Source organism: Dama dama, unplaced genomic scaffold (assembly GCF_033118175.1).
Source record: "Dama dama isolate Ldn47 unplaced genomic scaffold, ASM3311817v1 ptg000085l, whole genome shotgun sequence".
NCBI classification, from domain to species: domain Eukaryota; kingdom Metazoa; phylum Chordata; class Mammalia; order Artiodactyla; family Cervidae; genus Dama; species Dama dama.
This window is the reverse complement of record NW_026870902.1, coordinates 2,327,247-2,469,668: the sequence shown is the minus strand read 5'-3', so window position 1 is coordinate 2,469,668 and position 142,422 is coordinate 2,327,247.

Genomic DNA, 142,422 nt, shown 5'->3' with positions numbered 1-142,422 from the left:
ACTGCAGGGATATCCGGCCTTACGTCGAGTCAGAGCATCTCGGTGTCCATTCCACTTGAGGCCACAAACTCAGGGTCCCTCTCACATACCAGTAGCTGAGAGAAGCCTCCTCTTGAGGTGCTTGTGGAAAGTTCCTATTCCTCTTGAGTCGAAGCCAGGGAATAAGCTCTCATCTTGAGTTGATTTGGGGTCCATGGAGCCCTTTCGTGTTGCTCCAGTGACCTCAGGATCCCTCTAGACTTGAGACAGTGATCTTGGGTTTTCTCTGGAGCGCCATCAAGGAAATCAAGGCTCCTTTCAAGTTTGATGTGGAACACGGAATTGCTCTGCACTCAGTGCAGGGGAATCGGGCCTCATCTCGCGGCAAGGGGGATGTCTCATGGTTTTTCTAAGTAGCGGCCGGAACCTGGGGTATATTCTCGAGTTACGACAGGGAGGGCCCTTCCAGACACGTGTTTGTTCAGCTACGTCAGGACTCCTGCCTAGGTACGAGGGACACCTCGGGATTCTCCTCGAGTCTTGGCATGGCAATTGGGACGCGTCTCCACGTGAGGCGGGAGACCCAGGGTCCCTTTCCAGGTGCCACAGGGATCCTGGGACTCCTATCTATTTTCAAGAGGAGTCAGGCATTGTGTCCTTTGGAAGCATTGATCTCCGTGGACCTCTCGAATTTTCAAAAGATGTGAGGCCTCCGGTCGCGTTGAGGCGGAGGACTATGTCTTTCTCTGTGGTCTCCACAGGGGATTCAGACATCCCTTCGTCTTGGGAGATGCAAGACGAGCCTGCATTCAATTCACTGCAGGGATATCTGGCCTGACTTCGAGTCAGAGCATCTCGGTGTCCATTCCACTTGAGGCCACAAACTCAGGGGCCCTCTCACATACCTGTAGCTGAGAGAAGCCTCCTCTTGTGGTGCTAGTGGAAAGTTGGTATTCCTCTTGAGTCGAAGCCAGGGACTAACCTCTCATCTCGAGTTGATTTGGGGTCCACGGAGCCCTTTCGTGTTGCTCCAGTGACCTCAGGATCCCTCTAGACTTGAGACAGTGATCTTGGGTTTTCTCTGGAGGGCCATCAAGGAAATCAAGGCTCCTTTCACGTTTGATGTGGAACACGGAATTGCTCTGCACGCAGTGCAGGGGAATCGGGCCTCATCTCGCGGCGAGGGGGAAGTCTCATTGTTTTTCTCGAGTTGCGGCCGGAACCTGGGGTATATTCTCGAGTAACGACGGGGAGGGCCCTTCCAGACACGTGTTTGTTCAGCGACGTCAGGAATCCTGCCTAGGTGCGATTGACACCTCGGGATTCTCCTCGAGTCTTGGCATGGCATTGGGACGCGTCTCCACGTGAGGCGGGAGACCCAGTGTCCCTTTCAACGTGCCACAGGGATCCAGGGACTACTATCCATTTTTAAGAGGAGTCAGGCATCGTCTCTTTTGGAAGCTTTGATCTGCGTGGACCTCTCGAGTTTTCAAAGGATGTGAGGTCTCCGGTCGCGTTGAGGCGGAGGACTAGGTCTTTCTCTGTGGTCTCCACAGGGGATTCAGACATCCCTTCATCTTGGGAGATTCAAGACGAGGCTGCAATCAATTCACTGCAGGCATATCCGGCCTTACTTCGAGTCAGAGCATCTCGGTGTCCATTCCACTTGAGGCTAAAAACTCAGGGTCCCTCTCACATACCTGTAGCTGTGAGAAGCCTCCGCTTGAGGTGCTTGTGGAAAGTTGGTATTCCTCTTGAGTCGAAGCCAGGGACTAAGCTCTCATCTCGAGTTGATTTGGGGTCCACGGAGCCCTTTCGTGTTGCTCCAGTGACCTCAGGATCCCTCTAGACTTGAGACAGTGATCTTGGGTTTTCTCTGGAGTGCCATCAAGGAAATCAAGGCTCCTTTCACGTTTGATGTGGAACACGGAATTGCTCTGCACGCAGTGCAGGGGAAACGGGCCTCATCTCGCCGCGAGGGGGAAGTCTCATGGTTTTTCTCGAGTTGCGGCCGGAACGTGGGGTATATTCTCGAGTTACGACTGGGAGGGCCCTTCCAGACACGTGTTTGTTCAGCGACGTCAGGACTCCTGCCTAGGTGCGAGGGACACCTCGGGATTCTACTCGAGTCTTGGCCTGGCATTGGACGCGTCTCCACGTGAGGCGGGAGACCCAGGGTTCCTTTCCACGTGCCACAGGGATCCTGGGACTCCTATCCATTTTCAAGAGGAGTCAGGCATCGTCTCCTTTGGAAGCATTGATCTCCGCGGACCTCTCGAGTTTTCAAAGGATGTGAGGTCTCCGGTCGAGATGAGGCGGAGAACTAGGTCTTTCTCTGTGGTCTCCACTGGGGATTCAGACATCCCTTCGTCTTGGGAGATGCAAGACGAGCCTGCATTCAATTCACTGCAGGGATATCCGGCCTTACTTCCAGTCAGAGCATCTCGGTGTCCATTCCACTTGAGGCCACAAACTCAGGGTCCCTCTCACATACCTGTAGCTGAAAGAAGCCTCCTCTTGAGGTGCTTGTGGAAAGTTGGTATTCCTCTTGAGTCGAAGCCAGGGACTAAGCTATCACCTCGAGTTGATTTATGGTCCACGGAGCCCTTTCTTGTTGCTCCAGTGACCTCAGGATCCCTCTAGACTTGAGACAGTGATCTTGGGTTTTCTCTGGAGAGCCATCAAGGAAATCAAGGCTCCTTTCACGTTTGATGTGGAACACGGAATTGCTCTGCACGCATTGCAGGGGAATCGGGCCTCATCTCACGGCGAGGGGGAAGTCTCATGGTTTTTCTAGAGTTGCGGCCGGAACCTGGGGTATATTCTCGAGTTACGACGGGGAGAGCCCTTCCAGACATGTGTTTGTTCAGCGACGTCAGGACTCCTGCCTAGGTGCGAGGGACACCTCGGGATTCTCCTCGAGTCTTGGCACGGCAATTGGGACGCGTCACCACGTGAAGCGGGAGACCAAGGGTCCCCGTCCATGTGGACAGGGATCCTGGGACAGCTAACCATTTTCAAGAGGAGTCAGGCATCGTCTCCTTTGGAAGCATTGATCTCCGTGGACCTCTCGAGTTTTCAAAGGATGTGAGGCCTCCGGTCGCGATGAGGCGGAGAACTAGGTCTTTCTCTGTGGTCTCCACAGGGGATTCAGACATCCCTTCATCTTGGGAGATGCAAGACGAGCTTGCATTCAATTCACGCAGGGATATCCGGCCTTACTTCGAGTCAGAGCATCTCGGTGTCCATTCCACTTGAGGCCACAAACTCAGGGTCCCTCTCACCTACCTGTAGCTGAGAGAAGCCTCCTCTTGAGGTGCTTGTGGAAATTTGGTATTCCTCTTGAGTCGAAGCCAGGGACTAAGCTCTCATCTCGAGTTGCTTTGGGTTCCACGGAGCCCTTTCGTGTTGCTTCAGTGACCTCAGGATCCCTCTAGACTTGAGACAGTGATCTTGGGTTTTCTCTGGAGTGCCATCAAGGAAATCAAGGCTCATTTCACGTTTGATGTGGAACACGGAATTGCTCTGCACGCAGTGCAGGGGAATCGGGCCTCATCTCGCGGCGAGCGGGAAGTCTCATGGTTTTTCTCGAGTTGCCCCCGGAACCTGGGATATATTCTCGAGTTAGGACGAGGAGGGCCCTTCCAGACACGTGTTTGTTCAGCGACGTCAGGACTCCTGCCTAGGTGCGAGGGACACCTCGGGATTCTCCTCGAGTCTTGGCATGGCAATTGGGATGCGTATCCATGTGAGGCGGGAGACCCAGTGTCCCTTTCCACGTGACACAGGGATCCTGGGACTCCTATCCATTTTCAAGAGGAGTCAGGCATCGTCTCCTTCGGAAGTATTGATCTCAGCGGACCTCTCGAATATTCAAAGGATGTGAGGCCTCCGGTCTCGAGGAGGCGGAGGACTAGGTCTTTCTCTGTGGTCTCCACAGGGGATTCAGACAACCCTTCGTCTTGGGAGATGCAAGACGAGCCTGCATTCAATTCACTGCAGGGATATCCGGCCTTACTTCGAGTCAGAGCATCTCGGTGTCCATTCCACTTGAAGCCACAAACTCAGGGTCCCTCTCACATACCTGTAGCTGAGAGAAGCCTCCTCTTGAGGTGCTTGTGGAAAGTTGGTATTCCTCTTGAGTCGAAGCCAGGGACTAAGCTCTTATCTCGAGTTGATTTGGGGTCCACAGAGCCCTTTCGTGTTGCTCCAGTGACCTCAGGATCCCTCTAGACTTGAGACAGTGATCTTGGGTTTTCTCTGGAGTGCCATCAAGGAAATCAAGGCTCCTTTCAAGTTTGATGTTTAACACGGAATTGCTCTGCACGCAGTGCAGGGGAATCGGGCCTCATCTCGTGGCAAGAGGGATGTCTCATGGTTTTTCTCAAGTTGCGGCCGAAACATGGGGTATATTCTGGAGTTACGACGGGGAGGGCCCTTAAAGACACGTGTTTGTTCAGCGACGTCAGGACTCCTGCCTAGGTGCGAGGGACACCTCGGGATTCTCCTCGAGTCTTGGCATGGCAATCGGGACGCGTCTCCACGTGAGGCGGGAGACCCAGTGTCCCTTTCCACGAACCACAGGGATCCTGGGACTCCTATCCATTTTCAAGAAGAGTCAGGCATCTTCTCCTTTGGAAGCATTGATCTCCGCGGACCTCTCGAGTTTTCAAAGGATGTGAGGCCTCCGGACGTGATGAGGCGGAGAACAAGGACTTTCTCTGTGGTCTCCACAGGGGATTCAGACAACCCTTCGTCTTGAGAGTTGCAAGACGAGCCTGCATTCAATTCACTGCAGGGATATCCGGCCTTACTTCGAGTCAGAGCATCTCGGTGTCCATTCCACTTGAGGCCACAAACTCAGGGTCCCTCTCACATACCTGTAGCTGAGAGAAGCCTCCTCTTGAGGTGCTTGTGGAAAGTTGGTATTCCTCTTGAGTAGAAGCCAGGGACTAAGCTCTCATCTCGAGTTTATTTGGTGTCCACGGAGCCCTTTCCTGTTGGTCCAGTGACCTCAGGATCCCTCTAGACTTGAGACAGTGATCTTGGGTTTTCTCTGGAGTGCCATCAAGGAAATCAAGGCTCCTTTCACGTTTGATGTGGTACACGGAATTGCTCTGCATGCAGTGCAGGGGAATCGGGCCTCAACTCGCGGCGAGGGGGAAATCTCATGGTTTTTCTCGAGTTGCAGCCCGAACCTGGGATATATTCTCGAGTTTCGACGGGGAGGGCCCTTCCAGACACGTGTTTGTTCAGCGAAGTCAGAACTCCTGCCTAGGTGCGAGGGACACCTCGGGATTCTCCTCGAGTCTTGGCATGGCAATTTGGACGGGTCTCCACGTGAGGCGGGAGACCCAGGGTCCCTTTCCACGTGCCACAGGGATCCTGGGACTCCTATCCATTTTCAAGAGGAGTCAGGCATCGTCTCCTTTGGAAGCATTGATCTCCGCGGATCTCTCGAGTTTTCAAAGGATGCGAGGCCTCCGGTCGCGATGAGGCGGAGAACTCGGTCTTTCTCTGTGGTCTCCAGAGGGGATTCAGACACCCCTTCGTCTTGGGAAATGCAAGACGAGCCTGCATTCAATTCACTGCAGGGATATCCGGCCTTACGTCGAGTCAGAGCATCTCGGTGTCCATTCCACTTGAGGCCACAAACTCAGGGTCCCTCTCACATACCAGTAGCTGAGAGAAGCCTCCTCTTGAGGTGCTTGTGGAAAGTTCCTATTCCTCTTGAGTCGAAGCCAGGGAATAAGCTCTCATCTTGAGTTGATTTGGGGTCCATGGAGCCCTTTCGTGTTGCTCCAGTGACCTCAGGATCCCTCTAGACTTGAGACAGTGATCTTGGGTTTTCTCTGGAGCGCCATCAAGGAAATCAAGGCTCCTTTCAAGTTTGATGTGGAACACGGAATTGCTCTGCACTCAGTGCAGGGGAATCGGGCCTCATCTCGCGGCAAGGGGGATGTCTCATGGTTTTTCTAAGTAGCGGCCGGAACCTGGGGTATATTCTCGAGTTACGACAGGGAGGGCCCTTCCAGACACGTGTTTGTTCAGCTACGTCAGGACTCCTGCCTAGGTACGAGGGACACCTCGGGATTCTCCTCGAGTCTTGGCATGGCAATTGGGACGCGTCTCCACGTGAGGCGGGAGACCCAGGGTCCCTTTCCACGTGCCACAGGGATCCTGGGACTCCTATCTATTTTCAAGAGGAGTCAGGCATTGTGTCCTTTGGAAGCATTGATCTCCGTGGACCTCTCGAATTTTCAAAAGATGTGAGGCCTCCGGTCGCGTTGAGGCGGAGGACTATGTCTTTCTCTGTGGTCTCCACAGGGGATTCAGACATCCCTTCGTCTTGGGAGATGCAAGACGAGCCTGCATTCAATTCACTGCAGGGATATCTGGCCTGACTTCGAGTCAGAGCATCTCGGTGTCCATTCCACTTGAGGCCACAAACTCAGGGGCCCTCTCACATACCTGTAGCTGAGAGAAGCCTCCTCTTGTGGTGCTAGTGGAAAGTTGGTATTCCTCTTGATTCGAAGCCAGGGACTAACCTCTCATCTCGAGTTGATTTGGGGTCCACGGAGCCCTTTCGTGTTGCTCCAGTGACCTCAGGATCCCTCTAGACTTGAGACAGTGATCTTGGGTTTTCTCTGGAGGGCCATCAAGGAAATCAAGGCTCCTTTCACGTTTGATGTGGAACACGGAATTGCTCTGCACGCAGTGCAGGGGAATCGGGCCTCATCTCGCGGCGAGGGGGAAGTCTCATTGTTTTTCTCGAGTTGCGGCCGGAACCTGGGGTATATTCTCGAGTAACGACGGGGAGGGCCCTTCCAGACACGTGTTTGTTCAGCGACGTCAGGACTCCTGCCTAGGTGCGATTGACACCTCGGGATTCTCCTCGAGTCTTGGCATGGCATTGGGACGCGTCTCCACGTGAGGCGGGAGACCCAGTGTCCCTTTACACGTGCCACAGGGATCCAGGGACTACTATCCATTTTTAAGAGGAGTCAGGCATCGTCTCTTTTGGAAGCTTTGATCTGCGTGGACCTCTCGAGTTTTCAAAGGATGTGAGGTCTCCGGTCGCGTTGAGGCGGAGGACTAGGTCTTTCTCTGTGGTCTCCACAGGGGATTCAGACATCCCTTCATCTTGGGAGATGCAAGACGAGGCTGCAATCAATTCACTGCAGGCATATCCGGCCTTACTTCGAGTCAGAGCATCTCGGTGTTCATTCCACTTGAGGCCACAAACTCAGGGTCCCTCTCACATACCTGTAGCTGTGAGAAGCCTCCGCTTGAGGTGCTTGTGGAAAGTTGGTATTCCTCTTGAGTCGAAGCCAGGGACTAAGCTCTCATCTCGAGTTGATTTGGGGTCCACGGAGCCCTTTCGTGTTGCTCCAGTGACCTCAGGATCCCTCTAGACTTGAGACAGTGATCTTGGGTTTTCTCTGGAGTGCCATCAAGGAAATCAAGGCTCCTTTCACGTTTGATGTGGAACACGGAATTGCTCTGCACGCAGTGCAGGGGAATCGGGCCTCATCTCGCGGCGAGGGGGAAGTCTCTTCGTTTTTCTCGAGTTGCGGCCGGAACCTGGGGTATATTCTCGAGTTTCGACGGGGAGGGCCCTTCCAGACACGTGTTTGTTCAGCGACGTCAGGACTCCTGCCTAGGTGCAAGGGACACCTCGGGATTCTCCTCGAGTCTTGGCATGGCAATTGGGAGTCGTCTCCACGTGAGGCGGGAGACCCAGTGTCCCTTTCCACGTGCCACAGGGATCCTGGCACTCCTATCCATTTTCAAGAGGAGTCAGGCATCATCTCCTTTGGAAACATTGATCTCCTCGGACCTCTAGAGTTTTCAAAGGATGTGAGGCCTCCGGTCGCGATGAGGGGAGAACTAGGTCTTTCTCTGTGGTCTCCACAGGGGATTCAGACATCCCTTCGTTTTGGGAGATGCAACACGAGCCTGCATTCAATTCACTGCAGGGATATCCGGCCTTACTTCGAGTCAGAGCATCTCGGTGTCCATTCCACTGAAGCCACAAACTCAGGGTCCTCTCACATACCTGTAGCTGAGAGAAGCCTCCTCTTGAGGTGTTTGTGGAAAGTTGGTATTCCTCTTGAGTCGAAGCCAGGGACTAAGCTCTCATCTCGAGTTGATTTGGGGTCCATGGAGCGCTTTCGTGTTGCTCCAGTGACCTCAGGATCCCTCTAGACTTGAGACAGTGATCTTGGGTTTTCTCTGGAGTGCCATCAAGGAAATCAAGGCTCCTTTCACGTTTGATGTGGAACACGGAATTGCTCTGCACGCAGTGCAGCGGAATCGGGCCTCATCTCGGGGCGAGGGGGAAGTCTCATGGTTTTTCTCGAGTTGCGGCCGGAACCTGGGGTATATTCTCGAGTTACGACGGGGAGGGCCCTTCCAGACACGTGTTTGTTCAGCGACGTCAGGACACCTGACTAGGTGCGAGGGACACCTCGGGATTCTCCTCGAGTCTTGGCATGGCAATTGGGACGCGTCTCCACGTGAGGCGGGAGACCCAGTGTCCCTTTCGACGTGCCACAGGGATCCTGGGACTCCTATCCATTTTCAACAGGCGTCAGGCATCGTCTCCTTCGGAAGTATTGATCTCCGCGGTCCTCTCGAGTTTTCAAAGGATATGAGGCCTCCGGTTGCGTTGAGGTGGAGGAGTAGGTCTTTCTCTGTGGTCTCCACAGGGGATTCAGACATCCCTTCGTCTTGGGAGATGCAAGACGAGCCTGCATTCAATTCACTTCAGGGACATCCGGTCTTACTTCGAGTCAGAGCATCTCGGTGTCCATTCCACTTGAATCCACAAACTCAGGGGCCCTCTCACATACCTGTAGCTGAGAGAAGCCTCCTCTTGAGGTGCTTGTGGAAAGTTGGTATTCCTCTTGAGGCGAAGCCAGGGACTAAGCTCTCATCTCGAGTTGATTTGGGGTCCACGGAGCCCTTTCGTGTTGCTCCAGTGACCTCAGGATCCCTCTAGAGTTGAGACAGTGATCTTGGGTTTTCTCTGGAGTGCCATCAAGGAAATCAAGGCTCCTTTCACGTTTGATGTGGAACACGGAATTGCTCTGCACGCAGTGCAGGGGAATCGGGCCTCATCTCGCGGCGAGGGGATAGTCTCATGGTTTTTCTCGAGTTGCGGCCGGAACCTGGGGTATATTCTCGAGTTACGACGGGGAGGGCCCTTCCAGACTTGTGTTTGTTCAGCGACGTCAGGATTCCTGCCTAGGTGCGAGGGACAGCTCGGGATTCCCTTCGATTCTTGGCGTGGTAATTGGGACGCGCCTCTATGTGAGGCGGGAGACCCAGGGTCCCTTTCCACGTGCCACAGGGATCCTGGGACTCCTATCCATTTTCAAGTCATCGTCTCCTTTGGAAGCATTGATCTCCGCGGACCTCTCGAATTTTCAAAGGACGTGAGGCCTCCGTTCGCGGTGAGGCGGAGGACTAGGTCTTTCTCTGTGGACTCCAAAGGGGATTCAGACAACCCTTCGTCTTGGGAGATGCAAGACGAGCCTGCATTCAATTCACTGCAGGGATATCCGACCTTACTTCGAGTCAGAGCATCTCGGTGTCCATTCCACTTGAGGCCACAAACTCAGGGTCCCTCTCACATACCTGTAGCTGAGAGAAGCCTCCTCTTGAGGTGCTTGTGGAAAGGTGGTGTTCCTCTTGAGTAGAAGCCAAGGACTAAGCTCTCATCTCGAGTTGACTTGGGGTCCACGGAGCCCTTTCGTGTTGCTCCAGTGACCTCAGCATCCCACTAGACTTGAGACAGTGATCTTGGGTTTTCTCTGGAGTGCCATCAAGGAAATCAAGGCTCCTTTCACGTTTGATGTGGAACACGGAATTGCTCTGCACGCAGTGCAGGGGAATCGGGCCTCATCTCGCGGCGAGGGGGAAGTCTCATGGTTTTTCTCGAGTTGCGGGCGGAACCTGGGGTATATTCCCGAGTTACGACGGGGAGGGCCCTTCCAGACACGTGTTTGTTCAGTGACGTCAGGACTCCTGCCTAGGTGCGAGGGACACCTCGGGATTCTCCTCGAGTCTTGGCATGGCAATTGGGACGCGTCTCCACCTGAGGCGGGAGACCCAGGGTCCCTTTCCACGTGCCACAGGGATCCTGGGACTCCTATCCATTTTGAAGAGGATTCAGGCATTGTCTCCTTTGGAAGCATTGATCTCCGTGGACCTCTCGAGTTTTCAAAGGATGTGAGTCCTCCGGTCGCGATGAGGCGGAGAACTAAGTCTTTGTCTATGGTCTCCACAGGGGATTCAGACATCCCTTCGTCTTGGGAGATGCAAGACGAGCCTGCATTCAATTCTCTGCATGGATATCTGCCCTTACTTCGAGTCAGAGCATCTCGGTGTCCATTCCACTTGAGGCCACAAACTCAAGGTCCCTCTCACATACCTGTAACTGAGAGAGGCCTCCTCTTGAGGTGCTTGTGGAAAGTTGGTATTCCTCTTGAGTCGAAGCCAGGGACGAAGCTCTCCTCTCGAGTTGATTTGTGGTCCACGGAGCTCTTTCTTGTTGCTACAGTGACCTCAGGATCCCTCTAGACTTGAGACAGTGATCTTGGCTTTTCTTTGGAGTGCCATCAAGGAAATCAAGAATCTTTTCACGTTTGATGTGGAACACGGAATTGGTCTGCACGCAGTGCAGGGGAATCGGGCCTCATCTCAAGGCGAGGGGGAAGTCTCATGATGTTTCTCGAGTTGAGGCCGGAACCTGGGGTATATTCTCGAGTTACGACGGGGAGGGCCTTTCCAGACACGTGTTTGTTCTGCGACGTCAGGATTCCTGCCTAGGTGCGAGGGACACCTCGTCATTCTCCTCAAGTCTTGGCATGGCAATTAGGACAAGTCTCCACGTGAGGCGGGAGACCCAGGTTCCCGTTCCACGTGCCACAGGGTTTCTTGGACTCCTATCCATTTTCAAGAGGAGTCAGGCATCGTCTCCTTAGGAAGCATTGATCTCCGCGGACCTCTCGAGTTTTCAAAGATGTGATGCCTCCGGTCGCCATGAGAGGGAGAACTAGGTCTTTCTCTGTGGTATCCACAGGGTATTCAGACATCCCTTCGTCTTGGGAGATGCAAGATGAGCCTGCATTCAATTCACTGCAGGGATATCCAGCCTTACTTCGAGTCAGAGCTTCTCGGTGTCCATTCCACTTGAATCCCCAACTCAGGGCCCTCTCACATAACTTTATCTGAGAGAAGCCTCCTCTTGAGGTGCTTGTGGAAAGTTGCTATTCCTCTAGAGTCGAAGCCAGTGAATAAGCTCTCATCACGAGTTGATTTGGGGTCCATGGATCCATTTCGTGTTGCTACAGTGACCTCAGGATCCCTCTAGACTTGAGACAGTGATCTCGGGTTTTCTCTGGAGTGCCATCAAGGAAATCAAGGCTCCTTTCACGTTTGATGTGGAACACGGAATTGCTCTGCATGCAGTGCAGGGGAATCGGGCCTCATCTCGCGGCGAGGGGGAAGTCTCATGGTTTTTCTCGAGTTGCGGCCGGAACCTGGGGTATATTCTCGAGTTACGACGGGGAGGTCCGTTCCAGACACGTGTTTGTTCAGCGACGTCAGGACTCCTGCGTCGGTGCGAGGGACACCTCGGGATTCTCCTCGAGTCTTGTCATGGCAATTGGGACGCGTCTCCACGTGAGGCGGGAGATCCAGGGTCCCTTTCCATGTGCCACAGGGATCCTGGGACTCCTATCCATTTTCAAGAGGAGTCAGGCATCGTCTCCTTTGGAAGCATTGATCTCCGCGGACCTCTCGAGTTCTCAAAGGATGTGAGGACTCACGTCGCGATGAGGCGGAGAACAATGTCTTTCTCTATGGTCTCCACAGGGGATTCATACATTCCTTCTTCTTAGGAGATGCAAGACGAGCCTGCATTCATTTCACTTTTGGGATATCCAGCCTTACTTCGAGTCAGAGCATCTCGGTGTCCATACTACTTGAGGCCACAAATTCAGGGTCCCTCTTACATACCTGTAGCTGAGAGAAGCCTCCTCTTGAGGTGCTTGTGGAAAGTTGATATTCCTCTTGAGTCAAAGCGAGGGACTAAGCTCTCATCTCGAGTTGATTTTGGGTCCACGGATCCCTTTCGTTTTGCTCCAGTGACCTCAGGATCCCTCTAGACTTGAGACAGTGATCTTGGGTTTTCCCTGGAGTGCCATCACGGAAATCCAGTCTCCTTTCACGTTTGATGTGGAACACGGAATTGCTCTGCACGCAGTGCAGGGGAATCGGGCCTCCTCTCGCGGCGAGGGGGAAGTCTCATGGTTTTTCTCGAGTTGTGGCCAGAACCTGGGGGTATATTCTCGAGTTTCGACGGGGAGGGCCCTTCCAGACACGTGTTTGTTCAGCGACGTCAGGACTCCTGCCTAGGTGCGAGGGACACTTCTGGATTCTCCTCGAGTCTTGACATGGCAATTGGGACGTGTCTCCACGTGAGGCGGGAGACCCAGGGTCCCTTTCCACGTGCCTAGGGATGCTGGGACTCCTATCCATTTTCAAGAGGAGTCAGACATCGTCTCCTTTGGAAGCATTGATCTCCACGGACTTCTCAAGTTTTCAAAGGATGTGAGGCCTCAGGTCGCGATGAGGCAGAGAACTAGGTCTTTCTCTGTGGTCTCCACAGGGATTCAGACATCCCTTCGTCTTGGTAGATTCAAGACGAGCCGGCATTCAATTCACTGAAGGGATATCCGGCCTTACTTCGAGTCAGAGCATCTCGGTGTCCATTCCACTTGAGGCCACACATTCAGGGTCCCTCTCACATACATGTAGCTGAGAGAAGCCTCCTTTTGAGGTGCTTGTGGAAACTTGGTATTCCTCTTGAGTCGAAGCCAGGGACTAAGCTCTCATCTCGAGTAGATTTGGGGTCCACGGAGCCCTTTCGTGTTGCTACAGTGACCTCATGATCCCTCTAGACTTGAGACAGTGATCTTGGGTTTTCTCTGGAGTGCCATCAAGGATATCAAGCCTCCTTTCACGTTTGATGTGGAACACGGAGTTGCTCTGCACGCAGTGCAGGGGAATCGGGCCTCATCTCGCGGCGAGGGGGAAGTCTCATGGTTTTTCTCCAGTTGCGGCCGGAACCTGGGGTATATTCTCGAGTTATGATGGGGAGGGCCATTCCAAACACCTGTTTGTTCATCGACGTCAGGACTCCTGCCGATGTGCGAGGGACACCTCGGGATTCTCCTCGAGTCTTGGCATGGTAATCGGGACGCGTCTCCACGTGAGGCGGGAGACCCAGGGTCCCTTTCCACGTGCCACAGGGATCCTGGGACTCCTATGCATTTTCAAGAGGAGTCAGGCTTCATCTCCTTTGGAAGCATTGATCTCCGCGGACCTCTCGAGTTTTCAAAGGATGTGAGGCCTCCGGTCGCGATGAGGCGGAGGACGAGGTCTTTCTCTGTGGTCTCCACAGGGGATTCAGACATCCCTTCGTCTTGGGAGATGCAAGACGAGCCTGCATTCAATTCACTGCAGGGATATCCGGCCTTACTTCGAGTCACAGCATCTCGGTGTCCATTCCACTTGAGGCCACACATTCAGGGTCCCTCTCACATACATGTAGCTGAGAGAAGCCTCCTCTTGAGGTGCTTGTGGAAACTTGGTATTCCTCTTGAGTCGAAGCCAGGGACTAAGCTCTCATCTCGAGTTGATTTGGGGTCCACGGAGCCCTTTCGTGTTGCTACAGTGACCTCATGATCCCTCTAGACTTGAGACAGTGATCTTGGGTTTTCTCTGGAGTGCCATCAAGGATATCAAGCCTCCTTTCACGTTTGATGTGGAACACGGAGTTGCTCTGCACGCAGTGCAGGGGACTCGGGCCTCATCTCGCGGCGAGGGGGAAGTCTCATGGTTTTTCTCCAGTTGCGGCCGGAACCTGGGGTATATTCTCGAGTTATGATGGGGAGGGCCATTCCAAACACCTGTTTGTTCATCGACGTCAGGACTCCTGCCGATGTGCGAGGGACACCTCGGGATTCTCCTCGAGTCTTGGCATGGTAATCGGGACGCGTCTCCACGTGAGGCGGGAGACCCAGGGTCCCTTTCCACGTGCCACAGGGATCCTGGGACTCCTATCCATTTTCAAGAGGAGTCAGGCTTCATCTCCTTTGGAAGCATTGATCTCCGCGGACCTCTCGAGTTTTCAAAGGATGTGAGGCCTCCGGTCGCGATGAGGCGGAGGACTAGGTCTTTCGCTGTGGTCTCCACAGGGGATTCAGACATCCCTTCGTCTTGGGAGATGCAAGACGAGCCTGCATTCAATTCACTGCAGGGATATCCGGCCTTACTTCGAGTCACAGCATCTCGGTGTCCATTTCACTTGAGGCCACAAACTCAGGGTCCCTCTCACATACATGTAGCTGAGAGAAGCCTCCTCTTGAGGTGCTTGTGGAAACTTGGTATTCCTCTTGAGTCGAAGCCAGGGACTAAGCTCTCATCTCGAGTTGATTTGGGGTCCACGGAGCCCTTTCGTGTTGCTCCAGTGACCTCAGGATCCCTCTAGAATTGAGACAGTGTTCTTGGGTTTTCTCTGGAGTGGCATCAAGGAAATCAAGGCTCCTTTCACGTTTGATGTGGAACACGGAATTGCTCTGCACGCAGTGCAGGGGAATCGGGCCTCATCTCGTGGCGAGGGGGAAGTCTCATGGTTTTTCTCGAGTTGCGGCCGGAACCTGTGGTATATTCTCGAGTTACGACGGGGAGGGCCCTTCCAGACACGTGTTTGTTCAACGATGTCATTACTCCTGCCTAGGTGCGAGGGACACCTCGGGATTCTCCTCGAGTCTTGGCATGGCAATTGGGACGCGTCTCCACGTGAGGCGGGAGACCCAGGGTCCCTTTCCACGTGCCCCAGGGATCCTGGGACTCCTATCCATTTGCAAGAGGAGTCAGGCATCGTTGCCTTTGGAAGCATTGATCTCCGCGGACCTCTCGAGTTTTCAAAGGATGTGAGGCCTCCGGTCGCGATGAGGCAGAGGACTAGGTCTTTCTCTGTGGTCTCCACAGGGGATTCAGACATCCCTTCATCTTGGGAGATGCAAGACGAGCCTGCATTCAATTCACTGCAGGGATATCCGGCCGTACTTCGAGTCAGAGCATCTCGGTGTCCATTTCACTTGAGGCCACAAACTCAGGGTCCCTCTCACATACCTGTAGCTGAGAGAAGCCTCCTCTTGAGGTGGTTGTGGAAAGTTGGTATTCCTCTTGAGTCGAAGCCAGGGACTAAGCTCTCATCTCGAGTTGATTTGGGGTCCACGGAGCCCTTTCGTGTTGCTCCAGTGACCTCAGGATCCCTCTAGAATTGAGACAGTGATCTTGGGTTTTCTCTGGAGTGCCATCAAGGAAATCAAGGCTCCTTTCACGTTTGATGTGGATCACGGAATTGCTCTGCACGCAGTGCAGGGGCATCGGGCCTCATCTCGCGGCGAGGGGGAAGTCTCATGGTTTTTCTTGAGTTGCGGACCGAACCTGGGGTATATTCTCGAGTTACGACGGGGAGGGCCCTTCCAGACACGTGTTTGTTCAGCGACATGAGGACTCCTGCCTAGGTGCTAGGGACAACTCAGGATTCTCGTCCAGTCTTGGCATGGCAATTGGGACGCGTCTCCACGTGAGGCGGGAGACCCAGGGTTGCTTTCCACGTGCCACAGGGATCCTGGGACTCCTATCCATTTTCAAGAGGAGTCAGGCGTCGTCTCCTTTGGAAGCATTGATCTCTGGGGAACTCTCGAGTTTTCAAAGGATGTGAGGCCTCCGGTCGCGATGATGCAGAGAACTGGGTCTTCTCTGTTGTCTCCACAGGGGATTCAGACATCCCTTCGTCTTGGGAGATGCAAGACGAGCCTGCATTCATTTCACTTTTGGGATATCCAGCCTTACTTCGAGTCAGAGCATCTCGGTGTCCATACCACTTGAGGCCACAAATTCAGGGTCCCTCTTACATACCTGTAGCTGAGAGAAGCCTCCTCTTGAGGTGCTTGTGGAAAGTTGATATTCCTCTTGAGTCAAAGCGAGGGACTAAGCTCTCATCTCGAGTTGATTTTGGGTCCACGGATCCCTTTCGTTTTGCTCCAGTGACCTCAGGATCCCTCTAGACTTGAGACAGTGATCTTGGGTTTTCCCTGGAGTGCCATCACGGAAATCCAGTCTCCTTTCACGTTTGATGTGGAACACGGAATTGCTCTGCACGCAGTGCAGGGGAATCGGGCCTCCTCTCGCGGCGAGGGGGAAGTCTCATGGTTTTTCTCGAGTTGCGGCCAGAACCTGGGGTATATTCTCGAGTTTCGACGGGGAGGGCCCTTCCAGACACGTATTTGTTCAGCGAAGTCAGGACTCCTGCCTAGGTGCAAGGGACAACTCGGGATTCTCCTCGTGTCTTGGCATGGCAATTGGGACGCGTCTCCACGTGAGGCGGGAGACCCAGTGTCCCTTTCCCCGTGCCACAGGGATCCTGGGACTCCTATCCATTTTCAAGAGGAGTCAGGCATCGTCTCCTTTGGAAGCATTGATCTCCGCGGACCTCCAAAGTTTTCAAATGATATGAGGCCTCCGGTCGCGATGAGGCGGAGAACTAGGTCTTTCTCTGTGGTCTCCACAGGGGATTCAGACATCCTTTCGTCTTGGGAGAGGCAAGACGAGCCTGCATTCAATTCACTGTTCGGATATCCGGCCTTACTTCGAGTCAGAGCATCTCGGTGTCCTTTCCACTTGAGGCCACAAATTCAGGGTCCCACTCACATACCTGTAGCTGAGAAAAGCCTCCTCTTGAGGTGCTTGTGGAAAGTTGGTATTCCTCTTGAGCCGATGCCAGGGGCTAAGCTCTCATCTCGAGGTGATTTGGAGTCCACGGAGCCCTTTTGTGATGCTACAGTGACCTCAGGATCCCTCGAGACTTGTGACAGTGATCTTGGGTTTTCTCTGGAGTGCCATCAAGGAAATCAAGGCTCCTTTCACGTTTGATGTGGAACACAGAATTGCTCTGCACGCAGTGCAGTGGAATCGGGCCTCATCTCGCGGCGATGGGGAAGTCTCATGGTTTTTCTCGAGTTTTGGCCGGAACCTGGTGTGTATTCTCGACTTACGACGGGGAGGGCCCTTCCAGACTAGTGTTTCTTCAGCGACGTCAGGACTCCTGCCTAGGTGCGAGGGACACTTCTGGATTCTCCTCGAGTCTTGACATGGCAATTGGGACGTGTCTCCACGTGAGGCGGGAGACCCAGGGTCCCTTTCCACGTGCCACAGGGATGCTGGGACTCCTATCCATTTTCAAGAGGAGTCAGGCATCGTCTCCTTTGGAAGCATTGATCTCCGCGGACCTCTCGAATTTTCAAAGGACGTGAGGCCTCCGTTCGCGGTGAGGCGGAGGACTAGGTCTTTCTCTGTGGACTCCAAAGGAGATTCAGACAACCCTTCGTCTTGGGAGATGCAAGACGAGCCTGCATTCAATTCACTGCAGGGATATCCGACCTTACTTCGAGTCAGAGCATCTCGGTGTCCATTCCACTTGAGGCCACAAACTCAGGGTCCCTCTCACATACCTGTAGCTGAGAGAAGCCTCCTCTTGAGGTGCTTGTGGAAAGGTGGTGTTCCTCTTGAGTAGAAGCCAAGGACTAAGCTCTCATCTCGAGTTGACTTGGGGTCCACGGAGCCCTTTCGTGTTGCTCCAGTGACCTCAGGATCCCTCTAGACTTGAGACAGTGATCTTGGGTTTTCTCTGGAGTGCCATCAAGGAAATCAAGGCTCCTTTCACGTTTGATGTGGAACACGGAATTGCTCTGCACGCAGTGCAGGGGAATCGGGCCTCATCTCGCGGCGAGGGGGAAGTCTCATGGTTTTTCTCGAGTTGCAGGCGGAACCTGGGGTATATTCCCGAATTACGACGGGGAGGGCCCTTCCAGACACGTGTTTGTTCAGTGACGTCAGGACTCCTGCCTAGGTGCGAGGGACACCTCGGGATTCTCCTCGAGTCTTGGCATGGCAATTGGGACGCGTCTCCACCTGAGGCGGGAGACCCAGGGTCCCTTTCCACGTGCCACAGGGATCCTGGGACTCCTATCCATTTTGAAGAGGATTCAGGCATTGTCTCCTTTGGAAGCATTGATCTCCGTGGACCTCTCGAGTTTTCAAAGGATGTGAGTCCTCCGGTCGCGATGAGGCGGAGAACTAAGTCTTTGTCTATGGTCTCCACAGGGGATTCAGACATCCCTTCGTCTTGGGAGATGCAAGACGAGCCTGCATTCAATTCTCTGCATGGATATCTGCCCTTACTTCGAGTCAGAGCATCTCGGTGTCCATTCCACTTGAGGCCACAAACTCAAGGTCCCTCTCACATACCTGTAACTGAGAGAGGCCTCCTCTTGAGGTGCTTGTGGAAAGTTGGTATTCCTCTTGAGTCGAAGCCAGGGACGAAGCTCTCCTCTCGAGTTGATTTGTGGTCCACGGAGCTCTTTCTTGTTCCTACAGTGACCTCAGGATCCCTCTAGACTTGAGACAGTGATCTTGGCTTTTCTTTGGAGTGCCATCAAGGAAATCAAGAATCTTTTCACGTTTGCTGTGGAACACGGAATTGGTCTGCACGCAGTGCAGGGGAATCGGGCCTCATCTCAAGGCGAGGGGGAAGTCTCATGATGTTTCTCGAGTTGAGGCCGGAACCTGGGGTATATTCTCGAGTTACGACGGGGAGGGCCTTTCCAGACACGTGTTTGTTCTGCGACGTCAGGATTCCTGCCTAGGTGCGAGGGACACCTCGTCATTCTCCTCAAGTCTTGGCATGGCAATTAGGACAAGTCTCCACGTGAGGCGGGAGACCCAGGTTCCCGTTCCACGTGCCACAGGGTTTCTTGGACTCCTATCCATTTTCAAGAGGAGTCAGGCATCGTCTCCTTAGGAAGCATTGATCTCCGCGGACCTCTCGAGTTTTCAAAGATGTGATGCCTCCGGTCGCCATGAGAGGGAGAACTAGGTCTTTCTCTGTGGTATCCACAGGGTATTCAGACATCCCTTCGTCTTGGGAGATGCAAGATGAGCCTGCATTCAATTCACTGCAGGGATATCCAGCCTTACTTCGAGTCAGAGCTTCTCGGTGTCCATTCCACTTGAATCCCCAACTCAGGGCCCTCTCACATAACTTTATCTGAGAGAAGCCTCCTCTTGAGGTGCTTGTGGAAAGTTGCTATTCCTCTAGAGTCGAAGCCAGTGAATAAGCTCTCATCACGAGTTGATTTGGGGTCCATGGACCCATTTCGTGTTGCTACAGTGACCTCAGGATCCCTCTAGACTTGAGACAGTGATCTCGGGTTTTCTCTGGAGTGCCATCAAGGAAATCAAGGCTCCTTTCACGTTTGATGTGGAACACGGAATTGCTCTGCATGCAGTGCAGGGGAATCGGGCCTCATCTCGCGGCGAGGGGGAAGTCTCATGGTTTTTCTCGAGTTGCGGCCGGAACCTGGGGTATATTCTCGAGTTACGACGGGGAGGTCCGTTCCAGACACGTGTTTGTTCAGCGACGTCAGGACTCCTGCGTCGGTGCGAGGGACACCTCGGGATTCTCCTCGAGTCTTGTCATGGCAATTGGGACGCGTCTCCACGTGAGGCGGGAGATCCAGGGTCCCTTTCCATGTGCCACAGGGATCCTGGGACTCCTATCCATTTTCAAGAGGAGTCAGGCATCGTCTCCTTTGGAAGCATTGATCTCCGCGGACCTCTCGAGTTCTCAAAGGATGTGAGGACTCACGTCGCGATGAGGCGGAGAACAATGTCTTTCTCTATGGTCTCCACAGGGGATTCATACATCCCTTCTTCTTAGGAGATGCAAGACGAGCCTGCATTCATTTCACTTTTGGGATATCCAGCCTTACTTCGAGTCAGAGCATCTCGGTGTCCATACCACTTGAGGCCACAAATTCAGGGTCCCTCTTACATACCTGTAGCTGAGAGAAGCCTCCTCTTGAGGTGCTTGTGGAAAGTTGATATTCCTCTTGAGTCAAAGCGAGGGACTAAGCTCTCATCTCGAGTTGATTTTGGGTCCACGGATCCCTTTCGTTTTGCTCCAGTGACCTCAGGATCCCTCTAGACTTGAGACAGTGATCTTGGGTTTTCCCTGGAGTGCCATCACGGAAATCCAGTCTCCTTTCACGTTTGATGTGGAACACGGAATTGCTCTGCACGCAGTGCAGGGGAATCAGGCCTCCTCTCGCGGCGAGGGGGAAGTCTCATGGTTTTTCTCGAGTTGTGGCCAGAACCTGGGGGTATATTCTCGAGTTTCGACGGGGAGGGCCCTTCCAGACACGTGTTTGTTCAGCGACGTCAGGACTCCTGCCTAGGTGCGAGGGACACTTCTGGATTCTCCTCGAGTCTTGACATGGCAATTGGGACGTGTCTCCACGTGAGGCGGGAGACCCAGGGTCCCTTTCCACGTGCCACAGGGATGCTGGGACTCCTATCCATTTTCAAGAGGAGTCAGACATCGTCTCCTTTGGAAGCATTGATCTCCACGGACTTCTCGAGTTTTCAAAGGATGTGAGGCCTCAGGTCGCGATGAGGCAGAGAACTAGGTCTTTCTCTGTGGTCTCCACAGGGATTCAGACATCCCTTCGTCTTGGTAGATTCAAGACGAGCCGGCATTCAATTCACTGAAGGGATATCCGGCCTTACTTCGAGTCAGAGCATCTCGGTGTCCATTCCACTTGAGGCCACACATTCAGGGTCCCTCTCACATACATGTAGCTGAGAGAAGCCTCCTCTTGAGGTGCTTGTGGAAACTTGGTATTCCTCTTGAGTCGAAGCCAGGGACTAAGCTCTCATCTCGAGTTGATTTGGGGTCCACGGAGCCCTTTCGTGTTGCTACAGTGACCTCATGATCCCTCTAGACTTGAGACAGTGATCTTGGGTTTTCTCTGGAGTGCCATCAAGGATATCAAGCCTCCTTTCACGTTTGATGTGGAACACGGAGTTGCTCTGCACGCAGTGCAGGGGAATCGGGCCTCATCTCGCGGCGAGGGGGAAGTCTCATGGTTTTTCTCCAGTTGCGGCCGGAACCTGGGGTATATTCTCGAGTTATGATGGGGAGGGCCATTCCAAACACCTGTTTGTTCATCGACGTCAGGACTCCTGCCGATGTGCGAGGGACACCTCGGGATTCTCCTCGAGTCTTGGCATGGTAATCGGGACGCGTCTCCACGTGAGGCGGGAGACCCAGGGTCCCTTTCCACGTGCCACAGGGATCCTGGGACTCCTATCCATTTTCAAGAGGAGTCAGGCTTCATCTCCTTTGGAAGCATTGATCTCCGCGGACCTCTCGAGTTTTCAAAGGATGTGAGGCCTCCGGTCGCGATGAGGCGGAGGACTAGGTCTTTCTCTGTGGTCTCCACAGGGGATTCAGACATCCCTTCGTCTTGGGAGATGCAAGACGAGCCTGCATTCAATTCACTGCAGGGATATCCGGCCTTACTTCGAGTCACAGCATCTCGGTGTCCATTTCACTTGAGGCCACAAACTCAGGGTCCCTCTCACATACATGTAGCTGAGAGAAGCCTCCTCTTGAGGTGCTTGTGGAAACTTGGTATTCCCCTTGAGTCGAAGCCAGGGACTAAGCTCTCATCTCGAGTTGATTTGGGGTCCACGGAGCCCTTTCGTGTTGCTCCAGTGACCTCAGGATCCCTCTAGAGTTGAGACAGTGATCTTGGGTTTTCTCTGGAGTGGCATCAAGGAAATCAAGGCTCCTTTCACGTTTGATGTGGAACACGGAATTGCTCTGCACGCAGTGCAGGGGAATCGGGCCTCATCTCGTGGCGAGGGGGAAGTCTCATGGTTTTTCTCGAGTTGCGGCCGGAACCTGTGGTATATTCTCGAGTTACGACGGGGAGGGCCCTTCCAGACACGTGTTTGTTCAACGATGTCATTACTCCTGCCTAGGTGCGAGGGACACCTCGGGATTCTCCTCGAGTCTTGGCATGGCAATTGGGACGCGTCTCCACGTGAGGCGGGAGACCCAGGGTCCCTTTCCACGTGCCCCAGGGATCCTGGGACTCCTATCCATTTGCAAGAGGAGTCAGGCATCGTTGCCTTTGGAAGCATTGATCTCCGCGGACCTCTCGAGTTTTCAAAGGATGTGAGGCCTCCGGTCGCGATGAGGCAGAGGACTAGGTCTTTCTCTGTGGTCTCCACAGGGGATTCAGACATCCCTTCATCTTGGGAGATGCAAGACGAGCCTGCATTCAATTCACTGCAGGGATATCCGGCCGTACTTCGAGTCAGAGCATCTCGGTGTCCATTTCACTTGAGGCCACAAACTCAGGGTCCCTCTCACATACCTGTAGCTGAGAGAAGCCTCCTCTTGAGGTGGTTGTGGAAAGTTGGTATTCCTCTTGAGTCGAAGCCAGGGACTAAGCTCTCATCTCGAGTTGATTTGGGGTCCACGGAGCCCTTTCGTGTTGCTCCAGTGACCTCAGGATCCCTCTAGAATTGAGACAGTGATCTTGGGTTTTCTCTGGAGTGCCATCAAGGAAATCAAGGCTCCTTTCACGTTTGATGTGGATCACGGAATTGCTCTGCACGCAGTGCAGGGGAATCGGGCCTCATCTCGCGGCGAGGGGGAAGTCTCATGGTTTTTCTTGAGTTGCGGACCGAACCTGGGGTATATTCTCGAGTTACGACGGGGAGGGCCCTTCCAGACACGTGTTTGTTCAGCGACATGAGGACTCCTGCCTAGGTGCTAGGGACAACTCAGGATTCTCGTCCAGTCTTGGCATGGCAATTGGGACGCGTCTCCACGTGAGGCGGGAGACCCAGGGTTGCTTTCCACGTGCCACAGGGATCCTGGGACTCCTATCCATTTTCAAGAGGAGTCAGGCGTCGTCTCCTTTGGAAGCATTGATCTCTGGGGAACTCTCGAGTTTTCAAAGGATGTGAGGCCTCCGGTCGCGATGATGCAGAGAACTGGGTCTTCTCTGTTGTCTCCACAGGGGATTCAGACATCCCTTCGTCTTGGGAGATGCAAGACGAGCCTGCATTCATTTCACTTTTGGGATATCCAGCCTTACTTCGAGTCAGAGCATCTCGGTGTCCATACCACTTGAGGCCACAAATTCAGGGTCCCTCTTACATACCTGTAGCTGAGAGAAGCCTCCTCTTGAGGTGCTTGTGGAAAGTTGATATTCCTCTTGAGTCAAAGCGAGGGACTAAGCTCTCATCTCGAGTTGATTTTGGGTCCACGGATCCCTTTCGTTTTGCTCCAGTGACCTCAGGATCCCTCTAGACTTGAGACAGTGATCTTGGGTTTTCCCTGGAGTGCCATCACGGAAATCCAGTCTCCTTTCACGTTTGATGTGGAACACGGAATTGCTCTGCACGCAGTGCAGGGGAATCGGGCCTCCTCTCGCGGCGAGGGGGAAGTCTCATGGTTTTTCTCGAGTTGCGGCCAGAACCTGGGGTATATTCTCGAGTTTCGACGGGGAAGGCCCTTCCAGACACGTATTTGTTCAGCGAAGTCAGGACTCCTGCCTAGGTGCAAGGGACAACTCGGGATTCTCCTCGTGTCTTGGCATGGCAATTGGGACGCGTCTCCACGTGAGGCGGGAGACCCAGTGTCCCTTTCCCCGTGCCACAGGGATCCTGGGACTCCTATCCATTTTCAAGAGGAGTCAGGCATCGTCTCCTTTGGAAGCATTGATCTCCGCGGACCTCCCCAGTTTTCAAATGATATGAGGCCTCCGGTCGCGATGAGGCGGAGAACTAGGTCTTTCTCTGTGGTCTCCACAGGGGATTCAGACATCCTTTCGTCTTGGGAGAGGCAAGACGAGCCTGCATTCAATTCACTGTTCGGATATCCGGCCTTACTTCGAGTCAGAGCATCTCGGTGTTCATTCCACTTGAGGCCACAAATTCAGGGTCCCACTCACATACCTGTAGCTGAGAAAAGCCTCCTCTTGAGGTGCTTGTGGAAAGTTGGTATTCCTCTTGAGCCGATGCCAGGGGCTAAGCTCTCATCTCGAGGTGATTTGGAGTCCACGGAGCCCTTTTGTGATGCTACAGTGACCTCAGGATCCCTCGAGACTTGTGACAGTGATCTTGGGTTTTGTCTGGAGTGCCATCAAGGAAATCAAGGCTCCTTTCACGTTTGATGTGGAACACAGAATTGCTCTGCACGCAGTGCAGTGGAATCGGGCCTCATCTCGCGGCGAGGGGGAAGTCTCATGGTTTTTCTCGAGTTTTGGCCGGAACCTGGTGTGTATTCTCGACTTACGACGGGGAGGGCCCTTCCAGACTAGTGTTTCTTCAGCGACGTCAGGACTCCTGCCTAGGTGCGAGGGACACTTCTGGATTCTCCTCGAGTCTTGACATGGCAATTGGGACGTGTCTCCACGTGAGGCGGGAGACCCAGGGTCCCTTTCCACGTGCCACAGGGATGCTGGGACTCCTATCCATTTTCAAGAGGAGTCAGGCATCGTCTCCTTTGGAAGCATTGATCTCCGCGGACCTCTCGAATTTTCAAAGGACGTGAGGCCTCCGTTCGCGGTGAGGCGGAGGACTAGGTCTTTCTCTGTGGACTCCAAAGGGGATTCAGACATCCCTTCGTCTTGGTAGATTCAAGACGAGCCGGCATTCAATTCACTGAAGGGATATCCGGCCTTATTTCGAGTCAGAGCATCTCGGTGTCCATTCCACTTGAGGCCACACATTCAGGGTCCCTCTCACATACATGTAGCTGAGAGAAGCCTCCTCTTGAGGTGCTTGTGGAAACTTGGTATTCCTCTTGAGTCGAAGCCAGGACTAAGCTCTCATCTCGAGTTGATTTGGGGTCCACGGAGACCTTTCGTGTTGCTCCAGTGACCTCATGATCCCTCTAGACTTGAGACAGTGATCTTGGGTTTTCTCTGCAGTGCCATCAAGGAAATCAAGGCTCCTTTCACGTTTGATGTGGAACACGGAGTTGCTCTGCATGCAGTGCAGGGGAATCGGGCCTCATCTCGCGGCGAGGGGGAAGTCTCATGGTTTTTCTCGAGTTGCGGCCGGAACCTGGGGTGTATTCTCGAGTTATGATGGGGAGGGCCATTCCAAACACCTGTTTGTTCATCGACGTCAGGACTCGTGCCTAGCTGTGAGGGACAACTCTGGATTCTCCTCGAGTCTTGACATGGCAATTGGGACGCGTCTCCACGTGAGGCGGGAGACCCAGGGTCCCTTTCCACGTGCCACAGGGATCCTGGGACTCCTATCCATTTTCAAGAGGAGTCAGGCATCGTCTCCTTTGGAAGCATTGATCTCCGCGGCCTCTCGAGTTTTCAAAGGATGTGAGGCTTCCGGTCGCGATGAGGCGGAAAACTAGGTCTTTCTCTGTGGTCTGCACAGGGGATTCAGACATCCCTTCGTCTTGGGAGATGCAAGACGAGCCTGCATTCAATTCAATGCAGGGATATCCGGCCTAACTTCGAGTCAGTGCTTCTCGGTGTCCATTCCACTTGAGGCCACAAACTCAGGGTCCCTCTCACATACCTGTAGCTGAGAGAAGCCTCCTCTTGAGGTGCTTGTGGAAAGTTGGTATTCCTCTTGAGTCGAAGCCAGGGACTAAGCTCTCATCTCGAGTTGATTTGGGGTACACGGAGCCCTTTCGTGTTGCTCCAGTGACCTCAGGATCCCTCTAGACTTGAGACTGTGATCTTGGCTTTTCTCGCAAGTGCCATCAAGGAAATCAAGGATTTTTTCTCGTTTGATGTGGAACACGGAATTGCTCTGCACGCAGTGCAGGGGAATCGGGCCTCATCTCGCGGCGAGGGGGAAGTCTCATGGTTTTTCTCGAGTTGCGGCCAGAACCTGAGGTATATTCTCGAGTTACGAAGGGGAGGGACTTCCAGACACGTGTTTGTTCAGCGACGTCAGGACTTCTTCCTAGGTGCGAGGGACACTTCGGGATTCTCCTCGAGTCTTGACATGGCAATTGGGACGCGTCTCCACGTGAGGAGGGAGACCCAGGGTCCCTTTCCACGTGCCACAGTTATCCTGGGACTCCTATCCATTTTCAAGAGGAGTCAGGCATCGTCTCCTTTGGAAGCATTGATCTCTGCGGACCTCTCGACTTTTCAAAGGATGTGAGGCTTCCGGTCGCAATGAGGCGGAGAATTCGGTCTTTGTCTGTGGTCTCCACAGGGGATTCAGACATCCCTTCGTCTTGGGAGATGCAAGACGAGCCTACATTCAATTCACTGCAGGGATATCCGGCCTAACTTCGAGTCAGAGCTTCTCGGTGTCCATTCCACTTGAGGCCACAAACTCAGGGTCCCTCTCACATACCTGTAGCTGAGAGAAGCCTCCTCTTGAGGTGCTTGTGGAAAGTTGCTATTCCTCTTGAATCGAAGCCAGGGCCTAAGCTCTCATCTCCAGTTGATTTGGGGTCCACGGAGCCCTTTCGTGTTGCTCCAGTGACCTCAGGATCCCTCTAGACTTGAGACAGTGATCTTGGGTTTTCTCTGGAGTGCCATCAAGGAAATCAAGGCTCCTTTCACGTTTGATGTTGAACACGGAATTGCTCTGCACGCAGTGCAGGGGAATCGCGACTCTTCTCTCGGCGAGTGGGAAGTGTTACGGTTTTTCTCGAGTTGCGGCCGGAACCTGGGGTATATTCTCGAGTTACGACGGGGAGTCCCCTTCCAGACTCGTGTTTGTTCAGCGACGTCAGGACTCCTGCCTAGGTGCGAGAGACACCTCGGGATTCTCCTCGAGTCTTGGCATGGCAATTGGGACGCGTCTCCACGTGAGGCGGGAGACCCAGGTTCCCTTGCCACGTGCCACAGGGATCCTGGGACTCCTATCCATTTTCAAGAGTAGTCAGGCATCGTCTCCTTTGGAAGCATTGATCTCCGCGGACCTCTCGAGTTTTCACAGGATGTGAGGCTTCCGGGCCCGATGAGTCGGAGAACTAGGTCTTTCTCTGTGGTCTCCACAGGGGATTCAGACAACGCTTCGTCTTGGGAGATGCAAGACGAGCCTGCATTCATTTCACTGTTGGGATATCCGGCCTTACTTCGAGTCAGAGCATCTCGGTGTCCATTCCACTTGAGGGCACAAACTAAGGGTCCCTCTCACATACCTGTAGCTGAGAGAAGCCTCCTCTTGAGGTGCTTGTGGAAAGTTGGTATTCCTCTTGAGTCGATGCCAGGGACTATGCTCTCATCTCGAGTTGATTTGGGGTCCACGGAGCCCTTTCGTGTTGCTCCAGTGACCTCAGGATCCCTCTAGACTTGAGACAGTGATCTTGGGTTTTCTCTAGAGTGCCATCAAGGAAATCAAGGATCCTTTCACGTTTGATGTGGAACACGGAATGGCTCTGCACGCAGTGCAGGGGAATCGGGCCTCATCTCGCGGCGAAGGGGAAGTCTCATGGTTTTTCTCGAGTTGAGGCCGGAACCTGGGGTATATTCTGGAGTTAAGACGGGGAGGGCCCTTCCAGACACGTGTTTGTTCAGCGACGTCAGGACTCCTGCCTAGGTGCGAGGGACACCTAGGGATTCTCCTCGAGTCTTGGCATGGCAATTGGGACGCGTCTCCACGTGAGGCGGGAGACCCAGGGTCCCTTTCCACGTTCCACAGGCCTACTGGGACTCCTATCCATTTTCAAGAGAAGTCAGGCATCGTCTTCTTTGGAAGCATTGATATCTGCGGACCTCTCGAGTTTTCAAAGGATGTGAGGCCTCCGGTCGCGATGAGGCGGAGAACTAGGTCTTTCTCTGTGGTCTCCACAGGGGATTCAGACATCCCTTCGTCTTGGGAGATGCAGAACGAGCCTGCATTCAATTCACTGCAGGGATATCCGGCCTTACTTCGAGTCAGAGCATCTCGGTGTCCATTCCACTTGAGGCCACAAACTCAGGGTCCCTCTCACATAACTGTAGCTGAGAGAAGCCTCCTTTTGTGGTGCTTGTGGAAAGTTGGTATTCTTCCTTGGTTGAAGCCAGGGACTAAGCTCTCATCTCGAGTTGATTTAGGGTCCACGGAGCATTTTCGTACTGCTCCAGTTACCTCAGGATCGCTCTAGACTTGAGACAGTGATCTTGGGTTTTCTCTGGAGTGCCATCAAGGAAATCAAGGCTCCGTTCACATTTGATGTGGAACATGGTATTGCTCTGCACCCAGTGCTAGGGAATCGGGCCTCATCTCGGGGCGAATGGGAAGTCTCATGGTTTTTCTTGAGTTGCGGACGGACCCTGGGGTATATACTCGAGTTAGAAGGGAAGGGCCCTTCCAGACACGTGTTTGTTCAGCGACGCCAGGACTCCTGCCTAGGTGCTAGGGGCACATCGGTATTCTCTTCGAGGCTTGGCATGGCAATTGGGACGCGTCTCCACGTGAGGCGGGAGACCAAGGGTCCCTTTCCAAGTTCCACAGGAGTCCTGGAACTCCTATCCATTTTCAAGAGGAGTCAGGCATCGTCTCCTTTGGAAGCATTGATCTCCGCGGACCTCTAGAGTTTTCAAAGGATGTGAGGCCTCCGGCCGCGATGAGTCAGAGAACTAGGTCTTTCTCTGTAGTATCCACAGGGGATTCAGACATCCCTTCGTCTTGGGAGATGCAAGACGAGCCTGCATTCAATTCACTGCAGGGATATCCGGCCGTACTTCGAGTCAGAGTATCTCGGTGTCCATTCCACTTGAGGCCACAAACTCAGGGTTCCTCTCCCATACCTGTAGCTGAGATAAGCCTCGTCTTGAGGTGCTTGTGGAAAGTTGGTATTCCTCTTGAGTCGATGCCAGGGACTAAGCTCTCATCTCGAGTTGATTTGGGGTCCACTGAGCCCATTCGTGTTGCTCCAGTGACCTCAGGATCCCTCTAGACTTGAGACAGTGATCTTGGGTTTTCTCTGGAGTGCCATCAAGGAAATCAAGTCTCCTTTCACGTTTGATGTGGAACACGGAATTGCTCTGCACGCAGTGCAGGGGAATCAGGCCTCATATCGCGGCGAGGGGGAAGTCTCATTGTTTTTCTCGAGGTGCGGCCGGAACCTGGGGTATATTCTGGAGTTACGACGGGGAGGGCCCTTTCAGACACGTGTTTGTTCAGCGACGTCAGGACTCCTGCTTAGGTGCGAGGGACACCTCGGGATTCTGCTCGAGTCTTGGCATGGCAATTGGGACGCGTCTCCACATGAGGCGGGAGACCCAGGGTCCCTTCCCACGTGCCACAGGGATCCTGGGACTCCTATCCATGTTCAAGAGGAGTCAGGCATCGTCTCCTTTGGAAGCATTGATCTCCGCGGACCTCTCGAGTTTTCAAAGGATGTGAGGACTCCGGTCGCGATGAGGCGGAGAACTAGGTCTTTCTCTGTGGTCTCCAAAGGGGATTCAGACACCCTTCGTCTTGGGAGATGCAAGACGAGCCTGCATTCAATTCACTGTTGGGATATCCGGCCTTACTTCGAGTCAGAGCATCTCAGTGTCCATTCCACTTGAGGCCACAAATTCAGGGTCCCTCTCAGATACCTGTAGCTGAGAGAAGCCTCCTATTGAGGTGCTGGTGGAAAGTTGGTATTCCTCTTTAGTTGAATCCAGGGACTAAGCTCTCATCTCGAGTTGATTTGGGGTCCACGGAGCCTTTTCGTATTTCTACAGTGACTTCAGGATCCCTCTAGACTTGAGACAGTGATCTTGGGTTTTCTCTGGAGTGCCATCAAGGAAATCAAGGCTCCGTTCACATTTGATGTGGAACACGGAATTCCTCTGCACGCAGTGTAGGGGAATCGGGCCTCGTCTCGCAGCGAGGGGTCAGTCTCATGGTTTTTCTCGAGTTGTGTCCGGAACCTGGGGTATATTCTCGAGTTACGACGGGGAGGGCCCTTCCAGACACGTGTTTGTTCAGCGACGTCAGGACTCCTGCCTAGGTGCGAGGGACACCTCGGGATTCTCCTCGAGTCTTGGCATGGCAATTGGGACGCGTCTCCACATGAGGCGGGAGACCCAGGGTCCCTTCCCACGTGCCACAGGGATCCTGGGACTCCTATCCATTTTCAAGAGGAGTCAGGCATCGTCTCCTTTGGAAGCATTGATCTCCGTGGATCTCTCGAGTTTTCAAAGGATGTGAGGACTCCGGTCGGGATGAGGCGGAGAACTAGGTCTTTCTCTGTGGTCTCCACAGGGATTCAGACATCCCTTCGTCTTGGGAGATGCAAGACGAGCCTGCATTCAATTCACTGTTGGGATATCCGGCCTTACTTCGAGTCAGAGCATCTCAGTGTCCATTCCACTTGAGGCCACAAATTCAGGGTCCCTCTCAGATACCTGTAGCTGAGAGAAGCCTCCTCTTGAGGTGCTGGTGGAAAGTTGGTATTCCTCTTTAGTTGAAGCCAGGGACTAAGCAAGCTCTCAGCTCGAGTTGATTTGGGGTCCACGGAGCCCTTTCGTATTTCTACAGTGACTTCAGGATCCCTCTAGACTTGAGACAGTGATCTTGGGTTTTCTCTGGAGTGCCATCAAGGAAATCAAGGCTCCGTTCACATTTGATGTGGAACACGGAATTCCTCTGCACGCAGTGTAGGGGAATCGGGCCTCATCTCGCAGCGAGGGGGCAGTCTCATGGTTTTTGTCGAGTTGCGGCCGGAACCTGGGGTATATTCTGGAGTTAAGACGGGGAGGGCCCTTCCAGACACGTGTTTGTTCAGCGACGTCAGGACTCCTGCCTAGGTGCGAGGGACACCTCGGGATTCTCTTCGAGTTTGGCCTGGCAATTAGGACGCGTCTCCACGTGAGGCGGGAGACCCAGGGTAACTTTCCAAGTTCCACAGGGATCCTGGAACTCCTATCCATTTTCAAGAGGAGTCAGGCATCGTCTCCTTTGGAAGCATTGATCTCCGCAGACCTTTCGAATTTTCAAAGGATGTGAGGTCTCCGGCCGCGATGAGGCGGAGAACTAGGTCTTTCTCTGTGGTCTCCACAGGGGATTCAGACATCCCTTCGTCTTGGGAGATGCAAGACGAGCCTGCATTCAATTCACTGCAGGGATATCCGGCCTTACTTCAAGTCAGATCATCTCGGGGTCCATTCCACTTGAGGCCACAAACTCAGGGTCCCTCTCACATACCTGTAGCTGAGAGAAGCCTCCTCTTGAGGTGCTTGTGAAAAGTTGGTATTCCTCTTGAGTCGAAGCCAGGGACTAAGCTCTCATCTCGAGTTGATTTGGGGTCCATGGAGCCCTTTCGTGTTGCTCCAGTGACCTCAGGATCCCTCTAGACTTGAGACAGTGATCTTGGGTTTTCTCTGGAGTGCCATCAAGGAAATCAAAGCTCCGTTCACATTTGATGTGGAACACGGAATTGCTCTGCACGCAGTGCACGGAATCGGGCCTCATCTCGGGGCGAGGAGGAAGTCTCATGGTTTTTCTCGAGTTGCGGTCGGACCCTGGGGTATATTCTCGAGTTACGACGGGGAGGGCCCTTCCAGACACGTGTTTGTTCAGCGACGCCAGGACTGGGGCCTAGGTGCGAGGAACACCTCGGCATTCTCCTCGAGTCTTGGCATGGCAATTTGGACGCGTCTCCATTTGAGGCGGGAGACCCAGTGTCCCTTTCCACGTGCCACAGGGAACCTGGGACTCCTATCCATTTTCAAGAGGAGTCAGGCATCGTCTCCTTTGGAAGCATTGATCTCCGCGGACCTCTCGAGTTTTCAAAGGATGTGAGTACTCCGGTCGCAATGTGGCGAGAACTAGGTCTTTCTCTGTGGTCTCCACAGGGGATTCAGACATCCCTTCGTCTTGGGAGATGGAAGACGAGCCTGCATCCAATTCACTGCAGGGATATCTGTCCTTACTTCGAGTCAGAGCATCTCGGTGTCCATTCCACTTGAGGCCAGAAACTCATGGTCCCTCTCACATACCTGTAGCTGAGAGAAGCCTCCTCTTGACGTGCTTGTTGAAAGTTGGTATTCCCCTTGAGTTGAAGCCAGGGACTAAGCTCTCATCTCGAGTTGATTTGGGGTCCACGGAGCCCTTTCGTGTTGCTCCAGTGACCTCAGGATCCCTCTAGACTTGAGACAGTGATCTTGGGTTTTCTCTGGAGTGCCATCAAGGAAATCAAGGCTCCTTTCACGTTTGATGTGGAACACGGAATTGCTCTGCACGCAGTGCAGGGCAATCGGTCCTCATCTCACGGCGAGGGGGGAGTCTTATATTTTTTCTCGAGTTGCGTCCGGAACCTGGGGTATATTCTCGAGTTACGACGGGGCGTGCCCTTCCAGACACGTGTTTGTTCAGCGACGTCAGAACCAATGCCTACGTTCGATGGACACCTCGGTATCTCCCGAGGCTTGACATGGCATTGGGACGCGTCTCCACGTGAGGCGGGAGACCCAGTGTCCCTTTCCACGTGCCACACGGATCCTGGGACTCCTATCCATTTTCAAGAGGAGTCAGGCATCGTCTCCTTTGGAAGCATTGATCTCCGCGAACCTCTCGAGTTTTCAAAGGATGTGAGGCCTCCGGTCGCGATGAGGCAGAGAACTAGGTCTCTCTCTGTGGTCTCCAAAGGGGATTCAGACATCCCTTCGTCTTGGGAGATGCAAGACGAGCCTGCATTCAATTCACTGTTGGGATATCCGGCCTTACTTCGAGTCAGAGCATCTCAGTGTCCATTCCACTTGAGGCCACAAATTCAGGGTCCCTCTCAGATACCTGTAGCTGAGAGAAGCCTCCTCTTGAGGTGCTGGTGGAAAGTTGGTATTCCTCTTTAGTTGAAGCCAGGGACTAAGCAAGCTCTCATCTCGAGTTGATTTGGGGTCCACGGAGCCCTTTCGTATTTCGACAGTGACTTCAGGATCCCTCTAGACTTGAGACAGTGATCTTGGGTTTTCTCTGGAATGCCATCAAGGAAATCAAGGCTCCGTTCACATTTGATGTGGAACACGGAATTCCTCTGCACGCAGTGTAGGGGAATCGGGCCTCATCTCGCGGCGAGGGGGCAGTCTCATGGTTTTTCTCGAGTTGCGGCCGGAACCTGGGGTATATTCTCGAGTTACGACGGGGAGGGCCCTTCCAGACACGTGTTTGTTCAGCGACGTCAGCACTCCTGCCTAGGTGCGAGGGACACCTCGGGATTCTCTTCGAGTTTGGCCTGGCAATTAGGACGCGTCTCCACGTGAGGCGGGAGACCCAGGGTACCTTTCCAAGTTCCACAGGGATCCTGGAACTCCTATCCATTTTCAAGAGGAGTCAGGCATCGTCTCCTTTGGAAGCATTGATCTCCGCGGACCTTTCGAATTTTCAAATGATGTGAGGTCTCCGGCCGCGATGAGGCGGAGAACTAGGTCTTTCTCTGTGGTCTCCACAGGGGATTCAGACATCCCTTCGTCTTGGGAGATGCAAGACGAGCCTGCATTCAATTCACTGCAGGGATATCCGGCCTTACTTCGAGTCAGAGCATCTCGGTGTCCATTCCACTTGAGGCCACAAACTCAGGGTCCCTCTCACATAACTGTAGCTGAGAGAAGCCTCCTCTTGAGGTGCTTGTGGAAAGTTGGTATTCCTCTTGAGTCGAAGCCAGGGACTAAGCTCTCATCTCGAGTTGATTTGGGGTCCACGGAGCATTTTGGTGTTGCTCCAGTGACCTCTGGATCCCTCTAGACTTGAGACAGTGATCTTGGGTTTTCTCTGGAGTGCCATTAAGGAAATCAAGGCTCTTTTCACGTTTGATGTGGAACACGGAATTGCTCTGCACGCAGTGCAGGGGAATCGGGCATCATCTCGCGGCGAGGGGGAAGTCTCATGGTTTTTCTCGAGTTGTGGCCGGAACTTCGGGTATATTCTCGAGTTACGACGGGGAGGGCCTTTCCAGACATGTGTTTGTTCAGCGACTTCAGGACTCCTGCCTAGGTGCGAGGGACAACTCGGGATTCTCCTCGAGTCTTGGCATGGCAATTGGGATGCGTCTAAACGTGAGGCGGGAGACCCAGTTTCCCTTTCCACGTGCCACAGGGATCCTGAGACTCCTATCCATTTTCAAGAGGAGTCAGTCATCGTCTCCTTTGCAAGCATTGATCCCCGTGGACCTCTCGAGTTTTCAAAGGATGTGAGGCCTCCGGTCGCGATGAGGCGGAGAACTAGGTTTATCTCTGTGGTCTCCACAGGGGATTCAGACATCCCTTCGTCTTGGGAGATGCAAGACGATCCTGCATTCAATTCACTGCAGGGATATCCAGCCTTACTTCGAGTCAGAGCATCTCGGTGTCCTTTCCACTTCAGGCCACAAACTCAAGGTCCCTCTCACATACCTGCTGCTGAGAGAAGCCTCCTCTTGAGGTGCTTGTGGAAACTTGGTATCCCTCTTGAGTCGAAGCCAGGGACTAAGCTCTCATCTCGAGTAGATTTGGGGTCCACGGAGCCCTTTGGTGTTGCTCCAGTGACCTCTGGATCCCTCTAGACTTGAGACAGTGATCTTGGGTTTTCTCTGGAGTGCCATTAAGGAAATCAAGGCTCCTTTCACGTTTGATGTGGAACACGGAATTGCTCTGCACGCAGTGCAGGGGAATCGGGCATCATCTCGCGGCGAGGGGGAAGTCTCATGGTTTTTCTCGAGTTGTGGCCGGAACTTGGGGTATATTCTCGAGTTACGACGGGGAGGGCCTTTCCAGACATGTGTTTGTTCAGCGACTTCAGGACTCCTCCCTAGGTGCGAGGGACAACTCGGGATTCTCCTCGAGTCTTGGCATGGCAGTTGGGATGCGTCTAAACGTGAGGCGGGAGACCCAGTATCCCTTTCCACGTGCCACAGGGATCCTGAGAGTCCTATCCATTTTCAAGAGGAGTCAGGCATCGTCTCCTTTGGAAGCATTGATCCCCGTGGACCTCTCGAGTTTTCTAAGGATGTGAGGCCTCCGGTCGCGATGAGGCAGAGAACTAGGTCTATCTCTGTGGTCTCCACAGGGGATTCAGACATCCCTTAGTCTTGGGAGATGCAAGACGAGCCTGCATTAAATTCACTGCAGGGATATCCGGCCTTACTTCGAGTCAGAGCATCTCAGTGTCCATTCCACTTGAGGCCACAAACTCAGGGTCCCTCTCACATACCTGTAGCTGAGAGAAGCCTCCTCTTGAGGTGCTTGTGGAAAGTTGGTATTCCTCTTGAGTCGAAGCCAGGGACTAAGCTCTCATCTCGAGTTGATTTGGGGTCCACGGAGCCCTTTCGTGTTGGTAAAGTGACCTCAGGATCCCTCTAGACTTGAGACAGTGATCTTTGGTTTTCTCTAGAGTGCCATCAAGGAAATCAAGGCTCCTTTCACGTTTGATGTGGAACACGTAATTGCTCTGCACGCAGTGCAGGGGAATCGGGCCTCATCTTGCAGCGAGGGGGAAGTCTCATGGTTTTTCTCGAGTTGCGGCCGGAACCTGGGGTATATTCTCGAGTTACGACGGTGAGGGCCCTTCCAGACACGTGTTTGTTCAGCGACGTCAGGACTCCTGCCTAGGTGCCAGGGACACCTCTGGATTCTCCTCGTGTCTTGACATGGCAATTGGGACGCGTCTCCACGTGAGGCGGGAGACCCAGGGTCCCTTTCCACGTGCCACAGGGATCCTGGGACTCCTATCCATTTTCAAGAGGAGTCAGGCATCGTCTCCTTTGGAAGCATTGATCTCCGCGGACCTCTCGAGTTTTCAAAGGATGTGAGGCTTCTGCTCGCGATGAGGCGGAGAACTAGGTCTTTCTCTATGGTCTCCACAGGGGATTCAGACATCCCTTCGTCTTGGGAGATGCAAGACGAGCCTGCATTCAATTCACTGCAGGGATATCCGGCCTTATTTCGAGTCAGAGCTTCTCAGTGTCCATTCCACTTGAGGTCACAAACTCAGGGTCCCTCTCACATACCTGTAGCTGAGAGAAGCCTCCTCTTGAGGTGCTTGTGGAAAGTTGGTATTCCTCTTGAGTCGAAGCCAGGGACTAAGCTCTCATCTCGAGTTGATTTTGAGTCCACGGAGCCCTTTCGTGTTGCTCCAGTGACCTCAGGATCCCTCTAGTCTAGAGACAGTGACTTTGGGTTTTCTCTGGAGTGCCATCAAGGAAATCAAGGCTCCTTTCACCTTTGATGTGGAACACGGAATTGCTCTGCACGCAGTGCAGGGGAATCGGGCCTCTTCTCGCGGCGAGGGGGAAGTCTCATGGTTTTTCTCGAGTTGTGGCCGGAACCTGGGGTATATTCTCGAGTTACGACGGGGAGGGCCCTTCCAGACGCGTGTTTTTTCAGCAACTTCAGGACTCCTGCCTAGGTGCGAGGGACACCTCGGGATTCTCCTCGAGTCTTGGCATGGCAATTGGGACGCGTCTCCACGAGAGGCGGGAGACCCAGTGTCCCTTTCCACGTGCCACAGGGATCCTGGGACTCCTATCCATTTTCAAGAGGAGTCAGGCATCGTCACCTTTGGAAGCATTGATCTCCGCGGACCTCTCGAGTTTTCAAAGGATGTGAGGCCTCCGGTCGCGTTGAGGCGACGGACTAGGTCTCTCTGTGGCCTCCACAGGGGATTCAGACATCCCTTCTTCTTGGGAGATGCAAGACGAGCCTGCATTCAATTCACTGCAGGGATATCCAGCCTTACTTCGAGTCAGAGCATCTCGGTGTCCTTTCCACTTCAGGCCACAAACTCAGGGTCCCTCTCACATACCTGCTGCCGAGAGAAGCCTCCTCTTGAGGTGCTTGTGGAAACTTGGTATCCCTCTTGAGTCGAAGCCAGGGACTAAGCTCTCATCTCGAGTAGATTGGGGGTCCACGGAGCCCTTTGGTGTTGCTCCAGTGACCTCTGGATCCCTCTAGACTTGAGACAGTGATCTTGGGTTTTCTCTGGAGTGCCATTAAGGAAATCAAGGCTCCTTTCACGTTTGATGTGGAACACGGAATTGCTCTGCACGCAGTGCAGGGGAATCGGGCATCATCTCGCGGCGAGGGGGAAGTCTCATGGTTTTTCTCGAGTTGTGGCCGGAACCTGGGGTATATTCTCGAGTTACGACGGGGAGGGCCTTTCCAGACATGTGTTTGTTCAGCGACTTCAGGACTCCTGCCTAGGTGCGAGGGACAACTCGGGATTCTCCTCGAGTCTTGGCATGGCAATTGGGATGCGTCTAAACGTGAGGCGGGAGACCCAGTGTCCCTTTCCACGTGCCACAGGGATCCTGAGACTCCTATCCATTTTCAAGAGGAGTCAGTCATCATCTCCTTTGGAAGCATTGATCCCCGTGGACCTCTCGAGTTTTCTAAGGATGTGAGGCCTCCGGTCGCGATGAGGCGGAGAACTAGGTCTATATCTGTGGTCTCCACAGGGGATTCAGACATCCCTTCGTCTTGGGAGATGCAAGACGAGCCTGCATTAAATTCACTGCAGGGATATCCGGCCTTACTTCGAGTCAGAGCATCTCAGTGTCCATTCCACTTGAGGCCACAAACTCAGGGTCCCTCTCACATACCTGTAGCTGAGAGAAGCCTCCTCTTGAGGTGCTTGTGGAAAGTTGGTATTCCTCTTGAGTCGAAGCCAGGGACTAAGCTCTCATCTCGAGTTGATTTGGGGTCCACGGAGCCCTTTCGTGTTGCTAAAGTGACCTCAGGATCCCTCTAGACTTGAGACAGTGATCTTTGGTTTTCTCTAGAGTGCCATCAAGGAAATCAAGGCTCCTTTCACGTTTGATGTGGAACACGTAATTGCTCTGCACGCAGTGCAGGGGAATCGGGCCTCATCTTGCAGCGAGGGGGAAGTCTCATGGTTTTTCTCGAGTTGCGGCCGGAACCTGGGGTATATTCTCGAGTTACGACGGCGAGGGCCCTTCCAGACACGTGTTTGTTCAGCGACGTCAGGACTCCTGCCTAGGTGCCAGGGACACCTCTGGATTCTCCTCGAGTCTTGACATGGCAATTGGGACGTGTCTCCACGTGAGGCGGGAGACCCAGGGTCCCTTTCCACGTGCCACAGGGATCCTGGGACTCCTATCCATTTTCAAGAGGAGTCAGGCATCGTCTCCTTTGGAAGCATTGATCTCCGCGGACCTCTCGAGTTTTCAAAGGATGTGAGGCTTCCAGTCGCGATGAGGCGGAGAACTAGGTCTTTCTCTATGGTCTCCACAGGGGATTCAGACATCCCTTCGTCTTTGGAGATGCAAGACGAGCCTGCATTCAATTCACTGCAGGGATATCCGGCCTTATTTCGAGTCAGAGCTTCTCAGTGTCCATTCCACTTGAGGTCACAAACTCAGGGTCCCTCTCACATACCTGTAGCTGAGAGAAGCCTCCTCTTGAGGTGCTTGTGGAAAGTTGGTATTCCTCTTGAGTCGAAGCCAGGGACTAAGCTCTCATCTCGAGTTGATTTTGAGTCCACGGAGCCCTTTCCTGTTGCTCCAGTGACCTCAGGATCCCTCTAGTCTAGAGACAGTGACTTTGGGTTTTCTCTGGAGTGCCATCAAGGAAATCAAGGCTCCTTTCACCTTTGATGTGGAACACGGAATTGCTCTGCACGCATTGCAGGGGAATCGGGCCTCTTCTCGCGGCGAGGGGGAAGTCTCATGGTTTTTCTCGAGTTGTGGCCGGAACCTGGGGTATATTCTCGAGTTACGACGGGGAGGGCCCTTCCAGACGCGTGTTTTTTCAGCAACTTCAGGACTCCTGCCTAGGTGCGAGGGACACCTCGGGATTCTCCTCGAGTCTTGGCATGGCAATTGGGACGCGTCTCCACGTGAGGCGGGAGACCCAGTGTCCCTTTCCACGTGCCACAGGGATCCTGGGACTCCTATCCATTTTCAAGAGGAGTCAGGCATCGTCTCCTTTGGAAGCATTGATATCCGCGGACCTCTCGAGTTTTCAAAGGATGTGAGGCCTCCGGTCGCGTTGAGGCGACGGACTAGGTCTCTCTGTGGTCTCCACAGGGGATTCAGACATCCCTTCGTCTTGGGAGATGCAAGACGAGCCTGCATTCAATTCACTGCAGGGATATCCAGCCTTACTTCGAGTCAGAGCATCTCGGTGTCCTTTCCACTTCAGGCCACAAACTCAGGGTCCCTCTCACACACCTGTAGCTGAGAGAAGCCTCCTCTTGAGGTGCTTGTGGAAAGTTGGTATTCCTCTTGAGTCGAAGCCAGGGACTAAGCTCTAATCTCGAGTTGATTTGGGGTCCACGGAGCCCTTTCGTGTTGCTACAGTGACCTCAGGATCCCTCTAGACTTGAGACAGTGATCTTGGGTTTTCTCTGGAGTGTCATTAAGGAAATCGAGGCTCCTGTCAAGTTTGATGTGGAACACGGAATTGCTCTGCACCAAGTGCAGGGGAATCGGGCCTCATCTCGCAGCGAGGGGGAAGTCTCATGGTTTTTCTCGAGTTGTCGCCAGAACCTGGGGTATATTCTCGAGTTATGACGGGGAGGGCCCTTCCAGACACGTGTTTGTTCAGCGACGTCAGGACTCCTGCCTAGGTGCGAGGGACACCTCGGGATTCTCCTCGAGTCTTGGCATGGCAATTGGGACGCGTCTCCAAGTGAGGCGGGAGACCCAGGGTCCCTTTACACGTGCCACAGGGATCCTGGGACTCCTATCCATTTTCAAGAGGTGTCAGGCATCGTCTCCTTTGGAAGCATTGATCTCCGCGGACCTCTCGAGTTTTCAAAGGATGTGAGGTCTCCGTTCGCTTTGAGGCGGAGTACTAGGTCTTTCTCTGTGGTCTATACATGGGATTCAGGCATCCCTTCATCTTGGGAGATGCAAGACGAGCCTGCATTCAATTCACTTATGGGATATCCGGCCTTACTTCGAGTCAGAGCATCTCGGTGTCCATTCCACTTGAGGCCACAAACTCAGGGTCCCTCTCACATACCTGTAGCTGAGAGAAGCCTCCTCTTGAGGTGCTTGTGGAAAGTTGGTATTCCTCTTGAGTCGAAGCCAGGGACTAAGCTCTCATCTCGAGTTGATTTGGGGTCCACGGAGCCCTTTCGTGTTGCTCCAGTGACCTCAGGATCCCTCTAGGCTTGAGACAGTGATCTTGGGTTTTCTCTGGAGTGCCATCAAGGAAATCAAGGCTCCTTTCACGTTTGATGTGGAACACGGAATTGCTCTGCACGCAGTGCAGGGGAATCGGGGCTCATCTCGTGGTGAAGGGGAAATCTCATGGTTTTTCTCGAGTTGTGGCCAGAACCTGGGGTATATTCTCGAGTTACGACGGGGAGGGCCCTTCCAGACACGTGTTTTTTCAGCGACTTCAGGACTCCTGCCTAGGTGCGTGGGACACCTCGGGATTCTCCTCGAGTCTTGGCATGGCAATTGGGACGCGTCTCCACGTGAGGCGGGAGACCCAGGGTCCCTTTGACGTGCCACAGGGATCCTGGGACTCCTATCCATTTTCAAGAGGAGTCAGGCCTCGTCTCCTTTGGAAGCATTGATCTCCGCAGACCTCTCAAGTTCTCAAAGGATGTGAGGCCTCCGGTCGCGATGAGGCGGAGAACTAGGTCTTTCTCTGTGGTCTCCACAGGGGATTCAGACATCCCTTCGTCTTGGGAGATGCAAGACGAGCCTGCATTCAATTCACTGCAGGATATCCAGCCTTACTTCGAGTCAGAGCATCTCAGTGTCCATTCCACTTGAGGTCACAAACTCAGGGTCCCTCTCACACACCTGTAGCTGAGAGAATCCTCCTCTTGAGGTTGTTTGTGGAAAGTTGGTATTCCTCTTGAGTCGAAGCCAGGGACTAAGCTCTCATCTCGAGTTGATTTGGGGTGCACGGAGCCCTTTCGTGTTGCTAAAGTGACCTCAGGATCCCTCTAGACTTGAGACAGTGATCTTGGGTTTTCTCTAGAGTGCCATTAAGGAAATCAAGGCTCCTTTCACGTTTGATGTGGAACACGGAACTGCTCTGCACGCAGTCCAGGGGAATCGGGCCTCATCTTGCAGCGAGGGGGAAATCTCATGGTTTTTCTCGAGTTGCGGCCGGAACCTGGGGTATATGCTCGAGTTATGACGGGGAGGGCCCTTCGAGACACGTGTTTGTTCAGCAACGTCAGGACTCCTGAATAGGTGCGAGGGACACCTCGGGATTTTCCTCGACTCTTGGCATGGCAATTGGGACGCGGCTCCACCTGAGGCGGGACCCAGGGTCCCTTCCCACGTGCCACAGGGATCCTGGGACTCCTATCCATTTTCAATAGGAGTCAGGCATCGTCTCCTTTGGAAGCATTGATCTCCGCGGACCTCTCGAGTTTTCAAAGGATGTGAGGCCTCCGGTCGCGATGAGGCAGAGAATTAGGTCTTTCTCTGTCGTCTCCACAGGGGATTCAAACATCCCTTCGTCTTGGGAGATGCAAGACGAGCCTGCATTCAATTCACTGCAGGGATATCCGGCCTTACTTCGAGTCAGAGCATCTCAGTTTCCGTTCCACTTGAGGCCACAAACTCAGGGGCCCTCTCACATACCTGTAGATGAGAGAAGCCTCCTCTTGAGGTGCTTGTGGAAACTTGGTATTCCTCTTGAGTCGAAGCCCGGGACTAAGCTCTCATCAGAAGTTGATTTGGGGTCCACGGAGCCCTTTGGTGTTGCTCCAGTGACCTCAGGATCCCTCTAGACTTGAGACAGTGATCTTGGGTTTCCTCTGGAGTGCCATCAAAGAAATCAAGGCTCCTTTCAGGTTTAATGTGGAACACGGAATTGCTCTGCACGCAGTGCAGGGGAATCGGGCCTCATCTCGCGGCGAGGTGTAAGTCTCATGATGTTTCTCGAGTTGTGGCCGGAACCTGGGGTATATTCTCGAGTTACGACGGGGAGGGCCCTTCCAGACACGTGTTTGTTCAGCGACGTCAGGACTCCTGCCTAGGTGCGAGGGACACCTCGGGATACTCCTCGAGTCTTGGCATGGCAATTGGGACGCGTCTCCACGAGAGGCGGGAGACCCAGTGTCCCTTTCCACGTGCCACAGGGATCCTGGGACTCCTATCCATTTTCAAGAGGAGTCAGGCATCGTCTCCTTTGGAAGCATTGATCTCCGCGGACCTCTCGAGTTTTCAAAGGATGTGAGGCCTCCGGTCGCGTTGAGGCGACGGACTAGGTCTCTCTGTGGCCTCCACAGGGGATTCAGACATCCCTTCTTCTTGGGAGATGCAAGACGAGCCTGCATTCAATTCACTGCAGGGATATCCAGCCTTACTTCGAGTCAGAGCATCTCGGTGTCCTTTCCACTTCAGGCCACAAACTCAGGGTCCCTCTCACATACCTGCTGCCGAGAGAAGCCTCCTCTTGAGGTGCTTGTGGAAACTTGGTATCCCTCTTGAGTCGAAGCCAGGGACTAAGCTCTCATCTCGAGTAGATTTGGGGTCCACGGAGCCCTTTGGTGTTGCTCCAGTGACCTCTGGATCCCTCTAGACTTGAGACAGTGATCTTGGGTTTTCTCTGGAGTGCCATTAAGGAAATCAAGGCTCCTTTCACGTTTGATGTGGAACACGGAATTGCTCTGCACGCAGTGCAGGGGAATCGGGCATCATCTCGCGGCGAGGGGGAAGTCTCATGGTTTTTCTCGAGTTGTGGCCGGAACTTGGGGTATATTCTCGAGTTACGACGGGGAGGGCCTTTCCAGACATGTGTTTGTTCAGCGACTTCAGGACTCCTGCCTAGGTGCGAGGGACAACTCGGGATTCTCCTCGAGTCTTGGCATGGCAATTGGGATGCGTCTAAACGTGAGGCGGGAGACCCAGTGTCCCTTTCCACGTGCCACAGGGATCCTGAGACTCCTATCCATTTTCAAGAGGAGTCAGTCATCATCTCCTTTGGAAGCATTGATCCCCGTGGACCTCTCGAGTTTTCTAAGGATGTGAGGCCTCCGGTCGCGATGAGGCGGAGAACTAGGTCTATATCTGTGGTCTCCACAGGGGATTCAGACATCCCTTCGTCTTGGGAGATGCAAGACGAGCCTGCATTAAATTCACTGCAGGGATATCCGGCCTTACTTCGAGTCAGAGCATCTCAGTGTCCATTCCACTTGAGGCCACAAACTCAGGGTCCCTCTCACATACCTGTAGCTGAGAGAAGCCTCCTCTTGAGGTGCTTGTGGAAAGTTGGTATTCCTCTTGAGTCGAAGCCAGGGACTAAGCTCTCATCTCGAGTTGATTTGGGGTCCACGGAGCCCTTTCGTGTTGCTAAAGTGACCTCAGGATCCCTCTAGACTTGAGACAGTGATCTTTGGTTTTCTCTAGAGTGCCATCAAGGAAATCAAGGCTCCTTTCACGTTTGATGTGGAACACGGAATTGCTCTGCACGCAGTGCAGGGGAATCGGGCATCATCTCGCGGCGAGGGGGAAGTCTCATGGTTTTTCTCGAGTTGTGGCCGGAACTTGGGGTATATTCTCGAGTTACGACGGGGAGGGCCTTTCCAGACATGTGTTTGTTCAGCGACTTCAGGACTCCTCCCTAGGTGCGAGGGACAACTCGGGATTCTCCTCGAGTCTTGGCATGGCAGTTGGGATGCGTCTAAACGTGAGGCGGGAGACCCAGTATCCCTTTCCACGTGCCACAGGGATCCTGAGACTCCTATCCATTTTCAAGAGGAGTCAGGCATCGTCTCCTTTGGAAGCATTGATCCCCGTGGACCTCTCGAGTTTTCTAAGGATGTGAGGCCTCCGGTCGCGATGAGGCAGAGAACTAGGTCTATCTCTGTGGTCTCCACAGGGGATTCAGACATCCCTTAGTCTTGGGAGATGCAAGACGAGCCTGCATTAAATTCACTGCAGGGATATCCGGCCTTACTTCGAGTCAGAGCATCTCAGTGTCCATTCCACTTGAGGCCACAAACTCAGGGTCCCTCTCACATACCTGTAGCTGAGAGAAGCCTCCTCTTGAGGTGCTTGTGGAAAGTTGGTATTCCTCTTGAGTCGAAGCCAGGGACTAAGCTCTCATCTCGAGTTGATTTGGGGTCCACGGAGCCCTTTCGTGTTGGTAAAGTGACCTCAGGATCCCTCTAGACTTGAGACAGTGATCTTTGGTTTTCTCTAGAGTGCCATCAAGGAAATCAAGGCTCCTTTCACGTTTGATGTGGAACACGTAATTGCTCTGCACGCAGTGCAGGGGAATCGGGCCTCATCTTGCAGCGAGGGGGAAGTCTCATGGTTTTTCTCGAGTTGCGGCCGGAACCTGGGGTATATTCTCGAGTTACGACGGCGAGGGCCCTTCCAGACACGTGTTTGTTCAGCGACGTCAGGACTCCTGCCTAGGTGCCAGGGACACCTCTGGATTCTCCTCGTGTCTTGACATGGCAATTGGGACGCGTCTCCACGTGAGGCGGGAGACCCAGGGTCCCTTTCCACGTGCCACAGGGATCCTGGGACTCCTATCCATTTTCAAGAGGAGTCAGGCATCGTCTCCTTTGGAAGCATTGATCTCCGCGGACCTCTCGAGTTTTCAAAGGATGTGAGGCTTCTGGTCGCGATGAGGCGGAGAACTAGGTCTTTCTCTATGGTCTCCACAGGGGATTCAGACATCCCTTCGTCTTGGGAGATGCAAGACGAGCCTGCATTCAATTCACTGCAGGGATATCCGACCTTATTTCGAGTCAGAGCTTCTCAGTGTCCATTCCACTTGAGGTCACAAACTCAGGGTCCCTCTCACATACCTGTAGCTGAGAGAAGCCTCCTCTTGAGGTGCTTGTGGAAAGTTGGTATTCCTCTTGAGTCGAAGCCAGGGACTAAGCTCTCATCTCGAGTTGATTTTGAGTCCACGGAGCCCTTTCGTGTTGCTCCAGTGACCTCAGGATCCCTCTAGTCTAGAGACAGTGACTTTGGGTTTTCTCTGGAGTGCCATCAAGGAAATCAAGGCTCCTTTCACCTTTGATGTGGAACACGGAATTGCTCTGCACGCATTGCAGGGGAATCGGGCCTCTTCTCGCGGCGAGGGGGAAGTCTCATGGTTTTTCTCGAGTTGTGGCCGGAACCTGGGGTATATTCTCGAGTTACGACGGGGAGGGCCCTTCCAGACGCGTGTTTTTTCAGCAACTTCAGGACACCTGCCTAAGTGCGAGGGACACCTCGGGATTCTCCTCGAGTCTTGGCATGGCAATTGGGACGCGTCTCCACGAGAGGCGGGAGACCCAGTGTCCCTTTCCACGTGCCACAGGGATCCTGGGACTCCTATCCATTTTCAAGAGGAGTCAGGCATCGTCACCTTTGGAAGCATTGATCTCCGCGGACCTCTCGAGTTTTCAAAGGATGTGAGGCCTCCGGTCGCGTTGAGGCGACGGACTAGGTCTCTCTGTGGCCTCCACAGGGGATTCAGACATCCCTTCATCTTGGGAGATGCAAGACGAGCCTGCATTCAATTCACTGCAGGGATATCCAGCCTTACTTCGAGTCAGAGCATCTCGGTGTCCTTTCCACTTCAGGCCACAAACTCAGGGTCCCTCTCACATACCTGCTGCCGAGAGAAGCCTCCTCTTGAGGTGCTTGTGGAAACTTGGTATCCCTCTTGAGTCGAAGCCAGGGACTAAGCTCTCATCTCGAGTAGATTTGGGGTCCACGGAGCCCTTTGGTGTTGCTCCAGTGACCTCTGGATCCCTCTAGACTTGAGACAGTGATCTTGGGTTTTCTCTGGAGTGCCATTAAGGAAATCAAGGCTCCTTTCACGTTTGATGTGGAACACGGAATTGCTCTGCACGCAGTGCAGGGGAATCGGGCATCATCTCGCGGCGAGGGGGAAGTCTCATGGTTTTTCTCGAGTTGTGGCCGGAACCTGGGGTATATTCTCGAGTTACGACGGGGAGGGCCCTTCCAGACACGTGTTTGTTCAGCGACGTCAGGACTCCTGCCTAGGTGCGAGGGACAACTCGGGATTCTCCTCGAGTCTTGGCATGGCAATTGGGATGCGTCTAAACGTGAGGCGGGAGACCCAGTGTCCCTTTCCACGTGCCACAGGGATCCTGAGACTCCTATCCATTTTCAAGAGGAGTCAGTCATCATCTCCTTTGGAAGCATTGATCCCCGTGGACCTCTCGAGTTTTCTAAGGATGTGAGGCCTCCGGTCGCGATGAGGCGGAGAACTAGGTCTATATCTGTGGTCTCCACAGGGGATTCAGACATCCCTTCGTCTTGGGAGATGCAAGACGAGCCTGCATTCAATTCACTGCAGGGATATCCAGCCTTACTTCGAGTCAGAGCATCTCGGTGTCCTTTCCACTTCAGGCCACAAACTCAGGGTCCCTCTCACATACCTGCTGCCGAGAGAAGCCTCCTCTTGAGGTGCTTGTGGAAACTTGGTATCCCTCTTGAGTCGAAGCCAGGGACTAAGCTCTCATCTCGAGTAGATTTGGGGTCCACGGAGCCCTTTGGTGTTGCTCCAGTGACCTCTGGATCCCTCTAGACTTGAGACAGTGATCTTGGGTTTTCTCTGGAGTGCCATTAAGGAAATCAAGGCTCCTTTCACGTTTGATGTGGAACACGGAATTGCTCTGCACGCAGTGCAGGGGAATCGGGCATCATCTCGCGGCGAGGGGGAAGTCTCATGGTTTTTCTCGAGTTGTGGCCGGAACCTGGGGTATATTCTCGAGTTACGACGGGGAGGGCCTTTCCAGACATGTGTTTGTTCAGCGACTTCAGGACTCCTGCCTAGGTGAGAGGGACAACTCGGGATTCTCCTCGAGTCTTGGCATGGCAATTGGGATGCGTCTAAACGTGAGGCGGGAGACCCAGTGTCCCTTTCCACGTGCCACAGGGATCCTGAGACTCCTATCCATTTTCAAGAGGAGTCAGTCATCATCTCCTTTGGAAGCATTGATCCCCGTGGACCTCTCGAGTTTTCTAAGGATGTGAGGCCTCCGGTCGCGATGAGGCGGAGAACTAGGTCTATATCTGTGGTCTCCACAGGGGATTCAGACATCCCTTCGTCTTGGGAGATGCAAGACGAGCCTGCATTAAATTCACTGCAGGGATATCCGACCTTACTTCGAGTCAGAGCATCTCAGTGTTCATTCCACTTGAGGCCACAAACTCAGGGTCCCTCTCACATACCTGTAGCTGAGAGAAGCCTCCTCTTGAGGTGCTTGTGGAAAGTTGGTATTCCTCTTGAGTCGAAGCCAGGGACTAAGCTCTCATCTCGAGTTGATTTGGGGTCCACGGAGCCCTTTCGTGTTGGTAAAGTGACCTCAGGATCCCTCTAGACTTGAGACAGTGATCTTTGGTTTTCTCTAGAGTGCCATCAAGGAAATCAAGGCTCCTTTCACGTTTGATGTGGAACACGTAATTGCTCTGCACGCAGTGCAGGGGAATCGGGCCTCATCTTGCAGCGAGGGGGAAGTCTCATGGTTTTTCTCGAGTTGCGGCCGGAACCTGGGGTATATTCTCGAGTTACGACGGCGAGGGCCCTTCCAGACACGTGTTTGTTCAGCGACGTCAGGACTCCTGCCTAGGTGCCAGGGACACCTCTGGATTCTCCTCGAGTCTTGACATGGCAATTGGGACGTGTCTCCACGTGAGGCGGGAGACCCAGGGTCCCTTTCCACGTGCCACAGGGATCCTGGGACTCCTATCCATTTTCAAGAGGAGTCAGGCATCGTCTCCTTTGGAAGCATTGATCTCCGCGGACCTCTCGAGTTTTCAAAGGATGTGAGGCTTCCAGTCGCGATGAGGCGGAGAACTAGGTCTTTCTCTATGGTCTCCACAGGGGATTCAGACATCCCTTCGTCTTGGGAGATGCAAGACGAGCCTGCATTCAATTCACTGCAGGGATATCCGGCCTTATTTCGAGTCAGAGCTTCTCAGTGTCCATTCCACTTGAGGTCACAAACTCAGGGTCCCTCTCACATACCTGTAGCTGAGAGAAGCCTCCTCTTGAGGTGCTTGTGGAAAGTTGGTATTCCTCTTGAGTCGAAGCCAGGGACTAAGCTCTCATCTCGAGTTGATTTTGAGTCCACGGAGCCCTTTCCTGTTGCTCCAGTGACCTCAGGATCCCTCTAGTCTAGAGACAGTGACTTTGGGTTTTCTCTGGAGTGCCATCAAGGAAATCAAGGCTCCTTTCACCTTTGATGTGGAACACGGAATTGCTCTGCACGCATTGCAGGGGAATCGGGCCTCTTCTCGCGGCGAGGGGGAAGTCTCATGGTTTTTCTCGAGTTGTGGCCGGAACCTGGGGTATATTCTCGAGTTACGACGGGGAGGGCCCTTCCAGACGCGTGTTTTTTCAGCAACTTCAGGACTCCTGCCTAGGTGCGAGGGACACCTCGGGATTCTCCTCGAGTCTTGGCATGGCAATTGGGACGCGTCTCCACGTGAGGCGGGAGACCCAGTGTCCCTTTCCACGTGCCACAGGGATCCTGGGACTCCTATCCATTTTCAAGAGGAGTCAGGCATCGTCTCCTTTGGAAGCATTGATATCCGCGGACCTCTGAAGTTTTCAAAGGATGTGAGGCCTCCGGTCGCGTTGAGGCGACGGACTAGGTCTCTCTGTGGTCTCCACAGGGGATTCAGACATCCCTTCGTCTTGGGAGATGCAAGACGAGCCTGCATTCAATTCACTGCAGGGATATCCAGCCTTACTTCGAGTCAGAGCATCTCGGTGTCCTTTCCACTTCAGGCCACAAACTCAGGGTCCCTCTCACACACCTGTAGCTGAGAGAAGCCTCCTCTTGAGGTGCTTGTGGAAAGTTGGTATTCCTCTTGAGTCGAAGCCAGGGACTAAGCTCTAATCTCGAGTTGATTTGGGGTCCACGGAGCCCTTTCGTGTTGCTACAGTGACCTCAGGATCCCTCTAGACTTGAGACAGTGATCTTGGGTTTTCTCTGGAGTGTCATTAAGGAAATCGAGGCTCCTGTCAAGTTTGATGTGGAACACGGAATTGCTCTGCACGCAGTGCAGGGGAATCGGGCCTCATCTCGCAGCGAGGGGGAAGTCTCATGGTTTTTCTCGAGTTGTCGCCAGAACCTGGGGTATATTCTCGAGTTATGACGGGGAGGGCCCTTCCAGACACGTGTTTGTTCAGCGACGTCAGGACTCCTGCCTAGGTGCGAGGGACACCTCGGGATTCTCCTCGAGTCTTGGCATGGCAATTGGGACGCGTCTCCAAGTGAGGCGGGAGACCCAGGGTCCCTTTACACGTGCCACAGGGATCCTGGGACTCCTATCCATTTTCAAGAGGTGTCAGGCATCGTCTCCTTTGGAAGCATTGATCTCCGCGGACCTCTCGAGTTTTCAAAGGATGTGAGGTCTCCGTTCGCTTTGAGGCGGAGTACTAGGTCTTTCTCTGTGGTCTATACATGGGATTCAGGCATCCCTTCATCTTGGGAGATGCAAGACGAGCCTGCATTCAATTCACTTATGGGATATCCGGCCTTACTTCGAGTCAGAGCATCTCGGTGTCCATTCCACTTGAGGCCACAAACTCAGGGTCCCTCTCACATACCTGTAGCTGAGAGAAGCCTCCTCTTGAGGTGCTTGTGGAAAGTTGGTATTCCTCTTGAGTCGAAGCCAGGGACTAAGCTCTCATCTCGAGTTGATTTGGGGTCCACGGAGCCCTTTCGTGTTGCTCCAGTGACCTCAGGGTCCCTCTAGGCTTGAGACAGTGATCTTGGGTTTTCTCTGGAGTGCCATCAAGGAAATCAAGGCTCCTTTCACGTTTGATGTGGAACACGGAATTGCTCTGCACGCAGTGCAGGGGAATCGGGGCTCATCTCGTGGTGAAGGGGAAATCTCATGGTTTTTCTCGAGTTGCGGCCAGAACCTGGGGTATATTCTCGAGTTACGACGGGGAGGGCCCTTCCAGACACGTGTTTTTTCAGCGACTTCAGGACTCCTGCCTAGGTGCGTGGGACACCTCGGGATTCTCCTCGAGTCTTGGCATGGCAATTGGGACGCGTCTCCATGTGAGGCGGGAGACCCAGGGTCCCTTTGACGTGCCACAGGGATCCTGGGACTCCTATCCATTTTCAAGAGGAGTCAGGCCTCGTCTCCTTTGGAAGCATTGATCTCCGCAGACCTCTCAAGTTCTCAAAGGATGTGAGGCCTCCGGTCGCGATGAGGCGGAGAACTAGGTCTTTCTCTGTGGTCTCCACAGGGGATTCAGACATCCCTTCGTCTTGGGAGATGCAAGACGAGCCTGCATTCAATTCACTGCAGGGATATCCAGCCTTACTTCGAGTCAGAGCATCTCAGTGTCCATTCCACTTGAGGTCACAAACTCAGGGTCCCTCTCACACACCTGTAGCTGAGAGAATCCTCCTCTTGAGGTTGTTTGTGGAAAGTTGGTATTCCTCTTGAGTCGAAGCCAGGGACTAAGATATCATCTCGAGTTGATTTGGGGTACACGGAGCCTTTTCGTGTTGCTCCAGTGACCTCAGGATCCCTCTAGACTTGAGACAGTGATCTTGGGTTTTCTCTGGAGTGCCATTAAGGAAATCAAGGCCTCTTTCACGTTTGATGTGGAACACGGAATTGCTCTGCACGCAGTGCAGGGGAATCGGGGCTCATCTCGTGGTGAAGGGGAAATCTCATGGTTTTTCTCGAGTTGCGGCCGGAACCTGGGGTATATTCTCGAGTTACGACGGGGAGGGCCCTTCCAGACACGTGTTTGTTCAGCGACGTCAGGACTCCTGCCTAGGTGCGAGGGACAACTCGGGATTCTCCTCGAGTCTTGGCATGGCAATTGGGACGCGTCTCCACGTGAGGCGGGAGACCCAGGGTCCCTTTCCACGTGCCACAGGGATCCTGGGACTCCTATCCATTTTCAAGAGGAGTCAGGCATCGTCTCCTTTGGAAGCATTGATCTCCGAAGACCTCTCAAGTTCTCATAGGATGTGAGGCCTCCGGTCGCGATGAGACGGAGGACTAGGTCTTTCTCTGTCGTCTCCACAGGGGATTCAGACATCCCTTCGTCTTGGGAGATGCAAGACAAGCCTGCATTCAATTCACTGCAGGGATATCCAGGCTTACATCGAGTCAGAGCATCTCGGTGTCCATTCCACTTGAGGCCACAAACACAGGGTCCCTCTTACATACCTGTAGCTGAGAGAAGCCTCCTCTTGAGGTGCTTGTGGAAAGTTGGTATTCCTCTTGAGTCGAAGCCAGGGACTAAGCTCTCATCTCGAGTTGATTTGGGGTGCACGGAGCCCTTTCGTGTTGCTAAAGTGACCTCAGGATCCCTCTAGACTTGAGACAGTGATCTTGGGTTTTCTCTAGAGTGCCATTAAGGAAATCAAGGCTCCTTTCACGTTTGATGTGGAACACGGAACTGCTCTGCACGCAGTCCAGGGGAATCGGGCCTCATCTTGCAGCGAGGGGGAAATCTCATGGTTTTTCTCGAGTTGCGGCCGGAACCTGGGGTATATGCTCGAGTTATGACGGGGAGAGCCCTTCGAGACACGTGTTTGTTCAGCAACGTCAGGACTCCTGAATAGGTGCGAGGGACACCTCGGGATTTTCCTCGACTCTTGGCATGGCAATTGGGACGCGGCTCCACCTGAGGCGGGACCCAGGGTCCCTTCCCACGTGCCACAGGGATCCTGGGACTCCTATCCATTTTCAATAGGAGTCAGGCATCGTCTCCTTTGGAAGCATTGATCTCCGCGGACCTCTCGAGTTTTCAAAGGATGTGAGGCCTCCGGTCGCGATGAGGCAGAGAATTAGGTCTTTCTCTGTCGTCTCCACAGGGGATTCAAACATCCCTTCGTCTTGGGAGATGCAAGACGAGCCTGCATTCAATTCACTGCAGGGATATCCGGCCTTACTTCGAGTCAGAGCATCTCAGTTTCCGTTCCACTTGAGGCCACAAACTCAGGGGCCCTCTCACATACCTGTAGATGAGAGAAGCCTCCTCTTGAGGTGCTTGTGGAAACTTGGTATTCCTCTTGAGTCGAAGCCCGGGACTAAGCTCTCATCAGAAGTTGATTTGGGGTCCACGGAGCCCTTTGGTGTTGCTCCAGTGACCTCAGGATCCCTCTAGACTTGAGACAGTGATCTTGGGTTTCCTCTGGAGTGCCATCAAAGAAATCAAGGCTCCTTTCAGGTTTAATGTGGAACACGGAATTGCTCTGCACGCAGTGCAGGGGAATCGGGCCTCATCTCGCGGCGAGGTGTAAGTCTCATGATGTTTCTCGAGTTGTGGCCGGAACCTGGGGTATATTCTCGAGTTACGACGGGGAGGGCCCTTCCAGACACGTGTTTGTTCAGCGACGTCAGGACTCCTGCCTAGGTGCGAGGGACACCTCGGGATACTCCTCGAGTCTTGGCATGGCAATTGGGACGCGTCTCCACGTGAGGCGGGAGACCCAGGGTCCCTTTCCACGTGCCACAGGGATGCTGGGTCTCCTATCCATTTTCAAGAGCAGTCAGGCATCGTCTCCTTTGGAAGCATTGATCTCCGCAGACATCTCGAGTTTTCAAAGGATGTGAGGCCTGCGGTCGCGTTGAGGCGGAGGACTAGACTTTCTCTGTGGTCTCCACAGGGGATTCAGACATCCCTTCGTCTTGGGAGATGCAAGACGAGCCTTCATTCAATTAACTGCAGGGATATCCGGCCTTACTTCGAGTCAGAGCATCTCAGTGTCCACTCCACTTGAGGCCACAAACTCAGGGTCCCTCTCACATACCTGTAGCTGAGAGAAGCCTCCTCTTGAGGTGCTTGTGGAAACTTGGTATTATTCTTGAGTCGAAGCCAGGGACTAAGCGCTCATCTCGAGTTGATTTGGGGTCCTCGGAGCCCTTTCGTGTTGCTCCAGTGACATCAGGATCCCTCTAGACGTGAGACAGTGATCTTGGGTTTTCTCTGGAGTGCCATCAAGGAAATCAAGGGTCCTATCATGTTTGACGTGGAACACGGAATTGCTCTGCACGCAGTGCAGTGGAATCGGGCCTCATCTCGCGGCGAGGGGGAAGTCTCATGGTTTTTCTCGAGTTGCGGCCGGAACCTGGGGTATATTCTCGAGTTACGACGGCGAGGGCCCTTCCAGACACGTGTTTTTTCAGCAACTTCAGGATTCCTGCCTAGGTGCGAGGGACACCTCGGGATTCTCCTCGAGTCTTGGCATGGCAATTGGGACGCGTCTCCACGTGAGGCGGGAGACCAGGGTCCCTTTCCACGTGCCACAGGGTTCCTGGGACTCCTATCCATTTTCAAGAGGAGTCAGGCATCGTCTCCTTTGGAAGCATTGATCTCCGCCCACGTCTCGAGTTTTCAAAGGATGTGAGGCCTCCGGTCGCGATGAGGCGGAGAACTAGGACTTTCTCGGTGTTCTCCACAGGGGATTCAGACATCCCTTCGTCTTGGGAGATGCAAGACGAGCCTGCATTCAATTCACTGCAGGCATATCAGGCCTTACTTTGAGTCAGAGCATCTCGGTGTCCTTTCCACTTCAGGCCACAAACTCATGGTCCCTCTCACATACTTGTAGCTGAGAGAAGCCTCCTCTTGAGGTGCTTGTGGAAAGTTGGTATTCCTCTTGAGTCGAAGCCAGGGACTAAGCTCTCATCTGGAGTTGATTTGGGGTCCACGGAGCCCATTTGTGTTGCTCCAGTGACCTCAGGATCCCTCTAGTCTAGAGACAGTGACTTTGGGTTTTCTCTGGAGTGCCATCAAGGAAATCAAGGCTCCTTTCAACTTTGATGTGGAACACGGAATTGCTCTGCACGCATTGCAGGGGAATCGGGCCTCATCTCGCGGCGAGGGGGAAGTCTCATGGTTTTTCTCGAGTTGTGGCCGGAACCTGGGGTATATTCTCGAGTTACGACGGGGAGGGCCCTTCCAGACGCGTTTTTTTTCAGCAACTTCAGGACTCCTGCCTAGGTGCGAGGGACACCTCGGGATTCTCCTCGAGTCTTGGCATGGCAATTGGGACGCGTCTCCACGTGAGGCGGGAGACCCAGTGTCCCTTTCCACGTGCCACAGGGATCCTGGGACTCCTATCCATTTTCAAGAGGAGTCAGGCATCGTCTCCTTTGGAAGCATTGATCTCTGCGGACCTCTCGAGTTTTCAAAGGATGTGAGGCCTCCGGTCGCGTTGAGGCGACGGCCTAGGTCTCTCTGTGGTCTCCACAGGGGATTCAGACATCCCTTCGTCTTGGGAGATGCAAGACGAGCCTGCATTCAATTCACTGCAGGGATATCCAGCCTTACTTCGAGTCAGAGCATCTCGGTGTCCTTTCCACTTCAGGCCACAAACTCAGGGTCCCTCTCACATACCTGTAGCTGAGAGAAGCCTCCTCTTGAGGTGCTTGTGGAAACTTGGTATTCCTCTTGAGTCGAAGCCCGGGACTAAGCTCTCATCAGAAGTTGATTTGGGGTCCACGAATCCCTTTGGTGTTGCTCCAGTGACCTCAGGATCCCTCTAGACTTGAGACAGTGATCTTGGGTTTCCTCTGGAGTGCCATCAAAGAAATCAAGGCTCCTTTCAGGTTTAATGTGGAACACGGAATTGCTCTGCACGCAGTGCAGGGGAATCGGGCCTCATCTCGCGGCGAGGTGGAAGTTTCATGATGTTTCTCGAGTTGTGGCCGGAACCTGGGGTATATTCTCGAGTTACGACGGGGAGGGCCCTTCCAGACACGTGTTTGTTCAGCGACGTCAGGACTCCTGCCTAGGTGCGAGGGACACCTCGGGATACTCGTCGAGTCTTGGCATGGCAATTGGGACGCGTCTCCACGTGAGGCGGGAGACCCAGGGTCCCTTTCCACGTGCCACAGGGATCCTGAGACTCCTATCCATTTTCAAGAGCAGTCAGGCATAGTCTCCTTTGGAAGCATTGATCTCCGCAGACATCTCGAGTTTTCAAAGGATGTGAGGCCTCCGGTCGCGTTGAGGCGGAGGACTAGACTTTCTCTGTGGTCTCCACAGGGGATTCAGACATCCCTTCGTCTTGGGAGATGCAAGACGAGCCTGCATTCAATTCACTGCAGGGATATCCGGCCTTACTTCGAGTCAGAGCATCTCAGTGTCCATTCCACTTGAGGCCACAAACTCAGGGTCCCTCTTACATACCTGTAGCTGAGAGAAGCCTCCTCTTGAGGTGCTTGTGGAAACTTGGTACTATTCTTGAGTCGAAGCCAGGGACTAAGCGCTCATCTCGAGTTGATTTGGGGTCCTCGGAGCCCTTTCGTGTTGCTCCAGTGACATCAGGATCCCTCTAGACTTGAGACAGTGATCTTGGGTTTTCTCTGGAGTGCCATCAAGGAAATCAAGGGTCCTATCATGTTTGATGTGGAACACGGAATTGCTCTGCACGCATTGCAGGGGTATCGGGCCTCTTCTCGCGGCGAGGGGGAAGTCTCATGGTTTTTCTCGAGTTGTGGCCGGAACCTGGGGTATATTCTCGAGTTACGACGGGGAGGGCCCTTCCAGACGCGTGTTTTTTCAGCAACTTCAGGACTCCTGCCTAGGTGCGAGGGACACCTCGGGATTCTCCTCGAGTCTTGGCATGGCAATTGGGACGCGTCTCCACGTGAGGCGGGAGACCCAGTGTCCCTTTCCACGTGCCACAGGGTTCCTGGGACTCCTATCCATTTTCAAGAGGAGTCAGGCATCGTCTCCTTTGGAAGCATTGATCTCCGCGGACCTCTCGAGTTTTCAAAGGATGTGAGGCCTCCGGTCGCGTTGAGGCGACGGACTAGGTCTCTCTGTGGTCTCCACAGGGGATTCAGACATCCCTTCGTCTTGGGAGATGCAAGACGAGCCTGCATTCAATTCACTGCAGGGATATCCAGCCTTACTTCGAGTCAGAGCATCTCGGTGTCCTTTCCACTTCAGGCCACAAACTCAGGGTCCCTCTCACATACCTGCTGCCGAGAGAAGCCTCCTCTTGAGGTGCTTGTGGAAACTTGGTATCCCTCTTGAGTCGAAGCCAGGGACTAAGCTCTCATCTCGAGTAGATTTGGGGTCCACGGAGCCTTTTGGTGTTGCTCCAGTGACCTCTGGATCCCTCTAGACTTGAGACAGTGATCTTGGGTTTTCTCTGGAGTGCCATTAAGGAAATCAAGGCTCCTTTCACGTTTGATGTGGAACACGGAATTGCTCTGCACGCAGTGCAGGGGAATCGGGCATCATCTCGCGGCGAGGGGGAAGTCTCATGGTTTTTCTCGAGTTGCGGCCGGAACCTGGGGTATATTCTCGAGTTACGACGGGGAGGGCCCTTCCAGGTACGTGTTTGTTCAGCGACGTCAGGACTCCTGCCTAGGTGCGAGGGACACCTCGAGATTCTCCTTGAATCTTGGCATGGCAATTGGGACGCGTCTCCACTTGAGGCGGGAGAGCTAGTGTCCCTTTACACGTGCCACAGGGATCCTGGGACTCCTATCCATTTTCAAGAGGAGTCAGGAATCGTCTCCTTTGGAAGCATTGATCTCCGCGGACCTCTCGAGTTTTCAAAGGATGTGAGGCCTCCGGTCGCGATGACGGAGAACTATTTCTTTCTCTGTGGTCTCCACAGGGGATTCAGACATCCCTTCGTCTTGGGAGATGCAAGACGAGCCTGCTTTCAATTCACTGCAGGGATATCCGGCCTTACTTCGAGTCAGAGCATCAAGGTGTCCATTCCACTTGAGGCCACAAACTCAGGGTCCCTCTCACATACCTGTAGCTGAGAGAAGCCTCCTCTTGAGGTGCTTGTGGAAAGTTGGTATTCCTCTTGAGTCGAAGCCAGGGACTAAGCTCTCATCTCGAGTTGATTTGGGGTCCACGGAGCCCTTTCGTGTTGCTAAAGTGACCTCAGGATCCCTCTAGACTTGAGACAGTGATCTTTGGTTTTCTCTAGAGTGCCATCAAGGAAATCAAGGCTCCTTTCACGTTTGATGTGGAACACGTAATTGCTCTGCACGCAGTGCAGGGGAATCGGGCCTCATCTTGCAGCGAGGGGGAAGTCTCATGGTTTTTCTCGAGTTGCGGCCGGAACCTGGGGTATATTCTCGAGTTACGACGGCGAGGGCCCTTCCAGACACGTGTTTGTTCAGCGACGTCAGGACTCCTGCCTAGGTGCCAGGGACACCTCTGGATTCTCCTCGAGTCTTGACATGGCAATTGGGACGTGTCTCCACGTGAGGCGGTAGACCCAGGGTCCCTTTCCACGTGCCACAGGGATCCTGGGACTCCTATCCATTTTCAAGAGGAGTCAGGCATTGTCTCCTTTGGAAGCATTGATCTCCGCGGACCTCTCGAGTTTTCAAAGGATGTGAGGCTTCCGGTCGCGATGAGGCGGAGAACTAGGTCTTTCTCTATGGTCTCCACAGGGGATTCAGACATCCCTTCGTCTTGGTAGATGCAAGACGAGCCTGCATTCAATTCACTGCAGGGATATCCGGCTTAACTTCGAGTCAGAGGTTCTCGGTGTCCATTCCACTTGAAGCCACAAACTCAGGGTCCCTCTCTCATACCTGTAGCTGAGAGAAGCCTCCTCTTGAGGTGCTTGTGGAAAGTTGGTATTCCTCTTGAGTCGAAGCCAGGGACTAAGCTCTCATCTCGAGTTGATTTGGGGTCCACGGAGCCCTTTCGTGTTGCTACAGTGACCTCAGGATCCCTCTAGACTTGAGACAGTGATCTTGGGTTTTCTCTGGAGTGTCATTAAGGAAATCGAGGCTCCTTTCAAGTTTGATGTGGAACACGGAATTGCTCTGCACCAAGTGCATGGGAATCGGGCCTCATCTCGCAGCGAGGGGGAAGTCTCATGGTTTTTCTCGAGTTGCCGCCAGAACCTGGGGTATATTCTCGAGTTATGACGGGGAGGGCCCTTCCAGACATGTGTTTGTTCAGCGACGTCAGGACTCCTGCCTAGGTGCGAGGGACACCTCGGGATTCTCCTCGAGTCTTGGCATGGCAATTGGGACGCGTCTCCAAGTGAGGCGGGAGACCCAGGGTCCCTTTACACGTGCCACAGGGATCCTGGCATTCCTATCCATTTTCAAGAGGTGTCAGGCATCGTCTCCTTTGGAAGCATTGATCTCCGCGGACCTCTCGAGTTTTCAAAGGATGTGAGGTCTTCGTTCGCTTTGAGGCGGAGTACTAGGTCTTTCTCTGTGGTCTATACATGGGATTCAGGCATCCCTTCATCTTGGGAGATGCAAGACGAGCCTGCATTCAATTCACTTATGGGATATCCGGCCTTACTTCGAGTCAGAGCATCTCGGTGTCCATTCCACTTGAGGCCACAAACTCAGGGTCCCTCTCACATACCTGTAGCTGAGAGAAGCCTCCTCCTGAGGTGCTTGTGGAAAGTTGGTATTCCTCTTGAGTCGAAGCCAGGGACTAAGCTCTCATCTCGAGTTGATTTGGGGTCCACGGAGCCCTTTCGTGTTGCTCCAGTGATCTCAGGATCCCTCTAGGCTTGAGACAGTGATCTTGGGTTTTCTCTGGAGTGCCATCAAGGAAATCAAGGCTCCTTTCACGTTTGATGTGGAACACGGAATTGCTCTGCACGCAGTGCAGGGGAATCGGGGCTCATCTCGTGGTGAAGGGGAAATCTCATGGTTTTTCTCGAGTTGCGGCCGGAACCTGGGGTATATTCTCGAGTTACGACGGGGAGGGCCCTTCCAGACACGTGTTTTTTCAGCGACTTCAGGACTCCTGCCTAGGTGCGAGGGACACCTCGGGATTCTCCTCGAGTCTTGGCATGGCAATTGGGACGCGTCTCCATGTGAGGCGGGAGACCCAGGGTCCCTTTGACGTGCCACAGGGATCCTGGGACTCCTATCCATTTTCAAGAGGAGTCAGGCCTCGTCTCCTTTGGAAGCATTGATCTCCGCAGACCTCTCAAGTTCTCAAAGGATGTGAGGCCTCCGGTCGCGATGAGGCGGAGAACTAGGTCTTTCTCTGTGGTCTCCACAGGGGATTCAGACATCCCTTCGTCTTGGGAGATGCAAGACGAGCCTGCTTTCAATTCACTGCAGGGATATCCGGCCTTACTTCGAGTCAGAGCATCAAGGTGTCCATTCCACTTGAGGCCACAAACTCAGGGTCCCTCTCACATACCTGTAGCTGAGAGAAGCCTCCTCTTGAGGTGCTTGTGGAAAGTTGGTATTCCTCTTGAGTCGAAGCCAGGGACTAAGCTCTCATCTCGAGTTGATTTGGGGTCCACGGAGCCCTTTCGTGTTGCTAAAGTGACCTCAGGATCCCTCTAGACTTGAGACAGTGATCTTTGGTTTTCTCTAGAGTGCCATCAAGGAAATCAAGGCTCCTTTCACGTTTGATGTGGAACACGTAATTGCTCTGCACGCAGTGCAGGGGAATCGGGCCTCATCTTGCAGCGAGGGGGAAGTCTCATGGTTTTTCTCGAGTTGCGGCCGGAACCTGGGGTATATTCTCGAGTTACGACGGCGAGGGCCCTTCCAGACACGTGTTTGTTCAGCGACGTCAGGACTCCTGCCTAGGTGCCAGGGACACCTCTGGATTCTCCTCGAGTCTTGACATGGCAATTGGGACGTGTCTCCACGTGAGGCGGTAGACCCAGGGTCCCTTTCCACGTGCCACAGGGATCCTGGGACTCCTATCCATTTTCAAGAGGAGTCAGGCATTGTCTCCTTTGGAAGCATTGATCTCCGCGGACCTCTCGAGTTTTCAAAGGATGTGAGGCTTCCGGTCGCGATGAGGCGGAGAACTAGGTCTTTCTCTATGGTCTCCACAGGGGATTCAGACATCCCTTCGTCTTGGTAGATGCAAGACGAGCCTGCATTCAATTCACTGCAGGGATATCCGGCTTAACTTCGAGTCAGAGGTTCTCGGTGTCCATTCCACTTGAAGCCACAAACTCAGGGTCCCTCTCTCATACCTGTAGCTGAGAGAAGCCTCCTCTTGAGGTGCTTGTGGAAAGTTGGTATTCCTCTTGAGTCGAAGCCAGGGACTAAGCTCTCATCTCGAGTTGATTTGGGGTCCACGGAGCCCTTTCGTGTTGCTACAGTGACCTCAGGATCCCTCTAGACTTGAGACAGTGATCTTGGGTTTTCTCTGGAGTGTCATTAAGGAAATCGAGGCTCCTTTCAAGTTTGATGTGGAACACGGAATTGCTCTGCACCAAGTGCAGGGGAATCGGGCCTCATCTCGCAGCGAGGGGGAAGTCTCATGGTTTTTCTCGAGTTGCCGCCAGAACCTGGGGTATATTCTCGAGTTATGACGGGGAGGGCCCTTCCAGACATGTGTTTGTTCAGCGACGTCAGGACTCCTGCCTAGGTGCGAGGGACACCTCGGGATTCTCCTCGAGTCTTGGCATGGCAATTGGGACGCGTCTCCAAGTGAGGCGGGAGACCCAGTGTTCCTTTACACGTGCCACAGGGATCCTGGCATTCCTATCCATTTTCAAGAGGTGTCAGGCATCGTCTCCTTTGGAAGCATTGATCTCCGCGGACCTCTCGAGTTTTCAAAGGATGTGAGGTCTTCGTTCGCTTTGAGGCGGAGTACTAGGTCTTTCTCTGTGGTCTATACATGGGATTCAGGCATCCCTTCATCTTGGGAGATGCAAGACGAGCCTGCATTCAATTCACTTATGGGATATCCGGCCTTACTTCGAGTCAGAGCATCTCGGTGTCCATTCCACTTGAGGCCACAAACTCAGGGTCCCTCTCACATACCTGTAGCTGAGAGAAGCCTCCTCCTGAGGTGCTTGTGGAAAGTTGGTATTCCTCTTGAGTCGAAGCCAGGGACTAAGCTCTCATCTCGAGTTGATTTGGGGTCCACGGAGCCCTTTCATGTTGCTCCAGTGACCTCAGGATCCCTCTAGGCTTGAGACAGTGATCTTGGGTTTTCTCTGGAGTGCCATCAAGGAAATCAAGGCTCCTTTCACGTTTGATGTGGAACACGGAATTGCTCTGCACGCAGTGCAGGGGAATCGGGGCTCATCTCGTGGTGAAGGGGAAATCTCATGGTTTTTCTCGAGTTGCGGCCGGAACCTGGGGTATATTCTCGAGTTACGACGGGGAGGGCCCTTCCAGACACGTGTTTTTTCAGCGACTTCAGGACTCCTGCCTAGGTGCGAGGGACACCTCGGGATTCTCCTCGAGTCTTGGCATGGCAATTGGGACGCGTCTCCATGTGAGGCGGGAGACCCAGGGTCCCTTTGACGTGCCACAGGGATCCTGGGACTCCTATCCATTTTCAAGAGGAGTCAGGCCTCGTCTCCTTTGGAAGCATTGATCTCCGCAGACCTCTCAAGTTCTCAAAATATGTGAGGCCTCCGGTCGCGATGAGGTGGAGAACTAGGTCTTTCTCTGTGGTCTCCACAGGGGATTCAGACATCCCTTCGTCTTGGGAGATGCAAGACGAGCCTGCATTCAATTCACTGCAGGGATATCCAGCCTGACTTCGAGTCAGAGCATCTCAGTGTCCATTCCACTTGAGGCCACAAACTCAGGGTCCCTCTCACACACCTGTAGCTGAGAGAAGCCTCCTCTTGAGGTGCTTGTGGAAAGTTGGTATTCCTCTTGAGTCGAAGCCAGGGACTAAGATATCATCTCGAGTTGATTTGGGGTACACGGAGCCTTTTCGTGTTGCTCCAGTGACCTCTGGATCCCTCTAGACTTGAGACAGTGATCTTGGGTTTTCTCTGGAGTGCCATCAAGGAAATCAAGGCTCCTTTCACGTTTGATGTGGAACACGGAATTGCTCTGCACGCAGTGCAGGGGAATCGGGCCTCATCTTGCAGCGAGGGGGAAGTCTCATGGTTTTTCTCGAGTTGCGGCCAGAACCTGGGGTATATTCTCGAGTTACGACGGCGAGGGCCCTTCCAGACACGTGTTTGTTCAGCGACGTCAGGACTCCTGCCTAGGTGCGAGGGACAACTCGGGATTCTCCTCGAGTCTTGGCATGGCAATTGGGACGCGTCTCCACGTGAGGCCGGAGACCCAGGGTCCCTTTCCACGTGCCACAGGGATCCTGGGACTCCTATCCATTTTCAAGAGGAGTCAGGCATCGTCTCCTTTGGAAGCATTGATCTCCGAAGACCTCTCAAGTTCTCATAGGATGTGAGGCCTCCGGTCGCGATGAGACGGAGGACTAGGTCTTTCTCTGTCGTCTCCACAGGGGATTCAGACATCCCTTCGTCTTGGGAGATGCAAGACAAGCCTGCATTCAATTCACTGCAGGGATATCCAGGCTTACATCGAGTCAGAGCATCTCGGTGTCCATTCCACTTGAGGCCACAAACACAGGGTCCCTCTTACATACCTGTAGCTGAGAGAAGCCTCCTCTTGAGGTGCATGTGGAAAGTTGGTATTCCTCTTGAGTCGAAGCCAGGGACTAAGCTCTCATCTCGAGTTGATTTGGGGTGCACGGAGCCCTTTCGTGTTGCTAAAGTGACCTCAGGATCCCTCTAGACTTGAGACAGTGATCTTGGGTTTTCTCTAGAGTGCCATTAAGGAAATCAAGGCTCCTTTCACGTTTGATGTGGAACACGGAACTGCTCTGCACGCAGTCCAGGGGAATCGGGCCTCATCTTGCAGCGAGGGGGAAGTCTCATGGTTTTTCTCGAGTTGCGGCCGGAACCTGGGGTATATGCTCGAGTTATGACAGAGAGGGCCCTTCGAGACACGTGTTTGTTCAGCAACGTCAGGACTCCTGAATAGGTGCGAGGGACACCTCGGGATTTTCCTCGACTCTTGGCATGGCAATTGGGACGCGGCTCCACGTGAGGCGGGACCCAGGGTCCCTTCCCACGTGCCACAGGGATCCTGGGACTCCTATCCATTTTCAAATGGAGTCAGGCATCGTCTCCGTTGGAAGCATTGATCTCCGCGGACCTCTCGAGTTTTCAAAGGATGTGAGGCCTCCGTTCGCGATGAGGCAGAGAATAAGGTCTTTCTCTGTCGTCTCCACAGGGGATTCAGACATCCCTTCGTCTTGGGAGATGCAAGACGAGCCTGCATTCAATTCACTGCAGGGATATCCGGCCTTACTTCGAGTCAGAGCATCTCGGTGTCCGTTCCACTTGAGGTCACAAACTCAGGGGCCCTCTCACATACCTGTAGCTGAGAGAAGCCTCCTCTTGAGGTGCTTTTGGAAACTTGGTATTCCTCTTGAGTCGAAGCCCGGGACTAAGCTCTCATCAGAAGTTGATTTGGGGTCCACGGAGCCCTTTGGTGTTGCTCCAGTGACCTCAGGATCCCTCTAGACTTGAGACAGTGATCTTGGGTTTCCTCTGGAGTGCCATCAAAGAAATCAAGGCTCCTTTCAGGTTTAATGTGGAACACGGAATTGCTCTGCACGCAGTGCAGGGGAATCGGGCCTCATCTCGCGGCGAGGTGGAAGTCTCATGATGTTTCTCGAGTTGTGGCCGGAACCAGGGGTATATTCTCGAGTTACGATGGCGAGGGCCCTTCCAGACACGTGTGTGTTCAGCGACGTCAGGACTCCTGCCTAGGTGCGAGGGACACCTCGGGATACTCCTCGAGTCTTGGCATGGCAATTGGGACGCGTCTCCACGTGAGGCGGGAGACCCAGGGTCCCTTTCCACGTGCCACAAGGATGCTGGGACTCCTATCCATTTTCAAGAGCAGTCAGGCATCGTCTCCTTTGGAAACATTGATCTCCGCAGACATCTCGAGTTTTCAAAGGATGTGAGGCCTCCGGTCGCGTTGAGGCGGAGGACTAGACTTTCTCTGTGGTCTCCACAGGGGATTCAGACATCCCTTCGTCTTGGGAGATGCAAGACGAGCCTGCATTCAATTCACTGCAGGGATATCCGGCCTTACTTCGAGTCAGAGCATCTCAGTGTCCACTCCACTTGAGGCCACAAACTCAGGGTCCCTCTCACATACCTGTAGCTGAGAGAAGCCTCCTCTTGAGGTGCTTGTGGAAACTTGGTATTATTCTTGAGTCGAAGCCAGGGACTAAGCGCTCATCTCGAGTTGATTTGGGGTCCTCGGAGACCTTTCGTGTTGCTCCAGTGACATCAGGATCCCTCTAGACGTGAGACAGTGATCTTGGGTTTTCTCTGAAGTGCCATCAAGGAAATCAAGTGTCCTATCATGTTTGATGTGGAACACGGAATTGCTCTGCACGCACTGCAGTGGAATCGGGCCTCATCTCGCGGCGAGGGGGAAGTCTCATCGTTTTTCTCGAGTTGCGGCCGGAACCTGGGGTATATTCTCGAGTTACGACGGGGAGGGCCCTTCCAGACACGTGTTTGTTCAGCGACATCAGGACTCCTGCCTAGGTGCGAGGGACACCTCGGGATTCTCCTCGAGTCTTGGCATGGCAATTGGGACGCGTCTCCACGTGAGGCGGGAGACCCAGGGTCCCTTTCCACGTGCCACAGGGTTCCTGGGACTCCTATCCATTTTCAAGAGGAGTCAGGCATCGTCTCCTTTGGAAGCATTGATCTCCGCCCACCTCTCGAGTTTTCAAAGGATGTGAGGCCTCCGGTCGCGATGAGGCGGAGAACTAGGACTTTCTCGGTGTTCTCCACAGGGGATTCAGACATCCCTTCGTCTTGGGAGATGCAAGACGAGCCTGCATTCAATTCACTGCAGGCATATCCGGCTTACTTCTAGTCAGAGCATCTCGGTGTTCATTCCACTTGAGGCCACAAACTCAGGGTCCCTCTCACATACTTGTAGCTGAGAGAAGCCTCCTCTTGAGGTGCTTGTGGAAAGTTGGTATTCCTCTTGAGTCGAAGCCAGGGACTAAGCTCTCATCTCGAGTTGATTTGGGGTCCACGGAGCCCATTTGTGTTGCTCCAGTGACCTCAGGATCCCTCTAGTCTAGAGACAGTGACTTTGGGTTTTCGCTGGAGTGCCATCAAGGAAATCAAGGCTCCTTTCAACTTTGATGTGGAACACGGAATTGCTCTGCACGCATTGCAGGGGAATCGGGCCTCATCTCGCGGCGAGGGGGAAGTCTCATGGTTTTTCTCGAGTTGTGTCCGGAACCTGTGGTATATTCTCGAGTTACGACGGGGAGGGCCCTTCCAGACGCGTGTTTTTTCAGCAACTTCAGGACTCCTGCCTAGGTCCGAGGGACACCTCGGGATTCTCCTCGAGTCTTGGCATGGCAATTGGGACGCGTCTCCACGTGAGGCGGGAGACCCAGTGTCCCTTTCCACGTGCCACAGGGATCCTGGGACTCCTATCCATTTTCAAGAGGAGTCAGGCATCGTCTCCTTTGGAAGCATTGATCTCTGCCGACCTCTCGAGTTTTCAAAGGATGTGAGGCCTCCGGTCGCGTTGAGGCGACGGACTAGGTCTCTCTGTGGTCTCCAAAGGGGATTCAGACATCCCTTCGTCTTGGGAGATGCAAGACGAGCCTGCATTCAATTCACTGCAGGGATATCCAGCCTTACTTCGAGTCAGAGCATCTCGGTGTCCTTTCCACTTGAGGCCACAAACTCAGGGTCCCTCTCACATACCTGTAGCTGAGAGAAGCCTCCTCTTGAGGTGCTTGTGGAAACTTGGTATCCCTCTTGAGTCGAACCAGGGACTAAGCTCTCATCTCGAGTAGATTTGGGGTCCACGGAGCCCTTTGGTGTTGCTCCAGTGACCTCTGGATCCCTCTAGACTTGAGACAGTGATCTTGGGTTTTCTCTGTAGTGCCATTAAGGAAATCAAGGCTCCTTTCACGTTTGATGTGGAACACGGAATTGCTCTGCACGCAGTGCAGGGGAATCGGGCATCATCTCGCGGCGAGGGGGAAGTCTCATGGTTTTTCTCGAGTTGCGGCCGGAACTTGGGGTATATTCTCGAGTTACGACGGGGAGGGCCTTTCCAGACATGTGTTTGTTCAGCGACTTCAGGACTCCTGCCTAGGTGCGAGGGACACCTCGGGATTCTCCTCGAGTCTTGGCATGGCAATTGGGACGCGTCTCCACGTGAGGCGGGAGACCCAGGGTCCCTTTGACGTGCCACAGGGATCCTGGGACTCCTATCCATTTTCAAGAGGAGTCAGGCCTCGTCTCCTTTGGAAGCATTGATCTCCGCAGACCTCTCAAGTTCTCAAAGGATGTGAGGCCTCCGGTCGCGATGAGGCGGAGAACTAGGTCTTTCTCTGTGGTCTCCACAGGGGATTCAGACATCCCTTCGTCTTGGGAGATGCAAGACGAGCCTGCATTCAATTCACTGCAGGGATATCCAGCCTTACTTCGAGTCAGAGCATCTCAGTGTCCATTCCACTTGAGGCCACAAACTCAGGGTCCCTCTCACACACCTGTAGCTGAGAGAAGCCTCCTCTTGAGGTGCTTGTGGAAAGTTGGTATTCCTCTTGAGTCGAAGCCAGGGACTAAGATATCATCTCGAGTTGATTTGGGGTACACGGAGCCTTTTCGTGTTGCTCCAGTGACCTCTGGATCCCTCTAGACTTGAGACAGTGATCTTGGGTTTTCTCTAGAGTGCCAACAAGGAAATCAAGGCTCCTTTCACGTTTGATGTGGAACACGGAATTGCTCTGCACGCAGTGCAGGGGAATCGGGCCTCATCTTGCAGCGAGGGGGAAGTCTCATGGTTTTTCTCGAGTTGGGGCCGGAACCTGGGGTATATTCTCGAGTTACGACGGGGAGGGCCCTTCCAGACACGTGTTTGTTCAGCGACGTCAGGACTCCTACCTAGGTGCGAGGGACACCTCGGGATTCTCCTCGAGTCTTTTCATGGCAATTGGGACGCGTCTCCAAGTGAGGCGGGAGACCCAGGGTCCCTTTCCACGTGCCACAGGGATCCTGGGACTCCTATCCATTTTCAAGAAGAGTCAGGCATCATCTCCTTTGGAAGCATTGATCTCCGCGGACCTCTCGAGTTTTCAAAGGATGTAAGGGCTCCGGTCTCGATGAGGTGGAGGACTAGGTCTCTCTGTGGTCTCCACAGGGGATTCAGACATCCCTTCGTCTTGGGAGATGCAAGACGAGCCTGCATTCAATTCACTGCCGGGATATCCAGCCTTACTTCGAGTCAGAGCATCTCGGTGTCCATTCCACTTGAGGCCACATACTCAGGGTCCCTCTCACATACCTGTAGATGAGAGAAGCCTCCCCTTGAGGTGCTTGTGGAAAGTTGGTATTCCTCTTGAGTCGAAGCCAGGGACTAAGATATCATCTCGAGTTGATTTGGGGTACACGGAGCCTTTTCGTGTTGCTCCAGTGACCTCAGGATCCCTCTAGACTTGAGACAGTGATCTTGGGTTTTCTCTGGAGTGCCATCAAGGAAATCAAGGCTCCTTTCACGTTTGATGTGGAACACGGAATTGCTCTGCACGCAGTGCAGGGGAATCGGGGCTCATCTCGTGGTGAAGGGGAAATCTCATGGTTTTTCTCGAGTTGCGGCCGGAACCTGGGGTATATTCTCGAGTTACGATGGGGAGGGCCCTTCCAGACACGTGTTTGTTCAGCGAAGTCAGGACTCCAGCCTAGGTGCGAGGGACACCTCGGGATTCTCCTCGAGTCTTGGCATGGCAATTGGAACGCGTCTCCACGTGAGGCGGGAGACCCAGGGTCCCTTTCCACGTGCCACAGGGATCCTGGGACTCCTATCCATTTTCAAGAGGAGTCAGGCATCGTCTCCTTTGGAAGCATTGATCTCCGAAGACCTCTCAAGTTCTCATAGGATGTGAGGCCTCCGGTCGCGATGAGACGGAGGACTAGGTCTTTCTCTGTCGTCTCCACAGGGGATTCAGACATCCCTTCGTCTTGGGAGATGCAAGACAAGCCTGCATTCAATTCACTGCAGGGATATCCAGTCTTACATCGAGTCAGAGCATCTCGGTGTCCATTCCACTTGAGGCCACAAACACAGGGTCCCTCTTACATACCTGTAGCTGAGAGAAGCCTCCTCTTGAGGTACTTGTGGAAAGTTGGTATTCCTCTTGAGTCGAAGCCAGGGACTAAGCTCTCATCTCGAGTTGATTTGGGGTGCACGGAGCCCTTTCGTGTTGCTAAAGTGACCTCAGGATCCCTCTAGACTTGAGACAGTGATCTTGGGTTTCCTCTGGAGTGCCATCAAAGAAATAAAGGCTCCTTTCAGGTTTAATGTGGAACACGGAATTGCTCTGCACGCAGTGCAGGGGAATCGGGCCTCATCTCGCGGCGAGGAGGAAGTCTCATGATGTTTCTCGAGTTGTGGCCGGAACCTGGGGTATATTCTCGAGTTACGACGGGGAGGGCCCTTCCAGACACGTGTTTGTTCAGCGACGTCAGGACTCCTGCCTAGGTGCGAGGGACACCTCGGGATACTCCTCGAGTCTTGGCATGGCAATTGGGACGCGTCTCCACGTGAGTCGGGAGACCCAGGGTCCCTTTCCACGTGCCACAGGGATGCTGGGACTCCTATCCATTTTCAAGAGCAGTCAGGCATCGTCTCCTTTGGAAGCATTGATCTCCGCAGACATCTCGAGTTTTCAAAGGATGTGAGGCTTCCGGTCGCGTTGAGGCGGAGGACTAGACTTTCTCTGTGGTCTCCACAGGGGATTCAGACATCCCTTCGTCTTGGGAGATGCAAGACGAGCCTGCATTCAATTCACTGCAGGGATATCCGGCCTTACTTCGAGTCAGAGCATCAGCATCTCAGTGTCCACTCCACTTGAGGCCACAAACTCAGGGTCCCTCTCACATACCTGTAGCTGAGAGAAGCCTCCTCTTGAGGTGCTTGTGGAAACTTGGTATTATTCTTGAGTCGAAGCCAGGGACTAAGCGCTCATCTCGAGTTGATTTGGGGTCCTCGGAGCCCTTTCGTGTTGCTCCAGTGACATCAGGATCCCTCTAGACGTGAGACAGTGATCTTGGGTTTTCTCTGGAGTGCCATCAAGGAAATCAAGGGTCCTATCATGTTTGATGTGGAACACGGAATTGCTCTGCACGCAGTGCAGTGGAATCGGGCCTCATCTCGCGGCGAAGGGGAAGTCTCATGGTTTTTCTCGAGTTGCGGCCGGAACCTGGGGTATATTCTCGAGTTACGACGGGGAGGGCCCTTCCAGACACGTGTTTGTTCAGCGACATCAGGACTCCTGCCTAGGTGCGAGGGACACCTCGGGATTCTCCTCGAGTCTTGGCATGGCAATTGGGACGCGTCTCCACGTGAGGCGGGAGACCCAGGGTCCCTTTCCACGTGCCACAGGGTTCCTGGGACTCCTATCCATTTTCAAGAGGAGTCAGGCATCGTCTCCTTTGGAAGCATTGATCTCCGCCCACCTCTCGAGTTTTCAAAGGATGTGAGGCCTCCGGTCGCGTTGAGGCGGAGATCTAGGTCTTTCTCTGTGGTCTCCACAGGGTATTCAGACATCCCTTCGTCTTGGGAGATGCAAGACGAGCCTGCATTCAATTCACTGCAGGGATATACGGCCTTATTTCGAGTCAGAGCTTCTCAGTGTCCATTCCACTTGAGGTCACAAACTCAGGGTCCCTCTCACATACCTGTAGCTGAGAGAAGCCTCCTCTTGAGGTGCTTGTGGAAAGTTGGTATTCCTCTTGAGTCGAAGCCAGGGACTAAGCTCTCATCTCGAGTTGATTTTGAGTCCTCGGAGCCCTTTCGTGTTTCTCCAGTGACCTCAGGATCCCTCTAGTCTAGAGACAGTGACTTTGTGTTTTCTCTGGAGTGCCATCAAGGAAATCAAGGCTCCTTTCACCTTTGATGTGGAACACGGAATGGCTCTGCACGCATTGCAGGGGAATCGGGCCTCTTCTCGCGGCGAGGGGGAAGTCTCATGGTTTTTCTCGAGTTGTGGCCTGAACCTGGGGTATATTCTCGAGTTACGACGGGGAGGGCCCTTCCAGACGCGTGTTTTTTCAGCAACTTCAGGACTCCTGCCTAGGTGCGAGGGACACCTCGGGATTCTCCTCGAGTCTTGGCATGGCAATTGGGACGCGTCTCCACGTGAGGCGGGAGACCCAGTGTCCCTTTCCACGTGCCACAGGGATCCTGGGACTCCTATCCATTTTCAAGAGGAGTCAGGCATCGTCTCCTTTGGAAGCATTGATCTCCGCGGACCTCTCGAGTTTTCAAAGGATGTGAGGCCTCCGGTCGCGTTGAGGCGACGGACTAGGTCTCTCTGTGGTCTCCACAGGGGATTCAGACATCCCTTCGTCTTGGGAGATGCAAGACGAGCCTGCATTCAATTCACTGCAGGGATATCCAGCCTTACTTCGAGTCAGAGCATCTCGGTGTCCTTTCCACTTCACCCACAAACTCAGGGTCCCTCTCACATACCTGCTGCCGAGAGAAGCCTCCTCTTGAGGTGCTTGTGGAAACTTGGTATCCCTCTTGAGTCGAAGCCAGGGACTAAGCTCTCATCTCGAGTAGATTTGGGGTCCACGGAGCCCTTTGGTGTTGCTCCAGTGACCTCTGGATCCCTCTAGACTTGAGACAGTGATCTTGGGTTTTCTCTGGAGTGCCATTAAGGAAATCAAGGCTCCTTTCACGTTTGATGTGGAACACGGAATTGCTCTGCACGGAGTGCAGGGGAATCGGGCATCATCTCGCGGTGAGGGGGAAGTCTCATGGTTTTTCTCGAGTTGTGGCCGGAACTTGGGGTATATTCTCGAGTTACGACGGGGAGGGCCTTTCCAGACATGTGTTTGTTCAGCGACTTCAGGACTCCTGCCTAGGTGCGAGGGACAACTCGGGATTCTCCTCGAGTCTTGGCATGGCAATTGGTATGCGTCTAAACGTGAGGCGGGAGACCCAGTTTCCCTTTCCACGTGCCACAGGGATCCTGAGACTCCTATCCATTTTCAAGAGGAGTCAGGCATCGTCTCCTTTGGAAGCATTGATCCCCGTGGACCTCTCGAGTTTTCTAAGGATGTGAGGCCTCCGGTCGCGATGAGGCGGAGAACTAGGTCAATCTCTGTGGTCTCCACAGGGGATTCAGACATCCCTTCGTCTTGGGAGATGCAAGACGAGCCTGCATTAAATTCACTGCAGGGATATCCGGCCTTACTTCGAGTCAGAGCATCTCAGTGTCCATTCCACTTGAGGCCACAAACTCAGGGTCCCTCTCACATACCTGTAGCTGAGAGAAGCCTCCTCTTGAGGTGCTTGTGGAAAGTTGGTATTCCTCTTGAGTCGAAGCCAGGGACTAAGCTCTCATCTCGAGTTGATTTGGGGTCCACGGAGCCCTTTCGTGTTGCTAAAGTGACCTCAGGATCCCTCTAGACTTGAGACAGTGATCTTTGGTTTTCTCTAGAGTGCCATCAAGGAAATCAAGGCTCCTTTCACGTTTGATGTGGAACACGTAATTGCTCTGCACGCAGTGCAGGGGAATCGGGCCTCATCTTGCAGCGAGGGGGAAGTCTCATGGTTTTTCTCGAGTTGCGGCCGGAACCTGGGGTATATTCTCGAGTTACGACGGCGAGGGCCCTTCCAGACACGTGTTTGTTCAGCGACGTCAGGACTCCTGCCTAGGTGCCAGGGACACCTCTGGATTCTCCTCGAGTCTTGACATGGCAATTGGGACGTGTCTCCACGTGAGGCGGGAGACCCAGGGTCCCTTTCCACGTGCCACAGGGATCCTGGGACTCCTATCCATTTTCAAGAGGAGTCAGGCATTGTCTCCTTTGGAAGCATTGATCTCCGCGGACCTCTCGAGTTTTCAAAGGATGTGAGGCTTCCGGTCGCGATGAGGCTGAGAACTACGTCTTTCTCTATGGTCTCCACAGGGGATTCAGACATCCCTTCGTCTTGGGAGATGCAAGACGAGCCTGCATTCAATTCACTGCAGGGATATCCGGCCTTATTTCGAGTCAGAGCTTCTCAGTGTCCATTCCACTTGAGGTCACAAACTCAGGGTCCCTCTCACATACCTGTAGCTGAGAGAAGCCTCCTCTTGAGGTGCTTGTGGAAAGTTGGTATTCCTCTTGAGTCGAAGCCAGGGACTAAGCTCTCATCTCGAGTTGATTTTGAGTCCACGGAGCCCTTTCCTTTTGCTCCAGTGACCTCAGGATCCCTCTAGTCTAGAGACAGTGACTTTGGGTTTTCTCTGGAGTGCCATCAAGGAAATCAAGGCTCCTTTCACCTTTGATGTGGAACACGGAATTGCTCTGCACGCATTGCAGGGGAATCGGGCCTCTTCTCGCGGCGAGGGGGAAGTCTCATGGTTTTTCTCGAGTTGTGGCCGGAACCTGGGGTATATTCTCGAGTTACGACGGGGAGGGCCCTTCCAGACGCGTGTTTTTTCAGCAACTTCAGGACTCCTGCCTAGGTGCGAGGGACACCTCGGGATTCTCCTCGAGTCTTGGCATGGCAATTGGGACGCGTCTCCACGTGAGGCGGGAGACCCAGTGTCCCTTTCCACGTGCCACAGGGTTCCTGGGACTCCTATCCATTTTCAAGAGGAGTCAGGCATCGTCTCCTTTGGAAGCATTGATCTCCGCGGACCTCTCGAGTTTTCAAAGGATGTGAGGCCTCCGGTCCCGTTGAGGAGACGGACTAGGTCTATCTGTGGTCTCCACAGGGGATTCAGACATCCCTTCGTCTTGGGAGATGCAAGACGAGCCTGCATTCAATTCACTGCAGGGATATCCAGCCTTACTTCGAGTCAGAGCATCTCGGTGTCCTTTCCACTTCAGGCCACAAACTCAGGGTCCCTCTCACATACCTGCTGCCGAGAGAAGCCTCCTCTTGAGGTGCTTGTGGAAACTTGGTATCCCTCTTGAGTCGAAGCCAGGGACTAAGCTCTCATCTCGAGTAGATTTGGGGTCCACGGAGCCCTTTGGTGTTGCTCCAGTGACCTCTGGATCCCTCTAGACTTGAGACAGTGATCTTGGGTTTTCTCTGGAGTGCCATTAAGGAAATCAAGGCTAATTTCACGTTTGATGTGGAACACGGAATTGCTCTGCACGCAGTGCAGGGGAATCGGGCATCATCTCGCGGCGAGGGGGAAGTCTCATGGTTTTTCTCGAGTTGTGGCCGGAACTTGGCGTATATTCTCGAGTTACGACGGGGAGGGCCTTTCCAGACATGTGTTTGTTCAGCGACTTCAGGACTCCTGCCTAGGTGCGAGGGACAACTCGGGATTCTCCTCGAGTCTTGGCATGGCAATTGGGATGCGTCTAAACGTGAGGCGGGAGACCCAGTTTCCCTTTCCACGTGCCACAGGGATCCTGAGACTCCTATCCATTTTCAAGAGGAGTCAGGCATCGTCTCCTTTGGAAGCATTGATCCCCGTGGACCTCTCGAGTTTTCTAAGGATGTGAGGCCTCCTGTCGCGATGAGGCGGAGAACTAGGTCTATCTCTGTGGTCTCCACAGGGGATTCAGACATCCCTTCGTCTTGGGAGATGCAAGACGAGCCTGCATTAAATTCACTGCAGGGATATCCGGCCTTACTTCGAGTCAGAGCATCTCAGTGTCCATTCCACTTGAGGCCACAAACTCAGGGTCCCTCTCACATACCTGTAGCTGAGAGAAGCCTCCTCTTGAGGTGCTTGTGGAAAGTTGGTATTCCTCTTGAGTCGAAGCCAGGGACTAAGCTCTCATCTCGAGTTGATTTGGGGTCCACGGAGCCCTTTCGTGTTGCTAAAGTGACCTCAGGATCCCTCTAGACTTGAGACAGTGATCTTTGGTTTTCTCTAGAGTGCCATCAAGGAAATCAAGGCTCCTTTCACGTTTGATGTGGAACACGTAATTGCTCTGCACGCAGTGCAGGGGAATCGGGCCTCATCTTGCAGCGAGGGGGAAGTCTCATGGTTTTTCTCTAGTTGCGGCCGGAACCTGAGGTATATTCTCGAGTTACGACGGCGAGAGCCCTTCCAGACACGTGTTTGTTCAGCGACGTCAGGACTCCTGCCTAGGTGCCAGGGACACCTCTGGATTCTCCTCGAGTCTTGACATGGCAATTGGGACGTGTCTCCACGTGAGGCGGGAGACCCAGGGTCCCTTTCCACGTGCCACAGGGATCCTGGGACTCCTATCCATTTTCAAGAGGAGTCAGGCATTGTCTCCTTTGGAAGCATTGATCTCCGCGGACCTCTCGAGTTTTCAAAGGATGTGAGGCTTCCGGTCGCGATGAGGCGGAGAACTAGGTCTTTCTCTATGGTCTCCACAGGGGATTCAGACATCCCTTCGTCTTGGGAGATGCAAGACGAGCCTGCATTCAATTCACTGCAGGGATATCCGGCCTTATTTCGAGTCAGAGCTTCTCAGTGTCCATTCCACTTGAGGTCACAAACTCAGGGTCCCTCTCACATACCTGTAGCTGAGAGAAGCCTCCTCTTGAGGTGCTTGTGGAAAGTTGGTATTCCTCTTGAGTCGAAGCCAGGGACTAAGCTCTCATCTCGAGTTGATTTTGAGTCCACGGAGCCCTTTCGTGTTGCTCCAGTGACCTCAGGATCCCTCTAGTCTAGAGACAGTGACTTTGTGTTTTCTCTGGAGTGCCATCAAGGAAATCAAGGCTCCTTTCACCTTTGATGTGGAACACGGAATTGCTCTGCACGCATTGCAGGGGAATCGGGCCTCTTCTCGCGGCGAGGGGGAAGTCTCATGGTTTTTCTCGAGTTGTGACCGGAACCTGGGGTATATTCTCGAGTTACGACGGGGAGGGCCCTTCCAGACGCGTGTTTTTTCAGCAATTTCAGGACTCCTGCCTAGGTGCGAGGGACACCTCGGGATTCTCCTCGAGTCTTGGCATGGCAATTGGGACGCGTCTCCACGTGAGGCGGGAGACCCAGTGTCCCTTTCCACGTGCCACAGGGATCCTGGGACTCCTATCCATTTTCAAGAGGAGTCAGGCATCGTCTCCTTTGGAAGCATTGATCTCCGCGGACCTCTCGAGTTTTCAAAGGATGTGAGGCCTCCGGTCGCGTTGAGGCGACGGACTAGGTCTCTCTGTGGTCTCCACAGGGGATTCAGACATCCCTTCGTCTTGGGAGATGCAAGACGAGCCTGCATTCAATTCACCGCAGGGATATCCAGCCTTACTTCGAGTCAGAGCATCTCGGTGTCCTTTCCACTTCAGGCCACAAACTCAGGGTCCCTCTCACATACCTGCTGCCGAGAGAAGCCTCCTCTTGAGGTGCTTGTGGAAACTTGGTATCCCTCTTGAGTCGAAGCCAGGGACTAAGCTCTCATCTCGAGTAGATTTGGGGTCCACGGAGCCCTTTGGTGTTGCTCCAGTGACCTCTGGATCCCTCTAGACTTGAGACAGTGATCTTGGGTTTTCTCTGGAGTGCCATTAAGGAAATCAAGGCTCCTTTCACGTTTGATGTGGAACACGGAATTGCTCTGCACGCAGTGCAGGGGAATCGGGCATCATCTCGCGGCGAGGGGGAAGTCTCATTGTTTTTCTCGAGTTGTGGCCGGAACTTGGGGTATATTCTCGAGTTACAAAGGGGAGGGCCTTTCCAGACATGTGTTTGTTCAGCGACTTCAGGACTCCTGCCTAGGTGCGAGGGACACCTCGGGATTCTCCTCGAGTCTTGGCATGGCAATTGGGATGCGTCTAAACGTGAGGCGGGAGACCCAGTTTCCCTTTCCACGTGCCACAGGGATCCTGAGACTCCTATCCATTTTCAAGAGGAGTCAGTCATCGTCTCCTTTGGAAGCATTGATCCCCGTGGACCTCTCGAGTTTTCTAAGGATGTGAGGCCTCCGGTCGCGATGAGGCGGAGAACTAGGTCAATCTCTGTGGTCTCCACAGGGGATTCAGACATCCCTTCGTCTTGGGAGATGCAAGACGAGCCTGCATTAAATTCACTGCAGTGATATCCGGCCTTACTTCGAGTCAGAGCATCTCAGTGTCCATTCCACTTGAGGCCACAAACTCAGGGTCCCTCTCAGATACCTGTAGCTGAGAGAAGCCTCCTCTTGAAGTGCTTGTGGAAAGTTGGTATTCCTCTTGAGTCGAAGCCAGGGACTAAGCTCTCATCTCGAGTTGATTTGGGGTCCACGGAGCCCTTTCGTGTTGCTAAAGTGACCTCAGGATCCCTCTAGACTTGAGACAGTGATCTTTGGTTTTCTCTGGAGTGCCATCAAGGAAATCAAGGCTCCTTTCACGTTTGATGTGGAACAGGCAATTGCTCTGCACGCAGTGCAGGGGAATCGGGCCTCATCTCGGGGCGAGGGGGAAGTCTCATGATGTTTCTCGAGTTGTGGCCGGAACCTGAGGTATATTCTCGAGTTACGACGGGGAGGGCCCTTCCAGACACGTGTTTGTTCAGCGACGTCAGGACTCCTGCCTAGGTGCGAGGGACACCTCGGGATACTCCTCGAGTCTTGACAAGGCAATTGGGGCGCGTCTCCACGTGAGGCGGGAGACCCAGGGTCCGTTTCCACGTGCCACAGGGATCCTGGGACTCCTATCCATTTTCAAGAGGAGTCAGGCATCGTTTCCTTTGGAAGCATTGATCTCCGCGGACCTCTCGAGTTTTCAAAGGATGTGAGGCTTCCGGTCGCGATGAGGCGGAGAACTAGGTCTTTCTCTATGGTCTCCACAGGGGATTCAGACATCCCTTCGTCTTGGGAGATGCAAGACGAGCCTGCATTCAATTCACTGCAGGGATATCCGGCCTTATTTCGAGTCAGAGCTTCTCAGTGTCCATTCCACTTGAGGTCACAAACTCAGGGTCCCTCTCACATACCTGTAGCTGAGAGAAGCCTCCTCTTGAGGTGCTTGTGGAAAGTTGGTATTCCTCTTGAGTCGAAGCCAGGGACTAAGCTCTCATCTCGAGTTGATTTTGAGTCCACGGAGCCCTTTCGTGTTGCTCCAGTGACCTCAGGATCCCTCTAGACGGGAGACAGTGATCTTGGGTTTTCTCTGGAGTGCCATCAAGGAAATCAAGGCTCCTTTCACGTTTGATGTGGAACACGGAATTGCTCTGCACGCAGTGCAGGGGAATCGGGCCTCATCTCGCGGCGAGGGGGAAGTCTCATGATGTTTCTCGAGTTGTGGCCGGAACCTGGGGTATATTCTCGAGTTACGACGGGGAGGGCCCTTCCAGACACGTGTTTGTTCAGCGACGTCAGGACTCCTGCCTAGGTGCGAGGGACACCTCGGGATACTCCTCGAGTCTTGGCATGGCAATTGGGACGCGTCTCCACATGAGGCGGGAGACCCAGGGTCCCTTTCCACGTGCCACAGGGATCCTGGGACTCCTATCCATTTTCAAGAGCAGTCAGGCATCGTCTCCTTTGGAAGCATTGATCTCCGCAGACATCTCGAGTTTTCAAAGGATGTGAGGCCTCCGTTCGCGTTGAGGCGGAGGACTAGACTTTCTCTGTGGTCTCCACAGGGGATTCAGACATCCCTTCGTCTTGGGAGATGCAAGACGAGTCTGCATTCAATTCACTGCAGGGATATCCGGCCTTACTTCGAGTCAGAGCATCTCAGGGTCCATTCCACTTGAGGCCACAAACTCAGGGTTCCTCTCACATACCTGTAGCTGAGAGAAGCCTCCTCTTGAGGTGCTTGTGGAAACTTGGTATTATTCTTGAGTCGAAGCCAGGGACTAAGCGCTCATCTCGAGTTGATTTGGGGTCTTCGGAGCCCTTTCGTGTTGCTCCAGTGACATCAGGATCCCTCTAGACTTGAGACAGTGATCTTGGGTTTTCTCTGGAGTGCCATCAAGGAAATCAAGTGTCCTATCATGTTTGATGTGGAACACGGAATTGCTCTGCACGCAGTGCAGTGGAATCGGGCCTCATCTCGCGGCGAGGGGGAAGTCTCATGGTTTTCTCGAGTTGCGGCCGGAACCTGGGGTATATTCTCGAGTTACGACGGGGAGGGACCTTCCAGACACGTGTTTGTTCAGCGACATCAGGACTCCAGCCTAGGTGCGAGGGACACCTCGGGATTCTCCTCGAGTCTTGGCATGGCAATTGGGACGCGTCTCCACGTGAGGCGGGAGACCCAGGGTCCCTTTCCACGTGCCACAGGGTTCCTGGGACTCCTATCCATTTTCAAGAGGAGTCAGGCATCGTCTCCTTTGGAAGCATTGATCTCCGCCCACCACTCGAATTTTCAAAGGATGTGAGGCCTCCGGTCGCGATGAGGCGGAGAACTAGGACTTTCTCGGTGTTCTCCACAGGGGATTCAGACATCCCTTCGTCTTGGGAGATGCAAGACGAGCCTGCAGTCAATTCACTGCAGGCATATCCGGCCTTACTTTGAGTCAGAGCATCTCGGTGTCCATTCCACTTGAGGCCACAAACTCAGGGTCCCTCTCACATACCTGTAGCTGAGAGAAGCCTCCTCTTGAGGTGCTTGTGGAAAGTTGGTATTCCTCTTGAGTCGAAGCCAGGGACTAAGCTCTCATCTCGAGATGATTTGGGGTCCACGGAGCCCATTCGTGTTGCTCCAGTGACCTCAGGATCCCTCTAGTCTAGAGACAGTGACTTTGGGTTTTCTCTGGAGTGCCATCAAAGAAATCAAGGCTCCTTTCACCTTTGATGTGGAACACGGAATTGCTCTGCACGCATTGCAGGGGAATCGGGCCTCATCTCGCGGCGAGGGGGAAGTCTCATGGTTTTTCTCGAGTTGTGGCCGGAACCTGGGGTATATTCTCGAGTTACGACGGGGAGGGCCCTTCCAGAAGCATGTTTTTTCAGCAAATTCAGGACTCCTGCCTAGGTGCGAGGGACACCTCGGGATTCTCCTCGAGTCTTGGCATGGCAATTGGGACGCGTCTCCACGTGAGGCGGAAGACCAGTGTCCCTTTCCACGTGCCACAGGGATCCTGGGACTCCTATCCATTTTCAAGAGGAGTCAGGCATCGTCTCCTTTGGAAGCATTGATCTCCGCGGACCTCTCGAGTTTTCAAAGGATGTGAGGCCTCCGGTCGCGTTGAAGCGACGGACTAGGTCTCTCTGTGGTCTCCACAGGGGATTCAGACATCCCTTCGTCTTGGGAGATGCAAGACGAGCCTGCATTCAATTCACTGCCTGGATATCCAGCCTTACTTCGAGTCAGAGCATCTCGTTGTCCTTTCCACTTGAGGCCACAAACTCAGGGTCCCTCTCACATACCTGCTGCTGAGAGAAGCCTCCACTTGAAGTGCTTGTGGAAACTTGGTATCCCTCTTGAGTCGAAGCCAGGGACTAAGCTCTCATCTCGAGTAGATTTGGGGTCCACGGAGCCCTTTGGTGTTGCTCCAGTGACCTCTGGATCCCTCTAGACTTGAGACAGTGATCTTGGGTTTTCTCTGGAGTGCCATTAAGGAAATCAAGGCTCCTTTCACGTTTGATGTGGAACACGGAATTGCTCTGCACGCAGTGCAGGGGAATCGGGCCTCATCTCGCGGCGAGGGGGAAGTCTCATGGTTTTTCTCGAGTTGTGGCCGGAACTTGGGGTACATTCTCGAGTTACGACGGGGAGGGCCTTTCCAGACATGTGTTTGTTCAGCGACTTCAGGACTCCTGCCTAGGTGCGAGGGACACCTCGGGATTCTCCTCGAGTCTTGGCATGGCAATTGGGATGCGTCTAAACGTGAGGCGCGAGACCCAGTGTCCCTTTCCACGTGCCACAGGGATCCTGAGACTCCTATCCATTTTCAAGAGGAGTCAGGCATCGTCTCCTTTGGAAGCATTGATCCCCGTGGACCTCTCGAGTTTTCTAAGGATGTGAGGCCTCCGGTCGCGATGAGGCGGAGAACTAGGTCTATCTCTGTGGTCTCCACAGGGGATTCAGACATCCCTTCGTCTTGGGAGATGCAAGACGAGCCTGCATTAAATTCACTGCAGGGATATCCGGCCTTACTTCGAGTCAGAGCATCTCAGTGTCCATTCCACTTGAGGCCACAAACTCAGGGTCCCTCTCACATACCTGTAGCTGAGAGAAGCCTCCTCTTGAGGTGCTTGTGGAAAGTTGGTATTCCTCTTGAGTCAAAGCCAGGGACTAAGCTCTCATCTCGAGTTGATTTGGGGTCCACGGAGCCCTTTCGTGTTGCTAAAGTGACCTCAGGATCCCTCTAGACTTGAGACAGTGATCTTTGGTTTTCTCTAGAGTGCCATCAAGGAAATCAAGGCTCCTTTCACGTTTGATGTGGAACACGTAATTGCTCTGCACGCAGTGCAGGGGAATCGGGCCTCATCTTGCAGCGAGGGGGAAGTCTCATGGTTTTTCTCGAGTTGCGGCCGGAACCTGGTGTATATTCTCGAGTTACGACGGGGAGGGCCCTTCCAGACACGTGTTTGTTCAGCGACGTCAGGACTCCTGCCTAGGTGCGAGGGACACCTCGGGATTCTCCTCGAGTCTTGGCATGGCAATTGGGACGCGTCTCCCCGTGAGGCGGGAGACCCAGGGTCCCTTTCCACGTGCCACAGGGATCCTGGGACTCCTATCCATTTTCAAGAGGAGTCAGGCGTCGTCTCCTTTGGAAGCATTGATCTCCGCGGACCTCTCGAGTTTTCAAAGGATGTGAGGCCTCCGTTCGCGTTGAGGCGGAGGACTAGGTCTTTCTCTGTGGTCTCCACAGGGGATTCAGACAACCCTTCTTCTTGGGAGATGCAAGACGAGCCTGCATTCAGTTCACTGCAGGGATATCCGGCCTTACTTCGAGTCAGAGCATCTCGGGGTCCATTCCACTTGAGGCCACAAACGCAGGGTCCCTCTCACATACCAGTAGCTGAGAGAAGCCTCCTCTTGAGGTGCTTGTGGAAAGTTCGTATTCCTCTTGAGTCGAAGCCAGGGACTAAGCACTTATCTCGAGTTGATTTGGGGTCCATGGAGCCCTTTCGTGTTGCTCCAGTGACCTCAGAATCCCTCTAGACTTGAGACAGTGATCTTGGGTTTTCTCTGGAGTGCCATCAAGGAAATCAAGGCTCCTTTCACGTTTGATGTGGAACAGGCAATTGCTCTGCACGCAGTGCAGGGGAATCGGGCCTCATCTCGGGGCGAGGGGGAAGTCTCATGGTTTTTCTCGAGTTGCGGCCGGAACCTGGTGTATATTCTCGAGTTACGACGGGGAGGGCCCTTCCAGACACGTGTTTTTTCAGCGACTTCAGGACTCCTGCCTAGGTGCGAGGGACACCTCGGGATTCTCCTCGAGTCTTGGCATGGCAATTGGGACGCGTCTCCACGTGAGGCGGGAGACCCAGGGTCCCTTTGACGTGCCACAGGGATCCTGGGACTCCTATCCATTTTCAAGAGGAGTCAGGCCTCGCCTCCTTTGGAAGCATTGATCTCCGCAGACCTCTCAAGTTCTCAAAGGATGTGAGGCCTCCGGTCGCGATGAGGCGGAGAACTAGGTCTTTCTCTGTGGTCTTCACAGGGGATTCAGACATCCCTTCGTCTTGGGAGATGCAAGACGAGCCTGCATTCAATTCACTGCAGGGATATCCAGCCTTACTTCGAGTCAGAGCATCTCAGTGTCCATTCCACTTGAGGCCACAAACTCAGGGTCCCTCTCACACACCTGTAGCTGAGAGAAGCCTCCTCTTGAGGTGCTTGTGGAAAGTTGGTATTCCTCTTGAGTCGAAGCCAGGGACTAAGATATCATCTCGAGTTGATTTGGCGTACACGGAGCCTTTTCGTGTTGCTCCAGTGACCTCTGGATCCCTCTAGACTTGAGACAGTGATCTTGGGTTTCCTCTGGAGTGCCATCAAGGAAATCAAGGCTCCTTTCACGTTTGATGTGGAACACGGAATTGCTCTGCACGCAGTGCATGGGAATCGGGCTTCATCTCGCGGCCAGGGGGAAGTCTCATATTTTTTCTCGAGTTGCGGCCGGAACCTGGGGTATATTCTCGAGTTACGACGGCGAGGGCCCTTCCAGACACGTGTTTGTTCAGCGACGTCAGGACTCCTGCCTAGGTGCGAGGGACACCTCGGGATTCTCCTCGAGTCTTGTCATGGCAATTGGGACACTTCTCCACGTGAAGCGGGAGACCCAGTGTCCCTTTCCACGTGCCACAGGGATCCTGGGACTCCTATCCATTTTCAAGAGGAGTCAGGCGTCGTCTCCTTTGGAAGCATTGATCTCCGCGGACCTCTCGATTTTTCAAAGGATGTGAGGCCTCCGGTCGCGATGAGGCGAAGAACTAGGTCTTTCTCTATGGTCTCCACAGGGGATTCAGACATCCCTTCGTCTTGGGAGATGAAAGACAAGCCTTCATTCAATTCACTGCCGGGATATCCAGCCTTACTTCGAGTCAGAGCATCTCGGTGTCCTTTCCACTTCAGGCCACAAACTCAGGGTCCCTCTCACATACCTGCTGCTGAGAGAAGCCTCCTCTTGAGGTGCTTGTGGAAACTTGGTATCCCTCTTGAGTCGAAGCCAGGGACTAAGCTCTCATCTCGAGTAGATTTGGGGTCCACGGAGCCCTTTGGTGTTGCTCCAGTGACCTCTGGATCCCTCTAGACTTGAGACAGTGATCTTGGGTTTTCTCTGGAGTGCCATTAAGGAAATCAAGGCTCCTTTCACGTTTGATGTAGAACACGGAATTGCTCTGCACGCAGTGCAGGGGAATCGGGCATCATCTCGCGGCGAGGGGGAAGTCTCATGGTTTTTCTCGAGTTCTGGCCGGAACTTGGGGTATATTCTCGAGTTACGACGGGGAGGGCCTTTCCAGACATGTGTTTGTTCAGTGACTTCAGGACTCCTGCCTAGGTGCGAGGGCCACCTCGGGATTCTCCTCGAGTCTTGGCATGGCAATTGGGATGCGTCTAAACGTGAGGCGGGAGACCCAGGGTCCCTTTCCACGTGCCACAGGGATCCTGAGACTCCTATCCATTTTCAAGAGGAGTCAGGCATCGTCTCCTTTGGAAGCATTGATCCCCGTGGACCTCTCGAGTTTTCTAAGGATGTGAGGCCTCCGGTCGCGATGAGGCGGAGAACTAGGTCTATCTCTGTGGTCTCCACAGGGGATTCAGACATCCCTTCGTCTTGGGAGATGCAAGACGAGCCTGCATTAAATTCACTGCAGGGATATCCGGCCTTACTTCGAGTCAGAGCATCTCAGTGTCCATTCCACTTGAGGCCACAAACTCAGGGTCCCTCTCACATACCTGTAGCTGAGAGAAGCCTCCTCTTGAGGTGCTTGTGGAAAGTTGGTATTCCTCTTGAGTCAAAGCCAGGGACTAAGCTCTCATCTCGAGTTGATTTGGGGTCCACGGAGCCCTTTCGTGTTGCTAAAGTGACCTCAGGATCCCTCTAGACTTGAGACAGTGATCTTTGGTTTTCTCTAGAGTGCCATCAAGGAAATCAAGGCTCCTTTCACGTTTGATGTGGAACACGTAATTGCTCTGCACGCAGTGCAGGGGAATCGGGCCTCATCTTGCAGCGAGGGGGAAGTCTCATGGTTTTTCTCGAGTTGCGGCCGGAACCTGGGGTATATTCTCGAGTTACGACGGGGAGGGCCCTTCCAGACACGTGTTTGTTCAGCGACGTCAGCACTCCTGCCTAGGTGCGAGGGACACCTCGGGATTCTCCTCGAGTCTTCGCATGGCAATTGGGACGCGACTCCACGTGAGGTGGGAGACCCAGTGTGCCTTTCCACGTGCCGCAGGGATCCTGGGACTCCTATCCATTTTCAAGAGGAGTCAGGCCTCGTCTCCTTTGGAAGCATTGATCTCCGCGGACCTCTCGAGTTTTCAAAGGATGTGAGGCCTCCGTTCGCGTTGAGGCGGAGGACTAGGTCTTTCTCTGTGGTCTCCACAGGGGATTCAGACAACCCTTCTTCTTGGGAGATGCAAGACGAGCCTGCATTCAGTTCACTGCAGGGATATCCGGCCTTACTTCGAGTCAGAGCATCTCGGGGTCCATTCCACTTGAGGCCACAAACGCAGGGTCCCTCTCACATACCAGTAGCTGAGAGAAGCCTCCTCTTGAGGTGCTTGTGGAAAGTTCGTATTCCTCTTGAGTCGAAGCCAGGGACTAAGCACTTATCTCGAGTTGATTTGGGGTCCATGGAGCCCTTTCGTGTTGCTCCAGTGACCTCAGAATCCCTCTAGACTTGAGACAGTGATCTTGGGTTTTCTCTGGAGTGCCATCAAGGAAATCAAGGCTCCTTTCACGTTTGATGTGGAACAGGCAATTGCTCTGCACGCAGTGCAGGGGAATCGGGCCTCATCTCGGGGCGAGGGGGAAGTCTCATGGTTTTTCTCGAGTTGCGGCCGGAACCTGGTGTATATTCTCGAGTTACGACGGGGAGGGCCCTTCCAGACACGTGTTTTTTCAGCGACTTCAGGACTCCTGCCTAGGTGCGAGGGACACCTCGGGATTCTCCTCGAGTCTTGGCATGGCAATTGGGACGCGTCTCCACGTGAGGCGGGAGACCCAGGGTCCCTTTGACGTGCCACAGGGATCCTGGGACTCCTATCCATTTTCAAGAGGAGTCAGGCCTCGCCTCCTTTGGAAGCATTGATCTCCGCAGACCTCTCAAGTTCTCAAAGGATGTGAGGCCTCCGGTCGCGATGAGGCGGAGAACTAGGTCTTTCTCTGTGGTCTTCACAGGGGATTCAGACATCCCTTCGTCTTGGGAGATGCAAGACGAGCCTGCATTCAATTCACTGCAGGGATATCCAGCCTTACTTCGAGTCAGAGCATCTCAGTGTCCATTCCACTTGAGGCCACAAACTCAGGGTCCCTCTCACACACCTGTAGCTGAGAGAAGCCTCCTCTTGAGGTGCTTGTGGAAAGTTGGTATTCCTCTTGAGTCGAAGCCAGGGACTAAGATATCATCTCGAGTTGATTTGGCGTACACGGAGCCTTTTCGTGTTGCTCCAGTGACCTCTGGATCCCTCTAGACTTGAGACAGTGATCTTGGGTTTCCTCTGGAGTGCCATCAAGGAAATCAAGGCTCCTTTCACGTTTGATGTGGAACACGGAATTGCTCTGCACGCAGTGCATGGGAATCGGGCTTCATCTCGCGGCCAGGGGGAAGTCTCATATTTTTTCTCGAGTTGCGGCCGGAACCTGGGGTATATTCTCGAGTTACGACGGCGAGGGCCCTTCCAGACACGTGTTTGTTCAGCGACGTCAGGACTCCTGCCTAGGTGCGAGGGACACCTCGGGATTCTCCTCGAGTCTTGTCATGGCAATTGGGACACTTCTCCACGTGAAGCGGGAGACCCAGTGTCCCTTTCCACGTGCGACAGGGATCCTGGGACTCCTATCCATTTTCAAGAGGAGTCAGGCGTCGTCTCCTTTGGAAGCATTGTTCTGCGCGGAACTCTCGAGTTTTCAAAGGATGTGAGGGCTCCAGTCTCGATGAGGCGGAGAACTAAATCTTTCTCTATGGTCTCCACAGGGGATTCAGACATCCCTTCGTCTTGGGAGATGCAAGACGAGCCTGCATTCAATTCACTGCAGGGATATCCGGCCTTACTTCGATTCAGAGCATCTCGGTGTCCATTTTACTTGAGGCCACAAACTCAGGGTCCCTCTCACATACCTGTAGCTGAGAGAAGCCTCCTCTTGAGGTGCTTGTGGAAACTTGGTATTATTCTTGAGTCGAAGCCAGGGACTAAGCGCTCATCTCGAGTTGATTTGGGGTCCTCGGAGCCCTTTCGTGTTGCTCCAGTGACATCAGGATCCCTCTAGACGTGAAACAGTGATCTTGGGTTTTCTCTGGAGTGCCATCAAGGAAATCAAGGGTCCTATCATGTTTGATGTGGAACACGGAATTGCTCTGCACGCACTGCAGTGGAATCGGGCCTCATCTCGCGGCGAGGGGGAAGTCTCATCGTTTTTCTCGAGTTGCCGCCGGAACATGGGGTATATTCTCGAGTTACGACGGGGAGGGCCCTTCCAGACACGTGTTTGTTCAGCGACATCAGGACTCCTGCCTAGGTGCGAGGGACACCTCGGGATTCTCCTCGAGTCTTGGCATGGCAATTGGGACGCGTCTCCACGTGAGGCGGGAGACCCAGGGTCCCTTTCCACGTGCCACAGGGTTCCTGGGACTCCTATCCATTTTCAAGAGGAGTCAGGCATCGTCTCCTTTGGAAGCATTGATCTCCGCCCACCTCTCGAGTTTTCAAAGGATGTGAGGCCTCCGGTCGCGATGAGGCGGAGAACTAGGACTTTCTCGGTGTTCTCCACAGGGGATTCAGACATCCCTTCGTCTTGGGAGATGCAAGACGAGCCTGCATTCAATTAACTGCAGGCATATCCGGCCTTACTTTGAGTCAGAGCATCTCGGTGTCCATTCCACTTGAGGCCACAAACTCAGGGTCCCTCTCACATACCTGTAGCTGAGAGAAGCCTCCTCTTGAGGTGCTTGTGGAAAGTTGGTATTCCTCTTGAGTCGAAGCCAGGGACTAAGCTCTCATCTCGAGTTGATTTGGGGTCCACGGAGCCCATTCGTGTTGCTCCAGTGACCTCAGGATCCCTCTAGTCTAGAGACAGTAACTTTGGGTTTTCTCTGGAGTGCCATCAAGGAAATCAAGGCTCCTTTCAACTTTGATGTGGAACACGGAATTGCTCTGCACGCATTGCAGGGGAATCGGGCCTCATCTCGCGGCGAGGGGGAAGTCTCATGGTTTTTCTCGAGTTGTGGCCGGAACCTGGGGTATATTCTCGAGTTACGACGGGGAGGGCCCTTCCAGACGCGTGTTTTTTCAGCAACTTCAGGACTCCTGCCTAGGTCCGAGGGACATCTCGGGATTCTCCTCGAGTCTTGGCATGGCAATTGGGACGCGTCTCCACGTGAGGCGGGAGACCCAGTGTCCCTTTCCACGTGCCACAGGGATCCTGGGACTCCTATCCATTTTCAAGAGGAGTCAGGCATCGTCTCCTTTGGAAGCATTGATCTCCGTGGACCTCTCGAGTTTTCAAAGGATGTGAGGCCTCCGGTCCCGTTGAGGAGACGGACTAGGTCTCTCTGTGGTCTCCACAGGGGATTCAGACATCCCTTCATCTTGGGAGATGCAAGACGAGCCTGCATTCAATTCACTGCAGGGATATCCGGCCTTACTTCGAGTCAGAGCATCTCGGTGTCCATTCCACTTGAGGCCACAAACTCAGGGTCCCTCTCACATACCTGTAGCTGAGAGAAGCCTCCTCTTGAGGTGCTTGTGGAAAGTTGGTGTTCCTCTTGAGTCGAAGTCAAGGACTAAGCTATCATCTCGAGTTGACTTATGGTCCACAGAGCCCTTTCATGTTGCTCCAGTGACCTCAGGATCCCTCTAGACTTGAGACAGTGATCTTGGGTTTTCTCTTGTGTGCCATCATGGAAATCAAGGCTCCTTTGACGTTTGATGTGGAAGACGGAATTGCTCTGCACGCAGTGCAGGGGAATCGGGCCTCATCTTGCGGCGAGGGGGAAGTCTCATGGTTTTTCTCGAGTTGCGGCCGGAACCTGTGGTATATTCTCGAGTTAAGACGGGGAGGGCCCTTCCAAACACGTGATTGTTCAGCGACGTCAGGACTCCTGCCTAGGTGCGAGGGACACCTCGGTATTCTCCTCGAGTCTTGGCATGGCAATTGGGACGCGTCTCCACGTGAGGCGGGAGACCCAGGGACCCTTTCCACGTGCCACAGTGATCCTGGGACTCCTATCCATTTTCAAGAGGAGTCAGGCGTCGTCTCCTTTGGAAGCATTGATCTCCGCGGACCTCTCGAGTTTTCAAAGGATGTGAGGCCTCCGTTCGCGTTGAGGCGGAGGACTAGGTCTTTCTCTGTGGTCTCCACAGGGGATTCAGACAACCCTTCTTCTTGGGAGATGCAAGACGAGCCTGCATTCAGTTCACTGCAGGGATATGCGGCCTTACTTCGAGTCAGAGCATCTCGGGGTCCATTCCACTTGAGGCCACAAACGCAGGGTCCCTCTCACATACCAGTAGCTGAGAGAAGCCTCCTCTTGAGGTGCTTGTGGAAAGTTCGTATTCCTCTTGAGTCGAAGCCAGGGACTAAGCACTTATCTCGAGTTGATTTGGGGTCCATGGAGCCCTTTCGTGTTGCTCCAGTGACCTCAGAATCCCTCTAGACTTGAGACAGTGATCTTGGGTTTTCTCTGGAGTGCCATCAAGGAAATCAAGGCTCCTTTCACGTTTGATGTGGAACAGGCAATTGCTCTGCACGCAGTGCAGGGGAATCGGGCCTCATCTCGGGGCGAGGGGGAAGTCTCATGGTTTTTCTCGAGTTGCGGCCGGAACCTGGTGTATATTCTCGAGTTACGACGGGGAGGGCCCTTCCAGACACGTGTTTTTTCAGCGACTTCAGGACTCCTGCCTAGGTGCGAGGGACACCTCGGGATTCTCCTCGAGTCTTGGCATGGCAATTGGGACGCGTCTCCACGTGAGGCGGGAGACCCAGGGTCCCTTTGACGTGCCACAGGGATCCTGGGACTCCTATCCATTTTCAAGAGGAGTCAGGCCTCGCCTCCTTTGGAAGCATTGATCTCCGCAGACCTCTCAAGTTCTCAAAGGATGTGAGGCCTCCGGTCGCGATGAGGCGGAGAACTAGGTCTTTCTCTGTGGTCTTCACAGGGGATTCAGACATCCCTTCGTCTTGGGAGATGCAAGACGAGCCTGCATTCAATTCACTGCAGGGATATCCAGCCTTACTTCGAGTCAGAGCATCTCAGTGTCCATTCCACTTGAGGCCACAAACTCAGGGTCCCTCTCACACACCTGTAGCTGAGAGAAGCCTCCTCTTGAGGTGCTTGTGGAAAGTTGGTATTCCTCTTGAGTCGAAGCCAGGGACTAAGATATCATCTCGAGTTGATTTGGCGTACACGGAGCCTTTTCGTGTTGCTCCAGTGACCTCTGGATCCCTCTAGACTTGAGACAGTGATCTTGGGTTTCCTCTGGAGTGCCATCAAGGAAATCAAGGCTCCTTTCACGTTTGATGTGGAACACGGAATTGCTCTGCACGCAGTGCATGGGAATCGGGCTTCATCTCGCGGCCAGGGGGAAGTCTCATATTTTTTCTCGAGTTGCGGCCGGAACCTGGGGTATATTTTCGAGTTACGACGGCGAGGGCCCTTCCAGACACGTGTTTGTTCAGCGACGTCAGGACTCCTGCCTAGGTGCGAGGGACACCTCGGGATTCTCCTCGAGTCTTGTCATGGCAATTGGGACACTTCTCCACGTGAAGCGGGAGACCCAGTGTCCCTTTCCACGTGCGACAGGGATCCTGGGACTCCTATCCATTTTCAAGAGGAGTCAGGCGTCGTCTCCTTTGGAAGCATTGTTCTGCGCGGAACTCTCGATTTTTCAAAGGATGTGAGGCCTCCGGTCGCGATGAGGCGAAGAACTAGGTCTTTCTCTATGGTCTCCACAGGGGATTCAGACATCCCTTCGTCTTGGGAGATGAAAGACAAGCCTTCATTCAATTCACTGCCGGGATATCCAGCCTTACTTCGAGTCAGAGCATCTCGGTGTCCTTTCCACTTCAGGCCACAAACTCAGGGTCCCTCTCACATACCTGCTGCTGAGAGAAGCCTCCTCTTGAGGTGCTTGTGGAAACTTGGTAGCCCTCTTGAGTCGAAGCCAGGGACTAAGCTCTCATCTCGAGTAGATTTGGGGTCCACGGAGCCCTTTGGTGTTGCTCCAGTGACCTCTGGATCCCTCTAGACTTGAGACAGTGATCTTGGGTTTTCTCTGGAGTGCCATTAAGGAAATCAAGGCTCCTTTCACGTTTGATGTAGAACACGGAATTGCTCTGCACGCAGTGCAGGGGAATCGGGCATCATCTCGCGGCGAGGGGGAAGTCTCATGGTTTTTCTCGAGTTCTGGCCGGAACTTGGGGTATATTCTCGAGTTACGACGGGGAGGGCCTTTCCAGACATGTGTTTGTTCAGTGACTTCAGGACTCCTGCCTAGGTGCGAGGGCCACCTCGGGATTCTCCTCGAGTCTTGGCATGGCAATTGGGATGCGTCTAAACGTGAGGCGGGAGACCCAGGGTCCCTTTCCACGTGCCACAGGGATCCTGAGACTCCTATCCATTTTCAAGAGGAGTCAGGCATCGTCTCCTTTGGAAGCATTGATCCCCGTGGACCTCTCGAGTTTTCTAAGGATGTGAGGCCTCCGGTCGCGATGAGGCGGAGAACTAGGTCTATCTCTGTGGTCTCCACAGGGGATTCAGACATCCCTTCGTCTTGGGAGATGCAAGACGAGCCTGCATTAAATTCACTGCAGGGATATCCGGCCTTACTTCGAGTCAGAGCATCTCAGTGTCCATTCCACTTGAGGCCACAAACTCAGGGTCCCTCTCACATACCTGTAGCTGAGAGAAGCCTCCTCTTGAGGTGCTTGTGGAAAGTTGGTATTCCTCTTGAGTCAAAGCCAGGGACTAAGCTCTCATCTCGAGTTGATTTGGGGTCCACGGAGCCCTTTCGTGTTGCTAAAGTGACCTCAGGATCCCTCTAGACTTGAGACAGTGATCTTTGGTTTTCTCTAGAGTGCCATCAAGGAAATCAAGGCTCCTTTCACGTTTGATGTGGAACACGTAATTGCTCTGCACGCAGTGCAGGGGAATCGGGCCTCATCTTGCAGCGAGGGGGAAGTCTCATGGTTTTTCTCGAGTTGCGGCCGGAACCTGGGGTATATTCTCGAGTTACGACGGGGAGGGCCCTTCCAGACACGTGTTTGTTCAGCGACGTCAGCACTCCTGCCTAGGTGCGAGGGACACCTCGGGATTCTCCTCGAGTCTTCGCATGGCAATTGGGACGCGACTCCACGTGAGGTGGGAGACCCAGTGTGCCTTTCCACGTGCCGCAGGGATCCTGGGACTCCTATCCATTTTCAAGAGGAGTCAGGCCTCGTCTCCTTTGGAAGCATTGATCTCCGCGGACCTCTCGAGTTTTCAAAGGATGTGAGGCCTCCGTTCGCGTTGAGGCGGAGGACTAGGTCTTTCTCTGTGGTCTCCACAGGGGATTCAGACAACCCTTCTTCTTGGGAGATGCAAGACGAGCCTGCATTCAGTTCACTGCAGGGATATCCGGCCTTACTTCGAGTCAGAGCATCTTGGGGTCCATTCCACTTGAGGCCACAAACGCAGGGTCCCTCTCACATACCAGTAGCTGAGAGAAGCCTCCTCTTGAGGTGCTTGTGGAAAGTTCGTATTCCTCTTGAGTCGAAGCCAGGGACTAAGCACTTATCTCGAGTTGATTTGGGGTCCATGGAGCCCTTTCTTGTTGCTCCAGTGACCTCAGAATCCCTCTAGACTTGAGACAGTGATCTTGGGTTTTCTCTGGAGTGCCATCAAGGAAATCAAGGCTCCTTTCACGTTTGATGTGGAACAGGCAATTGCTCTGCACGCAGTGCAGGGGAATCGGGCCTCATCTCGGGGCGAGGGGGAAGTCTCATGGTTTTTCTCGAGTTGCGGCCGGAACCTGGTGTATATTCTCGAGTTACGACGGGGAGGGCCCTTCCAGACACGTGTTTTTTCAGCGACTTCAGGACTCCTGCCTAGGTGCGAGGGACACCTCGGGATTCTCCTCGAGTCTTGGCATGGCAATTGGGACGCGTCTCCACGTGAGGCGGGAGACCCAGGGTCCCTTTGACGTGCCACAGGGATCCTGGGACTCCTATCCATTTTCAAGAGGAGTCAGGCCTCGCCTCCTTTGGAAGCATTGATCTCCGCAGACCTCTCAAGTTCTCAAAGGATGTGAGGCCTCCGGTCGCGATGAGGCGGAGAACTAGGTCTTTCTCTGTGGTCTTCACAGGGGATTCAGACATCCCTTCGTCTTGGGAGATGCAAGACGAGCCTGCATTCAATTCACTGCAGGGATATCCAGCCTTACTTCGAGTCAGAGCATCTCAGTGTCCATTCCACTTGAGGCCACAAACTCAGGGTCCCTCTCACACACCTGTAGCTGAGAGAAGCCTCCTCTTGAGGTGCTTGTGGAAAGTTGGTATTCCTCTTGAGTCGAAGCCAGGGACTAAGATATCATCTCGAGTTGATTTGGCGTACACGGAGCCTTTTCGTGTTGCTCCAGTGACCTCTGGATCCCTCTAGACTTGAGACAGTGATCTTGGGTTTCCTCTGGAGTGCCATCAAGGAAATCAAGGCTCCTTTCACGTTTGATGTGGAACACGGAATTGCTCTGCACGCAGTGCATGGGAATCGGGCTTCATCTCGCGGCCAGGGGGAAGTCTCATATTTTTTCTCGAGTTGCGGCCGGAACCTGGGGTATATTCTCGAGTTACGACGGCGAGGGCCCTTCCAGACACGTGTTTGTTCAGCGACGTCAGGACTCCTGCCTAGGTGCGAGGGACACCTCGGGATTCTCCTCGAGTCTTGTCATGGCAATTGGGACACTTCTCCACGTGAAGCGGGAGACCCAGTGTCCCTTTCCACGTGCGACAGGGATCCTGGGACTCCTATCCATTTTCAAGAGGAGTCAGGCGTCGTCTCCTTTGGAAGCATTGTTCTGCGCGGAACTCTCGAGTTTTCAAAGGATGTGAGGGCTCCAGTCTCGATGAGGCGGAGAACTAAGTCTTTCTCTATGGTCTCCACAGGGGATTCAGACATCCCTTCGTCTTGGGAGATGCAAGACGAGCCTGCATTCAATTCACTGCAGGGATATCCGGCCTTACTTCGATTCAGAGCATCTCGGTGTCCATTTTACTTGAGGCCACAAACTCAGGGTCCCTCTCACATACCTGTAGCTGAGAGAAGCCTCCTCTTGAGGTGCTTGTGGAAACTTGGTATTATTCTTGAGTCGAAGCCAGGGACTAAGCGCTCATCTCGAGTTGATTTGGGGTCCTCGGAGCCCTTTCGTGTTGCTCCAGTGACATCAGGATCCCTCTAGACGTGAAACAGTGATCTTGGGTTTTCTCTGGAGTGCCATCAAGGAAATCAAGGGTCCTATCATGTTTGATGTGGAACACGGAATTGCTCTGCACGCACTGCAGTGGAATCGGGCCTCATCTCGCGGCGAGGGGGAAGTCTCATCGTTTTTCTCGAGTTGCCGCCGGAACATGGGGTATATTCTCGAGTTACGACGGGGAGGGCCCTTCCAGACACGTGTTTGTTCAGCGACATCAGGACTCCTGCCTAGGTGCGAGGGACACCTCGGGATTCTCCTCGAGTCTTGGCATGGCAATTGGGACGCGTCTCCACGTGAGGCGGGAGACCCAGGGTCCCTTTCCACGTGCCACAGGGTTCCTGGGACTCCTATCCATTTTCAAGAGGAGTCAGGCATCGTCTCCTTTGGAAGCATTGATCTCCGCCCACCTCTCGAGTTTTCAAAGGATGTGAGGCCTCCGGTCGCGATGAGGCGGAGAACTAGGACTTTCTCGGTGTTCTCCACAGGGGATTCAGACATCCCTTCGTCTTGGGAGATGCAAGACGAGCCTGCATTCAATTAACTGCAGGCATATCCGGCCTTACTTTGAGTCAGAGCATCTCGGTGTCCATTCCACTTGAGGCCACAAACTCAGGGTCCCTCTCACATACCTGTAGCTGAGAGAAGCCTCCTCTTGAGGTGCTTGTGGAAAGTTGGTATTCCTCTTGAGTCGAAGCCAGGGACTAAGCTCTCATCTCGAGTTGATTTGGGGTCCACGGAGCCCATTCGTGTTGCTCCAGTGACCTCAGGATCCCTCTAGTCTAGAGACAGTAACTTTGGGTTTTCTCTGGAGTGCCATCAAGGAAATCAAGGCTCCTTTCAACTTTGATGTGGAACACGGAATTGCTCTGCACGCATTGCAGGGGAATCGGGCCTCATCTCGCGGCGAGGGGGAAGTCTCATGGTTTTTCTCGAGTTGTGGCCGGAACCTGGGGTATATTCTCGAGTTACGACGGGGAGGGCCCTTCCAGACGCGTGTTTTTTCAGCAACTTCAGGACTCCTGCCTAGGTCCGAGGGACATCTCGGGATTCTCCTCGAGTCTTGGCATGGCAATTGGGACGCGTCTCCACGTGAGGCGGGAGACCCAGTGTCCCTTTCCACGTGCCACAGGGATCCTGGGACTCCTATCCATTTTCAAGAGGAGTCAGGCATCGTCTCCTTTGGAAGCATTGATCTCCGTGGACCTCTCGAGTTTTCAAAGGATGTGAGGCCTCCGGTCCCGTTGAGGAGACGGACTAGGTCTCTCTGTGGTCTCCACAGGGGATTCAGACATCCCTTCATCTTGGGAGATGCAAGACGAGCCTGCATTCAATTCACTGCAGGGATATCCGGCCTTACTTCGAGTCAGAGCATCTCGGTGTCCATTCCACTTGAGGCCACAAACTCAGGGTCCCTCTCACATACCTGTAGCTGAGAGAAGCCTCCTCTTGAGGTGCTTGTGGAAAGTTGGTGTTCCTCTTGAGTCGAAGTCAAGGACTAAGCTATCATCTCGAGTTGACTTATGGTCCACAGAGCCCTTTCATGTTGCTCCAGTGACCTCAGGATCCCTCTAGACTTGAGACAGTGATCTTGGGTTTTCTCTTGTGTGCCATCATGGAAATCAAGGCTCCTTTGACGTTTGATGTGGAAGACGGAATTGCTCTGCACGCAGTGCAGGGGAATCGGGCCTCATCTTGCGGCGAGGGGGAAGTCTCATGGTTTTTCTCGAGTTGCGGCCGGAACCTGTGGTATATTCTCGAGTTAAGACGGGGAGGGCCCTTCCAAACACGTGATTGTTCAGCGACGTCAGGACTCCTGCCTAGGTGCGAGGGACACCTCGGTATTCTCCTCGAGTCTTGGCATGGCAATTGGGACGCGTCTCCACGTGAGGCGGGAGACCCAGGGACCCTTTCCACGTGCCACAGTGATCCTGGGACTCCTATCCATTTTAAAGAGGAGTCAGGCGTCGTCTCCTTTGGAAGCATTGATCTCCGCGGACCTCTCGAGTTTTCAAAGGATGTGAGGCCTCCGTTCGCGTTGAGGCGGAGGACTAGGTCTTTCTCTGTGGTCTCCACAGGGGATTCAGACAACCCTTCTTCTTGGGAGATGCAAGACGAGCCTGCATTCAGTTCACTGCAGGGATATCCGGCCTTACTTCGAGTCAGAGCATCTCGGGGTCCATTCCACTTGAGGCCACAAACGCAGGGTCCCTCTCACATACCAGTAGCTGAGAGAAGCCTCCTCTTGAGGTGCTTGTGGAAAGTTCGTATTCCTCTTGAGTCGAAGCCAGGGACTAAGCACTTATCTCGAGTTGATTTGGGGTCCATGGAGCCCTTTCGTGTTGCTCCAGTGACCTCAGAATCCCTCTAGTCTTGAGACAGTGATCTTGGGTTTTCTCTGGAGTGCCATCAAGGAAATCAAGGCTCCTTTCACGTTTGATGTGGAACAGGCAATTGCTCTGCACGCAGTGCAGGGGAATCGGGCCTCATCTCGGGGCGAGGGGGAAGTCTCATGGTTTTTCTCGAGTTGCGGCCGGAACCTGGTGTATATTCTCGAGTTACGACGGGGAGGGCCCTTCCAGACACGTGTTTTTTCAGCGACTTCAGGACTCCTGCCTAGGTGCGAGGGACACCTCGGGATTCTCCTCGAGTCTTGGCATGGCAATTGGGACGCGTCTCCACGTGAGGCGGGAGACCCAGGGTCCCTTTGACGTGCCACAGGGATCCTGGGACTCCTATCCATTTTCAAGAGGAGTCAGGCCTCGCCTCCTTTGGAAGCATTGATCTCCGCAGACCTCTCAAGTTCTCAAAGGATGTGAGGCCTCCGGTCGCGATGAGGCGGAGAACTAGGTCTTTCTCTGTGGTCTTCACAGGGGATTCAGACATCCCTTCGTCTTGGGAGATGCAAGACGAGCCTGCATTCAATTCACTGCAGGGATATCCAGCCTTACTTCGAGTCAGAGCATCTCAGTGTCCATTCCACTTGAGGCCACAAACTCAGGGTCCCTCTCACACACCTGTAGCTGAGAGAAGCCTCCTCTTGAGGTGCTTGTGGAAAGTTGGTATTCCTCTTGAGTCGAAGCCAGGGACTAAGATATCATCTCGAGTTGATTTGGCGTACACGGAGCCTTTTCGTGTTGCTCCAGTGACCTCTGGATCCCTCTAGACTTGAGACAGTGATCTTGGGTTTCCTCTGGAGTGCCATCAAGGAAATCAAGGCTCCTTTCACGTTTGATGTGGAACACGGAATTGCTCTGCATGCAGTGCAGGGGAATCGGGCTTCATCTCGCGGCCAGGGGGAAGTCTCATATTTTTTCTCGAGTTGCGGCCGGAACCTGGGGTATATTCTCGAGTTACGACGGCGAGGGCCCTTCCAGACACGTGTTTGTTCAGCGACGTCAGGACTCCTGCCTAGGTGCGAGGGACACCTCGGGATTCTCCTCGAGTCTTGTCATGGCAATTGGGACACTTCTCCACGTGAAGCGGGAGACCCAGTGTCCCTTTCCACGTGCGACAGGGATCCTGGGACTCCTATCCATTTTCAAGAGGAGTCAGGCGTCGTCTCCTTTGGAAGCATTGTTCTGCGCGGAACTCTCGAGTTTTCAAAGGATGTGAGGGCTCCAGTCTCGATGAGGCGGAGAACTAGGTCTTTCTCTATGGTCTCCACAGGGGATTCAGACATCCCTTCGTCTTGGGAGATGCAAGACGAGCCTGCATTCAATTCACTGCAGGGATATCCGGCCTTACTTCGATTCAGAGCATCTCGGTGTCCATTTTACTTGAGGCCACAAACTCAGGGTCCCTCTCACATACCTGTAGCTGAGAGAAGCCTCCTCTTGAGGTGCTTGTGGAAACTTGGTATTATTCTTGAGTCGAAGCCAGGGACTAAGCGCTCATCTCGAGTTGATTTGGGGTCCTCGGAGCCCTTTCGTGTTGCTCCAGTGACATCAGGATCCCTCTAGACGTGAAACAGTGATCTTGGGTTTTCTCTGGAGTGCCATCAAGGAAATCAAGGGTCCTATCATGTTTGATGTGGAACACGGAATTGCTCTGCACGCACTGCAGTGGAATCGGGCCTCATCTCGCGGCGAGGGGGAAGTCTCATCGTTTTTCTCGAGTTGCCGCCGGAACATGGGGTATATTCTCGAGTTACGACGGGGAGGGCCCTTCCAGACACGTGTTTGTTCAGCGACATCAGGACTCCTGCCTAGGTGCGAGGGACACCTCGGGATTCTCCTCGAGTCTTGGCATGGCAATTGGGACGCGTCTCCACGTGAGGCGGGAGACCCAGGGTCCCTTTCCACGTGCCACAGGGTTCCTGGGACTCCTATCCATTTTCAAGAGGAGTCAGGCATCGTCTCCTTTGGAAGCATTGATCTCCGCCCACCTCTCGAGTTTTCAAAGGATGTGAGGCCTCCGGTCGCGATGAGGCGGAGAACTAGGACTTTCTCGGTGTTCTCCACAGGGGATTCAGACATCCCTTCGTCTTGGGAGATGCAAGACGAGCCTGCATTCAATTAACTGCAGGCATATCCGGCCTTACTTTGAGTCAGAGCATCTCGGTGTCCATTCCACTTGAGGCCACAAACTCAGGGTCCCTCTCACATACCTGTAGCTGAGAGAAGCCTCCTCTTGAGGTGCTTGTGGAAAGTTGGTATTCCTCTTGAGTCGAAGCCAGGGACTAAGCTCTCATCTCGAGTTGATTTGGGGTCCACGGAGCCCATTCGTGTTGCTCCAGTGACCTCAGGATCCCTCTAGTCTAGAGACAGTGACTTTGGGTTTTCTCTGGAGTGCCATCAAGGAAATCAAGGCTCCTTTCAACTTTGATGTGGAACACGGAATTGCTCTGCACGCATTGCAGGGGAATCGGGCCTCATCTCGCGGCGAGGGGGAAGTCTCATGGTTTTTCTCGAGTTGTGGCCGGAACCTGGGGTATATTCTCGAGTTACGACGGGGAGGGCCCTTCCAGACGCGTGTTTTTTCAGCAACTTCAGGACTCCTGCCTAGGTCCGAGGGACATCTCGGGATTCTCCTCGAGTCTTGGCATGGCAATTGGGACGCATCTCCACGTGAGGCGGGAGACCCAGTGTCCCTTTCCACGTGCCACAGGGATCCTGGGACTCCTATCCATTTTCAAGAGGAGTCAGGCATCGTCTCCTTTGGAAGCATTGATCTCCGTGGACCTCTCGAGTTTTCAAAGGATGTGAGGCCTCCGGTCCCGTTGAGGAGACGGACTAGGTCTCTCTGTGGTCTCCACAGGGGATTCAGACATCCCTTCATCTTGGGAGATGCAAGACGAGCCTGCATTCAATTCACTGCAGGGATATCCGGCCTTACTTCGAGTCAGAGCATCTCGGTGTCCATTCCACTTGAGGCCACAAACTCAGGGTCCCTCTCACATACCTGTAGCTGAGAGAAGCCTCCTCTTGAGGTGCTTGTGGAAAGTTGGTGTTCCTCTTGAGTCGAAGTCAAGGACTAAGCTATCATCTCGAGTTGACTTATGGTCCACAGAGCCCTTTCATGTTGCTCCAGTGACCTCAGGATCCCTCTAGACTTGAGACAGTGATCTTGGGTTTTCTCTTGTGTGCCATCATGGAAATCAAGGCTCCTTTGACGTTTGATGTGGAAGACGGAATTGCTCTGCACGCAGTGCAGGGGAATCGGGCCTCATCTTGCGGCGAGGGGGAAGTCTCATGGTTTTTCTCGAGTTGCGGCCGGAACCTGTGGTATATTCTCGAGTTAAGACGGGGAGGGCCCTTCCAAACACGTGATTGTTCAGCGACGTCAGGACTCCTGCCTAGGTGCGAGGGACACCTCGGTATTCTCCTCGAGTCTTGGCATGGCAATTGGGACGCGTCTCCACGTGAGGCGGGAGACCCAGGGACCCTTTCCACGTGCCACAGTGATCCTGGGACTCCTATCCATTTTCAAGAGGAGTCAGGCATCGTCTCCTTTGGAAGCATTGATCTCCGCGGACCTCTCGAGTTTTAAAGGATGTGAGGCCTCCGGTCGCGTTGTGGCGGAGGACTAGGTCTTTCTCTGTGGTCTCCACAGGGGATTAAGACATCCCTTCTTCTTGGGAGAGGCAAGACAAGCCTTCATTCAATTCACTGCATGGATATCCGGCCTTACTTCAAGTCAGAGCATCTCGGTGTCCATTCCACTTGAGGCCACAAACTCAGGGACCCTCTCACATACCTGTAGCTGAGAAAAGCCTCCTCTTGAGGTGCTTGTGGAAAGTTGGTATTCCTCTTGAGTCGAAGCCAGGGACTAAGCTCTCATCTCGAGTTGATTTGGGGTCCACGGAGCCCATTCGTGTTGCTCCAGTGACCTCAGGATCCCTCTAGTCTAGAGACAGTGACTTTGGGTTTTCTCTGGAGTGCCATCAAGGAAATCAAGGCTCCTTTCAACTTTGATGTGGAACATGGAATTGCTCTGCACGCATTGCAGGGGAATCGGGCCTCATCTCGCGGCGAGGGGGAAGTCTCATGGTTTTTCTCGAGTTGTGGCCGGAACCTGGGGTATATTCTCGAGTTACGACGGGGAGGGCCCTTCCAGACGCGTGTTTTTTCAGCAACTTCAGGACTCCTGCCTAGGTGCGAGGGACACCTCGGGATTCTCCTCGAGTCTTGGCATGGCAATTGGGACGCGTCTCCACGTGAGGCGGGAGACCCAGTGTCCCTTTCCACGTGCCACAGGGATCCTGGGACTCCTATCCATTTTCAAGAGGAGTCAGGCATCGTCTCCTTTGGAAGCATTGATCTCCGTGGACCTCTCGAGTTTTCAAAGGATGTGAGGCCTCCGGTCCCGTTGAGGAGACGGACTAGGTCTCTCTGTGGTCTCCACAGGGGATTCAGACATCCCTTCGTCTTGGGAGATGCAAGACGAGCCTGCATTCAATTCACTGCCGGGATATCCAGCCTTACTTCGAGTCAGAGCATCTCGGTGTCCTTTCCACTTCAGGCCACAAACTCAGGGTCCCTCTCACATACCTGCTGCTGAGAGAAGCCTCCTCTTGAGGTGCTTGTGGAAACTTGGTATCCCTCTTGAGTCGAAGCCAGGGACTAAGCTCTCATCTCGAGTAGATTTGGGGTCCACGGAGCCCTTTGGTGTTGCTCCAGTGACCTCTGGATCCCTCTAGACTTGAGACAGTGATCTTGGGTTTTCTCTGGAGTGCCATTAAGGAAATCAAGGCTCCTTTCACGTTTGATGTAGAACACGGAATTGCTCTGCACGCATTGCAGGGGAATCGGGCATCATCTCGCGGCGAGGGGGAAGTCTCATGGTTTTTCTCGAGTTGTGGCCGGAACTTGGGGTATATTCTCGAGTTACGACGGGGAGGGCCTTTCCAGACATGTGTTTGTTCAGTGACTTCAGGACTCCTGCCTAGGTGCGAGGGCCACCTCGGGATTCTCCTCGAGTCTTGGCATGGCAATTGGGATGCGTCTAAACGTGAGGCGGGAGACCCAGGGTCCCTTTCCACGTGCCACAGGGATCCTGAGACTCCTATCCATTTTCAAGAGGAGTCAGGCATCGTCTCCTTTGGAAGCATTGATCCCCGTGGACCTCTCGAGTTTTCTAAGGATGTGAGGCCTCCGGTCGCGATGAGGCGGAGAACTAGGTCTATCTCTGTGGTCTCCACAGGGGATTCAGACATCCCTTCGTCTTGGGAGATGCAAGACGAGCCTGCATTAAATTCACTGCAGGGATATCCGGCCTTACTTCGAGTCAGAGCATCACAGTGTCCATTCCACTTGAGGCCACAAACCCAGGGTCCCTCCCACATACCTGTAGCTGAGAGAAGCCTCCTCTTGAGGTGCTTGTGGAAAGTTGGTATTCCTCTTGAGTCGAAGCCAGGGACTAAGCTCTCATCTCGAGTTGATTTGGGGTCCACGGAGCCCTTTCGTGTTGCTAAAGTGACCTCAGGATCCCTCTAGACTTGAGACAGTGATCTTTGGTTTTCTCTAGAGTGCCATCAAGGAAATCAAGGCTCCTTTCACGTTTGATGTGGAACACGTAATTGCTCTGCACGCAGTGCAGGGGAATCGGGCCTCATCTTGCAGCGAGGGGGAAGTCTCATGGTTTTTCTCGAGTTGCGGCCGGAACCTGGGGTATATTCTCGAGTTACGACGGGGAGGGCCCTTCCAGACACGTGTTTGTTCAGCGACGTCAGGACTCCTGCCTAGGTGCCAGGGACACCTCTGGATTCTCCTCGAGTCTTGACATGGCAATTGGAACGCGTCTCCACGTGAGGCGGGAGACCCAGGGTCCCTTTCCACGTGCCACAGGGATCCTGGGACTCCTATCCATTTTCAAGAGGAGTCAGGCATCGTCTCCTTTGGAAGCATTGATCTCCGCGGACCTCTCGAGTTTTCAAAGGATGTGAGGCTTCCGGTCGCGATGAGGCGGAGAACTAGGTCTTTCTCTATGGTCTCCACAGGGGATTCAGACATCCCTTCGTCTTGGGAGATGCAAGACGAGCCTGCATTCAATTCACTGCAGGGATATCCGGCCTTACTTCGAGTCAGAGCATCTCGGTGTCCATTCCACTTGAGGCCACAAACTCAGGGTCCCTCTCACATACCTGTAGCTGAGAGAAGCCTCCTCTTGAGGTGCTTGTGGAAAGTTGGTGTTCCTCTTGAGTCGAAGTCAAGGACTAAGCTATCATCTCGAGTTGACTTATGGTCCACAGAGCCCTTTCATGTTGCTCCAGTGACCTCAGGATCCCTCTAGACTTGAGACAGTGATCTTGGGTTTTCTCTTGTGTGCCATCATGGAAATCAAGGCTCCTTTCACGTTTGATGTGGAACACGGAATTGCTCTGCACGCAGTGCAGGGGAATCGGGCCTCATCTTGCGGCGAGGGGGAAGTCTCATGGTTTTTCTCGAGTTGCGGCCGGAACCTGTGGTATATTCTCGAGTTACGACGGGGAGGGCCCTTCCAAACACGTGTTTGTTCAGCGACGTCAGGACTCCTGCCTAGGTGCGAGGGACACCTCGGGATTCTCCTCGAGTCTTGGCATGGCAATTGGGACGCGTCTCCACGTGAGGCGGGAGACCCAGGGACCCTTTCCACGTGCCACAGTGATCCTGGGACTCCTATCCATTTTCAAGAGGAGTCAGGCATCGTCTCCTTTGGAAGCATTGATCTCCGCGGACCTCTCGAGTTTTAAAGGATGTGAGGCCTCCGGTCGCGTTGAGGCGGAGGTCTAGGTCTTTCTCTGTGGCCTCCACAGGGGATTAAGACATCCCTTCTTCTTGGGAGAGGCAAGACAAGCCTTCATTCAATTCCCTGCACGGATATCCGGCCTTATTTCAAGTCAGAGCATCTCGGTGTCCATTCCACTTGAGGCCACAAACTCAGGGTCCCTCTCACATACCTGGAGCTGAGAAAAGCCTCCTCTTGAGGTGCTTGTGGAATGTTGGTATTCCTCTTGAGTCGAAGCCAGGGACTCAGCTCTCATCTCGAGTTGATTTGGGGTCCACGGAGCCCTTTCGTGTTGCTACAGTGACCTCAGGATCCCTCTAGACTTGAGACAGTGATCTTGGGTTTTCTCTGGAGTGTCATCAAGGAAATCGAGGCTCCTTTCAAGTTTGATGTGGAACACGAAATAGCTCTGCACCAAGTGCAGGGGAATCGGGCCTCATCTCGCGGCGAGGGGGAAGTCTCATGGTTTTTCTCGAGTTGCCGCCGGAACCTGGGGTATATTCTCGAGTTTCGACGGGGAGGGCCCTTCCAGACACGTGTTTGTTCAGCGACATCAGGACTCCTGCCTAGGTACGAGGGACACCTCGGGATTCTCCTCGAGTCTTGGCATGGCAATTGGGACGCGTCTCCACGTGAGGCGGGAGACCCAGGGTCCCTTTCCACGTGCCACAGGGTTCCTGGGACTCCTATCCATTTTCAAGAGGAGTCAGGCATCGTCTCCTTTGGAAGCATTGATCTCCGCCCACCTCTCGAGTTTTCAAAGGATGTGAGGCCTCCGGTCGCGATGAGGCGGAGAACTAGGACTTTCTCGGTGTTCTCCACAGGGGATTCAGACATCCCTTCGTCTTGGGAGATGCAAGACGAGCCTGCATTCAATTCACTGCAGGCATATCCGGCCTTACTTTGAGTCAGAGCATCTCGGTGTCCATTCCACTTGAGGCCACAAACTCAGGGTTCCTCTCACATACCTGTAGCTGAGAGAAGCCTCCTCTTGAGGTGCTTGTGGAAAGTTGGTATTCCTCTTGAGTCGAAGCCAGGGACTAAGCTCTCATCTCGAGTTGATTTGGGGTCCACGGAGCCCATCGTGTTGCTCCAGTGACCTCAGGATCCCTCTAGTCTAGAGACAGTGACTTTGGGTTTTCTCTGGAGTGCCATCAAGGAAATCAAGGCTCCTTTCAACTTTGATGTGGAACACGGAATTGCTCTGCACGCATTGCAGGGGAATCGGGCCTCATCTCGCGGCGAGGGGGAAGTCTCATGGTTTTTCTCGAGTTGTGGCCGGAACCTGGGGTATATTCTCGAGTTACGACGGGGAGGGCCCTTCCAGACGCGTGTTTTTTCAGCAACTTCAGGACTCCTGCCTAGGTGCGAGGGACACCTCGGGATTCTCCTCGAGTCTTGGCATGGCAATTGGGACGCGTCTCCACGTGAGGCGGGAGACCCAGTGTCCCTTTCCACGTGCCACAGGGATCCTGGGACTCCTATCCATTTTCAAGAGGAGTCAGGCATCGTCTCCTTTGGAAGCATTGATATCCGTGGACCTCTCGAGTTTTCAAAGGATGTGAGGCCTCCGGTCGCGTTGAGGCGACGGACTAGGTCTCTCTGTGGTCTCCACAGGGGATTCAGACATCCCTTCGTCTTGGGAGATGCAAGACGAGCCTGCATTCAATTCACTGCAGGGATATCCAGCCTTACTTCGAGTCAGAGCATCTCGGTGTCCTTTCCACTTCAGGCCACAAACTCAGGGTCCCTCTCACATACCTGCTGCTGAGAGAAGCCTCCTCTTGAGGTGCTTGTGGAAACTTGGTATCCCTCTTGAGTCGAAGCCAGGGACTAAGCTCTCATCTCGAGTAGATTTGGGGTCCACGGAGCCCTTTGGTGTTGCTCCAGTGACCTCTGGATCCCTCTAGACTTGAGACAGTGATCTTGGGTTTTCTCTGGAGTGCCATTAAGGAAATCAAGGCTCCTTTCACGTTTGATGTGGAACACGGAATTGCTCTGCACGCAGTGCAGGGGAATCGGGCATCATCTCGCGGCGAGGGGGAAGTTTCATGGTTTTTCTCGAGTTGTGGCCGGAACTTGGGGTATATTCTCGAGTTACGACGGGGAGGGCCCTTCCAGACACGTGTTTGTTCAGCGACGTCAGGACTCCTGCCTAGGTACCAGGGACACCTCGGGATTCTCCTCGAGTCTTGGCATGCCATTGGGACGCGTCTCCACGTGCGGCGGGAGACCCAGGTTCCGTTTCCACGTACCACACGGATCCTGGGACTCCTATCCATTTTCAAGAGGTGTCAGGCATCGTCTCCTTTGGAATCATTGATCTCCGCGGACCTCTCGAGTTTTCAAAGGATGTGAGGCTTCCGGTCGCGACGAGGCGGAGAACTAGGTCTTTCTCTGTGGTCTCCACAGGGGATTCAGACATCCCTTCGTCTTGGGAGATGCAAGACGAGCCTGCATTCAATTCACTGCAGGGATATCCGGCCTAACTTCGAGTCAGAGCTTCTCGGTGTCCATTCCACTTGAGGCCACAAACTCAGGGTCCCTCTCACATACCTGTAGCTGAGAGAAGCCTCCTCTTGAGGTGCTTGTGGAAAGTTGGTATTCCTCTTGAATCGAAGCCAGGGACTAAGCTCTCATCTCGAGTTGATTTGGGGTCCACGGAGCCCTTTCGTGTTGCTCCAGTGACCTCAGGATCCCTCTAGACTTGAGACAGTGATCTTGGGTTTTCTCTGGAGTGCCATCAAGGAAATCAAGGCTTGTTTTCTCGTTTGATGTGGAACACGGAATTGCTCTGCACGCAGTGCAGGGGAATCGGGCCTCATCTCGCGGCGAGGGCGAAGTCTCATGGTTTTTCTCGAGTTGCGGCCGCAACCTGTGGTATATTCTCGACTTACGATGGGGAGAACCCTTCCAGTCAAGTGTTTGTTGAGTGACGTCAGGACTCCTGCCTAGGTGCGAGGGACACCTCAGGATTCTCCTCGAGTCTTGGCATGGCAATTGGGACGCGTCTCCACGTGAGGCGAGAGAAACAGGGTACCTTTCCACGTGCCACAGGGATCCTGGGACTCCTATCTATTTTCAAGAGGCGCCAGGCATTGTCTCCTTGGGAAGCATTGATCTGCGCGGACCTCTCGAGTTTTCAAAGGATGTCAGGCCTCAGGTCGCGTTGAGGCGGAGGACTAGGTCTTTCTCTGTGGTCTCCACAGGGGATTCAGACAACCCTTCGTCTTGGGAGATGGAAGACGAGCCTGCATTCAATTCACTGCAGGGATATCCGGCCTTACTTTGAGACAGAGCATCTCGGTGTCCATTCCACTTGAGGCCACAAACTCAGGGACCCTCTAACGTACCTGTAGCTGAGAGAAGCCTCCTCTTGAGGTGCTTGTGGAAAGTTGGTATTCCTCTTGAGTCGAAGCCAGGGACTAAGCTCTCATCTCGAGTTGATTTGGGGTCCACGGAGCCCTTTCGTGTTGCTCCAGTGACCTCAGGATCCCTCTAGACTAGAGCCAGTGATCTTGGGTTTCCTCTGGAGTGCCATCAAGGAAATCAAGGCTCCTTTCAGGTTTGATGTGGAACACGGAATTGCTCTGCACGCATTGCAGGGGAATCGGGCCTCATGTTGCGCCGAGGGGGAAGTCTCATGATTTTTCTCTAGTTGCGGCCGGAACCTGGGGTATATTCTCGAATTACGATGGGGAGGGCCCTTCCAGACACGTGATAGGTGCGAGGGACACCTCGGGATACTCCTCGAGTCTTGGCATGGCAATTGGGACGTGTCTCCACGTGAGGCGGGAGACCCAGAGTCCCCGTCCATGTGGACAGGGATCCTAGGACTCCTAACCTTTTTCAAGAGGAATCAGGCATCGTCTCCTTTGGAAGCATTGATCTCCGCGGACCTCTCGAGTTTTCAAAGGATGTGAGGCCTCCGGTCACGATGAGGCGGAGAACTAGGTCTTTCTCTGTTGTCTCCACAGGGGATTCAGACATCCCTTCATCTTGGGAGATGCAAGACGAGCTTGCATTCAATTCACTGCAGGGATATCCGGCCTTACTTCGAGTCAGAGCATCTCGGTGTCCATTCCACTTGAGGCCACAAACTCAGGGTACCTCTCACATAAGTGTAGCTGAGAGAAGCCTCCTCTTGAGGTGCATGTGGAAAGTTGGTATTCCTCTTGAGTCGAAGCCAGGGACTAAGCTCTCATCTCGAGTTGATTTGGGGTCCACGGAGCCTTTTCGTGTTGCTCCAGTGACCTCAGGATCCCTCTAGACTTGAGACAGTGATCTTGGGTTTTCTCTGGAGTGCCATCAAGGAAATCAAGGCTCCTTTCACGTTTGATGTGGAACACGGAATTGCTCTGCACGCAGTGCAGGGGAATTGGGACTCATCTCGCGGCGATGGGGAAGTTTCATGGTTTTTCTCGAGATGTGGCCGGAACCTGGGGTATATTCTCGAGTTACGACGGGGGTTTCCCTTCCAGACACGTGTTGGTTCAGCGACGTCAGACCAATGTCTAGGTGCGAGGGACACCTCGGTATTCTCCCCGCGGCTTGGCATGGCAATTGGGACGCGTCTCCAGGTGAGGCGGGAGACCCAATGTCCCTTTCCACGTGCCACAGGGTCCTGGGAATCCTATCCATTTTCAAGAGGAGTCAGGCATCGTTTCCTTTGGAAGCATTGATCTCCTCGGACCTTTCGAGTTTTCAAAGGATGTGAGGCCTCCAGTTGCGATGTGGCGAGAACTAGGTCTTTCTCTGTTGTCTCCACAGTTGATTCAGACATCCCTTCGTCTTGGGAGATGCAAGACAAGCCTGCATCCAATTCACTGCAGGGATATCTGTCCTTACTTCGAGTCAGAGCATCTCGGTGTCCATTCCACTTGAGGCCAGAAACACATGGTGCCTCTCACATACCTGTGGCTGAGAGAAGCCAACTCTTCATGGGCTTGTGGATAGTTGGTATTCCTCTTGAGTCGAAGCCAGGGACTAAGCTCTCATCTCGAGTTGATTTGGGGTCCACGGAGGCTTTTCGTGTTGCTAGAGTGACCTCAGGATCCCTCTAGAATTGAGACAGTGATCTTGGGTCTTCTCTGGAGTGCCATCAAGGAAATCAAGGCTCCTTTCACGTTTGATGTGGATCACGGAATTGCTCTGCACGCAGTGCAGGGGAATCGGGCCTCATCTCGCGGCGAGGGGGAAGTCTCATGGTTTTTCTCGAGTTGCGGCCGGAACCAGGGGTATATTCTCGAGTTACGACGGGGAGGGCCCTTCCAGACACGTGTTTGTTCAGCGACGTCAGGACTCCTGCCTAGGTGCGAGGGACACCTCGGGATTCTCCTCGAGTATTGGCATGGCAATTGGGACGCGTCTCCACGTGAAGCGGGAGACCCAGGGTCCCTTTCCACGTGCCACAGGGATCCTGGGACTTCTATCCATTTTCAAAAGGAGTCAGGCATCGTCTCCTTTGGAAGCATTGATCTCCGCAGACCTCTCGAGTTTTCAAAGGATGTGAGGCCTCCGGTCACGATGAGGCGGAGACTAGGTCTTTCTCTGTGGTCTCCACAGGGGATTCAGACATCCCTTCGTCTTGGGAGATGCAAGACGAGCCTGCATTCAATTCACTGCAGGGATATCCGGCCTTACTTCGAGTCAGAACATCTTGGTTTCCATTACACTTGAGGCCACAAATTCAGGGTCCCTCTCACATACCTGTAGCTGAGAGAAGCCTCCTCTTAAGGTGCTTGTGGAAAGTTGGTATTCCTCTTGAGTCGAAGCCAGGGACTAAGCTCTCATCTCGAGTTGATTTGGGGTCCACGGAACCCTTTCGTGTTGGTATAGTGACCTCAGGATCCCTCTAGACTTGAGAGAGTGATCTTGGGTTTTCTCTGGAGTGCCATCAAGGAAATCTAGGCTCCTTTCACGTTTGATGTGGAACTCGGAATTGCTCTGCACGCAGTGCAGGGGAATCGGGCCTCATCTCGCGGCGAGGGGGAAGTCTCATGGTTTTTCTCGAGTTGCAGCCGGAACCTGGGGTATATTCTCGAGTTACGACGGGGAGGGCCCTTCCAGACACGTGTTTGTTCAGCGACGTCAGGACTCGTGCCTAGGTGCGAGGGACACCTCGGGATTCTCCTCGAGTCTTGGCATGGCAATTGGGACGCGTCTCCACGTGAAGCAGGAGACCCAGGGTCCCTTTCCACGTGCCACAGGGATCCTGGGACTCCTATCCATTTTCAAGAGGAGTCAGGCATCGGCTCCTTTGGAAGCATTGATCTCCGCGGACCTCTCGAGTTTTCAAAGGATGTGAGGCCTCCGGTCGCGATGAGGCGGAGGACTAGGTCTTTCTCTGTTGTCTCCACAGGGGATTCAGACATCCCTTCGTCTTGGGAGATGCAAGACGAGCCTGCATCCAATTCACTGCAGGGATATCTGTCCTTACTTCGAGTCAGAGCATCTCGGTGTCCATTCCACTTGAGGCCAGAAACACATGGTGCCTCTCACATACCTGTAGCTGAGAGAAGCCTCCTCTTGACGTGCTTGTTGAAAGTTGGTATTCCCCTTGAGTTGAAGCCAGGGACTAAGCTCTCATGTCGAGTTGATTTGGGGTCCACGGAGCCCTTTCGTGTTGCTCCATTGACCTCAGGATCCCTCTAGACTTGAGACAGTGATCTTGGGTTTTCTCTGGAGTGCCATCAAGGAAATCAAGACTCCTTTCACGTTTGATGTGGAACACGGAATTGCTCTGCACGCAGTGCAGGGGAATCGGGCCTCATGTTGTGGCGAGGGGAAGTCTCATGGTTTTTCTCGAGATGCGGCCGGAACCTGCGGTATATTCTCGAGTTACGACGGCGAGGGCCCTTCCAGACACGTGTTTGTTCAGCGACGTCAGGACTCATGCCTAGGTGCGAGGGACACCTCGGGATTCTCCTCGAGTCTTGGCATGGCAATTGGGACGTGTCTCCAAGTGAGGCGGGAGACCCAGGGTCCCTTTCCATGTGCCACAGGGATCCTGGGACTCCTATCCATTTTCAAGAGGAGTCAGGCATCGTCTCCTTTGGAAGCATTGATCTCCGCGGAACTCTCGAGTTTTCAAAGGATGTGAGGCCTCCGGTCGCGATGAGGCGGAGGAATAGGTCTTTCTCTATCGTCTCCACAGGGGATTCAGACATCCCTTCGTCTTGGGAGATGCAAGACAAGCCTGCATTCAATTCACTGCAGGGATGTCCGGCCTTACTTCGAGTCAGAGAATCTATGTGTCCATTCCACTTGAGGCCACAAACTCAGGGTCCCTCTCACATACCTGTGGCTGAGAGAAGCCTCCTCTTGAGGTGCTTGTGCAAAGTTGGTATTCCTCTTGAGTCGAAGCCAGGGACTAAGCTCTCATCTCGAGTTGACTTGGGGTCCACGGAGCCCTTTCGTGTTGCTCCAGTTACCTCAGGATCCCTCTAGACTTGAGACAGTGATCTTGGGTTTTCTCTGGAGTGCCATCAAGGAAATCAAGGCTCCGTTCACATTTGATGTGGAACATGGAATTGCTCTGCACGCATTGCACGGAATCGGGCCTCATCTCTGGGCGATGGGGAAGTCTCATGGTTTTTCTCGAGTTGCGGATGGACCCTGGGGTATATTCTCGAGTTACGACGGGGAGGGCCCTTCCAGACACGTGTTTGTTCAGCAACGTCAGGACTCCTGCCTAGGTGCGAGGGACACCTCGGGATTCTCCTCGAGTCTTGGCATGGCAATTGGGACGAGTCTCCACGTGAGGCGGGAGACGCAGGGTCCCTTTCTACGTGCCACAGGGATCCTGGCACTCCTATCCATTTTCAAGAGGAGTCAGGCATCGTCTCCTTTGGAAGCATTGATCTCCGCGGACCTCTCGAGTTTTCAAAGGATGTGAGGCCTCCGGTCGCGATGAGGCGGAGAACTAGGTCTTTCTCTGTGGTCTCCACAGGGGATTCAGACATCCCTTCGTCTTGGGAGATGCAAGACGAGCCTGCATTCAATTCCCTGCAGGGATATCCGGCCTTACTTCGAGTCAGAGCATCTCGGTGTCCATTCCACTTGAGGCCACAAACTCAGGGTCCCTCTCACATACCTGTAGATGAGAGAAGCCTCCTCTTGAAGTGCTTGTGGAAAGTTGGTATTCCTCTTGAGTCGAAGCCAGGGACTATGCTCTCATGTCGAGTTGATTTGGGGTCCATGGAGCGCTTTCGTGTTGCTCCAGTGACCTCAGGATCCCTCTAGACTTGAGACAGTGATCTTGGGTTTTCTCTGGAGTGCCATCAAGGAAATCAAGGCTCCTTTCACGTTTGATGTGGAACACGGAATTGCTCTGCACGCAGTGCAGGGGAATCGGGCCTCATCTCGCGGCGAGGGGGAAGTCTCATGGTTTTTCTTGAGTTGCGGCCGGAACCTGGGGTATATTCTCGAGTTACGACGGGGAGGGCCCTTCCAGACACGTGTTTGTTCAGCGACGTCAGGACTCCTGCCTAGGTGCGAGGGACACCTCGGGATTCTCCTCGAGTCTTGGCATGGCAATTGGGATGCGTCTCCACGTGAGGCGGGAGTCCCAGGGTCCCTTTCCACGTGACACAGGGATCCTGGGACTCTTATCCATTTTCAAGAAGAGTCAGGCATCGTCTCCTTTGGAAGCATTGATCTCCACGGACCTCCCGAGTTTTCAAATGATGTGAGGCCTCCGGTCTCGATGAGGCGGAGGACTAGGTCTTTCTCTGTGGTCTCCACAGGGGATTCAGTCATCGCTTCGTCTTGGGAGATGCAAGACGAGCCTGCATCCAATTCGCTGCAGGGATATCCGGCCTTATTTCGAGTCAGAGCATCTCGGTGTCCATTCCACTTGAGGCCACAAACTGAGGGTCCTTCTCACATACCTGTGGCTGAGAGAAGCCTCCTCTTGAGGTGCTTGTGGAAAGTTGGTATTCCTCTTGAGTCGAATCCAGGGACTAAGCTCTCATGTCGAGTTGATTGGGGTCCACGGAGCCCTTTCGTGTTGCTCCAGTGACCTCAGGATCCCTCTAGACTTGAGACAGTGATCTTCGGTTTTCTCTGGAGTGCCATCAAGGAAATCAAGGCTAGTTTCACGTTTGATGGGGAACACGGAATTGCTCTGCACGCAGTGCAGGGGAATCGGGCCTCATCTCGCGGCGAGGGGAGAGTCTCATGGTTTTTCTCGAGTTGCGGCCGGATCCTGGGGTATATTCTCGAGTTACGACGGGGGGGGGGGGCCCTTCCAGACACGTGTTTGTTCAGCGACGTCAGGACTCCTGCCTAGGTGCGAGGGACACCTCGAGATTCTCCTTGAATCTTGGCATGGCAATTGGGACGCGTCTCCACTTGAGGCGGGAGAGCTAGTGTCCCTTTACACGTGCCACAGGGATCCTGGGACTCCTATCCATTTTCAAGAGGAGTCAGGAATCGTCTCCTTTGGAAGCATTGATCTCCGCGGACCTCTCGAGTTTTCAAAGGATGTGAGGCCTCCGGTCGCGATGACGGAGAACTATTTCTTTCTCTGTGGTCTCCACAGGGGATTCAGACATCCCTTCGTCTTGGGAGATGCAAGACGAGCCTGCTTTCAATTCACTGCAGGGATATCCGGCCTTACTTCGAGTCAGAGCATCAAGGTGTCCATTCCACTTGAGGCCACAAACTCAGGGTCCCTCTCACATACCTGTAGCTGAGAGAAGCCTCCTCTTGAGGTGCCTGTGGAAAGTTGGTATTCCTCTTGAGTCAAAGCCAGGGACTAAGCTCTCATCTCGAGTTGATTTGGGGTCCACGGAGCCCTTTCGTGTTGGTCCAGTTACCTCAGGATCCCTCTAGACTTGAGACAGTGATCTTGGGTTTTCTCTGGAATGCCATTAAGGAAATCAAGGCTCCGTTCACATTTGATGTGGAACACGGAATTGCTCTGCACGCAGTGCACGGAATCGGGCCTCATCTCGGGGCGAGGGGGAAGTCTCATGGTTTTACTCGAGTTGCGGCGAGAACCTGGGGTATATTCTCGAGTTACGACGGGGAGGGCCCTTCCAGACACGTGTTTGTTCAGCAACGTCAGGACTCCTGCCTAGGTGCGAGGGACACCTCGGGATTCTCCTCGAGTCTTGGCATGGCAATTGGGTCGCGTCTCCACGTGAGGCGGGAGACCCAGGGTCCCTTTCCACGTGCCACAGGGATCCTGGGACTCCTATCCATTTTCAAGAGGAGTCAGGCATCGTCTCCTTTGGAAGCATTGATCTCCGTGGACCTCTCGAATTTTCAAAGGATGTGAGGCCTCCGGTCGCGATGAGGCTGAGAACTAGGTATTTCTCTGTGGTCTCCACAGGGGATTCAGACATCCCTTCGTCTTGGGAGATGCAAGACGAGCCTGCATTCAATTCACTGCAGGGATATCCGGCCTTACTTCGAGTCAGAGCATCTCGGTGTCCATTCCACTTGAGGCCACAAACTCAGGGTCCCTCTCACATACCTGTGGCTGAGAGAAGCCAACTCTTCAGGGGCTTGTGGATAGTTGGTATTCCTCTTGAGTCGAAGCCAGGGACTAAGCTCTCGTCTCGAGTTGATTTGGGGTCCACGGAGCCCTTTCGTGTTGCTACAGTGACCTCAGGATCCCTCTAGACTTGAGACAGTGATCTTGGGTTTTCTCTGGAGTGCCATCAAGGAAATCAAGGCTCCTTTCACGTTTGATGTGGAACACGGAATTGCTCTGCACGCAGTGCAGGGGAATCGGGCCTCATCTCGCATCGAGGGGGAAGTCTCATGGTTTTTCTCGAGTTGCGGCCGGAACCTGGGGTATATTCTCGAGTTACGACGGGGAGGGCCCTTCCAGACACGTGTTTGTTCAGTGACGTCAGGACTCCTGCCTAGGTGCGAGTTACACCTCGGGATTCTCCTCGAGTCTTGGCATGGCAATTGGGACGCATCTCCACGTGAGGCGGGAGACCCAGGGTCCCTTTCCACTTGCCACAGGGATCCTGGGACTCCTATCCATATTCAAGAGGAGTCAGGCAACGTCTCTTTGGAAGCAATGATCTCCGCAGACCTCTCGAGTTTTCAAAGGATGTGAGGCCTCCGGTCGCGATGAGGCGGAGGAATAGGTCTTTCTCTGTCGTCTCCACAGGGGATTCAGACATCCCTTCGTCTTGGGAGATGCAAGACGAGCCTGCATTCAATTCACTGGAGGGATATCCGGCCTTACTTCGAGTCAGAGCATCTCGGTGTCCACTACACTTGAGGCCACAAATTCAGGGTCCCTCTCACATACCTGTAGCTGAGAGAAGCGTCCTCTTGAGGTGCTTGTGGAAAGTTGGTATTCCTCTTGAGTCGAAGCCAGGGACTAAGCTCTCATCTCGAGTTGATTTGGGGTCCACGGAGGCTTTTCGTGTTGCTAGAGTGACCTCAGGATCCCTCTAGAATTGAGACAGTGATCTTGGGTCTTCTCTGGAGTGCCATCAAGGAAATCAAGGCTCCTTTCACGTTTGATTTGGATCACGGAATTGCTCTGCACGCAGTGCAGGGGAATCGGGCCTCATCTCGCGGCGAGGGGGAAGTCTCATGGTTTTTCTCGAGTTGCGGCCGGAACCAGGGGTATATTCTCGAGTTACGACGGGGAGGGCCCTTCCAGACACGTGTTTGTTCAGCGACGTCAGGACTCCTGCCTAGGTGCGAGGGACACCTCGGGATTCTCCTCGAGTATTGGCATGGCAATTGGGACGCGTCTCCACGTGAGGCGGGAGACCCAGGGTCCCTTTCCACGTGCCACAGGGATCCTGGGACTTCTATCCATTTTCAAAAGGAGTCAGGCATCGTCTCCTTTGGAAGCATTGATCTCCGCAGACCTCTCGAGTTTTCAAAGGATGTGAGGCCTCCGGTCACGGTGAGGCGGAGACTAGGTCTTTCTCTGTGGTCTCCACAGGGGATTCAGACATCCCTTCGTCTTGGGAGATGCAAGACGAGCCTGCATTCAATTCACTGCAGGGATATCCGGCCTTACTTCGAGTCAGAACATCTTGGTTTCCATTACACTTGAGGCCACAAATTCAGGGTCCCTCTCACATACCTGTAGCTGAGAGAAGCCTCCTCTTGAGGTGCTTGTGGAAAGTTGGTATTCCTCTTGAGTCGAAGCCAGGGACTAAGCTCTCATCTCGAGTTGATTTGGGGTCCACGGAACCCTTTCGTGTTGGTATAGTGACCTCAGGATCCCTCTAGACTTGAGAGAGTGATCTTGGGTTTTCTCTGGTTGCCATCAAGGAAATCAAGGCTCCTTTCACATTTGATGTGGAACACGGAATGGCTCTGCACGCAGTGCAGGGGAATCGGGCCTCATCTCGCGGCGAGGGGGAAGTCTCATGGTTTTTCTCGAGTTGGGGCCGGAACCTGTGGTATATTTTCGAGTTACGACGGGGAGGGCCCTTCCAGACACGTGTTTGTTCAGCGACGTCAGGACTCCTGCCTAGGTGAGAGGGACACCTCGAGATTCTCCTCGAGTCTTGGCATGGCATTTGGGACGCGTCTCCACGTGAGACGGGGGAGCCAGGGTCCCTTTTCACGTGCCACAGGGATCCTGGGACTCTTATCCATTTTCAAGAGGAGTCAGGCATGCTCTCCTTTGGAAGCATTGATCTCCGCGGACCTCTCGAGTTTTCAAAGGATGTGAGGCCTGCGGTCGCAATGAGGCGGAGGACTAGGTCTTTCTCTGTGGTCTCCACAGGGGATTCAGACATCCCTTCATCTTGGGAGATGCAAGACGAGCCTGCATTCAATTCACTGCAGGGATATCCGGCCTTACTTCGAGTCAGAGAATCTCAGTGTCCATTCCACTTGAGGCCATATACTCAGGGTCCCTCTCACATACCTGTAGCTGAGAGAAGCCTCCTCTTGAGGTGCTTGTGGAAACTTGGTATTATTCTTGAGTCGAAGCCAGGGACTAAGCGCTCATCTCGAGTTGATTTGGGGTCCTCGGAGCCCTTTCGTGTTGCTCCAGTGACATCAGGATCCCTCTAGGCTTGAGACAGTGATCTTGGGTTTTCTCTGGAGTGTCATTAAGGAAATCGAGGCTCCTTTCAAGTTTGATGTGGAACACGGAATTGCTCTGCACCAAGTGCAGGGGAATCGGGCCTCATCTCGCAGCGAGGGGGAAGTCTCATGGTTTTTCTCGAGTTGCGGCCAGAACCTGGGGTATATTCTCGAGTTACGACGGGGAGGGCCCTTCCAGACACGTGTTTGTTCAGCGACGTCAGGACTCCTGCCTAGGTGCGAGGGACACCTCGGGATTCTCCTCGAGTCTTGGCATGGCAATTGGGACGCGTCTCCACGTGAGGCGGAAGACCCAGGGTCCCTTTCCACGCGCCACAGGGATCCTGGGACTCCTATCCATTTTCAAGAGGTGTCAGGCATCGTCTCCTTTGGAAGCATTGATCTCCGCGGACCTCTCGCGTTTTCAAAGGATGTGAGGCCTCCGTTCGCTTTGAGGCGGAGTACTAGGTCTTTCTCTGTGGTCTCCACATGGGATTCAGGCATCCCTTCGTCTTGGGAGATGCAAGACGAGCCTGCATTCAATTCACTTAAGGGATATCCGGCCTTACTTCGAGTCAGAGCATCTCGGTGTCCATTCCACTTGAGGCCACAAACTCAGGGTCCCTCTCACATACCTGCTGCTGAGAGAAGCCTCCTCTTGAGGTGCTTGTGGAAACTTGGTATTCCTCTTGAGTCGAAGCCAGGGACTAAGCTCTCATCTCGAGTAGATTTGGGGTCCACGGAGCCCTTTGGTGTTGCTCCAGTGACCGCACGATCCCTCTAGATTTGAGACAGTGATCTTGGGTTTGCTCTGGAGTGCCATCAAGGAAATCAAGGCTCCTTTCCCGTTTGATGTGGAACACGGAATTGCTCTGCACACAGTGCACGGGAATCTGGCCTCATCTCGCGGCGAGGGGGAAGTCTCATGGTTTCTCTCGAGTTGCGGCCGGAACCTGGGGTATATTCTCGAGTTACGACGGGGAGGGCCCTTCCAGACACGTGTTTGTTCAGCGACGTCAGGACTCCTGCCTAGGTTCGAGGGACACCTCGTGATTCTCCTCGAGTCTTGGAATGACAGTTGGGACGCGTCTCCACGTGAGGCGGGAGACCCAGGTTCCCTTTGCACTTGCCACAGGGATCCTGGGACTCCTATCCATTTTCAAGAGGAGTCAGGCATCGTCTCCTTTGGAAGCATTGATCTCAGCGGACCTCTCGAGTTTTCAAAGGATGTGAGGCCTCCGGTCGCGATGACACAGAGAACTAGGTCTTTCTCTGTTGTCTAAACATGGGATTCAGACATCCTTTCGTCTTGGGAGATGCAAGACGAGCCTGCATTCAATTCACTGCAGGCATATCCGGCCTTACTTTGAGTCAGAGCATCTCGGTGTCCATTCCACTTGAGGCCACAAACTCAGGGTCCCTCTCACATACATGTAGCTGAGAGAAGCCTCCTCTTGAGGTGCTTGTGGAAAGTTGGTATTCCTCTTGAGTCGAAGCCAGGGACTAAGCTCTCATCTCGAGATGATTTGGGGTTCACGGAGCCCATTCGTGCTGCTCCAGTGACATCAGGATCCCTCTAGTCTAGAGACAGTGACTTTGGGTTTTCTCTGGAGTGCCATCAAGGAAATCAAGGCTCCTTTCACCTTTGATGTGGAACACGGAATTGCTCTGCACGCATTGCAGGGGAATCGGGCCTCATCTCGCGGCGAGGGGGAAGTCTCATGGTTTTTCTCGAGTTGCGGCCGGAACCTGCGGTATATTCTCGAGTTACGACGGGGAGGGCTCTTCCAGACATGTGTTTGTTCCGCGACGTCAGGACTACTGCCTAGGTGCGAGGGACACCTCGGGATTCTCCTCGAGTCTTGGCAGGGCAATTGGGACGCGTCTCCACGTGAGGCGGGAGACCCAGGGTTCCTTTCCACGTGCCACAGGGATCCTGGGACTCCTATCCATTTTCAAGAGGAGTCAGGCATCGTCTCCTTTGGAAGCATTGATCTCCGCGGACCTCTCGAGTTTTCAAAGGATGTGAGGCCTCCGGTCGCGATGAGGCGGAGACTAGGTATTTCTCTGTGTTCTCCACAGGGGATTCAGACATCCCTTCGTCTTGGGAGATGCAAGACGAGCCTGCATTCAATTCACTGCAGGGATATCCGGCCTTACTTCGAGTCAGAGCATCTCGGTGTCCATTCCACTTGAGGCCACAAACTCAGGGTCCCTCTCACATACCTGTAGCTGGGAGAAGCCTCCTCTTGAGGTGCTTGTGGAAAGTTGGTATTCCTCTTGAGTCGAAGCCAGGGACTAAGCTCTCATCTCGAGTTGATTTGGGATCCACGGAGCCCTTTCGTGTTGCTCCAGTGACCTCAGGATCCCTCTAGACTTGAGACAGTGATCTTGGGTTTTCTCTGGAGTGCCATCAAGGAAGTCAAGGCTCCTTTCACATTTGATGTGGAACACGGAATGGCTCTGCACGCAGTGCAGGGGAATCAGGCCTCATCTCGCGGCGAGGGGGAAGTCCCATGGTTTTTCTCGAGTTGGGGCCGGAACCTGTGGTATATTCGCGAGTTACGACGGGGAGGGCCCTTCTAGACACGTGTTTATTCAGCGACGTCAGGACTCCTGCCTAGGTGAGAGGGACACCTCGGGATTCTCCTCGAGTCTTGGCATGGCAATTGGGAGGCGTCTCCACGTGAGGCATGAGACCGAGGGTCCCTTTCCACGTGCCACAGGGATCCAGGGACTCCTATACATTTTCAAGAGGAGTAAGGCATCGTCTCCTTTGGAAGCATTGATCTCCGCGGACCTCTCGAGTTTTCAAAGGATGTGAGGCCTCCGGTCGCGATGAGGCGGAGGACTAGGTCTTTCTCTGTGGCCTCCACAGGGGATTCAGACATCCCTTCGTCTTGGGAGATGGAAGACGAGCCTGCATTCAATTCACTGCAGGGATATCCGGCCTTACTTCGAGTCAGAGCATCTCGGTGTCCATTCCACTTGAGGCCACAAACTCAGGGTCCCTCTCACATACATGTAGCTGAGAAAAGCCTCCTCTTGAGGTGCTTCTGGAAAGTTGGTATTCCTCTTAAGTCGAAGCCAGGGACTAAGCTCTCATCTCGAGTTAATTTGGGGTCCACGGAGCCCTTTCATGCTGCTACAGTGGCCTCAGGATCCCTCTAGACTTGAGACAGTGACTTTGGGTTTTCTCTGGAGTGCCATCAAGGAAATCAAGGCTCCTTTCAGGCTTGATGTGGAACACAGAATTGCTCTGCACGCAGTGCAGGGAAATCGAACCTCATCTCGCGGCGAGGGGGAAGTCTCATGGTTTTTCTCGAGTTGCGGCCGGAACCTGGGGTAGATTCTCGAGTTACGACGGGGAGGGCCCTTCCAGGTACGTGTTTGTTCAGCGACGTCAGGACTCCTGCCTAGGTGCGAGGGACACCTCTGGATTCTCCTCGAGTCTTGGCATGGCAATTGGGACGAGTCTCCACGTGAGGCGGGAGACCCAGGGTCCCTTTCCACGTGCCACAGGGATCCCGGGACTCCTATCAATTTTCAAGTGGAGACAGGCATCGTCTTCTTTGGAAGCATTGATCTCCGCGGACCTCTAGAGTTTTCAAAGGATGTGAGGCCTCCAGTCGCGATGAGCCGGAGACTAGGTCTTTCTCTGTGGTCTCCACAGGGGATTCAGACATCCCTTCGTCTTGGGAGATGCAAGACGAGCCTGCATTCAATTCACTGCAGGGATATCCGTCCTTACTTCGAGTCAGAGCATCTCGGTGTCCATTCCACTTGAGGCCACAAACTCAGGGTCCTCTCACATACCTGTAGCTGAGAGAAGCCTCCTCTTGAGGTGCTTGTGGAAAGTTGGTATTCCTCTTGAGTCGAAGCCAGGGACTAAGCTCTCATCTCGAGTTGATTTGGGATCCACGGAGCACTTTCGTGTTGCTCCAGTGACCTCAGAATCCCTCTAGACTTGAGACAGTGATCTTGGGTTTTCTCTGGAGTGCCATCAAGGAAATCAAGGCTCCTTTCACATTTGATGTGGAACACGGAATGGCTCTGCACGCAGTGCAGGGGAATCGGGCCTCATCTCGCGGCGAGGGGGAAGTCTCATGGTTTTTCTCGAGATTGGGCCGGAACCTGGGGTATATTCTCGAGTTACGACGGGGAGGGCCCTTCCAGACTCGTGTTTGTTCAGCGACGTCAGGACTCCTGCCTAGGTGCGAGGGACACCTCGGGATTCTCCTCGAGTCTTGGCATGGCAATTGGGACGCGTCTCCACGTGAGGCGGGAGACCCAGGGTCCCTTTCCACGAGCCACAGGGATCCTGGGACTCCTATCCATTTTCAAGAGGAGTCAGGCATCGTCTCCTTTGGAAGCATTGACCTCCTTGGACCTTTCGAGTTTTCAAAGGATGTGAGGCCTCCGGTCGCGATGAGGCGGAGGACTAGGTCTTTCTCTGTGGCCTCCACAGGGGATTCAGACATCCCTTCGTCTTGGGAGATGGAAGACGAGCCTGCATTCCATTCACTGCAGGGATATCCGGCCTTACTTCGAGTCAGAGCATATCGGTGTCCATTCCACTTGAGGCCACAAACTCAGGGTCCCTCTCACATACCTGTAGCTGAGAGAAGCCTCTTCTTGAGGTGCTTGTGGAAAGTTGGTATTCCTCTTAATTCGAAGCCAGGGACTAGGCTCTCATCTCGAGTTTATGTGGGGTCCACGGAGCCCTTTCATGCTGCTACAGTGGCCTCAGGATCCCTCTAGACTTGAGACAGTGACTTTGGGTTTTCTCTGGAGTGCCATCAAGGAAATCAAGGCTCCTTTCAGGCTTGATGTGGAACACGCAATTGCTCCGCACGCAGTGCAGGGAAATCGAGCCTCATCTCGCGGCGAGGGAGAAGTCTCATGGTTTTTCTCGAGTTGCGGCCGGAACCTGGGGTATATTCTCGAGTTACGACACGGAGGGCCCTTCCAGGCACGTGTTTGTTCAGCGACGTCAGGACTCCTGCCTAGGTGTGACGGACACCTCTGGATTCTCCTCGAGTCTTGGCATGGCAATTGGGACGCGTCTCCACGTGAGGTGGGAGACCCAGGGTCCCTTTCCACGTGCCACAGGGAATCTGGGACTCCTATCAATTTTCAAGCGGAGACAGGCATCGTCTCCTTTGGAAGCATTGATCTCCGCGGACCTCTAGATTTTTCAAAGGATGTGAGGCCTCCAGTCGCGATGAGGCGGAGACTAGGTATTTCCCTGTGGTCTCCACAGGGGATTAAGACATCCCTTCGTCTTGGGAGATGCAAGACGAGCCTGCATTCAATTCACTGCAGGGATATCTGGCCTTACTTCGAGTCAGAGCATCTCGGTATCCATTCCACTTGAGGCCACAAACTCAGGGTCCCTCTCACATACTTGTAGCTGAGAGAAGCCTCATCTTGAGGTGCTTGTGGAAAGTTGGTATTCCTCTTGAGTTGTAGCCAGGGACTAAACTCTCATCTCGAGTTGATTTGGGATCCACGGAGCCCTTTCGTGTTGCTCCAGTGACCTCAGGATCACTCTAGACTTGAGACAGTGATCTTGGGTTTTCTCTGGTTGCCATCAAGGAAATCAAGGCTCCTTTCACATTTGATGTGGAACACGGAATGGCTCTGCACGCAGTGCAGGGGAATCGGGCCTCATCTCGCGGCGAGGGGGAAGTCTCATGGTTTTTCTCGAGTTGGGGCCGGAACCTGTGGTATATTTTCGAGTTACGACGGGGAGGGCCCTTCCAGACACGTGTTTGTTCAGCGACGTCAGGACTCCTGCCTAGGTGAGAGGGACACCTCGAGATTCTCCTCGAGTCTTGGCATGGCATTTGGGACGCGTCTCCACGTGAGACGGGGGAGCCAGGGTCCCTTTTCACGTGCCACAGGGATCCTGGGACTCTTATCCATTTTCAAGAGGAGTCAGGCATGCTCTCCTTTGGAAGCATTGATCTCCGCGGACCTCTCGAGTTTTCAAAGGATGTGAGGCCTGCGGTCGCAATGAGGCGGAGGACTAGGTCTTTCTCTGTGGTCTCCACAGGGGATTCAGACATCCCTTCATCTTGGGAGATGCAAGACGAGCCTGCATTCAATTCACTGCAGGGATATCCGGCCTTACTTCAAGTCAGAGCATCTCAGTGTCCATTCAACTTGAGGCCACAAATTCAGGGTCCCTTTCACATGCCTGTAGCTGAGAGAAGCCTCCTCTTGAGTTACTTGTGGAAAGTTGGTATTCCTCTTGAGTCGAAGCCAGGGACTAAGCTCTCATCTCGAGTTGATTTGTGGTCTACGGAGCCCTTTCATGTTGCTACAGTGACCTCAGGATCCCTCTAGACTTGAGACAGTGATTTTGGGTTTTCTCTGGAGTGCCATCAAGGAAATCAAGGCTCCTTTCACGTTTGATGGGGAACACGGAACTACTCCGCACGGAGTGCAGGGAAATCGGCCCTCATCTCGCGGCGAGGGCGAAGTCTCATGGATTTTCTCGAGTTGCGGCCGGGACCTGGTGTATATTCTCGAGTTACGACGGGGAGGGCCTTTCCAGACACGTGTTTGTTCAGCGACGTCAGGACTCCTGCCTAGGTGCGAGGGACACCTCGGGATTCTCCTCGAGTCTTGGCATGGCAAATGGGACGCGTCTCCACGTGAGGCGGGAGACCCAGTGTCCCTTTCGACGTGCCACAGGGATCCTGGGACTCCTATCCATTTTCAAGAGGAGTCAGGCATAGTCTCCTTTGGAAGCATTGATCTCTGCAGACCTCTCGAGTTTTCAAAGGATGTGAGGCCTCCGGTCGCGATGAGGCGGAGGACTAGGACTTTCTCTGTCGTCTCCACAGCGGATTCAGACATCCCTTCGTCTTGGGAGATGCAAGACGAGCCTGCATTCAATTCACTGCAGGGATATCCGGCCTTACTTCGAGTCAGAGCATCTCGGTGTCCATTCCACTTGAGGCCACAAACTCAGGGTCCCTCTCACATACCTGTAGCTGAGAGAAGCCTCCTCTTGAGGTGCTTGTGGAAAGTTGGTATTCCTCTTGAGTCGAAGCCAGGGACTAAGCTCTCATCTCGAGTTGATTTGGGGTCCACGGAGCCCTTTCATGTTGCTACAGTGACCTCAGGATCCCTCTAGACTTGAGACAGTGATCTTGGGTTTTCTCTGGAGTGCCATCAAGGAAATCAAGGCTCCTTTCATTTTTGATGTGGAATACGGAATTGCTCTGCACGCAGGGCAGTGGAATCGGGCCTCATCTCGCCGCGAGGGGTAAGTCTCATGGTTTTTCTCGAGTTGGGGCCGGAACCTGGGGTATATTCTCGAGTTACGACCGGGAGGGCCCTTCCAGACACGTGTTTGTTCAACGACGTCAGGACTCCTGCCTAGATGGGAGGGACACCTCGGGATTCTCCTCGAGTCTTGGCATGGCAATTGGGACGCGTCTCCACGTGAGGCGGGAGACCCAGGTCCCTTTCCACGTGCCCCAGGGATCCTGGGACTCCTATCCATTCTCAAGAGGAGTCAGGAATCGTCTCCTTTGGAAGCATTGATCTCTGTGGACCGCTAGAGTTTTCAAAGGATGTGAGGCCTCCGGTCGCCATGAGGCGGAGAACTAGGTCTTTCTCTATGGTCTCCACAGGGGATTCAGACATCCCTTTATCTTGGGAGATGCAAGACGAGCCTGCATTCAATTCACTGCAGGGATATCCGGCCTTACTTCGAGTCAGAGCCTCTCGGTGTCCATTCCACTTGAGACCGCAAACTCAGGGTCCCTCTCACATACCTGTAGCTGAGAGAAGCCTCCTCTTGAGGTGCTTGTGGAAAGTTGGTATTCCTCTTGACTCGAAGCCAGGGAATAAGCTCTCATCTCGAGTTGATTTGGGGTCCATGGAGCCCTTTATTCTTGCTCCAGTAACCTCAAGATCCCTCTAGACTTGAGACAGTGATCTTCTGTTTTCTATGCGATGCCATGAAGGAAATCAAGCCTCCTTTCATGTTTGATGTGTAAGACGGAATTGGTCTGCTCACACTGCAGGGGAATCGGGCCTCATCTCGCAGCGAGGGGGAAGTCTCATGGTTTTTCTCGAGTTGCGGCCAGAACCTGGGGTATATTCTCGAGTTACGACGGGGAGGGCCCTTCCAGACACGTGTTTGTTCAGCGACGTCAGGACTCCTGCCTAGGTGCGAGGGACAACTCGGGATTCTCCTCGAGTCTTGGCATGACAATTGGGACTCGTCTCCACGTGTGGCGGGAGACCCTGGGTCCCTTTCCACGTGCGACAGGGATCCTGGGACTCCTATCCATTTTCAAGAGGAGTCAGGCATCGGCTCCTTTGGAAGCATTGATCTCCGCGGACCTCTCGAGTTTTCAAAGGATGTGAGGCCTCTGCTCGTGATGAAGCAGAGAACTAGGTCTTTCTCTGTGGTCTCCACAGGGGATTCAGACATCCCTTCGTCTTGGGAGATCCAACGAGCCTGCATTCAATTCACTGTTGGTATATCCGGCCTTACTTTGAGTCAGAGCATGTCAGTGTCCATTCCACTTGAGGCCACAAATTCAGGGTCCCTCTCAGATACCTGTAGCTGAGAGAAGCCTCCTCTTGAGGGGCTTGTGGAAAGTTGGTATTCCTCTTTAGTCGAAGCCAGGGACTAAGCTCTCATCTCGAGTTAATTTGTGGTCCACGGAGCCCTTTCTTGTTGCTACAGTGACCTCAGTATCCCTCTAGACTTGAGACAGTGATCTTGGGTTTTGTCTGGAGTGCCATCAAGGAAATCAAGGCTCCTTTCACGTTTGATGTGGAACACGGAATTGCTCTGCACGCAGTGCAGGGGAACCGGGACTCATCTCCTGGCGAGGGGGAAGTCTCACGGTTTTTCTCGAGTTGTGGCCGGAACCTGGGGTATATTCTCGAGTTGCGACGGGGAGGGCCCTTCCACACACGTTTATGTTCAGTGATGTCAGGACTCCTGCCTAGGTGCGAGGGACACCTCGGGATTTTCGTCGAGTCTTGGCATGGCAATTGGGACGCGTCTCCACGTGAGGCGGGAGACCCAGGGTCCCTTTCCACGTGCCACAGGGATCTTGGGACTCCTATCCATTTTCAAGAGGAGTCAGCCATCTTGTCTTTGGAAGCACTGATCTCCGCGGACCTCTCGAGTTTTCAAATGATATGAGGCCTCCGGTCGCGATGAGGCGGAGAACTAGGTCTTTCTCTGTGGTCTCCACAGGGGATGCAGACATCCCTTCGTCTTGGGAGATGCAAGATGAGCCTGCATTCAATTCACTGCAGGGATATCCGGCCTTACTTCGAGTCAGAGCATCTCGGTGTCCATTCCACTTGAGGCCAAAAACTCAGGGTCCCTCTCACATACCTGTAGCTGAGAGAAGCCTCCTCTTGAGGTGCTTGTGGAAAGTTGGTATTCCTCTTGAGTCGAAACCAGGGACTAAGCTCTCATCTCGAGTTGTTTGGGGTCCATGGAGCCCTTTCGTGTTGCTACAGTGACCTCAGGATCCCTCTAGACTTGAGAAATTTATCTTGGGTTTTCTCTGGAGGGACATCAAGGAAATCAAGGCTCCTTTCACGTTTGATGTGGGATACGGAATTGCTCTGCACGCATTGCAGGGGAATCGGGACTCATCTCGCGGCGAGGGGGAAGTCTCATGGTTTTTCTTGAGTTGCGGCCGGAACCTGGGGTATATTCTCGAGTTACGTCGGGGAGGGCCCTTCCAGACACGTGTTATTCAGCGACGTCAGGACTCCTGCCTAGGTGCGAGGGGCACCTCTGGATTCTCCTCGAGTCTTGCCATGGCAATTGGCACGTGTATCCACGTGAGGCGGGAGACCCAGGGTCCCTTTCCACGTGGCACAGGGATCCTGGGACTCCTATCCATTTTCAAGAGGAGTCAGGCATCGTCTCCCTTGGAAGCATTGATCTCCGCGGACCTCTTGAGTTTTCAAAGGATGTGAGGCCTCCGGTCGCGATGAGGAGGAGAACTAGGTCTTTCTCAGTGGTCTCCACAGGAGATTCAGACATCCCTTCGTCTTGGGAGATGCAAGAGGGGCCTGCATTCAATTCACTGCAGGGATATTCGGCCTTACTTCGAGTCAGAGCATCTCGGTGTCCATTCCACTTGAGGCCACAAATTCAGGGTCCCACTCACATACCTGTAGCTGAGAGAAGCCTCCTCTTGAGGTGCTTGTGGAAAGTTGGTATGCCTCTTGAGTCGAAGCCAGGGACTAAGCTCTCATCTCGAGTTGATTTGGGGTCCAGGAGCCGTTTCGTGTTGCTATAGTGACCTCAGGATCCCTCTAGACTTGAGCCAGTGATCTTGGGTTTTCTCTGCAGTTCCATCAAGGTAATCAAGGCTCCTTTCACGTTTGATGTGGAACACGGTATTGCTCTGCACGCAATGCAGGGGAATCGGGCCTCATCTCGCTGCGAGGGGGAAGTCTCATGGTTTTTCTCGAGTTGCGGCCGGAACCTGGGGTATATTCGCGAGTTACGACGGGGAGGGCCCTTCCAGACACGTGTTTGTTCAACGACGTCAGGACTCCTGCCTAGGTGCGAGGGACACCTCGGGATTCTCCTCGAGTCTTGGCATGGCAATTGGGACGCGTCTCCACGTGAGGCGGGAGACCTAGGGTACCTTTCCACTTGCCATAGGGATCCTGGGACTCCTATCCATTTTCAAGAGGAGTCAGGCATCATCTCCTTTGGAAGCATTGATCTCCGCAGACCTCTCGAGTTTTCAAAGGATGTGAGGCCTCCGGTCGCGATGAGGCCGAGGACTAGGTCTTTCTCTGTCGTCTCCACAGGGGATTCAGACATCCCTTCGTCTTGGCAGATACAAGACGAGCCTGCATTCAATTCACTGCAGGGATATCCGGCCTTACTTCGAGTCAGAGCATCTCGGTGTCCATTCCACTTGAGGCCACAAATTCATGGTCCCTCTCACATACCTGTAGCTGAGAGAAGCCTCCTCTTGAGGTGCTTGTGGAAAGGTGGTGTTCCTCTTGAGTTGAAGCCAAGGACTAAGCTCTCATCTCGAGTTGACTTGGGGTCCACGGAGCCCTTTCGTGTTGCTCCAGTGACCTCAGGATCCCTCTAGACTTGAGCCAGTGATCTTGGGTTTTCTCTGGAGTGCCATCAAGGAAATCAAGGCTCCTTTCACGTTTGATGTGGAACACAGAATTGCTCTGCACGCAGTGCAGGGGATTCGGGCCTCATCTCTCGGAGAGGTGGAAGTCTCATGGTTTTTCTCGAGTTGCGGCCGGAACCTGGGGTATATTCTCGAGTTACGATGGGGAGGGCCCTTCCAGACACGTGTTTGTTCAACGACGTCAGGACTCCTGCCTAGGTGCGAGGGACACCTCGGGATTCTCCTCGAGTCTTGGCATGGCAATTGGGACGCGTCTCCACGTGAGGCGGGAGACCCAGGATCCCTTCCCACGTGCCACAGAGATCTTGGGACTCCTATCCATTTTCAAGAGGATTAGGCATCGTCTCCTTTGGAAGCATTGAACTCCCCAACCTCTCGAGTTTTCAAAGGATGTGAGGTCTCCGGTCGCGATGAGGCGGAGGACTAGGTCTTTCTCTGTGGTCTCCACAGGGGATTCAGACATCCCTTCGTCTTGGGAGATGCAAGAGGAGCCTGCATTCAATTCACTGCAGGGATATCCGGCCTTACTTCGAGTCAGAGCATCTCGGTGTCCATTCCACTTGAGGCCACAAACTCAGGGTCCCTCTCACATACCTGTAGCTGAGAGAAGCCTACTCTTGAGGTGCTTGTGGAAAGTTGGTATGCCTCTTGAGTCGAAGCCAGGGACTAAGCTCTCATCTCGAGTTTATTTGGGGTCCACGGAGCCCTTTCATGTTGCTACAGTGACCTCAGGATCCCTCTAGACTTGAGACAGTGATCTTGGGTTTTCTCTGGAGTGCCATCAAGGAAATCAAGGCTCCTTTCACGTTTGATGTGGATCACGGAATTGCTCTGCACGCAGGGAAGTGGAATCGGGCCTCATCTCGCCGCGAGGGGTAACTCTCATGGTTTTTCTCAAGTTGGGGCCGGAACCTGGGGTATATTCTCGAGTTACGACGGGGAGGGCCCTTCCAGACACGTGTTTGTTCAACGACGTCAGGACTCCTGCCTAGATGGGAGGGACACCTCGGGATTCTCCTCGAGTCTTGGCATGGCAATTGGGACGCGTCTCCACGTGAGGCGGGATACTCAGGTCCCTTTCCACGTGCCACAGTGATCCTGGGACTCCTATCCATTTTCAAAAGGAGTCAGGCATAGTCTCCTTTGGAAGCATTGATCTCCGCGGACCTCTCGAGTTTTCAAAGGATGTGAGGCCTCCGGTCGCGATGAGGCGGAGGACTAGGTCTTTCTCTGTGTTCTGCACAGGGGATTCAGACATCCCTTCGTCTTGGGAGATGCAAGACGAGCCTGCATTCAATTCACTGCAGGGATATCCGACCTTACGTCGAGTCAGAGCCTCTCGGTGTCCATTGCACTTGAGGCCACAAACTCAGGGTCCCTCTCACATACATGTAGCTGAGAGAAGCCTCCTCTTGAGGTGCTTGTGGAAAGTTGGTATTCCTCTTGAGTCGAAGCCCGGGACTAAGCTCTCATCTAGAGTTGATTTGGGGTCCACGGAGCCCTTTCGTGTTGCTCCAGTGACCTCAGGATCCCTCTAGACTTGAGACAGTGATCTTGTGTTTTCTCTGGAGTGCCATCAAGGAAATCAAGGCTCCTTTCACGTTTGATGTGGAACACGGAATTGCTCTGCATGCAGTGCAGGGGAATCGGGCTTCAACTCGCGGCGAGGGGGAAATCTCATGGTTTTTCTCAAGTTGCAGATGGAACCTGGCGTATATTCTCGAGTTAGGATGGGGAGGGCCCTTCCAGACACGTGTTTGTTCAGCGACGTCAGGACTCCTGCCTAGGTGCGAGGGACACCTCGAGATTCTCCTCGAGGCTTGGCATGGCAATTGGGACGCGTCTCCACGTGAGGCGGGAGACCCAGGGTCCCTTTCCACGTGCCACAGGGATCCTGAGAATCCTATCCATTTTCAAGAGGAGTCAGGCATCGCCTCCTTTGGAAGCACTGATCTCCGCAGACCTCTCGAGTTCTAAAAGGATGTGAGGCCTCCGGTCGCGATGAGGCGGAGAACTAGGTCTTTCTCTGTGGTCTCCACAGGGGATTCAGACATCCCTTCGTCTTGGGAGATGCAAGACGAGCCTGCATTCAATTCACTGCAGGGATATCCGGCCTTACGTCGAGTCAGAGCATCTCGGTGTCCATTCAACTTGAGGCCACAACCTCAAGGTCCCTCTCACATACCTGTAGCTGAGAGAAGCCTCCTCTTGAGGTGCTTGTGGAAAGTTGGTATTCCTCTTGAGTCGAAGCCAGGGACTAAGCTCTCATGTCGAGTTGATTTGGGGTCCACCGAGCCCTTTCCTGTTGCTCCAGTGTCCTCAGGATCCCTCTAGACTTGAGACAGTGATCTTTGGTTTTCTCTGGAGTGCCATCAAGGAAATCAAGGCTCCTTTCACGTTTGATGTGGAACACGGAATTGCTCTGCACGCCGTGCAGCGGTATCGGGCCTCATCTCGCGTCGAGGGGTAAGTCTCATGGTTTTTCTCGAGTTGCGGATGGAACCTGGCGTATATTCTCGAGTTACAACGGGGAGGACCCTTCCAGACACGTGTTTGTTTAGCGACGTCAGGACTCCTGCCTAGGTGCGAGGGACACCTCGGGATTCTCCTCGAGTCTTGGCATGGCAATTGGGACGAGTCTCGACGTGAGGCGGGAGACCCAGGGTCCCTTTCCACGTGCCACAGGGATCCTGGGACTCCTATCCATTTTCAAGAGGAGTCAGGCATCGTCTCCTTTGGAAGCATTGATCTCCGCGGACCTCTCGAGTTTTCAAAGGATGTGAGGCCTCCGCTCGCGATGAGGCGGAGGACTAGGTCTTTCTCTGTGGTCTCCACAGGGGATTCAGACATCCCTTCGTCTTGGGAGATGCAAGACGAGCCTGCATTCAATTCACTGCAGGGATATCCGGCCTTACTTCGAGTCAGAGCATCTCGGTGTCCATTCCACTTGAGGCCACAAACTCAGGGTCCCTCTCACATACCTGTAGCTGAGAGAAGCCTCCTCTTGAGGTGCTTGTGGAAAGTTGGTATTCCTCTTGAGTCGAAGCCAGGGACTAAGCTCTCATCTCGAGTTGATTTGGGGTCCACAGAGCCCTTTCGTGTTGCTCCAGTGACCTCAGGATCCCTCTAGACTTGAGACAGTGATCTTGGGTTTTCTCTGGAGTGCCATCAAGGAAATCAAGGCTCCTTTCACGTTTGATGTGGAACACTGAATTGCTCTGCACGCAGTGCAGGGGAATCGGGCCTCATCTCGCGGCGAGCGGGAAGTCTCATGGTTTTTCTCGAGTTGCGGCCGGAACCTGGGGTATATTCTCGAGTTACGACGGCGAGGGCCCTTCCAGACACGTGTTTCTTCAGCGACGTCAGGACTCGGGCCTAGGTGCGAGGGACACCTCGGGATTCTACTCGAATCTTGGCATGGCAATTGGGACGCGTCTCCACGTGAGGCGGGAGACCCAGGGTCCCTTTCCACGTGCCCCAGGGATCCTGGGACTCCTATCCATTCTCAAGAGGAGTCAGGAATCGTCTCCTTTGGAAGCATTGATCTCTGTGGACCGCTAGAGTTTTCAAAGGATGTGAGGCCTCCGGTCGCCATGAGGCGGAGAACTAGGTCTTTCTCTATGGTCTCCACAGGGGATTCAGACATCCCTTTATCTTGGGAGATGCAAGACGAGCCTGCATTCAATTCACTGCAGGGATATCCGGCCTTACTTCGAGTCAGAGCCTCTCGGTGTCCATTCCACTTGAGACCGCAAACTCAGGGTCCCTCTCACATACCTGTAGCTGAGAGAAGCCTCCTCTTGAGGTGCTTGTGGAAAGTTGGTATTCCTCTTGACTCGAAGCCAGGGAATAAGCTCTCATCTAGAGTTGCTTTGGGGTCCACAGAGCCCTTTCGTGTTGGTACAGTGACCTCAGGATCCCTCTAGACTTGAGACAGTGATCTTGGGTTTTCTCTGGAGTGCCATCAAGGAAATCAAGGCTCCTTTCACGTTTGATGTGGAACACGGAATTGCTCTGCACGCAGTGCAGGGGAATCGGGCCTCATCTAGTGGCAAGGGGGATGTCTCATGGTTTTTCTCAAGTTGCGGCCGGAACCTGGGGTATATTCTCGAGTTACGACGTGGAGGGCCCTTCCAGACATGTGTTTGTTCAGCGACGTCAAGACTCCTGCCTAGGTGCGAGGGACACCTCGGGATTCTCCTCGAGTCTTGGCATGGCAATTGGGACGCGTCTCCACGTGAGGCGGGAGACCCAGGGTCCCTTTCCACGTGCCACAGGGATCCTGGGACTCCTATCAATTTTCAAGAAGAGTCAGGCATTGTCTCCTTTGGAAGCATTGATCTCCGCGGACCTCTCGAGTTTTCAAAGGATGTGAGGCCTCCGGTCGCGTTGAGGCGGAGGACTAGGTCTTTCTCTGTGGTCTCCACATGGGATTCAGACAACCCTTCGTCTTGGGAGATACAAGACGAGCCTGCATTCAATTCACTGCAGGGATATCCGGCCTTACTTCGAGTCAGAGCATCTCGGTGTCCATTCCACTTGAGGCCACACATTCAGGGTCCCTCTCACATACCTGTAGCTGAGAGAAGCCTCCTCTTGAGGTGCTTGTGGAAAGTTGGTATTCCTCTTGAGTCGAAGCCAGGGAGTAAGCTCTCATCTCGAGTTGATTTGAGGTCCACCCAGACCTTTGGTGTTGCTCCAGTGAACTCAGGATCCCTCTAGACTTGAGACAGTGATCTTGGGTTTTCTCTGAAGTGCCACCAAGGAAATCAAGGCTCCTTTCACGTTTGATGTGGAACACGGAATTGCTCTGCACGCAGTGCAGGGGAATCGGGCCTCATCTCGCGCCGAGGGTGAAGTCTCATGGTTATTCTCGAGTTGCGGCCGGAACCTGGGGTATATTCTCGAGTTACGACGAGGAGGGCCCTTCCAGACACGTGTTTGTTCAGCGACGTCAGGACTCGGGCCTAGGTGTGAGGGACACCTCGGGATTCTCCGCGAGTCTTGGCATGTCAATTGGGACGCGTCTCCACGTGAGGCGCGAGACCCAGGGTCCCTTTCCACGTGCCACAGGGATCCTGGGACTCCTATCCATTTTCAAGAGGAGTCAGGCATCGGCTCCTTTGGAAGCATTGATCTCCGCGGACCTCTCGAGTTTTCAAAGGATGTGAGGCCTCTGCTCGTGATGAAGCAGAGAACTAGGTCTTTCTCTGTGGTCTCCACAGGGGATTCAGACATCCCTTCGTCTTGGGAGATCCAAGACGAGCCTGCATTCAATTCACTGTTGGTATATCCGGCCTTACTTTGAGTCAGAGCATGTCAGTGTCCATTCCACTTGAGGCCACAAATTCAGGGTCCCTCTCAGATACCTGTAGCTGAGAGAAGCCTCCTCTTGAGGGGCTTGTGGAAAGTTGGTATTCCTCTTTAGTCGAAGCCAGGGACTAAGCTCTCATCTCGAGTTAATTTGTGGTCCACGGAGCCCTTTCTTGTTGCTACAGTGACCTCAGTATCCCTCTAGACTTGAGACAGTGATCTTGGGTTTTGTCTGGAGTGCCATCATGGAAATCAAGGCTCCTTTCACGTTTGATGTGGAACACGGAATTGCTCTGCACGCAGTGCAGGGGAACCGGGACTCATATCCTGGTGAGGGGGAAGTCTCACGGTTTTTCTCGAGTTGTGGCCGGAACCTGGGGTATATTCTCGAGTTGCGACGGGGAGGGCCCTTCCAGACACGTTTATGTTCAGTGATGTCAGGACTCCTGCCTAGGTGCGAGGGACACCTCGGGATTCTCGTCGAGTCTTGGCATGGCAATTGGGACGCGTCTCCACGTGAGGCGGGAGACCCAGGGTCCCTTTCCACGTGCCACAGGGATCTTGGGACTCCTATCCATTTTCAAGAGTAGTCAGCCATCTTGTCTTTGGAAGCATTGATCTCCGCGGACCTCTCGAGTTTTCAAATGATATGAGGCCTCCGATCGCGATGAGGCGGAGAACTAGGTCTTTCTCTGTGGTCTCCACAGGGGATGCAGACATCCCTTCGTCTTGGGAGATGCAAGATGAGCCTGCATTCAATTCACTGCAGGGATATCCGGCCTTACTTCGAGTCAGAGCATCTCGGTGTCCATTCCACTGAGGCCAAAAACTCAGGGTCCCTCTCACATACCTGTAGCTGAGAGAAGCCTCCTCTTGAGGTGCTTGTGGAAAGTTGGTATGCCTCTTGAGTCGAAGCCAGGGACGAAGCTCTCATCTCGAGTTGATTTGGGGTCCAGGAGCCGTTTCGTGTTGCTATAGTGACCTCAGGATCCCTCTAGACTTGAACCAGTGATCTTGGGTTTTCTCTGCAGTGCCATCAAGGAAATCAAGGCTCCTTTCACGTTTGATGTGGAACACGGTATTGCTCTGCACGCAATGCAGGGGAATCGGGCCTCATCTCGCTGCGAGGGGGAAGTCTCATGGTTTTTCTCGAGTTGCGGCCGGAACCTGGGGTATATTCGCGAGTTACGACGGGGAGGGCCCTTCCAGACACGTGTTTGTTCAGCGACGTCAGGACTCCTGCCAAGGTGCGAGGGACACCTCGGGATTCTTCTCGAGTCTTGGCATGGCAATTGGGACGCGTCTCCACGTGAGGCGGGAGACCTAGGGTACCTTTCCACTTGCCATAGTGATCCTGGGACTCCTATCCATTTTCAAGAGGAGTCAGGCATCATCTCTTTTGGAAGCATTGATCTCCGCAGACCTCTCGAGTTTTCAAAGGATGTGAGGCCTCCGGTCGCGATGAGGCCGAGGACTAGGTCTTTCTCTGTCGTCTCAACGGGGGATTCAGACATCCCTTCGTCTTTGCAGATACAAGACGAGCCTGCATTCAATTCACTGCAGGGATATCCGGCCTTACTTCGAGTCAGAGCATCTCGGTGTCCATTCCACTTGAGGCCACAAACTCATGGTCCCTCTCACATACCTGTAGCTGAGAGAAGCCTCCTCTTGAGGTGCTTGTGGAAAGGTGGTGTTCCTCTTGAGTTGAAGCCAAGGACTAAGCTCTCATCTCGAGTTGACTTGGGGTCTACGGAGCCCTTTCGTGTTGCTCCAGTGACCTCAGGATCCCTCTAGACTTGAGCCAGTGATCTTGGGTTTTCTCTGGAGTGCCATCAAGGAAATCAAGGCTCCTTTCACGTTTGATGTGGAACACAGAATTGCTCTGCACGCAGTGCAGGGGATTCGGGCCTCATCTCTCGGCGAGGTGGAAGTCTCATGGTTTTTCTCGAGTTGCGGCCGGAACCTGGGGTATATTCTCGAGTTACGACGGGGAGGGCTCTTCCAGACACGTGTTTGTTCAACAACGTCAGGACTCCTGCCTAGGTGCGAGGGACACCTCGGGATTCTCCTCGAGTCTTGGCATGGCAATTGGGACGCGTCTCCACGTGAGGCGGGAGACCCAGGGTCCCTTACCACGTGCCACAGAGATCTTGGGACTCCTATCCATTTTCAAGAGGAGTCAGGCATCGTCTCCTTTGGAAGCATTGAACTCCCCAACCTCTCGAGTTTTCAAAGGATGTGAGGTCTCCGGTCGCGATGAGGCGGAGGACTAGGTCTTTCTCTGTGGTCTCCACAGGGGATTCAGACATCCCTTCGTCTTGGGAGATGAAAGACGAGCCTGCATTCAATTCACTGCAGGGTTATCCGGCCTTACTTCGAGTCAGGGCATCTCGCGGTCCATTCCACTTGAGGCCACAAACTCAGGGTCCCTCTCACATACCTGTAGCTGAGAGAAGCCTCCTCTTGATGTGCTTGTGGAAAGTTGGTATTCCTCTTGAGTCGAGGCAGGGACTAAGCTCTCATCTCGAGTTGATTTGGGGTCCACGGAGCCCTTTCATGTTGCTACAGTGACCTCAGGATCCCTCTAGACTTGAGACAGTGATCTTGGGTTTTCTCTGGAGTGCCATCAAGGAAATCAAGGCTCCTTTCACGTTTGATGTGGAACACGGAATTGCTCTGCACGCAGGGCAGGGGAATCGGGCCTCATCTCGCGGCGAGGGGGAAGTCTCATGGTTTTTCTCGAGTTGCGGCCGGAACCTGGGGTATATTTACGAGTTACGACGGGGAGGGCCCTTCCAGACACGTGTTTATTCAACGACGTCAGGACTCCTGCCTAGGTGCGAGGGACACCTCGGGATTCTCCTCGAGTCTTGGCATGGCAATTGGGACGCGTCTCCACGTGAGGCGGGAGACCCAGGTCCCTTTCCACGTGCCACAGTGATCCTGGGACTCCTATCCATTTTCAAAAGGAGTCAGGCATAGTCTCCTTTGGAAGCATTGATCTCCGCGGACCTCTCGAGTTTTCAAAGGATGTGAGGCCTCCGGTCGCGATGAGGCGGAGGACTAGGTCTTTCTCTGTGTTCTGCACAGGGGATTCAGACATCCCTTGGTCTTGGGAGATGCAAGACGAGCCTGCATTCAATTCACTGCAGGGATATCCGGCCTTACGTCTAGTCAGAGCCTCTCGGTGTCCATTGCAATTGAGGCCGCAAACTCAGGGGCCCTCTCACATACATGTAGCTGAGAGAAGCCTCCTCTTGAGGTGCTTGTGGAAAGTTGGTATTCCTCTTGAGTCGAAGCCCGGGACTAAGCTCTCATCTCGAGTTGATTTGGGGTCCACGGAGCCTTTTCGTGTTGCTCCAGTGACCTCAGGATCCCTCTAGACTTGAGACAGTGATCTTGGGTTTTCTCTGGAGTGCCAACAAGGAAATCAAGGCTCCTTTCACGTTTGATGTGGAACACGGAATTGCTCTGCACGCAGTGCAGGGGAATCGGGCTTCAACTCGCGGCGAGGGGGAAATCTCATGGTTTTTCTCGAGTTGCGGCCGGAACCTGGGGTATATTCTCGAGTTAGGACGGGGAGGGCCCTTCCAGACAAGTGTTTGTTCAGCGACGTCAGGACTCCTGCCTAGGTGCGAAGGACACCTCGAGATTCTCCTCGAGGCTTGGCATGGCAATTGGGACGCGTCTCCACGTGAGGCGGGAGACCCAGGGTCCCTTTCCACGTGCCACAGGGATCCTGAGACTCCTATCCATTTTCAAGAGGAGTCAGGCATCGCCTCCTTTGGAAGCACTGATCTCCGCAGACCTCTCGAGTTCTAAAAGGATGTGAGGCCTCCGGTCGCGATGAGGCGGAGAACTAGGTCTTCTTCTGTGGTCTCCACAGGGGATTCAGACATCCCTTCGTCTTGGGAGAAGCAAGACGAGCCTGCATTCAATTTACTGCAGGGATAACCGGCCTTACTTCGAGTCAGAGCATCTCGGTGTCCATTCCACTTGAGGCCACAAACTCAGGGTCCCTCTCACATACCTGTAGCTGAGAGAAGCCTCCTCTTGAGGTGCTTGTGGAAAGTTGGTATTCCTCTTGAGTCGAAACCAGGGACTAAGCTCTCATCTCGAGTTGATTTGGGGTCCACGGAGCCCTTTCGTGTTGCTCCAGTGACCTCAGGATCCCTCTAGACTTGAGACAGTGATCTTGGGTTTTCTCTGGAGTGCCATCAAGGAAATCAAGGCTCCTTTCACGTTTGATGTGGAACACGGAATTGCTCTGCACGCAGTGCAGGGGAATCGGGCCTCATCTCGCGGCGAGGGGGAAGTCTCATGGTTTTTCTCGAGTTGCGGCTGGAACCTGGGGTATTTTCTCGAGTTGCGACGGGGAGGGCCCTTCCAGACACGTGTTTGTTCAGCGACGTCAGGACTCGTGCCTAGGTGCGAGGGACACCTCGCGATTCTCCTCGAGTCTTGGCATGGCAATTGGGACGCGTCTCCACGTGAGGCGGGAGACCCAGGGTCCCTTTCCACGTGCCACAGGGATCCTGGGACTCCTATCCATTTTCAAGAGGAGTCAGGCATCGTCTCCTTTGGAAGCATTGATCTCCGCGGACCTCTCGAGTTTTCAAAGGATGTGAGGCATCCGGTCTCGATGAAGCGGAGACCTAGGTCTTTCTCTGTGGTCTCCACAGGGGATTCAGACATCCCTTCATCTTGGGAGATGCAAGACGAGCCTGCTTTCAATTCACTGCAGGGATATCCAGCCTTACTTCTAGTCAGAGCATCTCGGTGTTCATTCCACTTGAGGCCACAAACTCAGGGTCCCTCTCACATACCTGTAGCTGAGAGAAGCCTCCACTTGAGGTGCTTGTGGAAAGTTGGTATTCCTCTTGAGTCGAAGCCAGAGACTAAGATCTCATCTCCAGTTGATTTGGGGTCCACGGAGCCCTTTCGTGTTGCTCCAGTGACCTCAGGATCCCTCTAGACTTGAGACAGTGATCTTGGGTTTTCTCTGGAGTGCCATCAAGGAAATCAAGGCTCCTATCATGTTTGATGTGGAACACGGAATTGCTCTGCACGCAGTGCAGGGGAATCGGGCCTCATCTCTCGGCGAGGGGGAAGTCTCATGGTTTTTCTCGAGTTGCGGCCGGAACCTGGGGTATATTCTCGAGTTACGATGGGGAGGGCCCTTCCAGACACGTGTTTGTTCAGCGAAGTCAGGACTCCTGCCTAGGTGCGAGGGACAACTCGGGATTCTCCTCGAGTCTTGGCATGGCAATTGGGACGCGTCTCCACCTGAGGCGGGAGACCCAGGGTCCCTTTCCACGTGCCACAAGGATCCTGGGACTCCTATCCATTTTGAAGAGGATTCAGGCATCGTCTCCTTTGGAAGCATTGATCTCCGCGGACCTCTCGAGTTTTCAAAGGATGTGAGGCCTCCGGTCGCGATGAGGAGGAGAACTAAGTCTTTGTCTGTGGTCTCCACAGGGGATTCAGACATCCCTTCGTCTTGGGAGATGCAAGACGAGCCTGCATTCAATTCTCTGCATGGATATCTGCCCTTACTTCGAGTCAGAGCATCTCGGTGTCCATTCCACTTGAGGCCACAAACTCAAGGTCCCTCTCACATACCTGTAACTGAGAGAGGCCTCCTCTTGAGGTGCTTGTGGAAAGTTGGTATTCCTCTTGAGTCGAAGCCAGGGACGAAGCCCTCCTCTCGAGTTGATTTGTGGTCCACGGAGCTCTTTCTTGTTGCTACAGTGACCTCAGGATCCCTCTAGACTCGAGACAGTGATCTTGGCTTTTCTTTGGAGTGCCATCAAGGAAATCAAGAATCTTTTCACGTTTGATGTGGAACACGGAATTGGTCTGCACGCAGTGCAGGGGAATCGGGCCACATCTCAAGGCGAGGGGGAAGTCTCATGATGTTTCTCGAGTTGCGGCCGGAACCTGGGGTATATTCTCGAGTTACGACGGGGAGGGCCTTTCCAGACACGTGTTTGTTCTGCGACGTCAGGATTACTGCCTAGGTGCGAGGGACACCTCGGCATTCTCCTCGAGTCTTGGCATGGCAATTAGGACAAGTCTCCACGTGAGGCGGGAGATCCAGGGTCCCGTTCCACGTGCCACAGGGATTCTTGGACTCCTATCCATTTTCAAGAGGAGTCAGGCATCGTCTCCTTTACAAGCATTGATCTCCGGGGACCTCTCGAGTTTTCAAAGGATGTGACGCCTCCGGTCGTAATGAGGCGGAGAACTAGGTCTTTCTCTGTGGTCTCCACAGGGGATTCAGACATCCCTTCGTCTTGGGAGATGCAAGACGAGCCTGTATTCAATTCACTGCAGGGATGTCCGGCCTTACTTCGAGTCAGAGCATCTCGGTGTCCATTCTACTTGAGGCCACAAACACAGGTTCCCTCTCACATACCTTTAGCTGAGAGAAGCCTCCTCTTGAGGTGCTCGTGGAAAGTTGGTATTCCTCTTGAGTCGAAGCCAGGGACGAAGCTCACATCTCGAGTTGATTTGGAGTCCATGGACCCCTTTCGTGTTGCTACTGTGACCTCAGGATCCCTCTCGACATGAGACAGTGATCTTGGGGTTTCTCTGGAGTGCCATCAAGGAAATCAAGGCTCCTTTCACGTTTGATGTGGAACACGGAATTTCTCTGCACGCAGTGCAGGGGAATCGGGCCTCATCTTGCGGCGACTGGGAAGGCTCATGGTTTTTCTCGAGTTGCAGCCCGAACCTGGGGTATATTCTCGAGTTACGATGGGGAGGGCCCTTCCAGACACGTGTTTGTTCAGCGACCTCAGGACTCCTGCCTAGCTGCGACGGGCACCTCGGGATTCTCCTTGAGACTTGGCATGGCAATTGGGACGCGTCTCCAGTGAGGCGGAAGACCCAGGGTCCCTTTCCACGTGCCACAGGGATTCTGGGACTCCTATCCATTTTCAAGAGGAGTCAGGCATCGTCTCCTTAGGAAGCATTGATCTCCGCGGACCTCTCGAGTTTTCAAAGTATGTGAGGCCTATGGTCGCGATGAGGCAGAGATCTAGGTCTTTGTCTGTGGTCTCCACAGGGGATTCAGACATCCCTTCGTCTTGGGAGATGCAAGACGAGCCTGTATTCAATTCACTGCAGGGATGTCCGGCCTTACTTCGAGTCAGAGCATCTCGGTGTCCATTCTACTTGAGGCCACAAACACAGGTTCCCTCTCACATACCTTTAGCTGAGAGAAGCCTCCTCTTGAGGAGCTTTTGGAAAGTTGGTATTCCTCTTGAGTCGAAGCCAGGGACGAAGCTCACATCTCGAGTTGATTTGGAGTCCACGGACCCCTTTCGTGTTGCTACCGTGACCTCAGGATCCCTCTCGACTTGAGACAGTGATCTTGGGGTTTCTCTGGATTGCCATCAAGGAAATCAAGGCTCCTTTCACGTTTGATGTGGAACACGGAATTTCTCTGCACGCAGTGCAGGGGAATCGGGCCTCATCTTGCGGCGACTGGGAAGGCTCATGGTTTTTCTCGAGTTGCAGCCCGAACCTGGGGTATATTCTCGAGTTACGATGGGGAGGGCCCTTCCAGACACGTGTTTGTTCAGCGACGTCAGGACTCCTGCCTAGGTGCGATGGACACCTCGGGATTCTCCTCGAGTCTTGGCATGGCAATTGGGACGCGTCTCCACGTAAGGCGGGACACCCAGTGTCCCTTTCCACGTGCCACAGGGATCCTGGGACTCCTATCCATTTTCAGGATGAGTCAGGCATCGTCTCCTTTGGAAGCATTGATCTCTGCAGACCTCTCGAGTTTTCAAAGAATGTGAGGCCTCCGGTCGCGATGAGCCGGAGGACTAGGACTTCTCTGTGGTCTCCACAGGGGATTCAAACATCCCTTCGTCTTGGGAGATGCAAGACGAGCCTGCATTCAATTCACTGCAGGGATATCCGGCCTTACTTCGAGTCAGAGCATCTCGGTGTCCATTCCACTTGAGGCCACAAACTCAGGGTCCCTCTCACATACCTGTAGCTGAGAGAAGCCTCCTCTTGAGGTGCTTGTGGAAATTTGGTATTCCTCTTGAGTCGAAGCCAGGGACTAAGCTCTCATCTCGAGTTGATTTGGGGTCCACGGAGCCCTTTCGTGTTGCTCCAGTGACCTCAGGATCCCTCTAGACTTGAGACAGTGATCTTGGGTTTTCTCTGGAGTGCCACCAAGGAAATCAAGGCTCCTTTCACGTTTGATGTGGAACACGGAATTGCTCTGCACGCAGTGCAGGGGAATCGGGCCTCATCTCGCGGCGAGGGGGAAGTCTCATGGTTTTTCTCGAGTTGCGGCTGGAACCTGGGGTATTTTCTCGAGTTGCGACGGGGAGGGCCCTTCCAGACACGTGTTTGTTCAGCGACGTCAGGACTCGTGCCTGGGTGCGAGGGACACCTCGGGATTCTCCTCGAGTCTTGGCATGGCAATTGGGACGCGTCTCCACGTGAGGCGGGAGACCCAGGGTCCCTTTCCACGTGCCACAGGGATCCTGGGACTCCTATCCATTTTCAAGAAAAGTCAGGCATCGTCTCCTTTGGAAGCATTGATCTCCGCAGACCTCTCGAGTTTTCAAAGGATGTGAGGCATCCGGTCTCGATTAAGCGGAGACCTAGGTCTTTCTCTGTGGTCTCCACAGGGGATTCAGACATCCCTTCAACTTGGGAGATGCAAGACGAGCCTGCTTTCAATTCACTGCAGGATATCCAGCCTTACTTCTAGTCAGAGCATCTCGGTGTTCATTCCACTTGAGGCCACAAACTCAGGGTCCCTCTCACATACCTGTAGCTGAGAGAAGCCTCCACTTGAGGTGCTTGTGGAAAGTTGGTATTCCTCTTGAGTCGAAGCCAGAGACTAAGATCTCATCTCCAGTTGATTTGGGGTCCACGGAGCCCTTTCGTGTTGCTCCAGTGACCTCAGGATCCCTCTAGACTTGAGACAGTGATCTTGGGTTTTCTCTGGAGTGCCATCAAGGAAATCAAGGCTCCTATCATGTTTGATGTGGAACACGGAATTGCTCTGCACGCAGTGCAGGGGAATCGGGCCTCATCTCTCGGCGAGGGGGAAGTCTCATGGTTTTTCTCGAGTTGCGGCCGGAACCTGGGGTATATTCTCGAGTTACGATGGGGAGGGCCCTTCCAGACACGTGTTGTTCAGCGAAGTCAGGACTCCTGCCTAGGTGCGAGGGACACCTCGGGATTCTCCTCGAGTCTTGGCATGGCAATTGGGACGCGACTCCACCTGAGGCGGGAGACCCAGGGTCCCTTTCCACGTGCCACAGCGATCCTGGGACTCCTATCCATTTTGAAGAGGATTCAGGCATCGTCTCCTTTGGAAGCATTGATCTCCGCGGACCTCTCGAGTTTTCAAAGGATGTGAGGCCTCCGGTCGCGATGAGGAGGAGAACTAAGTCTTTGTCTGTGGTCTCCACAGGGGATTCAGACATCCCTTCGTCTTGGGAGATGCAAGACGAGCCTGCATTCAATTCTCTGCATGGATATCTGCCCTTACTTCGAGTCAGAGCATCTCGGTGTCCATTCCACTTGAGGCCACAAACTCAAGGTCCCTCTCACATACCTGTAACTGAGAGAGGCCTCCTCTTGAGGTGCTTGTGGAAAGTTGGTATTCCTCTTGAGTCGAAGCCAGGGACGAAGCCCTCCTCTCGAGTTGATTTGTGGTCCACGGAGCTCTTTCTTGTTGCTACAGTGACCTCAGGATCCCTCTAGACTCGAGACAGTGATCTTGGCTTTTCTTTGGAGTGCCATCAAGGAAATCAAGAATCTTTTCACGTTTGATGTGGAACACGGAATTGGTCTGCACGCAGTGCAGGGGAATCGGGCCACATCTCAAGGCGAGGGGGAAGTCTCATGATGTTTCTCGAGTTGCGGCCGGAACCTGGGGTATATTCTCGAGTTACGACGGGGAGGGCCTTTCCAGACACGTGTTTGTTCTGCGACGTCAGGATTACTGCCTAGGTGCGAGGGACACCTCGGCATTCTCCTCGAGTCTTGGCATGGCAATTAGGACAAGTCTCCACGTGAGGCGGGAGATCCAGGGTCCCGTTCCACGTGCCACAGGGATTCTTGGACTCCTATCCATTTTCAAGAGGAGTCAGGCATCGTCTCCTTTACAAGCATTGATCTCCGCGGACCTCTCGAGTTTTCAAAGGATGTGACGTCTCCGGTCGTGATGAGGCGGAGAACTAGGTCTTTCTCTGTGGTCTCCACAGGGGATTCAGACATCCCTTCGTCTTGGGAGATGCAAGACGAGCCTGTATTCAATTCACTGCAGGGATGTCCGGCCTTACTTCGAGTCAGAGCATCTCGGTGTCCATTCTACTTGAGGCCACAAACACAGGTTCCCTCTCACATACCTTTAGCTGAGAGAAGCCTCCTCTTGAGGTGCTCGTGGAAAGTTGGTATTCCTCTTGAGTCGAAGCCAGGGATGAAGCTCACATCTCGAGTTGATTTGGAGTCCACGGACCCCTTTCGTGTTGCTACCGTGACCTCAGGATCCCTCTCGACTTGAGACAGTGATCTTGGGGTTTCTCTGGAGTGCCATCAAGGAAATCAAGGCTCCTTTCACGTTTGATGTGGAACACGGAATTTCTCTGCACGCAGTGCAGGGGAATCGGGCCTCATCTTGCGGCGACTGGGAAGGCTCATGGTTTTTCTCGAGTTGCAGCCCGAACCTGGGGTATATTCTCGAGTTACGATGGGGAGGGCCCTTCCAGACACGTGTTTGTTCAGCGACGTCAGGACTCCTGCCTACGTGCGATGGACACCTCGGGATTCTCCTCGAGTCTTGGCATGGCAATTGGGACGCGTCTCCACGTAAGGCGGGACACCCAGTGTCCCTTTCCACGTGCCACAGGGATCCTGGGACTCCTATCCATTTTCAAGATGAGTCAGGCATCGTCTCCTTTGGAAGCATTGATCTCTGCAGACCTCTCGAGTTTTCAAAGAATGTGAGGCCTCCGGTCGCGATGAGCCGGAGGACTAGGACTTCTCTGTGGTCTCCACAGGGGATTCAGACATCCCTTCGTCTTGGGAGATGCAAGACGAGCCTGCATTCAATTCACTGCAGGGATATCCGGCCTTACTTCGAGTCAGAGCATCTCGGTGTCCATTCCACTTGAGGCCACAAACTCAGGGTCCCTCTCACATACCTGTAGC